Source organism: Chionomys nivalis, chromosome 4 (assembly GCF_950005125.1).
Source record: "Chionomys nivalis chromosome 4, mChiNiv1.1, whole genome shotgun sequence".
NCBI classification, from domain to species: domain Eukaryota; kingdom Metazoa; phylum Chordata; class Mammalia; order Rodentia; family Cricetidae; genus Chionomys; species Chionomys nivalis.
In genome coordinates, this window is record NC_080089.1 from 81763190 (window position 1) to 81907368 (window position 144179).

A 144179-nucleotide genomic window follows, 5' to 3' on the forward strand; every position below is an offset into this window, starting at 1 on the left:
GATGTACAGGTGATCCTGTAAATGTCCATGCTTGTGTGTGGAGGCCCAAGGTTGATATTGGGAATCTTTCTCCAGTTCTCTTCCTTATTCATTGCCTTCCTTATTTTTCTTTGAGGCAGGGTCTCTGAAACCTAGAGCTCTTGAATATGGCTAGTCTGACCAGCAAACTTTTGCTGGAGAATTCCCTGTCTCTAAGGCTGGAATTACAGGCAGGTTTCACTTAAGCTACTTGGATCAAAGACTAGGATGCCTATAGTTTGCATGGGTTCTGGAGATCCAAACTCTCACCCTTTAGCTTGCCTTGGAAACACTTAACTGCTGAGCAATCTCCCCATTAATCATTTCTATGCATTGGGAGGCTTTTGTTCTTCTGGACATTACAGAGGTTGTGTTAACCTGTGCCTATTCTATTGTACTAACAACAAATCAGAAATAATCCCCCACTCTCTTTGGTACCCTTAATTGACCTTATTTCTGTCTCCTTTGCCCATCTGCCCCACACACCAGTGGAATTCATTCCATTCTTCTGAAAACTTGTCATATTACACTCCACAAGTGATTAAGAACATGTGGTGTTTGTCCTGGGTCTGGCTTACTTCACTTAACATAATGACATCCAGTTCTATCATGTCTCCACATGTGACAGGACTTTGGTAGTTTTTATGGCAGAATAAAATAGGCCATGTTTTCTTTGTAGCTTCATCTTCTCAAGGGCTTCTGGCCTTTGGCTAGCCCTTCAGTGAAAATAGGAGTGCATTATCCCTCTTGGTAAAATTATTTCATCTCCTTTGCCGGGCTCACGTGACAGATCTACCTCTAGTTTGGAGGTGGCGGCTCTATGCTGATTTCCATAAGGATTGCACTAACTTATATTCCCACCAGGAGTTGCATTAAAGGTCTCTGTTTCTCTGCGCCTTCGCCGATTGTTGTTATTTTTGTCTTTGGGAGGATAGCCATTCTAATGAAAGCAAGATGACATCTCATTATCGTCTGGTTTACATTTCACCGATGATTCGCCAACTGAGCATGACATGAAGCTGAGGCCCGTTATTAAAGATGCTGGCTTTCCATACTGCCTCAGCCTCCCAAGCCTGTCCATGTTTATATTACAGTCATAAATCACCAGAGGAGAGCCGCGGGAGGAGCAGCAGACTTTACATTACCTGTGCTTTTCACTACAGGCTGACAGTGCCTAGTACTAATTAATTGTTCAACAGTTATTGAGTGTCTACTATGGGCCAGACATGTTCTGGATGTTAGCAATTTCAGTAGCAATGAAGTAATCAGTGGGAAAAAGGGGGAAAAAGGACACTGGCTTCCCTTCAATGTGGGTGTTTGTTTAAAAAAGGAGTTAGGATTTCTAGGGAAGATGGCTGTCTCCGTGTGAGCCCATCAAAGAGGCCGAATAAGTACAAATAGAGTTTATCTCAAAGAGAGAAATAAAGGAAGGTTTTTAGAAATCCATGCAAGAAACTGAAAAATACCGAGAACAGCAGAGAGAAAAATAGGACTCTGGGGGCAAAGAAGAGATTGCGGCCTTGGCCATGCAGCTCCTCTTGCCTGAGGAGAGCTGTTTCTAAATGGTAAGCTGCTAATGTCTTATTTAACACTGAGCCTGGGAACTTGGGTTGGTATTTTTTAAAAATCTAATAAATTTAAAAAAGCCACTTACAGAGGACCCTGGTTAAACTCAGTGGACCTCAAAACAAACAAAGTGTCATGAACATGGGGAAGGAACGTATAGGGCCGTGTGAGATGGAAATGTGAGTGGGTCGCAGTTACAGTAATCAGAATGAATATGAAACTGAAAAAATTAATTCAATACAAATTATTTTTTGAAGGAAAGCTTACCTACAGGACAAATACACAGCCCTCACAAGCCTCAATACAGCTCCAGGTTTGGGTAAAACAGTGGTTTCTCCGCAGGATGGCCCAGTGGCAGAGGGAAATCCCATGCTGTGCTAACTTGGGGCCTGGGGGCAGGGAACAACCACAGGTCGGGAGCTCATGGAGCTTGTGGTAGGTCCTAAGGCATGTGAGGCCATGTAGGCAGTTGTAGTGAACGTGAGGAATGGAAAAGACAGGCAAGGCCTAGGGGTACAGGGATAGAGGCTGCGCTCATGTGAAAGACAGCCTGCCTTCCACAACTGGAAGCCAGGGACAGATATCATACACTGAGAACACCCTGTGGTTTGGTAGCTCTGAGCCTGAGGCCAGTGGATAAATGAAATTCTGGAGCCAACTCTCCATCCTTCAGTGCTGTAGTGCTGGAGAACTCGAACTTCGGAGGGTGTGCTTGAACCCAGTGCAACATCCCTCCAGCGGAGTGATTTAATGACACAGGCCATCTTCTGATTATACTGACCTCAGTGTCATTATTGCTTTCTTCTCTCCCACCATACTTAGGAGACAGCCCTTCCTTCCAGTTAAAAAGCACGCCTTTAATCCCAGCACTCGGGAGGCAGAGACAGGCGGATCTCTGTGAGTTTGAGGCCAGCCTGGTCTACAAGAGCTAGTTCCAGGACAGGAACTAAAAGCTACGGAGAAACCCTGTCTTGAAAAATCCAAAAAAAATCTAGCTGGCCCAGGGATGTGATCCGGGAAGTCTCTGGGAAGTGGTGGAGTCTGTACAGTCCACAGGATACAGAGTACATCCAATAGAGGCCTCTGATGAAAAGAGCACTGGTGGGCATCAGATTTGTGTCCAAACGGACTCCACCACAGAAAACCATAGTAAAGTTCAGTCCACAAGCTCCTCTGACCCCTCCATCCATTCACCATCTCCAACCCTGCAGGACCCAGGAAGAGCTGCTCCAACACCTCAGCCTTTCCTTTTCCTTTCCTCATATATATATATCATGTTTTTAATGTCATTGCATTAAATTTTTGTGTGTTTTCATTTGTTATTCTCCTTTATATACTTATCTAATTCTGTTTACACATTTTTTTCCCATTTGGAAGCAATATTTTTTCCTTACTTTCTTTTCACTTTTTTTCCTTTCTCCCCACCCCTAGCCCCCGTGTTTCCTCTTTTACATTTAGTAGCATTTTGACTTTACCTAGTTTTTTTTTTTTTTTTTTTGAAACATCTTGTTGGGGATGGAGAGATGGCTCAGAGGTTAAGAGCACAAGCTGCTCTTCCAGAGTGCTGTTTGCTGTACCTATAGCTTGCTTGCGCAGCCTACTTTCTTATAGAATCTAGCCCCACTACCCAGGTTATCTCCCAAGTACACTAGGCTGACCCCTCCCACACCAATTTTCAAGTTAGAAATTGCCCTCCACTCTTGCCTACAATCTAATTTTATGGAGGCATTTTCTCAATTGAGGCTCTCTCTTCTGCAATGACTGTAGCTTGTGTCAAGTTGACATAAAACTAGCTAGCACAGAGACATTCACACCCAGATGTGCAAATCACGACATAGAAATGCAGAAGACATAAAAACTTAAGACGACAATTTTCAAAAATCATAATTGTAAACTACTGAACTCAAAGATAATAGGTAAGATGCCAGATGAAGACTCCAAAGCTTTTCTAATAAAAATGATCAATTACTTAAAAGAAAACACAAATGAACAGATGAATTCAATCTAGAATCCAGCAGGGACAACCAGCAGCATGGAGAACAATATCAAAAATTGATAATTATACAGAAATATAAATGAAAAGGTCATCAAGGAAACTGAGATATTTTTAAGAAAAAAATCATATTCGATAAGTAGAAATGCTAGAAATTAATTAACATTTAACAATTAAATGACTTAATAAAATACAGTGAAGAACATTAAAATCAACCAAATGATCATGCAGAAGAAAGAATATCATAGGATTAGAGATGAACAAGGTTGACAAAACACTACATTAAGACAGCAGCGAGGACAAAGAAGTGAATATGGCAACAACGCCCAAGAACTCTTAGAGATTATCAAGAGACCAAACCTAAGAAATCCACAGGATGGAAGAGAGACTGAGATTAGACAGTTAAGGAATTTATAAAATGAAATTATAGGAGAAAAATATCTATTCTAGAAAAAAATAGATAACTAAAACATGAGTCACTTAAAGCTCCAAGTTCTCACAGACAGACAAGTTTATATAGATTTCAAAAGCATAAAACAAAGTAACAATAGTAAAGGCTGAAAGGAAAAATACCAACATATTTACAAAGACAGAAATATCAGTAAAACATCAGATCCCTTATCAGCAAAGAACAAAAACAAAAACAAAAAAAACCCAAGAAATTTCAAGTTCTGAAAGTAACTGCCAACCAAGATTGCAAAGTCATTTAAGATTGCTGATGAAATAAGAAAGGTCAAGGCAAGCACAAACTAAGATAGTTCACAACCACCAAGCTAGCATTGCAAAAGGCAGTCAGAGAAATAATATACACAGACAATGGAGTAAGAGTCTCAACCATGAAACCACAGGAGATAAAAATGAGTAGGTGGATGAAGAAAGGAAGAGTGAATCCTTCATGTCCAATGCAGTAAATCATCAAACTCCGGATATGATTTGGGATGAAATTGATGTGAATGGGGTAGAAAGAAACGAATAAGCATTAGCCCAATAAGAAAAAAGTGATGAAGTTATGGCATTGAATATAAATGACTTCTATTCACCAATAAAAAGTTACAGACTGGCTGACTAAATTAAAAAGCTAGATCTAATTGACTGTTTTTTCCCCTAAAGAACATACTCCACTGGTAAGGAATGTAAAATCATTTATTAAGTGAACAGAAACACAAAACAAGCTGGTATAGATAATCTGATATCTGATAAATAAGGCTCAAACCAAAATTAGTCAGACAAGATAAAGAAAACCACTCTATACTACATGTATCAATTCAGTGAATTAAGAGATACAACAATTGTAAAGATGTGCAAATAATAAAACTTCAAATCTCATAAAAACAATCATTAATGGGCATAAAAATTCTGTTATGTCCTGTTATAAGAATAATAGTTGATTTTAGTACTCCTCTCTCATTTTTAAGTAGATTATCAAAAAAGTTTGAATGATACAGAGATTAGTATGGTGCCTGGTATACAAATTTGTAAAGCATTCATATTTAAAAAAATCAGAAAGATCTTAGATAAATAACATATTTTCAAGATCTTTATAAGAAACAAGATTATCAAGCTGGAGAATTGGCTCAGAGGTTAAAAGAATGACTGCTTCTTCCTAGAAGTCCTGAGTTCAATTCCCAGCAACCACATGGTGGCTCACAACCATCTATAATGAGATCTGGTGCTCTCTTCTGGCCTGCATATGTAATAAATAAATAAACCTTAAAAAAAAAGACCATTTCAAACCCCAAAGCAGTAGACAGCAGGAAATGATAATTAAAGCAGAAACAAATGGAGCAGAGACTAAAAGAACAGTAAATAGACTTCACCAAAGAGCAATTTCTTTGAAGAGATAAACAATTGGCAATCTCCTATTAAAGCCAAAAGAAAGAGAGGAAGGACAAAAAATAATAAAATTAGAAATAAAAACATGAATGCTACTATAGATTCCTGTGAAATCTAGAGAATCATTAGGGGCTGCTTTGAAAAATTATATTCCACACAACTGAAAAGTTTAGAAGAAATTGATAAAATGTTGTGCCTTGGCCACTTTTATGTCAACTTTGATAAATTAGAGTTATCTAGGAAAGAGAAAATCAACTGAGAAAATGTCTTCATCATATTGCATGTAGGCAAGTCTGTAGGGCATTTTCTTGATTAATGATTAATGTAGAGTGACCCATCCCACTGGGAACAGTGCCATCCATGGTTAGGTGGTTCTGAATTGTATAAGAAAAATTTGACAAAGCCAATGAGGATCAAGACAGTAAGCAGCATTTCTCCATGGCTACTGCTTCAGATTCTGCCTCCAGCTTCCTGCCTTGAGTTCCTGGCATGATGTCATTCGATGATGAACTCTGATTTGGAAGTATAAGCAAAATAAACTCTTTCCTCTCCCTGCTGCTTTTTACCATAGTCTCTAACACAGCATTAGAAAAGTAACTAAAACATCCTGGAAACACATGGTCTTCCAAAATTAAATCAGGGAGATAAACAACTTCAAAAGTCTACATCAATAATATTGAAGCAGTAGTCAAAAATAATTCAACAAAGAAAAATCATAATCACATGGATTCACTCCCAAAATCTACCAAACATTTAGAACTCAGTTAATATCAGTGTTTCTAAGAGAGTAATATCATTTTATGAAGTCAACATTGTCCTGATTTCAAACCAGAATATGGATACAAGAAAAACAAACAAACAAAAAAACAAGTTTCCTGATGAACACATCCATAAGAATTGCTAAGAAAGTTCTTGAGCTTCTTAAATCAAATTTAAGAATAGATTAGGAATATCATACACCATGACCAAATTTACTTCATTGCAGTAACAAAAGGTTGGTTCAATATACACAAATCAATAAATGTAATTCAGCACATAAGTAGCCATATGTCCAGTAAGAGCAAGTATCTCATTTGATACAGAAAGGCCCTTGGAAGAGTACAGTATCTTTTCATGATAAAAGCTTCATAGAAACCTGGAATAGAAGGGACATATCTCAATACAGTGACTCCCATACATGACAAACCTACAGCCAGTAATATATCAGTGCCAAAAACTGAATTTTAGAGTATTATTTAAAACTACTGGACTTATATTCATGGCGTACAGGACAACATTCACATACGGTTCAGATGTACTTTGCCAGTTGAGATGTGTTTCTTGTTTGCAGCAAATAGTTGGGTCTTGTGTTTTGGTGTGTGTGTGCATGTGTGCTCTATGTCTTTTATTTGGTACATTTGATCCATAATTTGCATTCAATATTATTAGTGATAAATAAGATTCCTCCTTTCTTTTTAATTGTATTCTTCTTGTTTTGTATATTTTTCTCTCCTTTCACCTCTTTTACTGTTTCTATTATTTAGTGGTTTTCTGTTGTGCTGAGGTTCTTTTGTATATTTGTTCTTGTACTCAGTTTTGTGCAATTCATGTTCTGCAATAACAGTTATTCTTTCATTTATAATGTAAGACTTCCTTAAGTATTTCTTCTGATAAAAATATTTTGTTATTATTGTGTGTGTGCATGATATGTATATGGGGGTCATCATAATACAGACATGGAGTTCAGAGGTCAACTTTCAGAATTTGACTTTCTCCTTCTGGTGTAAGTTCTTTGAAGGAAACTCATCCCATTAGGTTTGCGCAGCATCTCAACATGCCTGCCTGCTTGCCTTAAACGTCTATTATAAAGCTGAATTGGTGGCAATCCCCTTAGTTTATCTTTATCTGAGAAAGACAATTTCACTTTCAGTTTTTAAAAGTAATTTTGTTGAACATAGTATGTTTTTTTTTTATTTGTGAGGAAAAACTTACGCTAAGATGCACATACATGGAAGACAAAATGGGGTATCAGATCTCTTGCAGCTGATATTACAAGCATTTTAGAGACATCCAGATTGTTACATGGTGCTGGGATCTAAATTGTGGGCCTCAAGATGTATGTGTGAGCACCCTTAACAAATGAGCAATGTCTCCAACCTCCATATAGCAAGGTTATTTTTTTTCCAGCAAGATGTACTGTATGCCTAATTAGTCTTCTCTTAAGAGTGACTTGACACTTCTTCTTGCTGTTTTTAGGAGCTTCTGCTAAAACTTTAGGAATTTTTGACTATAATATGCTTCACTGAAGATTTGTTTGGGTCTAATTGAAGACTTTTGAGATGCTTTCTCTGAATATTTCTGAAGTTTATGAAACACTTTTCAGATTTTCATTACCTGTTGTAATTTTCATAGTATAAACATTTTTTTGCTGAATTATATTCTGAAGTTTTTTATAAACTTTATTCTTGTTTTATTTTCTAGTCATTTTGTCTTAATGAATCTGTTGAACTACTTGTATTTTTTAAGTAGAAAAATATAATAGAGAACTTCCTTAACAACCAAGATTCAGAAATTTTATCTTCTCTTTTCCTAGTTTTTTTAATTTAATGGAAATGCTCTATTTTTTCATTTTAAAGGTTTTATTATTATTAATTTGTGTGTACTTGAGTTTTGCCTGCCTGTGCATGTGTGCTATGTGCATGCAGTGCCTACAGAGACCAGAAGAGGGTATCAGATTCCTCTTGACCTAGAGTTACAGATGGTTATGAGCTCCCATGTGGATGCTGGAAATTGAACTTGGGCCATCTGGAAGAATACTCTTAAACAGTAAACTATCTCTCCAGTTCACTATTATTCTTTACATTTAATTGGTTGACGTATTTTAGTTCCAAGACATCACATTGGATCTTTTGTGTGTGTGTGGTTTCTATTTATTTGGTGAGTTATTCCATTATTTTTATTTCATATTTTAATTTTTCTATGTTTTCTTACATCTCATCAAATTTCCTTAGACCCACTAATTTTGAATTATTTTTCAGGCATTTCATAGGCTGCTTTCAACTTTGTATCTATTTTTTGAAGAGTTACTGTACTCTTGAGGCATGCCTTTAAGCTTCACAGGGTTGATCCCTGATGCCACTGGTTCTTTTGGCAATATCTGATACATCTTGATGGTGTAGGGTGTGTAAAGGGCTGTCCTCAGGGCCCTTAGGGTAAGCACAGTTGGTGCCCAAAGTTTTGGCATCAGCAGCCACAGTTCTAGTAACACAGAATTGTTGAAGGAGCTGCGGGCCACTTTCCTGCCACCCAGCTCTCGGCCGCCTGGCTAGCTTATGCCCCGAAATAACAACACAAAAACTGTATTCATTTAAACACTGCTTGGCCCACTAGCTCTAGCCTCTAACTGGCTAATTCTCATATTTTGACTAACCCATTTCTAATAATCTGTGTAGCTTCAGTCTTACCGGGAAAGATTCAGCATGTCTGACCTGGCGGATTGCTTCATTGTGTCTGCCCTGGAGAGGGGAGGCATGGTGTCTGAGCTCATTTCCTCTTCCTCCCAGAATTCTGTTCTGTTTACTCCACCCACCTATGTTCTAACCTATCAGGCCAAGCAGTTTCTTTATTAATTAACCAATGACCTTCCTCCATCTAGGATAGGAAGAAGATCTTGTACAGAACTCTCAGGATAAATGTGAAAGATGTTTGGATTTAGCATCATCAGACAGTTCTTACATCACAGATAGAATAAGGGCCTTTTCCAGATCCTGCCAGACAGGTACTTTTGGTTCTGCAGTCTATGTCACTAGAAATATTGGATTTAAGGGTTTTGGATACAAAGGATACCTCCTTCAGTTCCATGGGAAGACTGACATTGGTTACAAGAGTTGTAGAGCTCTTAGCATCTTCCATGGAGCTAGGGAATCCAGATGATTTCTTCTCCTGCTTTCAGGGAACAAATAAAAGAGGTTCTAGGGTGTTGGACACTAACAGTTGTGGTCTGAAATCCATGAGTTTCTGAGATGTTCCCTAGGTTATTCATAGCTTGTACAAGTAGGTAGCATTTTTGGATAATAGAAATAGCATCTATACTTCTTGTGACATAGAATGTGGTGAAGACCTCCACTAGGTCTATGGACTGAGTACCAAGAGTTCTGAAGCTTTTGGTTTTAGCATATGAGGTCTTGCACCTGTGGATCATGGGTAGGAGTGTTCCATAAGTCAGGGTTGGGGAAGATCTGGCAATGATGAATCTTATGGTATTGGTAGTCACAATCAAGGGCATGAATGATAATAAATGGGTTCTTTCTCTAGGCTCCATAAAGAAGACTGAGTTCTGTCAAGGCTTTTGGACTACCAGGCACAGTCCCAAGGCCATCAGTTAGGAAATAGACCTTCCCTGTGCCCCACCAGTTAAATGTAGGTATTGATCCAGGTGGAAGCCACTGAGAAATCTTGCAAAGGTGATTACAGGTTCAATGACTTGGACTAGGAAGGAAACATTCCCTAGATACTTCCACGTGAATGCAGATGTTGGTGAGGCTTAGAGCCAAACTACATTCATGTTCCTGGAGCTGTGAAGCTAGCCAGAAGCAGAAAAGCTGGATGCACAGCTCAGTGTAATTAACATCTCACAACAAGTGGCTCCAGTTCCAAAGCAGTGAGCATTGTCTTAGAGGTCCAGAGAGGACTTCCTTGAGTTAGTTACATTCAAAATGCTGAGAAGATGTATTGAATGTCTATGTTTATATTTCTGGGGATATGAACCTAACTATACTGGGGGTATCACTTTCTGGAAGCTTAGATTATTGGTAGAGGAATCTGAGGCTAAGAAGGCAGGCACTGAGCATTCTATGAAAAGTTCCAAGAGCTGACGTGAGGAATTCATATTGAACTCACTAGATAATGGAAATTTATTGTTTTGTTAGGCCTTTGGACATAATGGCATTTTCATATGTTTGTTTATAAAACATCTGCAAGATTATTGTCTTTTCTTGATATAGACCATTGGTAATTCAGTAAGAAGTTACTGTACAAGATGCATGTTGGATCAATAGTTTGTGATATAAAATTGAGGCAGATTTTTATGGATGATAATATGGAAGCATTTGTAGCCACAATATTGTGCTTTTGAGCACTGGAATGCTTGGGATTTTTCTTTATTTTAGTTAGACTGAAAGCTGCAGCAAACAAACCTTTCAATATGTTTCTTTTTACTTAGATGGAAAAAAAGGAAAAATACTCTTTTTGTAATTTATCAAAGTTCAATGAATTAGCAGATTCTGTAAGGCACAAAAATTTAAAGACAAAATTTTATACAATGTCTGCAGAGTCTTAATGAATTTCTGAATGATAATACTACAAACATGGTGTCTCCCAAAAACATGTTACCTATTTCTACAAAGAGATGATGGATACTAAGGATGTGGCTGTTTATTTTTACTAAGTGAAAAGATTGGATTATTGAAGTTAATTTTATATCAAGTTACAACAGTAAATTCTCATTTGAAGAGTTTTTAAAGGCAAACCCATTGGTGTTACCAACTATAGAATTGCTTTGATGTCTTAACAGTTAGCATTCTGAATTAGCTTCTGAACTGCTGTTAATGGACAACATATTCCAAGTACTGGACTGGAGATCTATGTTAACTTCCTTCTGAGTAGATGTGAAACCCAGCAAGATTGCAAGTTTGGCCAACCATACCAGTGGAAGTGAAGAAAGGTTCCCATGGTTTCAAAGAATCAATAGTGCCCTCTAAAGGAAATTCACGTGATGTGCATTAAATATACAGGTTTAAGTCAGCCCCAATGCTGGGCAGTTGCAATATATGACATGTATTTAAAATTACGGAAGGAACTCAAGATAATTCTTATCGTGGATTTCAAGGAGCTGTCAATACCAACTGTGGGTCGTATAGTAGAGCCATTTTAGCTATACTCACTTCTGTTCATTGTGAACTCCATCTTTGTGGAAAGTTCCCGGAGATGGGAGAAAATGGTTTCTGAGTAATTGATGGATCATGAGAAACATCAAATCCTTATACATAGCTTGGGAAAATATGCTTCTTTGAAGTGTAAATGTGTAGGAACAAGTGCGGAGAAGGCCTTGTCAGCTTTTGTCCCAGGCAAACTAAACAACCGTGCCCTGGGCAAACAGTTAAAAATGCTGGATTAGGAGGGACCAACACAGAACTGTGAACAAACATGAAAATTGAAAGAGAAAAGCATTGTGAAGTATTTATGGACTTGTTCATCTGTCCAATGCTGTGGTTTATTCTTGTATTTTCTCCATTCATGATATACAGAGGACTATTTAAAACTTGCTTGATATTGTTGTAAGAAATATTTGGTAAAATTTCCCAGGGTACCTTCCTGAGAGTAGTAATGCCTTAGAGACATACATCAATGAATGCAGATGTTAGTGCTAGAAATAAAATGTCTGTAGCAGTTTAGTGTCACAGTGAGACACTAACTTTCTTCTGTATCAAAGCCATATCTATAGAACACTATGAATATTCTTACCACTTTTCCTAGGAGTTCAGGTCCAGGGTCCTGTAAGACGGCTCAGAGGGTAGAACATTTGCTGATTAGGCCTGCGAGCCTGAGTTAAGATCCCCAGAGTTCATGTAAAGCTGGGTGCTCTAGCACACATCTCTAATCCAGACTCTCTTGCATGAAATAGGAGGTGGAGACACAGAAGAGTCTTTGGGAGCTCATAGCCCAGATAGCCTAGCATATGCAGCAATAAATAAGACACTCTGTCTCAAATAAGAGAGATGAGCATCAATATACTACGGCATGCATGTACCTGCATTCACTCACACAAACATGCACACACATGCACATAGACAAGATTTTTAAATTGAAATCCAGACTTACTGGCAGTAGAATGAAGATCTTAGATTGATACTCAGTGCACACACTTCTATTATGCTCAGCATCTTTCCCTGCACAGTCCCTTGTGAGGTCAACAGAGCAACTTCTAACTGCAGAGCAAGAAAATCTTCTCCTGGAATCCAGGTAAGATTGTGTGGGAAGATGAGCTTTCCAGTCATCATCTTCTTACCAATTGTAGAAATGTTAAATCACCCAGAGCTACAACAGGTTAAATATTAATGGAAACAAAAATCTTGTTCCCCAGATTGGGGACAATCAAGGGCACACATCAGCAGAAGCAGCTGCTGTTTGTAAAACAAGCTGGTCACTGTGTCACCTTAATTAGATGCTCTATGTTGTTCTGAAGAAATCCAAGAGTTAACATAATGGAGTCATTTTTCAACGGCCTCCTCAAAATAGGACCAAAGCTAAAAGGCTTGTGAACACAGCAGCAGGGAAGAGGAGCTGCTGAGTGGAGGGCTCTGATACCCCATGACCTCACACCAATCACAAGCCAATGAGGCTGCATTTTGAGACTCACAAGCTAGAACTAAAAGGGACTTTAAATGTTCATTTTAGTTTTCCTTCCATCTGTTCATACAAAAGGCAGATCTCCGACAGTATACAGTCCTAAATCTCCTGGGTGGCATGTGGCACTAACCTCTTCTCCTTTTTAAGTAAGAGGCTACTTGAAGTGGATGACAAAGATATGCTTCTGAGTCTGTCACCATTGTAAGCGATCATGTAGCTACTTGGACATCCCCGTGGGTGATGGGACATATGTGGCCTCCCATTAGTAATAGAGTTATTAAGACTGTATTAAATGAACATAAATCTCTTCCTGAACCAAGGTCCTGTTCAGAAAAAAAAGATAATGGGTCTTGGGAACTTGCAGTATATAGGGAACTCTAGAATTCACAAGCAAACAGCCTGGGCAATATAGGACCTCAGTATAACCATCAGAGAAGCCATCTGCCTGCCTTCAGTGTTTGTCACTTACAACGTGTGCACCTTCACAGTGCACCAGAATCACTGGGCTCCAGTGGATTCTCAGAAGAGGCACTACTGTCACAGCCCATTTCTGCCTGTCCTATGAGGTAATCTTACATGGCACTGTCTGTCATCTGTGTGAGAGCACACATGCGGCCGTGCATCTCTATGGCACTGATTGGGAGGGCTCCCTTGACTCACTTGGCTGGTAGGAAAATGGAGGGAAAGGTAAATGCTGGTCCAGAGGACACTCCACTAGCTGAAGTTCCCAGTCTTTCTTTGTATCACTTATCCTTGTAGTCTTTTGGTCCTCATGGCCCTTCATCATGTTTCAATAATAATAAAATAACATATAATAAAATAACAATGCGCCAGGCTGTCAATTGAAAGGACTTCCCCTTGGCATCATTTTCAAAGTCTTCCTGGAGATAATAGCTTAAGGTTGGTGCAGGATAATTGTGTGTATTCTGTCAATCATGTTTTAAATAAACGCTGATTGGCCAGGCAGGAAGTATAGGTGGGAAAACCAGACAAAAAGTAGAAATGATGCAATGAGAACAGGAGAATTCTGGAAAGGAGGAAGTTGATTCCTCCCACTCCTGCCCAGATCACTGAAGCAGCAGGATGTGATCTGCCCCACTGAAAAAAGGTACTGAGCCACATGGCTAACATAGATCAGAAAAATGGGTTAATCAAGATGTGAGAGTTAGCCAATGAGAGGCTAGAGCTAATGGGCCAATCAGCTTATAATTTATGGAGACCTATGTGTGATTTTCTTTGGGGCTAAACAGTTGTGGGGTACCTGGCAGGACAAAAACCCCAACAACAAGCAGGCCCCCGTTTGTGTTATATAAGGTGGTCACTGTCTTGCTAAAAGTTTTAGGCTAGCAAGGTAAGAATCTTTTTGTGGCTTTTAGGGATGTCAAAAGTAGTAGACAAACATGCACCTTTGGAAGTGCCCCCAGTCTGTGACTCTGTCATCCTGAATGTGTCAGGTCTTATGTGAAATGCCTCCTACAACACATTCAGAAACACAGGGACTCATGTCACCGTGTGAGAAAACTTTCCAAGGTAACAGGTCTCTGCTACCTGGTGAGGACAGGGTAGAGAAATTGGATCATGGATGCTGTATCAATCAGCTAAAGAAAAGAACTTACTGGAAAATGCCCCAGCATATCTTCCAGTTACTCAGCTATGGAGCCATCGAGGCATCTCTTGTGAACCAAGGTGCAAGGAGTCTCACAGAATTTTACTAGATTTTGAGGACCAGAACAGGAGGAACCACGGAGAAGGCTGGAGGTACTGTTGAGACAAGACAAATAGAGAAGAGTCAACAGTGTGAGAGATGGCTTCCCTGGCAAAGGGATTGCCACAGAAGCCTAAGGAGCTGAGTTTGGGTCTCCGGTACCCGGATAAAACAGGGTAGGACAATGCTGACTCAGAATTCCAGCAGTGCAAGGACAGGAGGATCTTCAGAGCTCCATGCTACCAATCTAGATCTATAGTAGGCTTCGGATTCGGTGAGACATCCTGTGACAAAAAATAAAGGGAGAAACAAACAGAAGCTGGATGGGTGAGGAGGCAGGAAGGTAGGGAGGATCTGGGAGGAGATGGAGGAACAGGAACTATGATCAGACTATATTGTATAAATTTTCTATTAAAAATAAATAAACATAAAGGTGGACTGCATTAAATAAGGAGAAGGAGAGTGGGTCGGTCTGGAAAGGAAGCAGGCACAGATTCCTTTCACGTGGGGTGTATTATGATGTAGGAGTCTCAAGGCCTCATCATAGCCCTGATGTTAGGCATTAGACAGAAACAACACAATATATGGAGATGTAAACATGATGGAGTCTTAAAAGAAAGGAGAGGCTTCCCTTTAAAACCCAGAGAGAAGCTTAAGAGTGAGAAGGAGCGGGTGAGGAGAGAAACTCCACGTGAGAGTGGACGAGGAGGTCAGAGGAGCCTCTGCAGAGAACAGGCTTCAGAGCCAATTCCCTGAGCAAAGAACTGGCTTCATACAACCTTTTAAAGGTGGCAGGAAGCTGCACCTCTGATGATTTAGTTCAAAAATGTGTACTTGATAAAGAGCATGGAGGAGCCAGGCATCGTAAGTTGAGAGCTGTCAACAAAAAGACTGCTTCTTAGCTCTCTGCCTGGAGGAGAAGAGAAGGGGTGGGGCATGGTCTGAATCAGGCCACGAGATATGGTCTAAGGGTGCAGGTCCATGTTCTAACAGAGGATGATAAAGGATGACATTCAATATCAATCTCCGGTCTCCACACACACATGGTGACCAGTATGATGCATACACACAGACATGCATGTACATTACACACAGAATCAATAGAATCAATAAGAATCTACTGCACAGAGCATCCGTGGTTAAGAACAGTTTACCAGATCTTCTGATAACCAGAGAGAAACCGAATCTTGAAGATTATGTCTATTATCACCCATTTCAGGATCAATCTCAGGGGCAGAAGGGGGCAGAGAAACAGCCCAAAAGCGGTGAACAAAAGAGTTCATTCTTTGGCATATGCAAAGCTCGTGGGCACAACTAGAAAATACCAGGGCAAGGAAAGCTCATTGCTTTTAGCAAAGAAAGAGAGCACTGGATATAATCCGAAAGCAGGGCGCACCCCTAAACAGAGAAGACAAGGGGCTGTAACCAGGTACAGTCACAGACATTCATGCAGGAAGTCCCATCACCACACACAAATGTGGGCTCATTCCTCACCAAGCTGTGTGAGGTCACACATTACATGTTTAAAGAATTGGCAGATTCGAATGTCTACAGGGTACAGAATTTAATGTTTTAACGAACAAGGTTTAATCTGGTCACCCAATAGGAGGGATTTGCTCTGGCACCTTGTGTAATTCTCTGGAGATCCTTATTGAGAGAAAAAGAAAACTTGGAAACCTGCTGGTGGTCATTAGTGAAGGACAGCAGCAGTTGCTCCTGAGGACTTGAGTGACAGGTGATGCAACCTTGTCTCCGATTGCTTCTCTGGCATATGAACTGTCACTACTGCCGGTGTGGAAGAAGAAGCTTGTGACCCCTGAGAGGAGGTTTGAACATCCTTGATTCTGATGGATGACAAATCCTAGACCTTGAGGTGATGCTCAACCTTGACTAGAGAAGTCATTCACACACCAAGTGTCCATCCAGGAGTTCATTTGCTATTATGGGCTCAAAAGACTAGAAACCTGGGACTGATATTTGGACAGAGAATTTGTTTTGACCTAGGGATCCGGGAGACATCCTCCCTCCATTTAGGATATTTTTGTACTGAGGATCAAAACTGTAGAGAATCCCAAATACAATTTCTGGCTGCTAGGTGAACAGCTTCTGTGTTCCACATTTGGAGTCACAGTGACTTTTTAATTGTGCCTCATGACCCCTGCACTGTAGCTGTGGTGATGTGTTTCTGGACTCAGATGACCTCCTGAGTTGGCAGGGGGCATGCTCCAGCCCTCCAGTGTTCCGCTTGTTCGCCCCAGCTACCCCGTAACTGAAATAATCACACAGAAACTATTAATTAAATTACTACTTGGCCCATTAGCTCTAGCTTCTTATTGGCTAACTCTTACATCTTAATTTAGCCCATATCCATTAATCTGTGTATCACCACATCGCAGTGGCTTACTGGGTAAAGTTCCCTCTGGCTCTGGTGGGGCTACATGGCTTCTCTATAACTTCTCCTTCTTTCTCCCAGCATTCAGTTCAGTTTTCCTCACCTGCCTTTATTCTACCTTATCAACAGGCCAAGAAAGTTACTTTATTAATCAATGAAATTCACAGCATACAAAGGAGAATCCCATATCAGGGAACCATTTCCATAAGCCCACTCTTCCATGTCCTCCAGTTCTGTCTTCACAAGCTCTAGGGTTCCTTTGTCAAATTCTTTCTGTGTAATGTCTGAAGTGGATTTTGTTTCACATACTAAACTCTGTCTGAAACAGTGTACCAAGTCAAACAAGAGGCCTGTCGTAAATGAATCCCAGAGATGCATGTACTTCCCTTGCAAATGAGATCTAGATAAACAAACAAGTTACTAAAATAGGGAGCATGATTACAACTGTTCTCCATAACACTCAATGACAAGAGAATTGGATCGATTCAAGTTTGGGAAGCGATGCATGTCTCTAAGATTCATAATCCGTAATTACATAATACAGACTCACAGAAGCTTGCAATGAAGAAGTGTGTTGAGAGTTGTTTACCCTACTGTTTGCCAGATTGTTTCAGAATAGCAGTCAGTATTTGACAAATGTTAGTCTCTTTAGTTTTGAGGAGGAAAGTATACTGTCTATATAACTTGCTAAGAAAATACATGAGGCATCGAAAACTATCAAAATTTTAAAGGAGAAGACAATATAGAATAAAATTCTATAAGCAATAAAACCAATACAATTCAGCTTAAATCTAGTTGCTAATATAGTTATTAGATTTATGGATATTAGGCAAAAGTCATGAAAGGTAAAATACTAACTGCAAAAATGTAAAATCTGTAATATTATAGGCTGGGGAGATGGCTCAGTTGGTAAAGTGCTTAGATTACAAGCATGAGAGTCTGGCTCCTAGAACCTACATTGAAAACTTCAGGTAAGGTGGTTCCTACTTGACGTCCCAGTCCTGGGGAAATAGAGACAGGAGGAACCCTGGAGTTTGCTGTCCAGCCTTGCTTCACTGGTGAACTCCATGCCAATGAGAGACAAAGGAGATGGACAGTACTTCTGATGATGGTAGCGTTGTTTGTCTTCCAGCTTCAAATGCTTATACATACACAGGGATATGCACCCTGCACACACATGTGCGTGCACATACACACAAAATGGAAAAAAGTATCAAATTAGTAGTTTCCAACTCATGAACAAGAAGAAAACCCAAACAGCAGTAATAAATTGGTAATAAATTGGGAGACGAATGACTATTTTTCAGCAAAAGCTAGGAGTGAAAACTGTGTAAAGACAAGGACACAAGAACATATATATTGGATATTTATTTATTTATTTATATACAAGATTTCTCTATGGAGCCCTGGCTGTCCTGGAACTCACTCTATAAAATAGGCTGGCCTCAAATTCAGAGATCTGTCTCCCAAGTGCTAGGACTGAAGGCATGTACCACCATCACGTGGCCACTGGATTTTGAAAAAAATACAAATGTATTTCTTTATAGGAGTCTATCCAAAATTTAAAAAAAACTTACATAAAGTATAAATTGAGGGATGCACAAAAATAGAAAAGAAATGCAAGATAGCCAAGCAGGGGACCAGGCTGCCAGGACTAAAGCAAATGGGAAGTTTTTACATTGGTAAAAAATCACATAGTAATGGTAAGGAGATAGACGCAGACCCCCCACCCCCCCACCCGGAAGCTCCCAGCACAGCTCCTAGAGCTGCTGTGTTTGCTCTCATGGCCATACTTTTGCTCCAGGTCATGATGAGCCAAGCATTGCTGCACCATCCTGGACTGCACCCTTTGCCACACTCTTAGAACAACCTACGGGAAAAGAACATGGAGGCTCCTGCATGTCACCAAGTGGTAGCATTAGTGTCTGGGTTTGGAGGAAGCCCTTGCTACCCACACAACTTGAAAGGCCAGCAAAGTCATATGCTTCTGGCTCTGGCTTCAGTGTATCTTCCTAGCACGCACTTCCCAGTTTGTTACTCTACCCTCACTCCTTAGAAATCCCGGGCCAGGGCACCTGCCCAGTCAAATATTCTACCCCTGACTAGTTAACATGCGTTAACAGGAGAAAGTCTGACTTATCTAGAAATCCAGATGGCATCTCCTAATCCAGTTTTGCATGCAGCGAAGGTGATATTTCATGCTAGTCTGATGTCTGAGTATCTTTCTCAAATGGTTTATGAGCTGAAAAGGACAGAACTATAAGTAACATTCTCCAGACTCTAAAACGGGAGCCACTAACTTTAGTGAAAATACATTAAAGCAAGGTATATGAAGAAATTGACGAAAATCACATTCTGAAACACGGACTTGCCAGATGTGATGGTGTGTGTCTTTGATCCCAGCACTCCAGAGGCAGAGGCAGGTGGATCCCTATGAATTTGGGGCAGCCTGGCTTACATCAGCAGTTCTCAACCTGTGGGTCAGAACCCCTTTGAGGGTTGAATGACACTTTCACAGGGAACACCTAAGACCATCGGAAAACACAAATACTTATATTATGATTCATAACAGTAACAAAATTACAGTTATGAAGTAGCAATGAAAGTGATTTTATGGTTGGTGTCACCATGACATGAGGACCTGTAGAAAAGGGTCTCAGCATTAGGAAGGTTGAGAACCACTGGTTTATGTACTAAGTCTTGACCAGAGCTATGTACAAAGAGAACTGAATATGGGGAATTTGAACAAACAATAATTTAAGTGACAATAACACTGAAATTTGTGCTCTACAAATAAAGCACGTGTATTTATGGAAAACCTACAATTATTGAGGATATGTTAAATCTTAAAATAGAATCCCTATAAATTCCTCAAAATGACAGTTCTGTCATATATATGACAGTTAAATAAAATAGAAAATTAGCAATGCACAATAGCAGTGAGCTAAAAGTTAAAGTTAATCAGAATATCAAATAACTCTAACCCCTTAGACAAAGACAGACAAAGGTGGTTACACTGTATCCAACGCCTCTTGTATACCATCTCACATCCCCTTTTTCACTTGGCCCCAGCCACCTTCCCTGTGGCATGTCCTTCCATGTAGACTACAATCTGTTTCTGCAGGCAGCAGCCCACCTGAGTGGTGAGTTGGGTTCGGTGCTCACACATCCTCCATCTAGAAGAGTAAGAAAGCTAACACCTTCAACCAATTAGCATGGTGATCAGTGGACAGAATTCTTCCCTCTGTCAATTTCAATAAACATTTATTACAGGCTTTAGAATATTCCCATGACACCAAGAGCCATTTAATCCCATGAATATCAATTCACTAATGCATGGATATTTTGGAGTTCTTTTTTTCCGCTTATTCTCCACGGTGTCTCATCTCTACTTTCGGGAAGCCCTTCCACAAGGTCTTGTGTCGAGCTCAATATTTCTATATCCCAGAAACATAAATTGTCAGTATAGTTCTAGAAAGCTGACCCTCTGCATTCTATCAAGAGCCTAATTCTGGAGTCAAAAGGCGATGAGGATTCTTGTGTGGGCAAGTGAACCTCCTCCAGGAACCGCAAGAGGACAGGGGACACTGGCACAGAAGGATGTCTTCTGAACACCAAAGTATTTCACAGAAGAGCAGTGCCACTGCAGAGCAGGTATCAAGACAGAACGTAACTGTTTCTACACCCTGACAGCATAGACATCACAAAATTAAAAATGTTGGAAAGAGAAGAAATTCACAGCCTCATCTACAAAGTTTAAAGTTGAAAGACATCACTTAAAATTGATGAACTAAGTAGCAGAAGCATAATAATATTCCATAGAACAAAGAATAAGAAAGATAATGCTGATCAAAACCTTTTGTTGGTGAAGAGCAAACAGGGAAAAGAATCATGCCAATTGTTAACACCCTGGTTATGGAACTATATATGACTACCCAAAAGAAAGGGAATTAGACACTGAAAAAAAACTTTCTTAATACCAAAAGGTACATATTTAGGCAAAGAAAATTTCACATAATGGAAAAGTATTTTTTTTAACTGCTGACACAAGAGTACATAAAATAGCAGTGTAGAACAAAAATCAAACTTATCTGAATAGCAATAAATGTCAAGTAACTTAATTTATACATTGAAAGTAATTTTGAGGCTGGATCACAAAACAAGGCTAAAAATAAATGTATGCAAATATACTTCACAATAAAAACAGGAGCAAGATCTTAATAGGAAAGGTGAAATTCAACCCTCAAAGCATAAATGATCCATAAAAATAAAGATGCTCTTAAAGCTAATGGCCCAATTCACAGTGAGGATGTAATTATAAATCTTTTCTGCATCAAATAACACTTCAGCATATTGAGTAAAGTAAATCTACAGTGGCTACAATAGAAATAGAAACATCTCTTATTAATACAATCCACCACATTAGTTCTGAATGAACAAGTGCATAATTGTCTTGCTAACCACAAAAAAAAAGCACTTGAAAAACAACTGGACAAGAGCTCTTGGTTAAAATTCTTAAGTAAAATGAGAAAATATATGTATTGTTTAATGTGAGGAAAACTAAATCTATCTCAGATCCAAAGTCAGAGCCACATTTAAAGAGAAAACAATGAGTGCATCCCTAGACTATGCATGATTCAGTTCTATATAGCATTGTGTTCCGTTGCTGGAGAAAGACACTGATGCCATCACCAAGAGAAGCAAATTATCAAATTGTTTATATACCCCCAACCCTCAAAAAATAATTTTTACATATACAAACAGTAGTCATATAAAAGATCCTACAGAAGAAAATCATTTATTTCAATAGCAATAAAAATGAAAATGGGCTTGGAAATATAGCTCAGTGGTAGAACACTCAGTATTCAAAAGACCCTGGGACTCAACCTCAGAAGCCCTTAGCATAAGCTTACCAAGAAATATGTGTGGATTACACAAAAATAATCCAACAAAACCTTAAAACACTATTGAAGTTTATAGAACTAAACAGAACACAGACCATAGTCTCAGATACACAGGGTAACACTACAAAACTATCAACATGGTTTTAATAAAACTATCCCAGGAGCTGGAAAGATGGCTGAGCAGGTAAGAGCACTGGGTGCTCTTTCAGATGACCTGGGTTCCATTTACAGCACCCACATGGTGGCTCACAACCTATTATAACTCAAGTTCCAGGGGATCTGACACCCTCTTCTGGCCTCTATGGGCACTGCACACACATGGTGCACAGACATATATGAAGATAAAACACACACACACGCACAAAAAGTTTAATTATAATTTAAAAATACCTCTAAAGTCTTTTTTTAAATGCTAAACATTTTTTTCTAAGCCTGGGATGAAACTGAGTTTGATTGTCTGACTAGCATGTACAAGGGCCTGGCTTTGATTACCAGCTGCGGAGGGCAATGCATAAATGTTCGCCTAGGTATACCACAATGTACAAAACATGCTGCCTTTTATTTACTAAAGACAAAAATCCACATTGCCTCCATTTGCTTATGTTATGGAAATATTCCTAGGAAATCAACAGGAAGACTTTTGTTGTGGATAGGGGCGTTTCTGACTCAGATTGGGGATTGTGAAGAAAATCAAGAACTAACTGTGTCTTTCCATGTCCTCTTGACTTACACACCATAGACTACACTACCTTGGCAAATAGGGTTTTTTAAGAAGGTGAAATAGTGATGTCTGTGACGTTGACATGGGGAAGGGGATCATCAGACAAGTCACAACGCCAGGAAATAAACAGCCATGGACCCTCAGAACAGTTCTTCAGATGGGCTGGCAGAACTAAAGGTTGATGTCATCTTATTTGCCTATCTGCCAATGGTGGGCTTCTGCAGTAGCTACCAGGGAAACTATTTCAATTGTCTTCAATCCCATTTGTAAAATTTAACACGGGCAAGCAATTAGAAATCAAAGCCCTTTCAGAATAAAAACAAATGCCTTTTCTTCCTAAAAATCTTCAAAAAATCAAGCTCCTCTCCCATTACTAGATGGATGGAGTAATGGGAGGGGGATGACTTCATTAACTGTATAATTCAGATGCCTTTGAAACTTTGAGTAAAAATGAGAAATTCTTGGTAAGGAAACCCTTTCAAAGGTAGAAGCTAATAGGTAGAATGATCTCAGTGTTATTACAGCCCTGTTTTAACGCACGTGTTTTACACACTAAGCAACCTTGTGCCGATCCCTGAGTATAAACGCCATCCGTGTGTAACAAAGCCCTAAATCAACATCTCTACTGTAGACTTGCCTTCTGTCTGCTGCTCTCATATGTCTGTATGCATGTTCAGCAACTCAACACACTTAAGAAAGAGCTAGAAGAAGCCAGGGATAGTGGCACATGATGTCAGCACAAAGAGTCAGGGGAAGACGGTCAAGAGTTCAAGGCCAGCTTCAGCCACTTGAAAGATCTTGACTTAAACAAAGCAAAATGGACAAAAAAAAAAACAAAACAAAAAACAAAACAAAACAAAAAAAAAACAAAACCAAAAACCGGTGAATTAAAATGAAGCTACCTGTCATTTCCTCTCAGATCTATTCTTATAGGCCTCCTGGCAGCCCCTGCCACTGCCACCTCCTCAGTTCCTGCAGGCTTCTCTCTCCCTCTCCCTCATTCAATTGATTACCGAAAGCTGTCAATGCTGTCTCATAAATAACTCCACTATTCATTTGTGGAGTGGATTCCCACTGACTCTTTCATTACATCTTATCTGCAATTCCTGAGTTGTGCAATCCATCTTATGCATTAGTATGGAACTGATGGCTCCAAAATGAAAATCGATGTCATAGTCACATTTAAAATTCCTCCTACAGTTTCTAGCAATCGCATTATATACAATAGAAGCCCTGAAAGCACTTGTTAAACAAATAAACACATTAACAGATGCATCATAGACAAGGACTAGACACAGATGCTGACATTTTCATATTAATTAGCCATAAATAATTGTTAGAACACCACCCAAATAAAATTATTTGCCAGCCCTTAACCTCAAAATAAAATAAAATAAAAGCTGGTCATATGAAATCAATTACTATAGAAGAATTTCTACTTTTCAAGCTTCTTGATTTTATTTTACTAAATCAGCCAGGGACCATGATTGCAATTTGTTTGAAATTTTGAAATCAAATGCAACAGTAAATAATAACAATCATAATAACCGCAGTGGGATTTCTGCAGAGCTACACACACAATGGAGATAGAGTCTCCCAGCGGTTATTTAAATTCAGAATTCTTTCAGCTTCAAATCCATGGACACTGAGCTCTCCCTAAAATAGACGACTAATTCTCAGCCGCTAAATTATTATTCCAAACACAATCTTTGTGCACATACCTAAATACATCTCTGTGATGCTGAAAGCACTCGGAGTTGGATAGCACTCATCTTGCTGTAAATTCAAATGCAACCTGACCTGTATTTCTATGAATGATAAAAATGCTACTTGCGCAATCTAGCTTGTGCAGTTAATCAAGAGAATTGTGTCTTTAAGAGTATCCTAGCAACATGCCTGCAGCTAAGAAACACCCAACTGACACTGCTCATGGATTTAATTATGCCGCTGGACTCCATCAAACTTTCTAGTTAATCGAAAGGATACTTAAAAACAGAAACAGAATGCCGGGCGGTGGTGGCGCACGCCTTTAATCCCAGCACTTGGGAGGCAGAGGCAGGTGGATCTCTGTGAGTTCGAGGCCAGCCTGGTCTACAAGGGAGTTCCAGGACAGGCTCCAAAAACCACAGAGAAACCCTGTCTCGAAAAACCAAAAAAAAAAAAAAAAAAAAAAAAAAAAACAGACACAGAAATTAAGCTACACCCGAAATGAGAATGGCTGGGGAAGAGGAGAAGGAGAACAGCAAGAGTCAACAAGGTCACCAGAACGTGTTTCTGAGCAGGCAGAACAGCAAGAGAGGGGAACAAAGTTCCGAGTCCGGTACGGGACCAGAACTAATATATTAATTACTAAAGAGACTGCTAGTCCCCAGGCAAAAATTGTACTGGGGTAATCACAGTTTAGAAATACGTTCCAAACTTGGAACTGTATTACAGTTTCACTAGCCTGCGCAATATACATTTTCTGGAGCCTGTACCGGGAGAAAAAACTTGGGACACATCAGAAACCGCCGGGAGTCATTGCCACTATTGCCACACCTCATCTCTATTGTCAGTGGTTTGTTTAACACAGCTCCATATTTGGTACAATAACAAATCCCATGTAAACATATTTCACAAAAACAGTTCTGTTGAAAATGAAATGGTTTGTTTGGTTGGTTTTGTAGTAAGCTGGGATGCCAATGAAAGACATGGAGATTTGCATTGCAAACAAAATCTTAACTCATAAAAACCTAATGGACATTGACCATAAATAACACGTATTATTCCCAGGTACTGAAGAATGCATAAGAATTCAAATACTTAGCTCTGTTTTATTTTTACTTAAACCACCTCCTGCATACAAACTAATCCTTTAGATAACTTTAGTATGTAAGACTCATTCACAAGTTTTTAGTTGGATCATTAAACACACGTACATACACACACACACACACACACACCAGCTTTCTAAGCTTTCAAAAAACTTAAAATTTTAAGAGACCAGTTACTAAAGTAATTGTATGTTCACACAGAATGTCAAACTTAAGTCACTGATTAGTCCTTTTTGAGAGAATACTATACATTTTCAAGTTTTTTTCTGGAAATCTGGGGATGATTGCCGCACACTGTGGCCCCCGTCAGCACTCTCTACGCTAGAATCCAGTTCAAGCTTCGGGCAAGGGGCTGGAGGTCGAGGAAACACAAAGAGACAGACCGACACAGGGATCTCTAATCGCTGGTACAAAAGCCCTTCTTTAATAGCACCATGGAGGCTTAATTACCCTGCAGTCAATAGCCAACAGGTGAAAATCCCATCCTCTAATCCTCTAGGCTAGGCACAGCTTCTAGTAACTTCAATTAGAAGGCTCTAGACAGGGAAGAGCAGCTGAAGGCCAGGACTCAATTGGTCCCAACAGATCATAGGATATAAGAGAAATGTCATATGAACTGCCCAGTTGTTCTAATAAAACTCCTTTCCTTCCTTCCTTCCTTCCTTCCTTCCTTCCTTCCTTCCTTCCTCCCTCCCTCCCTCCCTCCCTCCCTCCCTCCCTCCCTCCCTCCCTCCCTCCTCTCTCTCTCTCTCTCTCTCTCTCTCTCTCTCTCTCTCTCTCTCTTTCTTTCTTTCTTTCTTTCTTTCTTCTTCTTTCCTTTATTTAACTAGTTCAAATTTTCTTACCCACTAGCCAAAAGACTGACAGTGACAGACCACAACCAGCTGAAGCCATTACAAAGATAATAACTTCTGGGCTGGGGAGATAGCTCAGCAGGTAAAAACCTTGCTATATACACCTGGTGATCTGAGTTTGGCTCTCTAGAACCCACATAAAGTCTGGGTGCAACAATGTGAGTGTCTGTGATCTTGGGGTACAGAGACAGAGAAAAGGGAATCTCCAGAAGCTACAAGGTCAGATAGCATGGCTAACCTCAGCAAAGAGACTATGTCTCAAAAGCCAGGACCATTACCCTAAGTATATTAGCTTGGGTGTGTCCTTATCTACAGCCATGAACATCACCTTCACACACACACACACACACACACAAAGATAGTTTACTTCTAGGGAACATGTAAGCAGAGATTGCTCTTTTGTTCCTGGCCACCCAGATCTGAATAATCACACAGAAACTATATTAATTTCAACACTACTTGGCCTACTAGCTCAGGCTTATTAAGCAACTCTTACATCTTAATTTAACCCATTTCTACTAATCTATGTAACACTATGAGACTGTGGCCTACTGGTAAGGTTCTGGTGGTATTCTTCTCCTTTGGCAGCTACATGTTGTCTCCCTGACTCTGTCTTCTCTCTATCTATCCCTTCCAGTCTGGCTATATTCTGTCCTGTCATAGGCCGAAGCATCTTTTTTCATTAGCCAATAAAAGCAACACATAAAGAGAAGGATATCCCACATCAGGAACATGTAGTATGACTCCACATCTCCCTTTGTACCAGCTCCAAGCACTAGATTGGAGTCTGCAACACACTACGGTCATTCCTGTACATAAAACACCCCCTTTCCCTTTGCTTTCCCTAAAAAGGGGTTCTCAAACTCCAGCAGTATCAGGATGCCCTGGAGTACTCATATAATCCAGATGAACTTCGAGGCTATCTCTACACAGTGGGTTTGTAACAGATTTATCACTAGTTTCCAAGCGCTGCAGTGGTTCTGGGGGAATGGGGGATACTTTGAAAATTACTGCCTTCAAGTTCTTCAAGCATAAAGCAGATGAATTTAAATGTTGCTCAGTTTGTCCAAGAGGAAAACAATGGTCTTGTCGTGAGAAATGATGTCCTGCCTAGGATGAGGGATGCACTGTGCCTACAGTAAACTAGACTTGAGGCTCATGGACCTCACTGTTCTACACAAATGCCCTGGTCACTGTTTTCCTGGTCAGTGCTTTTTGGATCTATTAATTCTACATATGAGGGTTTGAACTCATTATTTGAAGGAGTCATGTCCCACTACCACCACCATGACCAGCAACAACTGCTTAGGAGAATAAATATTACCCATGTCATATAGATTAGAGGCTTATAATGTAGTTAAGATTTTTAGAAATTATAAAGAAGGAAAAAATGTTTCTAGACAAATCCGCATCCATGCTTGTATATGAACTCTGATTCCCTATATCAGGGTAAAAATTGGACATTAACATCCTGTTACACAGATTATATGAAAAATGTGTCTAGCCAGAATCAACTGGTGAAGACATAGAGTTTTCTTCAAACCTGGAATTCAGGGCATCCCAAACACTGCTGGCTGGCTGGCTTTCTCTAGAACCTTTGTCCTCTGAGAGCATACAGAGTCTTGGTTCCAGGTTTCTCCATGAGTTCAGCAGTAAAGCAAAGCTCTGTGCAAACTTGCTTTTGACTGGCTGCTGCTTCACAGAAACAGCAAATGTGCTCTGTGGAGAACTGCAGCCTCTGCATGCAACATGGAAGAGGAGAGTCATTGCAGCTGAAGGTGGCCACGAACACGTCTAGCTTCTTAAATGTCCATAATGACACATCTCAACTGTTTAAAAATATTTGGAGGGAGATAATTTTGTGTGTGTCTGAGTGTAGTGTGTGCATTCATTCATGTTACTGTGTACTTACATGTGCATGTGTATTTGTGTGCATGTGTGTGTGTGTGTGTGTAAGCTAGAGATCGACATAAAGTGGCTTCCTTGACCATTCTCAGTCTTAACTCCTGAAGCAAGGTCTTTGTCCGAACCTAGCAAGCTTGCCCCAGTGGTCCCTTCTCTCCACCTTCTGAGCACAGAGATGACAGACAACCACTTTGCTTTTTCTGTTTAGATATCTCCCCAGCCCAAAGCAGACAACACTATCCTTCTTAGGATGATGCTTTATCCTATTATTTTCTTCTCTTAAAAATGTACTGCTTCAGTTGATTCCTGTAACATGTAAACCCATGATCAGTCCCATTTCACATGAGGAGCTTAAAAGACAGATTATTTAACAAAAATTACAATTTGTAAGCACTCAAGTCTAACCTATTTCCTGACCTCAAAGGCAAATGTTTTTCTCTCCTATTTTGACTTCTAATTTTTATTTTGTGTTACGAACAGGCTGAATATATTCATGTATATAGAGACACACATCAGAAATAAACCATTAAAAATTTTCAAATAAAAACGTTTTTTATTCTTGAAGAATGCAATACACACATACAAGGCATTTGACCACATTTGTCCTTCCGCTCCCTCCCAACCCTTCTCAGATCCACCCCTTCCCAACTTCATTTCTAGAAAATGTTAACTCCAGTCCATATACTCATGGGTGTTGGGTTAGGCCAACCACTGGATCAGACTCAACCTACCAGAGGCCACACTCTTAAAAACAAAAAAGCAAGCAAGCAAACAAGTAACTCTCTCCCCAGCTGCCACCCAGTGTCTAAACTTCCTTCATCAGTGGAAGCATGCCTTCCCATTCATGCAAACCTGACATTTTCTGACCAGAGCAAGTACAGGGAGTCCACCCCTCCCTGAACAGGGCAACCAGCACAGAGGGTGGACATATTGTAGTATAACATGGACCAGTGACACTTCCGCCTGTTCGTAGGAGATTTAGGGAGATAGTGACAGCTTGGAGTAATCATGAAAGCTTGAAGCTCCCAACTCAATATTCTTACTGAAAGATTACCTGAGAATAAGAGACAGCAAAAGCAATTGATTGTGTGTAAGCTGTATGTGTAGAGCACAGACACACTGATGCACAACTGGATTTTTTTGTTGTTTGGTTGGTTTGGTTTCTTATGTTGTGAGTATTGAGTGCAATATTCCACCTTTGAAATCTGGGTATACGTTGTAACATGTTATATTTGCCTTGATTCTAGAAAAGGGAGCCATGATGGATAAAGTATCAGCTACTCAGGAAAAGTTCTTGGGGGAAATAACAAGGCAAAGGCCACAAAAGTATTAACTGCCATGTCTGGCATTTAGAAAACATGCCCATCTTACAAAAAGCAATCTACGGATTCAATGAAATGCCCAGAAAAATTCTTCACAGACCTCAAAAGAACAATACTGAATTTCATATTGAAAAATAAAAAACCAGGATAGTCAAAATAATCCTGTACAATAAAAGAACTTCTGGACATCACAATACCTGACTTCAAACTCTACTACAGACTTCAAACTCTACTGAAAACAGCCTGATATTGTGGCATAAAAACAGACAGAAGGATCAATGGAAATGAATCAAAGACCCAGATATCAATCCACACACCTACAAACAACTGATTTTCGACAAAGAAGTAAAAAATATAAAATAGAAAGCATATTCAGCAAATGGTGCTGGCATAACTGGATATCAACATCTAGAAAAATGAAAATAGATCCATTTCTATCACCACGCACAAAACTCAAGTCCAAATGAATGAAAGACCTCAACATGAAGTCAACCACACTGAACCGCATAGAAGAGAAAGTAGGAAGTACACTTGAACGCATTGGCACAGGAGACCAATTCCTAAATATAACCCCAATAGCATAGACACTGAGAGCAATAACTAATAAATGGGACCTCCTGAAACTGAGACGCTTCTGTAAAGCAAAGGACATGGTCAACAAGACAAGATGGCAGCTTACAGAATGGTTAAAGATCTTCACCAACTCCACATCAGACAGAGATCTTATATCCAAAATAGACATTAACTCAAGAAAACTGGTCATCAAAAAAACAAATAATCCAATAAAAAATGGGGTACAGACCTAAACAAAGAACTCTCAACAGAGGAACCTAAAATGGCTGAAAGACACTTAAGAAAATGTTCAACATCCTTAGTCATCAGAGAAATGCAAATCAAAACAACTCTGAGATTCCATCTTATACCTTTAAGAATGGCCAAAATCAAAAACACTGATGACAACTTATGCAGGAAAGGTTGTGGGGTAAAGGGAACACTTCTACATTGCTGGTGAGAATGCAAGCTGGTACAGCCCCTTTGGATGTCAGTGTGGCGATTTCTCAGAAAATTAGGAAACAACCTTCCCCAAGACCCAGTAATACCACTTTTGGGTATACACCCAAAGGATGCTCAATCGTGCCACAAAGACATGTGCTCAACTATGTTCATAACAGCATTGTTTGTCATAGCCAGAAACTGGAAACAACCTAAATGCCCATCAACCAAAAAATAGATAAGGAAAATGTGGCACATTTACACAATGGAGTATTACACAGCAGGAAAAAAATGACATCTCGAAATTGGCAGGCAAATGAATGGATCTAGAAAACATCATATTGAGTGAGGTAACCAGACCCAGAAAGACAATTAGTACATGTACTCACTCACAAGTGGTTTATAAACATAAAGAAAACCAGCCCACAAATTACAATCCCAGAGAACCTAGATAACAATGAGGACCCTAAGACAGACATACAAAGATCTAATGTATCTACATGGGAAGTAGAAAAAGACAAGATCTCCTGAGCAAATTGGGAGCATGGGGATCATGGGAGAGGGCTGAAGGGGAGAGGAGATGTAGGGAGGGGAGAAGAGAAAAATGTAGAGCTCAATAAAAATTAAAAAAAAAAAAAGAATGGCTAAGATCAAAAACACTGATGACAACTTATGCTGGAGAGGATGTGGGGTAAAGGAAACACTCCTGCATCGCTGGTGGGAGTGCAAACTTCAATTATTCCCTGAAAGTCATAATTAGCTATCATAACAACAGCTGTTTATCAGGCGCTGATAATGTGCTGGGCACTTGGCAGAGCACCAGCCTCAGGATTTTACTCACCTGTACCCACCACAAGGGCCACAGCAGACCACTAGGAGCTGAGGAAGCCACAGCACACCACACAAGGAGCCAGATAAGGGCAGTGTCTGTGAGTGAGTTTCTACCCACCTAATACAGGCAGGGCACCCTCAGTGAGGCGAGCACTTTTGATTCTTTTTTAGATGGACTTTAACGCGAGAAGGTATGCACTGTGAAGCTGAGACAAAGGTTCCACAGGTATTCCACCAAGTTACGGTCATTTCTTTACTTCTAAAGCATTCGCGTCATCACTAGGATGCGCATTTCCCTTCCGTGTGTCCTAGCCAGCCAGGGACACCAGTTTAGACTAAGAAATGAAGATGATCAGGAAGCACTGGGTCAGCCAGGAAACAGGCCCGTGTTTACGATTTGGTTTAACCCTCCCTGCCTGCACGCCTCTGTATTACCATGTGAAATGTGTGTCATTGCAACAGCTATTAAGGTGGAAAAAATTAATTGGAACTACAATTATCTGATGAGACTGGAACACTGTCTATCCTGAATTAGTACAAATTCTGGGCTTCAACCAAAACCACTAAACAACATAACATGCAGATGAGGGAGCAAGACGGTACCAATCCTGCTTCCACTGAATACCTCCTAACTATAAAATGTCGTTCAAAGAAAGAGTCATGGAGTGTTTTAAATGTTTATTAGTAAGAGTTCTGAGTACAAAGAAAATCAACTTGACATTTAGAAAAAACTGATTGGCTCTCTAAGTTCTGCACATTTTAATATCCAGTTCTAACACTAAACATCATAATGCTTTTAAACTTTTAACTTAATTTGCCTTAATTTTAATAATCCTTTGCTCATTGGGTTAAATAGACTTTCAGGACATAAATCTAATTAAAGTAATGAATAAAATTTTTCTGAAAAAGTTTTTTAAAAACTATAAAATTAGAATTCTTCAGTAGAAAACTTACGGCCACAAACAAAATTAACATTACATAATGTTTGATCAAGAACTGTATCACAAATAACACGTTTACATATATTACAGTGATTTGCAATATAGTAAATGCTTACTCACAGAAGATCTAAAATCCTCCTTGAGAGAAGCTTTAACATATTATGTAGTACTTTAAGGAGAGTCTGTTCCCAATAAATGACGAGAAGCTGGTCCAGTAGGTGACAGGCAGTGCAGCCGGGAATGAGAGGCCTAACCAGGTAAAGACTTACCAAATATTAAGCAGTGTTCCCAAGTCAGCATTCAGAAGAACCCCAGATACCATGGGAACTCCCGCCCCTAGTCAGCATGAACGCCTGGACGACCATACGACCCACGCCATGAACAAATGATCACACTGCTCCGTCACTCAGTTACACACAGTGTTTCTCCTTGGCTGATCTAGCACTGCTGCCGCAGAGCAGGCCTGTTCAGCATCCGCCTCTGCATCTGTCTTGAACTAAGTGTAAGGAAACCGTGCCTTTCTACAGAAGATTATCGCGTCCATTCTGCGTGGCAGGTGCCCTGATGCTAAACACTTCTACCCACGGTGGCATCAACATCAGTCCTGTAAACCCAAGACTATCACACTTCTGTCTGCTGAGTTTGAGGACAAGTTCAAATCTTAAAATTATTTATTAAAATTTCCAAAACCAGGACTCTGGAAACATAATTAAGCTGAAAATCATTCTGTGTTGTACTGACATTTCTTCTCCTTGCTGTGTTTGGTAGGGAATCTTCCAGCAGCCACCAGAGTTAGAGTGTACAAAAGGAGAGGAGTGACACTGTGCCTAAGCCTCCTGGAGCCACACGGGGCACGGCGTAGGACAAAAATGCCTTCCGTGACCCATCTAAGTGGCCAGCCGAACAGTACTGAGTGTTTTAGGCTCCCCAGTGCATACCTCGGTAAATACCCCAAATTCCAGAGGAAGTACCAAGGTTGTTGCCATCACTACTCGGGAGTAGCTTGGCTTTGTCACCTCAAACTAGGGTACAGCTTCCAAGTCCCATTGCTCTTTGCTAACTGGGGTCTTCACTGGAGACCTTAATTTCCATTTAACCATCAGTGGGAAGACAATACTTAGGCTCAGTGAGATTCGATCAAAAATCAACAGAGGTAAAAGTAGGAAATGAGAAAGATTCTAGTGAAGTAAAACTTCCCACAGGGCCAGCTCAGTAAGTGAGACCAGTTGTAAAAACAGAAAAAAAGGAAGCAGCAACTCTCCTTTCAGTTCATTTCAAAATAAAACAGCATTCTTAGCAACATGGTCACGTGGTATGGCGCTATTTGTTCAATTGTGCCGTATTTAGTTGCTAAGAACTACTCCTTAATAAGTCTATTTTACCAGTAGAAATTTAAGTTTTTATAATAAATACTGTATTAAAATACTTTAATATTTACAATTTAAAAAATATATACACATATACTCTGTGCGCTCCAATCAGTCATCTGAGTGTGACCTCTTCAATGTCCTCGTCAACAGAGTCAACAGCTGTGACTGTTGGCTTATTGCTTGTGTGCTTCAGCCGCTGTCTGTTGGGATTAAAACTTCTTCCTTCACTGAGGAAAAAGTCTTCATCTTCATCATCAGGCTCCTGAACTCTGCTGCTTTTGTCCCCAGAGGGGAAATTAAGAGGGTCAAAGTCTCCTCTGCTGGCAGCCAGAAAATGTGTCTTACCGCTCTTGGAAGAAACGGTGGTGCTGCTGGTGCTGGGGCCAAACAGCTCCTCCATTAGGTTCGCTTTTTTCTCCCTTCTCAAAATTAAATCTACACTGTTTTTACCTAGGCTTTCTAAACTGTTATTTTGAAAATCTAAAAGGTTACTTTTTTGGCTAAGTGGATTTGACTTCCCTGACATTTTTGCAAATGAAGGCACATAGCCACCAAATGCAAACTCATCTGGAGGGGCTGGACTTCGAATTAGTCCCGGACTCCGAATCGGTCCTGGACTCTGGCCTTCTCCTCTGGGAGTTAAAAAACTCATGTCTGACAAGTGATGTCCATTGAATGATCTGTCTGAAGACTCGGAGAATGTGTATGATTTGGGGCTTCTGTCTGGGGAATGCAATTTTGATTCAAAGTTAGGTAGCAATGGCAAAGGGGGCCGGTTGAGGTTCTGAGGTTCTTGGAGTTCTCTGTTGATCTCGTTCAGTTTGGCAAGAAGCATTTCTGTCTTTAGTCTTTCTGCCTCATCTTCGAGTTTATCAGCATTCTGAATTTGATACATTTCTCCTTGAAACCTTCCAGTCTCCAGTGCTGGCTTCTCTGTTTTTCCTAGTAAAGATGTCTTACCTTTCATTTTATCAAATTCTTCTCTTTCCCATTCTGTATAAAATGAAATTTAAAGACAGGAATTTTATAGCAGTTAGTATTTCTAAATAGGAGAACTTGGCTACAATCTTTTGCAAACGTCTTTTAATCTACATTTGGCATGCTAAGATAGGAGAATGGACATCATAATGTTTTGTTTCTATACTTGGCATTCTGGATTCAGAAGTAGTTCACATGGATTGGACCCTGACCTTCAGTGTGGCAGTGGGAAGGTTCTCTATGCAGGACTGTACAACTCATGGTGTGCGGGAGACAGGAAGAACAAGGAGCTCAAACATAAATTCTTGGCTGTCCTGAGAAAGCAGCCCTTACACAGAACTCAGACAGCAACTGCACTAGCTCAAATCAAGAGAAAATTTCAGTTACATCTCAAAAGAACATTCTATTTTTTTAAAAAGGTGTGTAACTATCAAAAATATTAATTGCATAGACTAAAAAAATAAGCAAAAATACTTCACAGTAAACATGACCCTAGAGGTGAGAATTAAGCACAATTTATGATCAAGTTCTGAGGGAAGAAAATGCCTCAAGGAACAATCTTGTGTCTACCAATGAAATCGCAATATGACCACAGACTAGCTAAAGGTGTCAGAGTTAAAGCTCCCTAAGTGTGGGGAGAGTGTGAGAGCGCACTGAGGCAAGGTCTGTGCCTGCAGGACATACATGCCACGTTCTTAAGGTACAGACATGAGGTGCAGAATTCATTTGAAAAACTTTGTTTTGTTCGGGTCATTCTTGGCAGTTTGCTATAATTTTGAAATCATTTTCAAGTGAAAGAATTAAGAGTATCAAAATATCATAATTTCAGTAAAAGATGTACATTCTGATATCAGATCACCCATATGGAACAGGGGGTGAGGAGATAGTCAAAGCAACCAAGCCATGGTCTTCTGTTCCTTTTCCTGTTCCCTAAAATGAACTGACGGTAACAACTTTCCTTTCTGTGGCTTAACACATGAAAGCATCTTGCTTCGCCAATATGTATGCTAACAACTTCAAGCATAATTGGAACACAAATTTCTGTTCCATGAATTTAAGCGTAAAACAAATAAGATTTCTCTGTAAACAACTACCATGGAACTAATGGGGCATGGAAGTCAGTCTGGACTCTTGGTACCCAAACCTCTAACACATTCTATACAGATGGAAATGAACTTGATTTAAATAAATAAAACCAACAACCTATATAAAATTGTGATGAGGTAAGCTGTAAAAGTAGCTTTGGTCTGTGTGTTTTTATAACAATGAACTTCATTCCCATCATCTAAACTACGGGAACTATTTCTCTGAACTTATAGGAAATGTTATAAATATTTACAAATTAAAGTAAAAAAATTATAGGAATACTCAGGGCCTTGTAGATCATTGATTTTTGTGTTGCACTTACTCCATGACCTAGAGATCAAGGCCGACACAGCAGAGGGCTCTCTCAGTTAGCTCCTCATGCAGTTACACGAATAGTTCCCCTCTTTGATGAAACATTGTTTCATCTAAATTCACTGAAGTTAATTTATTCATAATTCCCAAGCCCCTTCCAGCCTTCCTTTCCTTCCTTTTGTGATTCCATCCCATTGTTCTGACTCTCGTGTGCCACTGCTGCTGCCTCCACCTCTTCTCCGTCCCTGCAACCACGCAAGCTCGCAAAGCTCGCTACGCAATCTCTTACCCCTCTCAGGCTTCCCCGCCTCCTGTTTGTCAGAGTATCCTTCCTGATCTTCACTGCATCTTTCTTCTTTTTCCAAATCCGAGTTTAGAATCTCTGCTCCACGCTCATTTCGCTCTTGGTATTCCAGGTACTATCATGCATTTCAAAAACACAAATTCATATAAAAAGGGGGAAATAGTCTCTAAACATGACAAATCATCCATTAAGCATGATTACCAAGTTAGAAATTAAATCAAATCTTCACGTAATAAGTCAAGTTACCATGTTTTGAAAGATGCTTCAAAAAGAATTCTTAATTGAGCTAAATTTTTTTTAAAAAAAAATTACAAGATATATCAGAACCACTCAAAATAATGAAAACAAAATCAACAACCTTGTGATGAGGTAAGCTGTAAAAGTAGCTTTGGTTTGTGTACTTTTATAGTAAAATCTAATTAATCTACCTAACCAGAAATGGCCATTAACCAGCTGAGGTAGCCAACTAAGATGGTGTTTAATTACAGAACACAGGCATTGACAGCCACACTGAATCTTGAAAATCTACATTATGTCTAAATCTCTAATTAAAAATTATGTAGCATTGAAATTGAATAATGTCATGAACTTTTTTGCTGGTCCCCAAGATGGTCCACCTTCATTGTCAGCTTAGAATCCAGTTGTCTAGGAGATTAAGATCTCAGTGTAACCCTAAGAACTGAGGTCAGGGCTGGAGAGATAACTCAATGGAAAGGCAGTGGTTGCTCTTCCAGAGGTCCTGAGTTCAATTGCAAGCAACCACATGGAGGCTCACAACCATCTGTAATGGGATCTGATGCTCTCTTCTGGCATAAAGGTGTACATGCAGGTAGAGTACTCATGTATATTAAATAATTAAATCTTAAAAGAAAAAGAACCTGAGGAGGAAGGCCCTCGGTGAATGTGTGTGGTCCTGCCCTCATGGCTGGGGACTGAAGAGGAAAGCAGAGAGCCACCTGAGCACCCACACTCACCTCTGCTTCCTGACTAGGTGTGATATGACCGACTGTCTCACATTCCTCACCATGACAGACGGCATCCCCTAAGTCAAGAGCCAGAATGAGCCCTTCCTTTCTTGGGATGCATCTTATGAGGTATTTGGTCAAGAAACCAGGAAGGTAACTAGCACTCTTCCCCAGGGGACACAGAACAGGGGCTGGGGGGGGGGGTGGGCAGCTTGTGAGAACTTCGGCCACAGTTGTGAAAACGGATTTCCTGAGGTTGAGCTCTAGCCATTGTGCTAAACTCACCGAAGAAAGAGATTCTGGTCCGTCCCATTTGTTCTCATAACACAGGACAGTCTGTGGCGTGACAGGGAACTCCTCCAGCTCAGAGTCTTCAGAGGTCTGCACTCCCTTTGTGCACAGGTCAGTAAAGTCACTCTGGCATGATACTACCAAGAAAACCATAAACAAGTTTTCTAACCCCACTGAATAACGTTAACATATATTCAACTGGCAATATTCATCTAAGTGAGAAGACACACTTCGTTCATGAAGGGTTAACTAGCAATTATGTGATCTGAGGGCAATTATACTACAAATGCTAATCATCTTTTGCAAAGCGAATACTTTAAAGTTTCTCTAATTCATAGGAGAATTATACTTTTGTTTAGGAAAAGGAAAATTGCACAATAATACAAAGTATAAGTGAAGTGACGTAGTATCTGGATTTGCTTTAAAATATACTAGAAAGTGGAAGGAATGGATGAAACAGCAGCAACAAAGAGTACAACTGTTAAAGCTACGTGCTTAATACTTGGAAATAATTATATATTTTACGCTACCAAAATTACAATAAGGTTTTTAACCTTTTATTAAAATTAAGTTTAATGAGAACATAAAAGCTGTACACATTTTGGGATGCTTCAACACAGGAACACACAGACATTTTTTTTTAAAGGCTGCATAAAACATTTTTTTTTTAATTTTGTAAATTCTTTTTTTAATTTATGTGCATGGGCTGTTTCTGTGTCTGTGTGCCATGAATGTGTGTGTGCTCAAGAAGCCCAGAAGAGGGCATCAGATGTCCTGGATCTGGAGTTGCAGGTCAATGTGAGCCACCTTTACATGAGTGTTCTGGAAGATCAGCAAGCGCTCTTAACCCCTACCCCCACCCCAGTCATCTCTCCATCCCCCTAAGACAGGATTTTAGTAACTTCTCCTTAGAAAGACAAAAGTTGAAAGACTGTGATTACTAGCAACGTTGATCTGTAAAAATCAGATCAAATACCCAAGGCTCCGCCCTTCACTCTCATGACGCAAGAGCCCACACATCACAGGGCTCCAGTTTTAGCAGTAATCTACCATACCATTTTTTCTTGCAACAACTTCTTTTTCTTTCTTTGGAGACGACTTCGGCAGACGATTAGAGTATATGTTTTTTATATCCAATTCCCTCTCCTTTTCCTGAAAATAAACCCAATACAAGAAAGGAAGATAATCAGTTTGAAATTAAACAAACACCTGCAGTGTGATAACTAACACCTTCTTTATAAAACTGAAACATCTCTAGGTCAGCTCTCCATTGTAACTGTCAAACTAGAGAAAGAAGTATCTCCAAGGAGGGGAAAGAGGAGGATGGGGGGGGGGAGGAGAGAAATGAGGAAGGGGAAAAGGAAGAGGGAGAAGGGGAAGGGAAGGGGAGAAGGGGGAGGAAATGGGGAGAAGGGGGGAAGGGGAAAAGGGGGAGGGAATGGGGAGAAGAGCTGTGATCCAGGCTTTGCCACAGAGACAAAAGTGGAATCTTTCTTAAGAATGTGTTTTGGGTTATTACTGACTTAAAAATTAAATCATGTTTTCAACCCAAAAGATCTTCACAACATGGGAGTAATGCCTTTTTTTCTGAGAAGTTGCGCATCAAAGAAAAAACTCTATAAGGTTAGGCATAATTTTGTAGAATTCTGAACAAACTTTCAACCCATCAATGACCTCCATAAAATGAAAATATGCTTAATACAATTAACTAATGTGAATTGTTTTCCTCTAAACAAAATGAAGGCGGCATCAACTTGAAAAGCAAGCAGTCCTGGGTCATGTGAAGAATACTGGGTCTTTTAAGAATGTGACCCACGTGCTCATTCCCATGGTTCTCTTCCAGAATTTTGTAAAATTTATTTCATTTACATTGTTGCTACTGGCATATACAGTACTTTACTTTGTTATAGCAATTATATTAACAATGCTTTTCTTTCTAAGTGACAGATATAATACTAGAATTTTGTAAATTACATAGTAACAAATATGAATAGTGACCACTTTTTAAAAAAAATACAGGTTTTCATGTAATTTATATGACAGGAGAAATAATGGGGTCTAAAAAGACATGCCTACCTTCAACTTGTGATAGAGCCGCTGCAGTTCCTTTTGAAGAAGTTTATTTTCATCATAAGCCTCAAACGCCCTTTTCCTTTCCGCAAGCAACTGCCGCTGGAAACTATTGGTGCTTAGTTCGAGGTTTTTTGATAGTTCCTTTGTGTAACAAAAACACAACCAATAGTCAAACCCAGGGCTCAGGAGTGCCAGGCAACATCTCGGCAGCACTGATGAGACTTAAAAACCAGGCATATCACAAGCCAGGAAACAGGCTTCCTACCCATTAGTACGATGCCGCACTTGGCGATCCCTCCTTGCTTTTCCTGAGATGGGTAATTCATCCTTACATATTTGCCTACAGCACAAGTCACTTGTGGAACCAAAAGACAGAAGTGATAACAGCGGAGCTTCCAGAAGTCAGTGCTGGGAAGTAGATACCAAGGTAGCTAAAGGCAAACAGCACAGGTGTAGTGTGCGCACCCTCTCAGGAAACTGCAGGCTGTTCCAATGGTCTCTGAACATGCAACACCAAGGTTATGAAGAACTTAAAATACTTTCTTTTCCAAATAATTAGTTATTTGCCTACCTTCTAGACAGAAAGAAGTTTTCTAAACAGAACATAAAACCACATAGGAAAAAAGGAAAATATAAGGTAGTTATGATTTCACTGTTCAATAATCAACATTGTCAACATCTCAGTGCACAACCTGGAACTCTGATGTGCTCCTCACTAGCATAAAAACCTAAAATAACTGACTTTAGTCCCTCTGTCCTTTAAGATGGGGCCATTCCATTTCTAGATCAACATAATTTATTTAAGTAGATTCTGCTGTCCCAGTTTTTCTGTGCTTCCAGTTTTTCCCTAGTGGATATCCTAGAATAAATAACTTCAAACATAAATTGATTATCTCCAGGGCTATGTTAAGAAATGGGGTTTCTTGGATTTTACTGAAATTAAGAACTCCTGTCTTTGATATAAGAAGCCATTATATCACTATAACAGTGTGTATATATAGACATATATGTGTGTATATACAACATATATGTATACAGACATATATGTAGTCACATATATAATATATATATAATCACAAAATTCAAAGAAACTAAACAGCTCAATAAAAAGTAGAGGGAATATTTGAACAGGTAATTTACCAAAGAAGACAGAGATAAATAAGCAACAAGCATGAGACTCCTGTATCGTTAGCTGTGAAGAAAATGCAAACAAGCCACAATGAAGTAATATCACCTTATTATTTGAATGTCTAAAACTAGTAAATCTAACCACTGTTCATGGGGATGAACAGCTATCAATATTCATGCACTCTGAGAGGGAAGATAAAAACCACAGTTTTTAGGGCAAGTTTTAGGGCTTAGCTTGGTGACTTTCCTCAATATGTCAATTAAGGAGTTAATAGTAAGAATCCACAGGTAGAAGGGGCTGAAACACAAACTGCAGGCACAGAAAACATAATCACTGAAATTACAGTGGAAAAAAAGGTCTCTAAATCAAGGGAGAATAACAGACATCTAAGGTCAAGAGGCATTTAGAACTCTAAACAGATGTGACCAGAAAAGCATGTCTCCAGGGCACATTACAGATAAAATGTCAACAAAGAAGACTCGGAAAGCCACAAAAAATAAGTAACTTGGGAGACAGACCCATCCACGTCACATCAGACCTTTCTGCAGAAAGCCCAATGCCAGGAAAACATGGAGAAACGCAAACAACCGCATGATGAGATTACCATATAGACCAAAGAATCCTTTAGCATAACGGAGATGCTTTCCAAGATAAGCACAAACTAAAGCAATTCTTGACTACCAAACTAGCATCACAGAAGGTATCTCACAACAGAAATAGAAGAATAAGGAATGAAACAAGCATATTTAACTCAGCATTTGGCAAATTCCTAAAATAAATAAGGAAGACAGAAAAGAACAAATGGTGTACAGATAGATAAACCAAGAAAAATCACAGAAGATATTTTACAACAGGAATAGAAGAATAAGGAATTAAACAAACACATTTAACTCATTTAACTCAGCATTTGGCAAATTCCTAAAATAAATAAGGAAGACAGAAAAGAACAAACGGTATACAAATAAACCAAGAAAAAAAAATCCAATAAAATTACAGTAACAAGTAACTCTCAATATTGACCCAGAACCTAAGTAAGTGGTTGTTAGCTCTCCAACTAAAAACTGCAGCCTAGCATACGAGAGGACAAAATCCAGGCTCACTGGCAGCGATACACACACTGAGATGGAAAGGCTGGAAAGGGATTTACCCAGCATGCAGAAGCTGCAAACAAGCAGGAACAGGTGGACTGATAGACATCAAGCTAGAATTAGAGGGGACGAAGAAGAGCATCATCCATTAACAAAAGAAACAATCCATCAGGAGGATTCAATGGGTGAAAATATATACTGCACATTGTTAAACACTCAATTTCACAAAACAAGTGCCAGATAAAACAACGGTGAACACCCAACACACCAACTCTCACCAATGAACATGCTATCAAGACAGAAAAGCTTCAAAGTCAAGCTAGACCACACGGAACAGACTTAAGAGATGTCTGTAGAATGTGCATGACAGCTGTGAAGACACTGTCCTCCAAAACAGATCATTGAAGCCATAAAAGAAATCTTATCAAATATTTAAAAACTAAAATATTTTCTTATATCTTCCATCATAATGGACTAAAACTAAACTCAGTAGAAAAGCAAAAAAAGAAAATATTGAAATAGAAGCTGAAGGAATTTGGAGGGAGGGGATGGGGGTCGATATGGTCAAGATGTGTTTCACACATGCATGAAATTTTCAAATAAACATAGTAAAAGGAAAACATGAAAACACTTGGAGATTGAGCAATAAACTGTTGAGTGATTATTGAATCATTGAAGAAAATGGGGAAAATGCTTAGAATCAAATGAAAGTAAAAACACTACTTACTGGGTAGTTCTAAAAGAGGCATTTACTGCAATATGTGCCTACATTAAGAAGTCATAAATAAGTAGCCTACTGATACACATCAAGGTCTCAAGAAAACAAAGTAACCCAAACCTCAAATGAGCTGATGGAGAGAAATAATGAAGACCAGAGGGGAAAAAATGAACAATACTAAAGAAATCAGTGAGATGAAGTTAGCTGTCTGGAAAGCTAACCATTATCAAGAAGTGAGAAATTCTTAGCCAAGGTGCATAGGAGAGAGCAGAGAGAAGGAGAAAACATGATAACCCAAATTAATAAAATTAGATATGAAAAAAGGATATGACAACAGATAGCAATGAAATCCCAAGGATCTTTAGTTGATGTTTTAAAAACTTTTGTTCTTGGAGGTTGGAAGCTAAAAGAAACAGTTCAATATAAATATACTTGTAAGATCTACAGTAATTAATACAGGTGATATTCATAACTTAAACAGATCCAGAATAAACACTAAGACAAAGCAGTATTAAGGAAGGCCAGTACTGATGCCATCACTGAAGTCCTAGTGACTTCCCTTGTTCCTGTGACAGCACACCCCACAGAAGCAACTTAACAAAGGGAGGAGAGTGTAGTCCATCCTGACGGGGAAGGCAGGGCAAAGGCACTGCGACCCAGCTGGTCACGTGTACCCACAACAGAGAGACAAATGCTGGTGTGCCCTTATTCTCCTTTCTATTCAGTCTGAGCCTCAGTTAACTCAGTCTAGAAACTAGACATTCCCAGAGGTTCATCTCATAAGTGACAGAAGATCCTGTCAAGTTGAAAATCAATATTGATATGACAAAATGTAAATTAGTTCAGCCACTATGGAAATGGAGGGTCCTAAAGAAGCTAAAAATAGAACTACCGTATGATCCAACTATTGTTACTTTTTTTTTTTTTTTTTTTTTTTGGTTTTTCGAGACAGGGTTTCTCTGTGGTTTTGGAGCCTGTCCTGGAACTAGCTCTTGTAGACCAGGCTGGTCTCGAACTCACAGAGATCCGCCTGCCTCTGCCTCCCGAGTGCTGGGATTAAAGGCGTGCGCCACCACCGCCCGGCCTATTGTTACTTTTGAGTGACTATCCTAAAGAAATGAAGTCAGCACACCAGATACCACGGCACTATTCTGAACAGTAAGAATTAGACTAGTTAAAAAGAAAAAAGAATTGGCCTATTGCTCAAGAGATAAAAATATAAAGGAAATAACATACATACACATATATCATATACACACATGCATATACCATATACACACATCATATATACACAAACATGTGTTCCATATATACACACATACATGCATTTTATATACACACATACACACATACCATATACACACATACCCACATACCATATAAACACATACCATATACATACATACCATAAAATATTATTTAGCTGAGCAGAATAAGGTCCTATCATCTTCAGAAAATTCAATGGAATTGGAAGTCATTATGTTCAACAAAACAAGCTAGACAGGGAAGGGTATAGGCGCAGGAGAGAGTGCAAGAAGCGCAGACAGCCATAGCGATCCATGTTGTATGTCTATATGGAAATACCACAGTGACTCCTATTGACATGTACACTTATATGAACTATAAAAATAGATATTTACTTAATGATGAAAATATAAAACCTAAGATGAAATGAACAAATATAAATTACTCTAAGGAACTAAAACTGGAATACCTGTCTATATGTGTCTTTTTTTTTTTTTTTTTTTTTTTGGTTTTTCAAGACAGGGTTTCTCTGTGGTTTTGGAGCCTGTCCTGGAACTAGCTCTTGTAGACCAGGCTGGCCTCGAACTCACAGAGATCCGCCTGCCTCTGCCTCCCAAGTGCTGGGATTAAAGGCGTGCACCACCACCGCCCGGTTCTATATGTGTCTTTAAGTAGTAAGAAAAATATATAATCAGGAAAAACAGAAAGACAAATACAGACTGAGAACTAAGTATGCAATCCAGAGGCTGAGTGGCGAAATGTAGAGAGTACAAGGAGGAAATCCCTTACACAACACTCTAGAAGGGAAATTTATAGACTTGAGTTTTATAAACTGCACAAGGGCAGCCTAGAATCAAATAAAATTGTATGTGAACACTGATGTAAACTCCTTGGTATTAACATAAAGAATCAAGCAATATATAAAACTGCATCGAGCAAAATAGCATTAACCCCTAATATATCTAAATGCATCGCACGCACTAATGAAGCAAGAATGCATTAATCATCCCAGTTGACACAGCAAAAGCATCTGATGAGATCCAGTTCATTATTTACAACAGATGCTCAGGACCATGTTTCCTATTATATATTATTTTTCTCTCCCAGAGAAAGATCCAGAGGGTGCTAAAAGCTGTGATCTCTGAGTGGTAAGACTATTTAGTTTTCATAGTTTTTTTTTCTCTTTTTGAAAATGAATAAGAAAAAATGCATTAAAAATTAAAAAACCAACTCTAAAGATATGTTTGAAAATGAAATGTCTGGGTAGGAGATGCTCCTAATAGCTTCAGCACAGTAAGTCCTGATGAAGGTAGCCACAGGGGACTTGATTAACATTGTCTCCTTTTTCAAAGTCAGACCAAAGGCGAGAGTAGGACTCCAGTAAGGACATGAATGTTTTAAATATTTTCTTGCGTTATACATTATTACACAAGGAAAAATTGCCTTCAAAATTGAAGAAATTAAATGGAAAAACACCTTAGGAATAGTAACTTGGCCTTGGTAGGAGACTTTCCCCACTACTTTAAAATAAATTTTGAAATGTCTTTAAAGAAACATTTTGATGAAACAAAAACTTAGACTCTTAACTTTTCCCAAAATGAAGTATGTCAGAATGCTAACTCTTTTGAGAGACAGACAAGAGGTGGCCATGGCTTAACAGCTGTGCAAACACACTCACAGCAGCGGATTTTACTTCCACTTATTCCTTCTTCCTAGTAGAGATGAACACGGAGCTTGTTTAGACGGCTCTGCTTGTGTTCTCTTAACCACTATTCAGTGTCAGTGGAGCTCAGTTCTCAAGACTTCAGCCTTGTCGCTCACCTTGCTCACCTCACCAGCCCACCTTACAGGAGTCACTTAGGGGTTCCTGGCAGATGAACTCAGCTTCTACTCAAGTTCTTCCAGGGACAGAAAGCTCAGCAATTACAAGATACTGAGTCCACAACAGGCAATTCAATGATTGGGAAGTTCTTTACAAATGAGTAGAAACCAGTTTCTATGTAATGTTCATCAGGACTATATTACTCCAAGAACACACACACACACAAAAAGTATTTTCTCTCTTCTAAGCCTCAGCCCTTTGAAAAATGAAAGGACATTTTCCCTTAGTCTGATCCATGTGCTGCATGTGGGACTGTATTCTGTCAATTATGTTTTAAATAAACACTGATTGGCCAGTAGCCAGGCAGGAAGTACAGGTGAGATAACCAGACAGGAAGTAGAGGTGGGGCAATGAGAACAGAAGAATTCTGGGAAGGAGGAAGCCCATTCCTCCCCAGTCCTGTCCAGACACAGTATATGTGAACGAAGATGTGACCTGCCCCACTGAAAAAGATACTGAGCCATGTGGCTAATATATACTAGAATAATGGGTTAATATAAGTTATGAGTTAGTAAGAAGCCTGAGCTAATGGGCCAATGGGTTTTATAACTTATGTTTTAAAAATGTGGGATTCTTTGGAACCTAACAACTGTGGGAACCGGGCAGGACAGAAACCCCAACAAGCAGGCCCTCATGTTACATCCATGCCTCCATATTTATTCCACTTATTTTTAAAACATTTTATTATACTTAGTGTGTGTATGTTTGTGTGCATGTGTGTGTGTGCACACACGCTTGTGTGTACACATGCACCTGTGCCACAGAGCACATGTGGCAGTCAGAGGATAACTCGAGGGAGTCAGTGCTCTCCTTCCACCAAGTGGGCCCCTGGACTGGAACTCAGGTCATCAGACTGGCCTGTAAGCAGCTTTACCTGCTCAGCCATTTGAAGACCAGCTCTGTTTCAGTGTGTCTGACATGGCAGGTTTGTTGCTGCTGTTTTTGCTTCCTAGCTATCCCATTTGCTCTCCACACGTCAGCTTGTTAATATTTCACAGTCTGAGCAGTAAAATTAGAGTTAGAAATACCTTCTACCCATGGTGTTACCGTCTCTGAATAACTCTTTCACTGTGTTAGCACTTTAAGCAGCAATTCAGCCTTAACAACTAAAAATATGTTCTTTTTTAGAACATGAACCATTCAGCCAGAGTTCCACAATAGATACCTACAAAGCCAACTTTTTGTTTTTATTTTGTTTCTCGGTATATAGCCTTGGCTGTTCTGGAACTCTGTAGGCCAGTCTGGCCTCGAATTCACAGAGATCTGCCTGCCTCTGATGGGATCAAAGGCATGTGCCATCACCATCTGGCTCAAAGTCAACATTTTTAAAACATGAAGTTAATCAAGTTTTATGAGCTTGTCTGGAGCAAAATTTTGAGCCTAGGACAATAGATTCCATTTTGATCTTGTCATCATTAGAGTAGCCGCCCTCCACACTTGTGAACCTGTCACAAATGCCTCATCAATCCATTTATTCATTCATTCTTTTCAGAAACATTAATTCTATTCCAGAAGCACATTAGTATTATGAGTGCAAAACCAAATTAGGCTGGTTCCTGACCTTTAGGAATCCAGTCAGTTGAAAGCTAAGGGGGTCGAGACATTCAAAGCACCACCTAGAAACTTCTCCATAGCCACACCAGCTTGTCTGCACCAAGCTTGGGTACAGTAAAGTTTCCTAACTTTATTTTCAATTAGTTCATGTCTCTTCAATGAAACAACAAACGTTATGGGATGGGGAAATGGCTCAATCTGTACAGTGATTGCTGCACAAGCATGAGGACCCGGGTTTGAATCCCCAGCACTCAAACATATGTTTCAGTTACCGTACACTCCTGTCTGTGGTAAGGGGTATTGAATGACACTGACACACTGCCAGGGCCTGCAAGGCAAAGACTACTTCCTAAGAAGGACTGGTTCTTAGGAGCTGCCTAAACACAGACTGAGGGAATCCTACCTCACTGCAAACCTCTTCACAGCGCTAAAGCCCCTCCCAGTGCTTCTGCTACTTCTTCAGTACAAAATTCCTCTGTAAACATTAATACAAAGCTAAAATAATTGTTCTATAAAATGAGAGGTTTCCATGGACCCTCCAAACATAACTACTGAAGCCATGAAGTATTAAAATACACTAATATTTAATTATATTAACATGTATGTGGTCTAGCCACTTTTAGGATTGGTTTACAATAAAAACTAGCAGGGACTTCATGTTTTCAGCATTAGGAATATTTTATCTCTGTAACAATTGATAATATATATATAAGAACTTGATTCAGAGTTGGGGATCCTGGAGAGATGGCTCAATGGTTAAGGGCACCTACTGCTCTCCCAAAAAACTAGAGTTCAGTTTGCAGCACCTACACTGGAAAGTTCACCACTGCCTGATACTCCAGCTCTGTGGGATTCCATGCCTTCCCTCTTCCGGATTCTGCAGGCACTTACATTTACACATATATGCACAAAACTAAAAGTAAATCTTTTTTAAAAAATCAAAAAAACAAAACAAAGAAACCTCAACTTTGGCCAGAGGAAACGAATGGTTTCCCAAAGCTAAAAATACTTTAGGCACATGAAAGGTTTAAACAAGTTGATTTCAGAGCCAGAGAGATAGCTAAGAATTAAATTTCTGGGGTCCATGTGGAAGAAGGAGAGAACTCAAACCCACATGCTGTCCTCTGATTTCTACTAGCATGCCATGACCTTGCAAGCCACTACACAGATAAAGACATAGACAGAGACGCATAGGTATGCAAGCACACACACACATACACTCACACTTGAGTGTGCACACATACATAATAGATGGACAGATGGATGATACGCAGGTAGATAATGTGACAATAAAAACTTTAAGTATGACTTAAACCCACCAGATTTCAGAGTTTAAGGGCACCTCAGGAGCCCTAGCATTTAATCCCTCAGATGTGTCAGCTGAAGCCGGGGGATTTAGAGAGATCACAAAACACGAGGACAAGAACAGAAATAACCTGTTGCTCTGACATCCATTATGGTCTTAATTCGCTTCTTGTGTTAGAAATAGCACCGAAGGGACCAAGGCAATGGCAGAGCTTCTGGATTTGGGGTTCAGAAGACAGAAAAGCTCTACGAACAGAGGCGCTAGAGGACTGTGGCAGGGAGAGAAAAACAGTTTCCCTCAATTAACCCCTGCTTCTAAAGACTGTTTGCTTGAGATGTGTCACGATTTTAACAAGAAGAAGCACACCCTGCTTGAGGGCAGTCCTGGACTCTTGGAGGAAAATCTAACAAGAGAAGCATCCACCCAAGCATCCACTCATCTACAGCAATATACCCTGAACTCCACAACAACAAACTGCTTTCTGAATTTTCACCAACTGCTGAGAGATAGAGAGGAAGTCTCGAGAGTTTCATCAGGTTTTCCCGACAAAGTAACTTATTCTTTGCCAATATGATGCCACGAGTAGTTGGACTTTCATACGCTAAAGGCCACCTACAGCCTGCTGCAGGTCTTTAAAGAGAAAACAACTTATGCACGTGTGCAGTTATTAGTTCTATCTTTTCATAAAGGCTGGAAGACGATTTTCTGTTTGATGACTGTGGACTCCTATGATGGCCACAATCCCTGACATCTGCTTTGGGGCACACTGCTATGATTAACCTGCTATTGTAGCCTTGGTTAGGAAGGTCCCAAAGTCTGGAGAACACAATGTAAGTTTTAGAACAATATTAAAGGATACCTACTGGCTTAACGTGCTATTTAAATATGCCTCTGTTTTCCAATTACTGTAAACATCTGTGTGAGGTTGACTGACTGCATGTTTATCAATCACAACAACATGTTGAGTGCGAAGCAGATATAGAACCCAGCTGTCCTTTCTGAGTCCGACATTAAAGATATTTACAAATATATATAAAACAAACCACTTGCATCCTGATTTACTTCAATTTGTGAAAAAATACTATTAAAAGACATTTTTTTTAAAAAGATGTATTTATTTTTATTTTATGTGTCTAAGTGCTTGTCTGCATATATGCATGTGTGGCATATATGTCCCTGGTACCTGTGGAGGCCAGAATAAGAGTTATAGATGATTGTGAGCTGTCACGTGGGTGCTGGGAACCAAAACCGAGTCAGTTCTCTGCAACAGCAGCCAGTGCTCTTAACCACTCAGTGATCATTTATACTGAATTTTTTATAATGCAATGTCACCAGTTATTTATCACTGTTTAAATGAGTTGAGGAATAATTTAAATGTTCTAAACATTTAATATTTATTTATTTATTTATTTATTTATTTATTTATTTTGGTTTTTTGAGACAGGGTTTCTCTGTGGCTTTGGAGCCTGTCCTGGAACTAGCTCTGTAGACCAGGCTGGTCTCGAACTCACAGAGATCCGCCTGCCTCTGCCTCCCGAGTGCTGGGATTAAAGGCATGCGCCACCATCGCCCGGCCTAAACATTTAATTTCTAACGTGGCAAACATCAGCAGGCAAAACCACTATCAAAAGCTTTGTTAGAGAAGAGTTGTTGATAATTTTTTAGAAGTTTGAAAACCTCTGCATCCTACAACTAAAGCATGCTTCTCTCTACTTTAAAAATCAGCTTTTAAGTACTAAAATCAGGTTTTCAGTACTAAAACTTGTATTCATCTATTAAAGAACACACATTAAAATAGAACTGCTATTTTGAGATGACTACTCAGTAAATTGCTACTGTGTGCTGTGACATAGCACAGTGACTAAAAAAGGTAAGAAAGAGCTGTCACACAGAGGGATGGCTACAGCCAACAAAGAGCTGTCATGTAGAAAAATGATCACAGACAACAGTGTGCTATTCCTCTGAATGGTAACTTTAGACAACTATGTGATATATATTTGAAAAGTTTTTTAAGTTTCCTGTAGGAGAGAATTTTGGAAGTCGCCATGCAATATATATACATATATAGAACCCAAAATAAAGGTGTACAGTAATTTTAAGTAAGGGTTAAACATGTGGTCTGATTTAAGCGCTAGAACTTTGTACAGTGTTAGCTAGACTAACTCCATCAAGCAGTCCATCCTGGTATGCCCTGGGCCAAGAGCAAGCACTGCTATAGGTGAGCTGATTCCTAAAGGGAGAGGACAACTATCAGGGTAGTTGACTCCACTGAAACTTTCACTATTTATCTCTTTAACCACATGCCCATTTCAAAACTCTTGATTGCACTCTGAAACTACTGAGCTCCCATGCACCTTGTCACTCACATCAAATAACAAAACAAGCCAGCAGCCCAATTATAGGCTGATAAACACAGGGAAAGGCCATTGACACTTGACTTGTTAAACTTACTGCTGTAAGAACGTCTCCTCCACTCCTCAATAAGTGATGAGAGGAGTAAAAGCTGTGCCTGACATCCTTATGAATATAAATCTGCCTTCCCAAGTTCCAGTCTACAATCTACATTGAAATAAAACTAAAATCCCACACAAATGAAAATAATACCCTTAAGTTCACACAGAACCACAAAAGACCCAGAAAACCAAAGCAATCCTGAGAAAAGAAATGATGCTGGAGGTTCAAAATATGTTACAGAGCTATAGTGACAAAAATAGCATAGCATTGGCCCAAAAACAGACATGGAGATTAAAGGAACAAAGCAGGAAATCCAAAGTCGAGTACATGTAACTACAGCCACCTCGTATTTGATGCCAAACACACACTGGGGAAAAGATGCCATCTTCAACAAATGGTGCTGAGGAAACTGATGTCCTTATGTAGGAGAATGAGACCAGACCCTTATCACCCTGTATAAAAATTAACTCCAAACGGATCAAGGACCTCACTGTGAAACCCTACGTGGTGAGCTGCTGGAAGAAAACACAGACTGTAACTTACAACATATAGATCTAAGGAAAACTTTCTGGGCAGGACTCCATTTGCTCAGGAATAAGGCCAACTATTGACAAGTGGGACCTATAAAATTAAAAAGCTTCTGTATAGGAGAGGAAACAATCAACCTAGTGAAAAGGAAGTCCATAGAGTGGGATAAAATCTTTATCATTAACATATCTGACAAAAATTAATATTTAGAATATCTAAAGAAACCAAAAACAGGGTCAAGAAAACAAAAGACCCAATTGAAAAATGGTCTAAGGAATCTGAAAAAAAAAGTTCTCAAAAGAAGAAATAAAACTATAATAATTATCCCTAGAAATTAGAGAAATGCAAATTAAAACAACTTTGAGATTCCAACTTACCCCAGTCAGAATGTCTAAGGTCAACAACAACAACAAAATGGCAGTCAATGCTGAAGAGATTGTGGGGAAAGAGAACCCTCATTCCTTGCTGTTGATTTTGCAAACTGGTCCAATCATTATTGAAATCAGCGTTGAAATCCCTCAGAAAGGTAAAACTAAATCCACCATGTGACCCAGCTGTACCACTGCTCAGCATATGCCCAAAGGGTCCAACATCCTACTCCACAGCTACTTGCTCAGCCTTAGGGGACAGTGCTCAACTGCAGGAACACTGCAGGGAAGGGACGACTGCCAGGCACAGCCAGGCTGCTGCCCGTGGGTTTTTGTGAGTTTGCAAAATGCAACATCACAATCAAGCTCTTCACCGACTCTTAAGCAATTACAGACCTTTAACCATCACCAACTGATCTGGAGGAGAAATGAAGTTAGAGTGGATCAGGCAAACCTTAAGAAGCTGAACGAGGCATAAAAACAAAAGCTTCATTCATAACCAAATTAAAAACCGGCAAATAGTTTAAGTTCTGTGATTAGTGAGATTATGAAGGAAATAATTATATATACTGAATTGAATGTCAAAAGTGTTGGGAAGGATAAAGAATAAGCTAAAAGGTGAGAATAATTCTCCTGAGGGGGGCTTCACCACTCAGAAGAAAGCTAGTAAGGTGTGGTAGCAGATGTGACATTACCAAGATGGCACCAGAAGGTCCCTGACTGCATATCAAACACTGACCCAACACAACTTTAATTACACAGAAGCAGCTTGGAGACACGGAGCTTGTACACCAACTATCCTAAATCTGGGTCATTTCTAAAACTGCATCATTCCTTTCTGTGCATAAAACATTCATTTGAAACTCTATTTTATTTTACAACAGCAACAAGCTTCGAAATTCAAGAAAATAACTCCAGAAGTAATCCGAGAAGAAACTGAGACTACTGAGAAGCCAAAGAAGAGTCAAATGACTGGAGACCTTGCACTTGCTCAGGAAACAACAGGTAAGGTGGCGGTCGCTGCGAACTGACCTGTGCATGAAGCAGTTCTTATCAATGCTCCAGGATGTGTTTAACACACACACAGACACACATGCATGCACGCACGCATGCGCGCCTTTTAATAACACACGGAGGGCCTGGAGTGATGGGTTAGCAGTTAAAAGGGCTTGCTGCTCTTCCAAAAACACCTGAGTTGGGTTCCTAGCATCCAAATCAGATAATACACACATAAAAATAAACTAAATCTTTAAAAACAGGCAGAAGATCTAATGCAGATTAAAAAAAAAAATTTCAGAAGCTTGTAAGAAACCACTGTCACTCTGTGTTAAGGATCAAGAGTATGTGGGAACAGGAGAGACTTAAGTCAGCAAGACAGATTAGACAGCTAGAAAGAAGCCCTCAAAAAATATGTCCAACTGATTTTTTTAAAAAGATGTCCAAACAACCTGATGTGATGGAGGAAGAGGTACCTTTTCTCATGGAACCTGAGTAACTGAGACCCAATACTTGGGGGGAAGAAAAAAACCTCAAAATGAACCATGAGTTTAACTATAAAATATAAAACATACTTATAAAACATTGAGCTGTATACCTTAAATATACACGTTTGTCACTTATTCCTCAAAAGAGTAGAAAAGAAACATCCCAGAGAAACAAAAGTCACGTCCATACAGAAATTCTGTACATGAATGGTCTCAGCAGCTTTACCTGCTAGTACAAAAACTAAAGGGTAATATCCTCCAAGTGGCTATACCATGATCCTCTGTGACCACACTGTCAAATACTACTCTGAAATCAAAAGCTGTTGATTCATTCAGCAACTGCCATTAGCGTGTAAGTGATGTATGTCAGCATTAAGCCTATACAGTAAGCAACTCTAGTTACACAGCATCCTTGAAATTACAGAATTAGAGAGATGCCCATCAGAGAATGTCTCAGGTTAGAGGATCATGGTCACAAAAACTATGCATTAAACAAATACACATGAGCACAGATAAAGCCTGGGAAAGCTGAGGAGTTTGCTGGATCATTTCTACCAACTCCCTGACGCGAATATTATGTGACGATTATAAAATATGGAGAAAACCAGGTAAAGAGAATATAGGATCTTTCTGTGTCATTTTCTTATTAATGCATCTGCATCTACAATGATCTCAAAATAGAAAGAAGCCACTACCCTTATTTTCCAGAGAGAGAGAGTCTTGCTATATAGTCAAGGCTGTCTTTGAACTCACAGTTCTTCCTCAGTTCCCCAATGCCCAGATTACATGCACATGCCACCACATCAGGCCTATCTCTCCCACATCCCACACTCACACAGACTGTTGTTCATGCAGGTTTCTTATACAAAGGGTCCCAAACAGGTTCCCTAAAGCCATTTCATATTATGGGCCACCCTACGTCTCATTTGCTCCCCTACTCCACTGCCCCCCCATGTCCCTTAAGCCATGTGATTCTTTGCCCCCTGACAGTCACCTTCCTGCTTTGCTTCTTTATCATGATATCCCAAGACCTTATTTTTACCCCCTTTATGATCTTTCTCCTTTCTCATGAATTTCTAGCTTCGTGGGAAGGGGAATTTGTACAGGGTAGGTAACTACACATCAAAGACAAACAGCCAGACACATGTTTCCAGAAATTACTAAGATTCAAATTCCTCCATCAGCATATGGCTTACTAATAATGTATACAAGCTTTGCTATCTAGCTCTTCAATATGTCATCTTTTGTGTAAATGAAGGTGTGCATACATGTATGTGCATGTTCGGAGGCCAGAGAAAAACCTTGAATTTTGCTCCTAGCAGCTGTCCACCTTGGTCTTTCACTGGTACCTGGAGCTCACCATGTAGACCAGGCTAGATGCTCAGTGAGCCCCATGGATTTGCCTATCTGCACCTCCCCTCCCTGCACTGAAATTACAAGTGTGCAGGCCACCTTCCACACCCAGCCATTTTAATATAAGTCTTGGGGTGGAACTCGGGTCCTCGTGTTTTCAGAACAAGTCTTCTACATACTAAGCCTAGAATATATGCATTCTTAATTGCCCTTGATTTCTTCTGTGGTTTTGCTGTTGTTTGAGACAAGAGTATCACTCTGTAGCACCGGCTGGTCTAGAAAGCACGCCAGGCTGGTCTCACACTCACCAAGATGCCCTGGCACTTTGAATGTTAGGACTAAAAGCCTGTACCACCAGCCTGCCTCTGTCTTTGATTTCTAGCCCAGAAAAATAATATTAAAACTCACTTTCAGGTCTAAGAGAAGGTCAAAGTACAACGGGCTGCTTAATCAGAGCCCCCCAAATGTCCCGCGAGCACCAACCACAGCACAGCATGACGGTGGGCAATTTTACCTTAATTTTTCTCTCGGTGTCATCCAATTTTAACTCGGCCGTAACCAGTTTCTTGGCCAGATCATCTCGTTCTGGGAGGTGTCTAGCCTCGGAGATCTTTTTCAGCTTCTGTAAGGAAAACTTGGTCCTAAATAGTTCGCCTTCTGTGTCTTTCACCCTTTTCTCTGTCGCCCGTTCTTTCTCCTGAGATTTTCTCAAGCGTTCTTTGAGCGCAGTGATCTCATTGTTATGACGTTGTATAAGCTGAGAGATTTCACTCTCTGCATCTTCAAACTTATTCAACGCTTTCTCCTGACGAAATTGGAGACTTTTCAAAGCCTTGTTTTCTTTGAGCAGCTGGGATAGCTTGACCTGCAGTTCAGACACTTCGTTCTGCAGCTCGTTGATTTTCAGAAGCCTCGCAGAAAGGACCCGCTTTGTCACAATATCCGGATCTCTCCGAAGTGTCTCTCTGTTGAGGCTTTGGGACCGAAATCCCACTCGGGTTCCCTTTTTGCTGGGTATAGCCTTAGGGCTAATTTTCCTAAGGGCTAAAAACGAAACGGTATTGATGTGAGTAAAGGCCACACCCATATTACTATTCATCCATCCAGAACAAGTGCATCAACAACATGTCTTTAATCCTAACACTCGGGAGGCAAAGCTCTCTGTGAGTTTGAGGCCAGCCTGGTCTACAGAGTGAGTTCCAGGACAGGCCTCCAAAGCTACAGAGAAGCCCTGTCTCAAAAAAAGATTTTACAGGCTAAGTGTGGTGACACATGCCTTTAACACCAGCATTTGAGAGTCATTTGGGATCTCTGAGTTCAAGACCAGCCTGGTATACACAGCAAGTTCCAGGGCTATACAAAAATTAAATACCAGGGCTTCTTTAAGGTCTTGATACATTTCTCTTAAAGAGGTTTTGGGGTAATCCACAAAGTGTTTATTATACAAGCACAAGGACCCAAGTTTGCTCTCCACAATTCACATAAAAAAAGCTGGCCACTATAAAGTCAGGTGTGGTGATGTAAGCTTGAAATCCCAGCACCATGAGGGTGAGGACAGAAAGATCCCTGTGGCTCATGGGTTAGCCAGTATAGCCTACTTGGGTAAGCTACAAATCCAGAAGAGTTACTATCTCAAAAACCATGGTAGATAGCTCTAGAGAAATGACAGCCAAGGTTGTCCTCCACCCTCCACATACACATACACACAAGATACACATAGAGAAGCATACACAAAGACTTACAGACATATAAATAAAATAATTGTCATTTTAAAGCACATAAAATTCTTAAAATATACACATTAAATTACAACATTTCTCAAAAATTTTAAAGTGTTTTCATTAAAATTTATTGAGTTTAAGCCTCAGTATATATACATACCTACTCTTTAAAAGAGGGATCTAAAAGGGAACTTATCAAAAGGTTAAAATACAAAAACAAACTTCCTCCAAGTCAAAAGCCCACACCAGGCCATCTCATTCTCTGCCTGCTGCCCATGGATCAGAAGGTAAAGCTCTCTGTTAACTTCTCCAGCACCATGCCTGCCTAAATTTCACCACAGTCCTACCATGATAAGAGGCCAACCCTCTGACACTGTCAGCAGGCCCCCAGTCAAATGCTTTCTCCCGTGACAGTTGCTTTGTTCATGCTGTCTCATCACAGTGAAAGAACAGGAACCAGGACAGCAGCTGGTTCCAGGAGCAGGGGTGCGGTGGTCTTACCAAAATGGTCCCCACAACCTCACATCTTTGAAAGCTTGGTCCCCAGTCAGCAGAACTGTTTGGGAAGGATTATCAGAGGAGGTGTGTCACCAGGCCCAGTCTCCTGTTATTTCCCTCTCCCTGCCTGCCTGCCACCATACTCCCTGCCATGATACTCATTGTCTAATCCTCTAAAACTGTAAGTAAGTCCCATTATATGTTTTCTTTTATAAGATTGTGTGGTCATAGTGTCTCCTTAGCAATAGAACAGTAACTAAGACAGGAAATTAATTCATTGGGTCCTGTTGCTTGGACTAGGGCAGACAAGTGACCTCAGACTTCAATTCAAAGCATCACAGAGCAGAAATCCAGGCAAGCCAGAGGGGAGATTTTCTGACTGCTGCTGGAACTGTTTGTCACGGATCTGATTCTCGGCAAACTTCTCAAATAAGGTAAGGCTCACACAGTTCCAACTCCTTAATGGGGAGCTTCTGGGAGAGGAACAGAAAATTAACATACTTCTTGCCAACAATACCCTACATATGTAAATTATCCTTAAGAACACCAGTCATTTTCTAAGGTTCAACTTGACAAGAGATGTGTATTTTATAGAAACTTGAGACCATGCTCCCAACTAATTGTAAGAACCAGATTCAGAGGAATGTTAAAGAGAAAAAAAAAAAAAAGAAACAAAAAGAAGTCAAAAAGGAACGGCAATCAAACAAGAGAAGCGGACATCCTGAGACGCTGGCCTGGGTGCACAAAAAAGTCACTCTCATGCGGATACTCATTCTTTGCCATTTTCTTCATTATCATTATTATTATTGCAGGGGATGTGTGCACATGTGTAGATCAAAGGGCAGAGTTGGAGTACATGGAGTTGGGTTTCTCCTTCCTCCATGGTTCCTGAGTCACTCACATCATCAGGCATGAGGAACAAATCCCTTTTATCCGTTGCTAAGACACCTCTTTGTAGTTTTTAATGTGTGAACATTACTTTTCAAAGCAATTGTTAATGCAAATTTAATTACACCCTTTCTTAAACGGTCCAACAGCTGTCACCTTCAAAAATAATGAATATGGTCTGTTACCCTCAGATGTGGGTATTTCATTATGTGGTTTCTGTTTTCTTCTCAGCCCCCAACTTCCTACTCCATAGCTGGCAGCAGCAAGTCTCAATAATCTGCAGTATTGTAACTTGATACACGCATCAATGTGTCATGATTACCTCACCTGTTGTAACGTATTGTTCTACGCCATTTTTATAGACTAGAGACTTTGTGCATTCTGTTGCTCCATGAAGTGGGATTTATTAAAATAAAGAGATTTATATAACAGTACGTAGCTCTGCATACTCCAGATAGTAACATTCTAATAATAAAATTGTGTTTGATAATAATCTGGTCTCCTTTGAGTCGGTGAAAGGCAAACAAACTGAATGGTGATCCAGGGTCCTAAGGCATCCCTAGCCTAAGTTGCGTGTTTCCAGCGAGCACTGTGCTGACCACCTAAGGTCAACAGCGCTGTCAACGAAAATGCCTCATGACCAGTTTATCGCCCTGCTTTCAGTGACTGTAAAAAACAACACAGAAGGCACAATTGTTTTGCAGGTTTTGCCTTTACAGTAAGTGCCTCTGAGATCACAAGAAAGAGGAAAAATGAGCAGTCTTCTGGTACACTCCTCTGTGTGACTTCAGCCATAAAAATGTTACTATATAACAATGTATACATGTAAGCAATGCAACAGTTATGGAAACAAAGTCCATGTGAAAGGGAGATCAGCCCACTCCCGCACACAGCAACACACACCCCAGGAGAAAAGCTTCATTCACACGGGGTTTGACGAGCTGCCCCGGAGGTCCCGGTGCCTGGGAGCGTTCACAGCAGACACTTACCTTGGTGATATACCGGGTTGTCTGAAAACTGTCTTTTGGGATTCTTCCCCTTAGTAGCTGGACAAGGCGGTGGATTGACAGGTGATGAATGGCCAGAAGACTGTGGTGAGGACCCAAAGTCAGACGAATAGCGAGAGTAACTGTGCTTGCCAGCTTTTCTCTCTTGATCACTGTCTGGACTTCTGGCTCTCTCCCCCATTGCTGGGAAAAATGACCTCCAGTCACATAATTTTAAAGATTCATGAAAATATGGAAGAGCATTTTTGTAGCCTTGGTATTCTGGTACTATTTACGAGCTTGTTTTCTTCACCATATGTCTGCAGTCTGCATCAGTAAACACAGCTATACTTTATTCCCTACATGGAGGAAAGAGAAAGAAACGGACTCATCGAAGGGTCATAAAATCATTTCTCTAATCAAAACAAGAGTGACTAAAGGCAAAACAATTTACAGCATCCCAGGATAAGGAAGAGGCTGTCATTATGCTTTTATACATTAATATACATATTTGAAATAAGACACTTCGTCATGACCTAGAAAATAACATTCCTTCTGAATAAGGAATAATTTTGATTTGTCTTTAATCCTGAGAATTAGAAACACAATCCTGAAAATTTACAAGACAACAATGATCAAACTGTCAATATTTTCCTATGTGGGGTGTGGCAAAAACCAACCAAACAAACAAACCCTAATAAGAAAAATAACTAGCCAGGTGGTGCTGGCACATACTTTTAATCCTAGGATTTAGGAGGCAGAGGCAGGTGGATCTCTGGAGTTCGAGACCAGCCTGGTATACAGAGTAACTTCCAGGACAGTCAGGGCTACACAGAGAAGCTCTGTCTCAAAAAACAACAAAAACAAAAAGAAAGAAAAGAAAAATACCTAAGATTGACTATAAAACTGTTAAACAAAAGAATGTTTTAAAAATTTAAAACATATTTGATGGAAAAAAATCAACCTTGGCACATAAGTACCTCATAGAACGCCTTAAAAACAAGGTAAAAAATTAATTGATAAAAATAGATAATATTCCAAAAAAGGTTACACACATTTTAAAGCTATTATATTACCAAAGATGCTTCAATATAGTAACAATGTAGTCAGAGAAACCATAAGGAGATTTTGAGAGGAGAAATTTTATGTTTAATTTATTTATGGCTTCTAGAAATTGAATTTTTGAGAAAGATTTGTAACCAAGGATGGCCTTGAACTCATGGCAAGCTTCCTGCTTCCACCTTTAACTGCTGGATTATAGGCAAAAAACATCATGCCCATCTTATCTATACTTCTGATAGTTAATTTAATAACTGCATTTCTGGGTCCCCCCGCAAAAAAAACTAAATATGAGGAAAAGTAAAAATGCTTCATGTAATAGTACTCATGCAGCTTTGGGCTTGAGGGTGCTTGTTTTGGCTTCTGAGACAGGGCCTCACTGTAACCTTGGCTAGCCAGGATGTTCTCAAACTAAGAGATGCACTCATATTGGCCTCTGCCTCCCAGTGCTCCCAAGTGCTGGATTAAAGTATGTGCTACCATGCCCAGTTTACAATGCAACTTTTTAATCTAGAAGTAACCTAAATAAACAAATGCCTAATTTATCACAGATTAATTAAAGGACTGGAAAATCAGTACCATACACATCCTTGGGAACATACAAAACTGTTGTGTCCAAGGAAACCTCTAACTAGTCACAGCACACATCTCAAATGCACACGTCCATTGGAAAGACGTGGAAATACTGAGTACTCTTCCCATCCAAACTCAAGAACTCAAAACAATCTGAAAAGAAAGGAATGAACCAGCACCCAAACAGAGCCTGCTGGAGCAAATGAATTGTAGATTCATTCTCTGTCTCTCTGTCTCTGTCTCTCATTTGTTTTGCTAATGCAATGGAAAAGGGCTACTTCTATAATGGGAATAATTCCTCTCTTCATATATGAAGACGGGGCCTTATTGATAAAGTTACTGTTAAACTAGAGTGCTTCCTAATACATGACAAGATGTGTGCACAAGGCAGTCACTGCTACTCAAGAACATGACCAGAATGCCGCCAGGAAGGCACTGGCCTTCTAATAGACTGTAAGCTACTGGAGTAATGAGGATGATCGTGACTCTCTGTATTTGCTCTATATCCTAGGAAAATATCTAGGAGATACTAAGAAATGGACGGAGTGAGGGCGTCACACAGAAGCGCACCACTGACCTAGCATGAACAGCATGTGTAAAGTCATGGGGTACAGAGGAAAGCACCAACAGATAACAGCATGCAAAATACAGGAAGTCTGCAGTATGGGATAAATACAGTTTGGAAGCTTTGTCCCAAAGCTCAGGTTGATGGTGGCTTTAAGAGACCAGATTTATACAAAGTAATTAGGTCAGGAGAGTATTACCCTTGGGAGGAATTAACCCTGGTCTCCCACGATGAGTTCTTGAGATAGTGTGTCGTTTATACAAAACCAAGCCTAGACCAAGCAGGATTCCACACAGCTATCATCTGAGCTACCAGAAAGAAGATCATGAATTCCAGAACAGCCTGGGCAAGTGGGCAAGGCTCATTCTCAAAGTAAAATAAAGGGATGGGATCCAACTCAATAAAGGGGTGGTCAAGAGCTTCTCTAACATAGAAAACAGAGACCTTATATTCATGTGGGGGCCATGGATCAGGTCCAGGCCCTGAATTCCACGGCTTCTTGTCTCACCGTGTGATCTCCACCACCAAGGGCTTCCATCATCTGCCATGAGGTCCTCACAGGGGACCAAAGAAGAGCAGCTGCCCAATCTTGGGCTCCCAATCTCTAAACTGTGAGCTAATAAACCTTTCTTCTTTGTAAGTACTCAGCTTCGGGTATTTTGTGACATGACAGGAAAAATATATAACCTTTTACAAAAAAAAAAAAAAAAAAAAAAAAAAAAGTACGAGGCTAAAGCAAATGTTTAAAGAAACGCATTCTCTGGGGGTAGGCCAGGCAGTGGAATTCTCAGCCACGCCAGCAGAGTTCTACAGTCTGCTCTATGAGGTCGACAGCTCCCTATAACAGCATGTAAAATGCCACTGGGGTGACGAGAGAAAACGTGTATTTAGTCTTAATGCGTTTAAATTTTAAAAGCAACATATGCAGGTGGTTTTTTTCTTTATTTTTTTTTTTTTTGGTTTTTCGAGACAGGGTTTCTCTGTGGTTTTTGGAGCCTGTCCTGGAACTAGCTCTTGTAGACCAGGCTGGTCTCGAACTCACAGAGATCCGCCTGCCTCTGCCTCCCAAGTGCTGGGATTAAAGGCGTGCGCCACCACCGCCCGGCGCAGGTGGTTTTCTTACTGAAAAAGAGCTACTGGGAAAGGGGGGCAGAATTCAGGGTCAGTAGTGAATACTGCCTCTGTTGTACCTGTTTACAAACTGGACTTCAGAAATGATGATTTGGGGGAACTTAGATTTTTAAAACAAATCCTATAAAGCAGGAGAAATTAAATAAATGAGGTAAAATGACAAAAACATAAAGTAACTAGTTGAAATTACTTTAAAATACAACTTGAAGGGTAGAACGCAAGGACTGACATGTGAGGTTGTCCTCTGATCACTCCCACTCCCACCCACACACACATACATGCACACGCACACACATACATACACACACTCACACACATACACACACACTCATATAGACATATATATACACACACACACACATACACACACACACACATACACACACAGTAGAATGTCTTAAATATGTAACAAAATCAAATGACAACAATGGGAACGACTGGTCGGGCAATCTCTGCTGACTCTCTCACCCGCAGACTAACACGTGTAATAGGGACAAAGCAAGTAGGGAGCTGCTGCACCACTTGGACACTGGAATTTCCAATATGGAAAAAACAAAATAAAAACAAAAATCTGCTTATATGAACTCTGACATTCTTTTTTGTTTTGTTTTGTTTCTTTGACGGGGTTTCTCTGTGTGGCCTTGGCTGCCCTCAGACTTGCTCTATAGACCAGGCTGGTCTTGAACTCTGAGATCTGCCTGACTCTGCCTCCTGAGTGCTGGTATTAAAGGTGTGTGCCACCACTGCTCAACTAAGCTCTAACATTTTTAAGTACAAAATCTGAGACAGAAGCATCAACATGAATGTATGGTAACTTTTATCTTTTAAGTCTTTTTAAAAAAAAAACCATTTAATATCTATATCCACTGAAAATCCTAAAAACAAGAAAAAAGCCAGGCCAACACACCCACACATCGTATCTAAATATCCCTGCCTTGTCAGCTGTCTCATACCATGTCTGAAGGAGGCACATAAGCTGAACTGAAGAATCCAGAGGTTTAGGTATTTGAGAAAGCAAAGACATCATGAGATGATGCTGAGAGATTCTGAAAAGGCTTATGTGCCACCTTGAAGAAGTTCTTAGTGGTCAAAGACTGAACACTTTCATCATTCATAAGGGTTATATAAGCGAGGAATTTTTAATACAAGAAATATATTGGCCCACAAATTCATGAGACACTAAATAAATCTCCAAATAACGACCTTTTGCAAGACCCTCCGGGGGAACCAGGCATTTACCTTGCCTATGCTGCCAAAGCTGTCCCTCAAACTAACAAGAAATAAAACATTTCTTTATAGAAATAATTTTTAGAAAATAATGGGAAAGGAAATATTAAAATCAAGATTAGAAGTCTGACATTTTACAACCACTAATAAAACAAGGAAACAAAGCGATGACCATTAATGGTGAGAACATCACAGGAAAAAAACATGCAGAAACACACCTCCTGCAAGGACACTCTGAAGTCGTCTGTCCTCCTCCCGGTGTTCAGTCTGAATCCGGCCAAGCCTCCAAATATAGTGCAATCTATGGGAAATGCAGGCTATGTCAACTGTACAATAAAATACCGACACGAACAAACTGCAAGGAGAACAAACTGTGAAGAGGCTGCCTGTGTAGTGAGTCTAAAGCAACAACAACAGATCGCAACCTGTGCACACTATCTCTACTGTAACTCAAACAACTTCTATAAGTGAGCATAAGACGACTAAGCAAACTTAAACAGGGATTGTGTATTAAATGTCAAGGAATTACTGTGGGCTTTGGGTGAAATGCAATCGTGCCATTTGTATTTGTTATGAACTTTATGAATCTTCACCTTTTAAAGACTTTTTTTCAAATACTTCAAAATAAAATTGATGTCTGAGGTTTGCTTCTGAATATCCCAGAGAAGCACAGAGATGGAAGGTCACCAAGAGTTGGCAACTGTGTGAACAAGGTGGTGAAGGAAACACCTTCATTTTCCTGCGACCACTGCTCCTCTGAATGTATAGGGAGCGGGAGAGCGAGGAATGGAGACAATGCAGGCCCTTGCACATGCTAAGTACATACTCTACCACTGACCTGTATCTCCACTGAAAACCTAATACTTTGATCTTAGTCTGATGTATTAGTGCCTGCCAATCTCAGACTGTTAAAAATTAATGGATCTGAAATCAACAATTCTAATGGCAAAATAGAAAAACAAAACACAAATTAAGTCTGGGAAAAGGACTGAGTCAGAAAAGGGTTTGCCATGCAAAGTCTAATGACCTGAGTTTGGATGCTGGCTCCTATTTTAGGAGCTGGTTTCAGTGGAACATACCAGTATTCCCAGTGTCTACCTCTCCCAGCTGGCTAAAATGAGGCAAACTAAAGCTTCATCCAATAGCCAGCTTTATTCAGAGCATCAGACAATTTATACTCCGAGGGTGAAAAGACTCAGGTAAGTGTGCAATCACAAGGACAAGCTGCATGTGGTAAAAACATTTTTCCATAAGCCACAGACACAATCATAGCAAATTGCAATAAATAATCCAAAGTAAACTCATGATCTGCTACACCTGGGGGGAGCACAAATGCACATTCCAAAAACAATTCTGTGTTTTGAAGAAACTGAGGTCACAATACTCGTGTCTTGTTTTCTTGGAGTTTTATCACAAGTACTTAGAATTCTCCTCTCACAGAACCATTCTTGGACCATTCCAACATCCCAGCACTGGAGCCACAGAGACAGGAGGATCCCTGAGGATTACTAGGCAGCCAGTATAGCCAAAACGGTGAGCTCCAGGTTCTCAAACAGTAAGGTAAAGAGCAACTGAGGAACACACAATGGCAACCTCTGGTCCCCTCATGTGCACACACATACACACAGCAAAAATAATTACCCGCCTCATTTGTCCCCTCTGCCATCCACACAGTGACTCTGTTAATAGCAAGTGCTAAAGAACTGTTTTAAGTAACTATCACATCAATAATTACCTTCCATTTAAATGTTAATAACGTTAAAGTTGATTATGTAAGATGAAGATGCATTCTATTTTTTATCCGCATACCAGAAACAGCTCCCTGGCCTCACTCATCTAGACCATCAAGGTGCCAGTCAGCCATTCTTGGCAAAGGGGAAGAATACACAAAAGCGCATTCTTCCCTCCTCCCAAGTACTTTCAGTTAAACCACACGGACTTTCTACACCCCATTATCCAACTCCCACTCCCCATAACAAGTATTTTAAAGGTTTATACTTTTATGCTTAGTCTCCCTTCATCCATGGTCAACTGGATCCAAAATTATTAAATGGGAGATTGCAGATAGAACACACAACTTCTATATTGCACTCTGCCCATAGCACCACAGTAAGGTTTGTGTCACTCCACTCTCTGCAGCTTGGGGTGTAAATCACCTGTCTACCCAGAGTATCCACACTGCACATGCTACCTGATCACTACTCGTGTAATGGCTGGCTTGGTAATCAGGTCAGCCCCACTGAACCACAATGCTTATGTTTAGGCAACCTGTACTGTATTTAGCAATGGCCCACTAATAGTGACGTTGCACTCTGGATATATAAAAAGATGTCAATCTGCTGTTAAGTGGAAAAGTTGAAAGTTCTTTTGTTTTAATTATTTAATTTTATTTGATGTGCATTGGTGTAATGGTGTGAGACTCCCTGGAACTGGCAGACAGTTGTGAGCTGCCATGTGAGTGTTGGGAATTGAACCCAAGTACTCTGGAAAAGCAACCAGTGCTCTCTTAACGGCTGAGCCACCTCTCAAGCCCAAATGTTCTTTAAAAAAAAAAAAAGAAAGAAAAGAAAAAAGAAGACTAAAACCCATCATACAAGATACTTCAAGAAAAATACATCTACATAATTTTATTATAGTATTTTATAATTGTTCTAGTTAATACTGTTATTCATAATGACTAGCTCATTAGGTATATTTTAGCCTAGGCATATAAACTAGGCAAAACATAGTACAAAGTTTTTCACTGTCCTCAATTTCAGGTGTCTGATGAGGGTTGAAGAACATATTCCCAAAGGACAAAAGGAGCTACTGTATACTATTCCCTGAATTACTATCTTTGAACTATGAGGATTTAACTCATTCTTCATTTTAGAAAATGGTCTCAACATTCAGCTATGTGCTAATTTTACAGCCTTTTATTTTAGAGCATTTAATTGGCTTTTTCTTGCTGAGAGTTTTGAAAATGCATGATTGTTACTACATGTCTAACAAATACCAGCTTTTATGCTAACAATAGCCCATTCCACACCATTCTTCTTCTGGCATTATCCTTGCATTTCCTGCCCTGATGTAACCCGGTTACTTTCTAACCTGATACACTGCTGTTCTAATGGCACCATCCTTCCTGGCCACACCAGATCTTACAGTTCATGGGGTCATCTTTATTAGTTCCCGTAATCATACACTGCTTCCAGTTCATGGGGTCATCTTTATTAGTTCCCGTAATCATACACTGCTCATATCCTTAAAAGAGCTCTACAGTCTAGCGAGGGGAAGCTCTATGTATGAAGTTCTATGTAAAGATTGGGGAGAGGATGCTCTATCTATGTTAGAGAGGAAATGCTCTATGTGCCGCTTAGGGAAAGGGAGCCCTAAGTCCTTTTCTGTCCTCATACTTGACACATTCAGAGGTTCTGAATTCCGGGTCAAGTCACTTTCTCTAGAACTCTTGGAACACTGCTCCTCCGTTTTTTTTCTCTCAGTGTGGCCTGGGAGTCACTTGTGGTGGTCATTCTCTTATTAAAAATATTTCAGCTTCTATGGAAAATAAAACTCCCCCCTTTGTAGAATTAGCCTTCTAGCACAGCTATCTAGGTTCTGTTCCTGTTACTGCAAGATGTAGGACACTCGGCTATTTCTCCAGCACCACATCTGCCTGCACACCACCATGCTCCCACCAAGATGATAATGGAGGGAACCTCTGAATTGTAAGCAAGCTACCACAATTAAATACTTTCTTTATAAGAGTTGCCATGGTCATGGTGTCTCTTCACAGCAATAGTAACCCTAACTAAGATAAGCAGTCATCATCCTAATCCAACAGCTAATTTCTATGCCATTTCACTTAATCTATGGCTTTACTGCCTCCCTTCAAAAGCATTCTCTTTTCTAACTGATGCCCAAATGCTTAAACACTCAGTGTTCTAGCCACATTGGCTTCCTTCCCTTTATCTTGACTCCCCACTTAGGTCATTTCTAAGTCCGACTTTCAGACTCAAATATCCCCTCTTCCTATTGGACAGGTCCTTTCAAATTCGCATTGCTAATCTAAATTAGACAAATGTTGTTTACGCTTAAGATAAATCTGAACATATCAAAAATGTTGATCCTTTATGAGGTAATTGACAGTTAACTTGCTAGTAGTTTAGCAAATTAACTGCAACTTACCAATTTTAGTAAACGCAAGAAGGTTAGACATATTTTTAAACTGGTCTTTGTGAGCCTGAATAGACCTTAAGTAAGGAGAGACCTTTTGCTAGACTATTTAGGCATCATAAAATAGGAATATCTTGGTTTCTGGTGTTCTGTTGTGGCCCTAGACAGAGCATAACCATAATTTGGTGATGGGAATTTCCAGCTCGAGGCCCCAATCAAAACCCTGCCCTCAGTATACCAAGCAGCAGTTCCCTGGAGCTGCCCTCTCCAGATCCTGCCCAAATAAAGCCTGCCAAGCAGTGGTCCCACCCCCAGAGGTATTTAAAGTCTGGCATAGACGTCTCCTCATGGTTTCCCCTCGTGGCTTCTTTTTCTTGGGCTCACCCACTAATGTTTTGCTTAGGTTAAACCTGTATTTATTAATTTGTTGATCTAACTATTGCACTGGTGGAGTTATGTAGACAGAAGTGTCTGTCCCGCCTGGTCCTGCAGTTGTTCAGTCCCAAAGAAACACACAGAGGCTTATATTAATTATAAACTGTTTGGCCTCTTAGCTTAGGCTTATTATTAACTAGCTCCAACAACTTAGATTAACCCATAATTCTTGTCTATGTTTGCCCACATGGCTTGGTATCTTTTCTCAGTAAGGCATTCTCATCTTGCTTCCTCTGTGTGGCTCTCTGCCTTTCTTCTTTCCAGAATTCTCCTAGTCTGGTTGTTCCACCTATACTTCCTGCCTGACTACTGGCAAATCAACATTTTATTAAACCAATGCGAGTGGCACATCTTTACAGCATTCTCACACAGCAGAGTTACTCACTACTCTGGGATTTCTACTTATCATACATGTTCAAAATTAAAGTGGCTTCATCACACCCCTGACTCTTTCCTATTTTGCTGATCTCATTATGGTGACTCCTTTCTACTAAATGTCTCAAGTTACAAATCTAAGATCATCCTAGATCTTTCTCTCTGTACATCCCTAAGTCATCTTCAAAACCAGACAGTTTAACCTCCAAACACTGTGGCATAGATCTGCCTGCTCCTTCCATCTGTAGGCCTACTGCCCCATCTGCATCACCATCTTCTCTCAGCTGGACTGCTGCACTCACTGCTGACAGCCTTCTTTCATTCCCACAGCTAATTCTTCATGCAGCAGCCAGAAATAGCAGCCAAGAGCAGAGATTACACAGTGGGGCCTCCCTGCTCAATCCACTTCAAAGACTTCCTAAGGCCCTCAGATTCCTTAAGGTCAAACCTGCCCAAGATTTGGTGCTCTGCTTCCTGCCCCAGCCTGGTCAAGGCACAACTCTCATCTCTTCCCCAGGCTAAACAGCCTTCTGTGTTCCCCACCTGCCAAACCTCCCACTGCCTTCATTCTCCGCCCAGAGCTTTCCAACAGAAGCTCCCTCACCCTGGCTTCAGCACAAAGACCACCTTCTCAAAAACACTTCAAATGAAGTCTATTACAGTGGCCCAGTCATTCTGAAGGCGTAAGTCACAAACAATCCCACACCAGTTTGGAATTAGATTATTAGAGAGGTTATTTATTTTAAGGGGGAAAAACTCACAGATCACCGTCCCAGACAACACCCCTCTGCGCCATCAGGAATGGAGCCTACTCACCTGAAGTGGAGCCGGAAGCCAGAGCCAGAGCAGAGGGAAGTGGCCGCTTTTTTAAAGGGACAGAGACCACGCCCCAGTGGGCTGGCATCTCAGTGGCTATTGGCTGAAGGAGCAGAAGGAGCTCCCGCCAACACCTCCCCCTTTTGTTTAAGTAAGAGAGTTCTAAACCTACTATGAAATTATATACAGTAAGTACAAATATCCTATTCTAACTAGCTTAAGTCTTGTATAATAAATAACTTGGCCAAGTCATCAACCCCATCGAAGATCTGAGAAGGGAAATAATATTATGCAACAAATCACAGAGACAACTAGCTACCTGGGCAATCACCCAAGGTCATGTTTGTAGCGTTGAAGCAACCAACTTTGGCTAAGGCCTAACATAACTGACATACCATTTTCAAAGGCAAGAAACTTTTCAAAACTATCTTATCCTGTCTTGGCAGGAGATGACAGTCCTGTTGTATCCACGTATGGATACATCTGCATTTACATCTTTAATTTGTACAGGACTAATACTGTTGGATTGGAGACAGGGTCTTGGGTAGCCCAGGCTAATGAGAAACTCACTGTGCAGCTAAAGATTCCTTCATCCCTACTACTGCCTCCCAAGCAGTGGGGTTACAAATGTGACCTACAAGGCTGGCTTAGACATATTGTTAAATGAATGGATTGCCTCTTCTCTTAAAAAAAAAAAAAAGAGAGAGAGAGAGAGAGAGAGAGAGAGAAAGATGTATAACTTAAAGAATCATAGCAACAAAATGACTCCTAATGACATTCTGCTACCCACAGAGCAGTGTCTCACTCAGCCATCATCAGAGAAGCTTCTTCCTGCAGGAGATGGGAACACAGAGACCCAGAGACAATGTGCAGAGAGTGAGAGACCTTGAAACACTCAGTTCGAAATAGGATGTCTCCATCAGATACCCTTACCCCAGCCCACCCTACCCCATGGCTCAGGGAACACTGTGGAAGAGGAGGCAGAGGGGGTAAAGGAAAATGAAGCAAGGTCATCTAAACCCAGCAGCAGGGCCAAAGCACAGATGAACTCATAGAGACTGTGGCAGCATGTACAGGCCTGAACAGGTCTGGGCCTGACCGGGTCCCAGCACCGACAGGGTAAGTGAACACAGCCCCATCCCTAGCCCAGAAGCTATGTCCACTTGAAAACTGCTCACAAAGGAAACCTCAGTTCTCCAACAGTTTCGCTGTGTCTACAAACCACTCTGGAGGGCAGGCCCCATGCCCAGCGTAGATGACAATTCTGGAGTCCTGTTTCATTCTGCTTTGTCAGCGCTTTTGGTTAGTTTGTTTGTCTTACGGGTCTTTGGGTATACCTTATTTTTTTGTTCTGTGTTTTTATGAGCTTTCTCTGTGTGTGAATTGTGGGTGTCTCTGCAGTTATGCTTCTTGTGCTTTTATATGGCTCTTTATCTTCTATTCATTTTGTCCTGTTCTCATTTGTTTTATATTACTTTGATTATCTGACTTTGTTTTATTTTACTTTTGTATTATTATTAGATACCTGTTTGTTTTCTAATATGAGAGAGAAAGAAAGGGTGTGGGTTTTGGATGGGAGGGTAAGGAGGAGAGAATGGGAAAGGGGAAAACATAATCAGAATATATTGTATGAAATATATTCTTTTTCTTTTCCATTAAAGAAAAAAAAAGTATAACTTAACAGAACCCTGATTTATGTTCCATGTGTATTTGTTTCATCCTCATTTAAACTAGTCATTGTGATCAGAAATAAATCAGTTTTCAGATGTTTTATCTGTTTCTGCTGTCAATGAGGGGTAGAGTGGTTTATGTAGTTCATTATATAAAAAGTTAGCTAGCTAAAAGCACTGTGTGTGTGGGGGGGTGGTCTTGCTAGTTCAATCTCTAATAGTTACCTTCCTAACAATGGCCAAGAACACTACTATAGCAATGCTAAGAAACTATCAATTTCAAAACATTTCATTTTGTACCTGAAAGTAAATTTCTTTAACAAAAATCCCCGAAAGTACAGGTTATATATTCCTAACTGGTCAGGAGACAACATGCCAAGGAGTCCTTCAGTGCTGGAATGCCTTCCTTATGACCAGGTCTCGTGGATCTTAAAGAAGCTGCAATCTGCAGAGACACTGTGTATAGGCATTATCACAGTGATCACCAGGCTCATGCGAGTCTATGAACAAAGTGTATAAAACCAAAGTGTTGCTAATCCCCCAACAAAAGCCTGCGCTGAGTTTCTGTGTATAAAACATCGCTCCCTGGTTACTCCTGCTGCTGGTAGGCAACAGAACAAAAGAAAAATCTGAAAGAAACTAAGAGTGACAACTGGAATTAAGGAGCTCTATCTCTCAAGAATGACGAGATGACGGGAAAGAGCCACAGTGCTGCCTTCACACTACAACTGCAAATTCTATAGAGAACTTCAAAAGATTAAAAAGAAAATGAAAACCCATACTTTCCTCATTCTATTTACATGCTTCTGCATATAAAAAACTTATTTTAGTCTCACAGAATCTTCTCTTCCTTAAATATCACACTATGTTTTTTTAAAATAAAATTTTAAAATACTAAGAACTTTTAAACTACGTTGGATTTTTAAGTATGATTTTAATATGGTCAGACCATAGCAAGTGCTAGCCTTCTCATCTCTGGCACAATCAGCTTCTTTTTATAAATAAATAAATAAGCGAGCAAGCATTTTAAAGTAGCCAAATGAAAGCATAACTGTAGTATGTATTCCCAAAATTTAGTCAGACAGATGAAAATACCACGAATGTTTCATTCATTCATCAGACACTTGTTCAACACCCACCAAATGTCGGGCATTGTACACTGAATAAGTTACAAATAAAAAATGAGGAAGAGACCACATTCCCTCACATTAATGAACTCTGAGCCAATAGGAGGAAAAATAATGCAAAAGAATTCAGCTGCTGAGAAAAAAAGCAAGTAAGATGAAATGAGATCCAAGATTAGTGCCAACAGGGCACTGGGGGGTTTCCACAGGAGACAAGGCTCGGTTTCTGCTTTCAGGTATTACTAGAGGTTAAGCACAGTATAATTTGGGGGAGGGGAGAGACTAGATGGGCAGCGGCAAATTCGGTTACTAAAAGAAGGCAGCTGGTGAAGAAGGGCTTCTTCCAAGAGAAACAGCAACACCTGTAAAAATAAACAGGTTAGCAAGAGCTGGGCACAGTGGCCATGCTTTTAACCCCAGAACCCAGCAGCCTGGACCCTATACCAAGTCATCAAGAGCCTAATAACAAAAACACAGCATACCCTCGAATTTTAAATAGCACAAAGCATGTGAAATGCAGATCATCAGAACTGAGATATATGACAGCGGTAATATGTCGATGGGACTTCGGTGTTTACACTACCCCACTCTCGTAGCCATGATACGGATCAGCCTAGAGGTCCACCAGCGGAAGAAGTCATAAAGAAAAAAAGGCAGATTACACAGCGGAAATGTATTCACGTGCAAGTATGATATTGCAGGAAAATGGATGGAACTGGATTGTTCAGTGTTATTTCAATAAGCTGCACACAGAAAGACAGATACTTCGTGTTATCACATATGTATACTTAAATCTAGGTATAAATTTATACATGATGAGAATGTAGGAACAGGTCTAAAGGAAGTGAGGAGGAAAAAAGAGAGGACAATGAAAGTCATTCTCATTGTATAGTAACCAAAACTCTTACATATACCACATGAGCTTTTGAAAATTTAATACACATGCACGAAAAACAAAAAAAAACCCTTTAATAATCTTTTCTATATTGCTTATGTGTTGAAACAATATTTTTGGATTATTAGGTTACCATATAATAAAATTAGCTTTACTTGCTTATATTTTATATGCTTACTGAAAATAAATATGCTTCACATTATATTAATATTGGGCAATCTGGCTGGAAGAGAATGCACTGGCTGTGAGCACCAGTAAGTGATGAGCGAGACTGCAATCACGAGAAGACTTCTTATGGAAACAAAGGATCCTCCTAACCCGAGAAATGGAGGTTTGAGCTACAGTAGCATAACTAGAGATACAGGGCTTCAAACTGATGTCAGAGATATTTAGCAAATCAAATAAACTAGAGTTGATGAAGGATTGAATGTGGACTATAAGAAGAACCTGAATGAAGCCGGTCGGTGGTGGCACACGCCTTTAATCCCAGCACTTGGGAGGCAGAGGCAGGCAGATCTCTGTGAGTTCGAGGCCAGCTTGGTCTAGAAGAGCTAGTTCAGGACAGGAACCAAAAAGCTACAGAGAAACCCTGTCTTGAAAATCCAAAAAAAAAAAAGAAGAAGAAGAAGAAGAAGAAGAAGAAGAAGAAGAAGAAGAAGAAGAAGAAGAAGAAGAATGAATTTCAAAGTTTTTGACTTGTAAAACTGGATGCAAAGGATACCATCCAGTTGCAAGGGGTTTCTCAGGAAAAGGTAACCATTCAGCTACCAGACATACTAAGTTCAGGGTGCCTGTGGCCAGGTTAATCTGAGTGGAAATACCTAAATCTGCCTACATAGGAGTTGGAGAGATGGAAAACTGGGGTGTGCTAATAAGTTAGATGGTAGAAGCCGAAATGCAGAAGCTAACCAAGAAAAGGATGGAACGGGGGAAATGGAGAGATTAAGTTGTGGTGGGCAGAGGAGGGTATCCTCCAGAGTTGGCAACAGAAAGGAGAACCAGAAAGGGACTGCTTGAGTCTCCTAGCAAGTCTTATGGAATTAGTTCTGTGGTGTTAAAGAGAGCTGGCATCAGCAGATTTTTGACATCTGAATGACAGTTTATCAGCTTAAAGACTCTAAGAAAACTAGCCTTTCCTGTACACATCTCAATGGACACTGTAACCAATATGCAGCCAAACCCAGAATGAAATACTGTAAATGATAATATAAAACAGAAGTGCATTAAGAGACTAGAAAGAAGAATACACGGGCAAAATGAAACCTCCACCTTTTTCCTCGAAGCCTGTTACTAATTTATTAGTATGTATATGGGTGTTTTGCCTGAGCGTATGTCTGTGCACCATGTGCATTCCGATGCCCAAGGAGACCAGAAGAAAGCGTTGGATTTCTTGGAACTGGAGTTACAGACAGTTGCAACCTGTCATGTGGCTGCTGGAAATCAAACCTGGGTCCTCTGGAAAAGTAGTCAGTGCTCTTAACTGCTGAACTAAATGACGACTTTTGATCCCAAAGATACCTAATCCTAAATGCACGATTGGGCATAAATAAACATTAAAGTGGTCAAGCGTACTCTACTTGGGCGATGGATGAGCTTAGACCCTCAAACTTCGGGGTGGAGATGAGCACACAGGGGCTGGCCCGTGACAGAAAAGACACAAAATCAATCCGAAGAGAAAATCTACCCTCATAAAACCTTCCTCCACACCCCTCACCCATTTACCCAAACATTGGTTCAAATACCTCCATAAAATTAATCCTCGCAACGAATCTGCTATTCACCGCACCACCCCTCCCGGGGGGGGGGGGGGCACACTGCCGCTTGTAACTTGTTACCAAGAGATGCCATTACTTTTCAAGCCCACGAAGTGAGGTGAGCTGGCTCAGCCCTCCACACTGAGAAACACTGCCCCCTTGTTTACCCCCACGCGGAGCAAAGCGTCTACCCCACCCCAGAGCAGCTATGTCAACAGGTAGGTTTTGCTAACTACCTTTATTCGTCTCATTCCATCCCTCAAGGATGAATAAAAGTAATTCACAGCCTGGGAAAAAGTGCCTTGCCCCCTTAATGACCGTGTAATAATAACAACACCCGGTTCCAGAGCCTCTGAAAGGCTCCACGCCCACCGTCCGGATCTCCATCAGCCTCCAGAGAGTTCGTTCTGGTAACTCTGGATCCGCCAGCACTGCACTTTCCTCCTGCTTTTCAGGGCTAACAAACCCCCACGCTCCTAACTTTCTTCTGCCCCGCCCCAGTGCCGCATCAGCCGCCCCACCCCACCCCACCCCACTCCGGTCGCGTCCATCCCCCAGCCGCAGACCTCTTCTCTTGGCCTCGGCCCGCCCCTTACCCTCCAAGCCGGCGCTGCCTGCTCCTGCCTGGATCACCCACCCGATCCCAGAGCCCGACCGACAGCTGCGGCCCGAGGCAAGGAACACACGGACGCTGCCGACTTGCGGCTGCGACTGGGGAGTTTGAACTCAATCACTATTTGGGACCTAGGCTGTGGGCGGTGGCTCGGCGGCCTCGGCTCCCGGGCAACGGAGCGGAGGCCCAGCTTGCACCGCGGGAGGCTAGGCCGCCGCCTCTCCCAGTTCCCATTGGCTGCTGACTCCATGACCCCATTCTTATTGGCTAGTATGCCACCAAAAGGCGGGATGACCGGGTGAAAAGCATCAGCCATTGGTCGGCCGCAGAGCCGAGGGCTGCGAACCGCGAGGACAGTTGCTGCCCTGAGCCCGGCGCCCAGGGCGGACAGAAAGGATGCCAACCTTCCCGAGGAGGGACACTGGCTCTGGACGGAATCGGTGTAAACTGGCTGCTGCACAAAATCCTTGGAAACTGCCTGATTTCTTTCTGAATATTTTGGGTTTCATTATAAAGAAATTATAATGTACTTTTCGGGCTCCGCTGAAATTGATCTGTAGGAGGGTGTGAACTTAATACATTGATGATGCTCCTGCCGCGGGATCTGGGCCTTCGTGAACGCGTCGTGAATATGATTTGAGCGTTATTTTTAGGTTCTGGAGCGAATTTCGAGATAAGGATAATCAGAATACATTTGCACAGATTTTTTTTTTTTTTAAGGAATATTTCAAAGTGCATGCCAATGAGCTAAGAGCGACTGGATGGCAAATTTTCGTTTTAAAGTTAACAGTGCACACTAAACAGCATTAATTGCGGTAGTCAAAGAAGCTAAAATGAAAATAATCTTTTCACGGGGACTTGGGAGCTCTCTGAGCCTTGTCACCCAGATGGTTTAAGGCTGCCCAGTTCCTGACTGAAGACTGTTAGTGTCTCTCTGGATTTCAGCCTCCATGTGCAGAGAATCGAATTCTTGGACACAAATATGTGCCCATTAAAGATCATCGTTCCCAAAAGTTAGGTTGTTCATCAGATACCATTCTTTTAAAAAGTTATGTGTGACAGATACCTAAAATTCCAACATTTGTGGGACTCAGGAGTATCTCAACTTCCATCGTTGGGTATATACGTAGCAAGATCCTGTCTTTTAAAACACACAAACCATAGAACCATCACAACTTTTATATTTTTTATCTAAATATGTGATAAATAACTAAGTTTGACAATTAAAATCTGAAACTTCCTGTTGGTATTGCTTTAAATCTATTTATCAATTTCTTTGTATCCTGGATAGATAGGTTGTTGGCATATAACATTAAGTTTTAAAGAACATCTATATTTTAAAGAAACCAAATGGCTTAAGAAAAAACAGAATTCAGAGTAAGGGTCAAAGCAACTGAAGACCCTGAAGGTGGGCTGATCTTATAGAGCAAACTCAGTCCAATCTGGTTATCATTTTCCATCTTCATGGTACTTGGTGCTGCTGATTATTACAGTGCACAAAAGATAAATTGTTAAATACTGGGTGACATGAATGATTTGCTGCGTTAGTGGGAAAGGAGACTGAGCCACGTAGATATTCACTAGTAACCTTCTTTCAAATCAGAGGGTGAATCACTGATAGCATCTGAATATTGTAGAATTTATTTCAGTTGGGGGGTGGCCTTTGCATCTGTGTTAAATTTAAAAAGACACGCCTACATCAAAAGCTGAGTATCACATATTTTTATAGAGCAATCTGGTGGAGTTCCTTTTAAATTTAAGACGAGCACACAATTAGAAGTTTTCCAGTCTGAAAAACCAGAAAATTCAACTAATTGTTTTATCCTTTAATACATCTTAATTGGGAACAACCACATATCTTAAGTATTTACAGTTTGCACCCGCCATAGTACCTCAGGGGTCGGTACATCCTGGACCTTCACACAGAGCTGTCAGAGGAAGGAATGATGGGTAGCCGGCTTCTGAAACGGAAAATGATGCGGGGAGTGGACATCCTTATTTCAAATCTGACCTTGCCTCTTACCAGCTGTTTGGGCAATGACAAAGTTTTCTTTACAGTTTACTATCTTTTTGTTTGTTTGTTATTTTCATTTTTTCCCCTATTTTTGGAAAGCAAGAGACAACATCAGTTACCACCACTCTCCTGAAATGAAAGCTGCGTATTGAAAACACAGGAAGCAGATTTCTACCAAGGAACTGCTTTCTGTGAAATGGCAGGGGTGGCGCATGGCAGGGAGGGCTGGGTACGTGTGGATTGAACTTCTGTGCACTTATGCACTTGTTCTTTCTCCCTTTCCCCTCCCCCTCCTCACATACACACCTTCCAAGGGGGTTCCAATGAATTTGCATAGCATATCTGAAAATGGAAGAAACCATATCTAAGGTCCTTCTCATTTTAAACAGGTCCATGGTTACATGCACACACCTCCATTCAGACAGACACACTTGTCTTTTTTTTTTTTTTTTTTTTAGCCAGGATTAGTATCTAATCAAGAACAAGAAAGAACTCTGAGTTCAGTGCTGGTATTTGGTCCACATTTATAGTTTCACAGCATTGTCAGGTTTTCATAAATGAAACATAAATGAACAGATAAGTTCAGTCATTCAGATGGTCTCCAATGGGAACCAGCATGGGTGCGGCACCCAGTACCACTGCGCGTGGTACTGGCTCCCCAAGGCGCATTGCTGACCTGGCAGCAATTTGATAAAGCAATTCACCTCACACTGCTCCCAGAGCTGACACGGTGAAGATGTTCATGCCACAGAAACGAGAAAATTGCCACAAATCAGAGTTTTTCCCAGAGCCAATTGTTAGCCCTTATTAGCACACAGCTTAATCCGGGGATCCCAGAGTCCGCTCGTCCTACTCCCACAGCAGCCTGAGGAAAGACGCGCTGCATTTTGATACAAAACAAAAAATTAAGTTAATAGATTAAAAAGTAAAGCCCAATAGAACCGTGCTGTTCATGAATTAGAACTTCCTAGTCCCCAAAAAGCATTTTCCTCACAGAGGTATATGCCATTTCCTATTGTCCAGTGGGTGACCGATTCCTCTGATTCAAAGCCATCACTTAAAGTAGAGGATTGTTTTGAGGATTAATTTTTAATAATATGCAATCTAGTTAAGTAAAAGCTCTAAGGGTTAATTTTTTAAATGTTTAAGATCATACACATTTCGAGTGACTTCAAACTAAAGCCGAGCATTAAACTAAGGAGTGACTGTCGAAAGTGCCGCCCGCAGAGCAAGCGGTTTGGTCTACCTTCTCCCCGTCTCCCCGGGGTTCTATTTGTGGTTCAGAAGGTGATGGAAAGGACGCTGACCACAATGCCGAGGTCGCCGCGGCCGCGGGTCTCCCACCTGCACCTCTGATTCATCTGAGCCGCCACGGTGACGCCGCCTTTCCTCCTCCTCCCTCCATCGCTGCGGCTCTTTGTGGCGCAGCGCCTCGCTGGGCTCAGGGCCTGGCCATGCCTGTGATGCCGGATGCAGCATCCGCCCTGCCCATCCTTGGCCATGCAGGAAAAGCGAGCAGTCTTGCAGCGTTTGGACTTCAATCCATTAAGACGATGCATGATTTAGTTCTCAGGCGACTTCCATCCAGAGCGTTCAGATGAGTGAAATCTGGGAATAAACCAACTTAAATTTCCCCCTTTCCTTCGACTTTTAACTGTTGGCCTGCCTTACTAAATATAACTGATTTTTTTTTTCCCATCACCTGAAATTTTTTTTCTTGCTAATTAAAACAATAGGAAAACAATTTTGGAAATAAGATTCCATAGGAACACAAACTATAAAAGACATTTTCAGTTCTCATACGTGTACTCAAGTAACTATTGACCAGTGGCCACATCATGGAATGAAAAAATGTGCCCAGACTGTAAAGATGCTTTGGGGACGTGTTGCCCCAGACACTGGCCCTTTAACGACAGTAGTTCTGAAGTTCTATTTTGGTCGGCGAATGCAGTGTTAACTATCTGACTGCAGATCTTTATCCAAAGGGCAAACCAGCCTACATCCTCAGCCCATGTTTACCATTTGCTGGTATTGTTTCGTGTTAGGCTTTTTGTTTTTTTGTTATAGTGTGTGTGTGTGAGTGTGTGTGTATACACACACGCTCTAGTGTGTATGTGCTTGTATGTTTGAGACATTCTCTACTTCAGACTAACCTTGAATTCCCTAGTAGCTAACAATGACCTTGAACTTCTGGTCCTTATGCCTTTACTAATCAAGTGCTAAGATCAGGCCTGTGCCACCCTGGTTGATGCAAGGCTAGGCATGGAAGCCAGGGCCTCGGGCAGGCTAGACTAGCAGTTTGTCCCCAGAGCCACATCCCCAGACTTTTGCTAATACAGTGTTATTGGAAAACAACAAAGGGGCAGGCAGGCTTTTTGTACAGAACCTTTGTAAGCAGTGGTTTTTGGCAAAGCCGGCCTATTCTGTCAGTATCCACTTCAGAGGGACTGACTTCCCAGGAATCAAAGAAGCAGGTCATGATACCTCTCTCAGGGAAAATTTCTGTGTCTTGGTCCCAACCTGGAACACCACAATTCGTAACTGGGACATGAATCCAACATATTCAGGGAAACTAAACCTTTTACCCCAATAATACCAATTAAACAAGACAAATAGTGGGGGAAATTACCCATCTTCACTTCCCACCTGCCGAGCAGAGTGTTGGCTGAAATATTTCCACCCGGTTTCCCTGAAATTGTAACCAGTACCCTCAAATAAACCGTACGTAATTAGGACTCACACCTTCCTCAAGACTACCAACAGGTATCAGGTCCCACCCTGGGAAATGCCTCTCCGCACATCAGCAGAAGAGGCCTGACTTTGGGAAAGGAGGAAAGAAATTGAAGCTGCCTTTATACAGAAGACTTTGGGTTGTTCGTTTGTTTTCCTTTCTGGAGGCCACTGGGTGGGAATGAGAGGTGGAAATCCAAGCAAACACAGAATCTGTACATAGTATAAAAGAAGGTCTTAACTCCTCATGGCTGCTACATGACAACCTCTTGTTTTCAGTGTTTTGTGTTGTCCTTGGGATAGAGTTTTGTGGTTTTATTTTGGGAGGAGGGTTGGTTTTTGTTTTTTTGTGGTTTTGTGTGTGTGTGTTTAGTTGTTATTTGTTTTTGGTTTGTTGGGTATTTTTGTTGTTGTTTGGGGGGGGTTGGTTGTGTTGTTGTTGTTGTTGTTGTTTTGAGACGGGTTTTTTTTTTTCTGTGTAGCCCTGGCTGTCTTGGAACTCCCTCTGTAGACCAGGTTGGCTTTGAACTCTTAGAGATCCTCCTGCCTCAGCCTCTTGAGTGCTGGGATTAAAGGCTTTGTTAGGAGAGTTTCCCATTGGTGAGAGGAGAATTCCTGAATACTAATGTATATTTTCAGTCTAGAAATACCTGAAACTGGGACCAAAATGACCCTGGCTAGAAAGGCTTTATGATATACAGGCGTAGATGAAAATGAGGGCCTAGATTTAACTAAACAGGTTTAGTTTGCCATGTAAAAAGCCATGGCAAATGCCACTGAGGTTTCTTGATTGTGTGTGAGGGAAGGAGATGCATAGGAGGGATGGTCAGAGATGCAGTTAGGAGGGTGAATGCAGGTGTCTCTGAGGAGAAGAATTCCTCTTCCTCAAAGACAGGGGATTGGTAAAACTGGTTTTACCAAGGCAACCACACATTGACTCCTTGGAGACATCAAGGCCTCTGGATCAGGGTCTCAGCTCAACACATCCTCCTGTCCCCAATGGTGCCCCTAACTGTGCCCTCCCAGCATTGCCCCCTAACAGTGCCCCCTTAGGTAAAAAGCCGATGCCAGCCTTCTCATCCCCCAAATCTGCAGCACACCCTTTCCCTTGCTCCTCAACTTGGTCATCTCTGTGGTTCTCCATCCCGGTGTGTGGGGAAAGGGAAAAGCTAAAGTGAGAAGCAAGAGTGTGTTACAGCTAGTCTCTGTTCCAAGTACCACATCATCAGAATGCTAGGGGTCTGTCCAAGATATGAGAGTGCTGGGGACCTAAGGTAGTTTTACTAATACCTGTCCTTGAGCCTGCTAGTTATACACACCCTTAATCCCAGCACTCAGGAAGCAGAGACAGGAGTGTAGTAGGAGCTGTGGGCTGTGTGTTCCTGCCGCCCCAGCTCATGGTCGCCTGGCTAGCTTATGCCCCAAAATAACGACACACAAACGGTATTCTTTTAAGCACTGCCTGGCCCATTTCTATTCATGTGTGTAGCACCTTGAGGTGTGCTTACCAGGAAGATTCTAGCCTACGTCTATCCTGGGTCGGAGCTTCATCGTGTCTGCTCTGGAGCACATGAGCATGGTGTCTGTTTCTGAGAGGAGCTGCCCTGCATCTGCCCGGGAGAGGGGAGCATGGCGTCTGAGCTCACTTCCTCTTCCTCTCAGCATTCTGTTCTGTTTACTCCACCCACCTAAAGGCTGGCCTATCAAATGGGCCAAAGCAGTTTCTTTATTAGCCAATGACCTTCCTCCATCACAGGAGGATCTCTGTGAGTTTGAGGCCAGCTTGGTCTACAGAGGGAGTTCTAGGACAGCCAGGGATATACAGGAGAATCCCATGTCGAACCCCCCCCCCCCGTCCAAAAAAAACTGTTTTTGATACTTTTCTATTGCTGTGAAGAGACACTATGACCAAAGCAACTTATAGAAGAGAGAATTTACCTGGAGTTACCATTTCTTCTGGTCATCAAGGTGTGGCGCATGGCAGCAAACAGGCAGGCTGGCAGGGCTCTGAAGTAGTAGCAGAGAACTTACTTCCTGATCCCAACACTAGGCAGAGAGAGAAATCACTGAATGACCTAGGTTTTTGAAACCTCCAAGCCCAATGACAGTGATGTACCGCCTCCAACAAGGCCACACCTGCTAATCCTTCCCAAACAGTTCCACCAATCGGAGCCCAGGATTTAAATATATAAGCCCATGGGAGCCATTCATATTCAAGCTACCATAATACCCCACTGAGATGCCAACAAAATTATACAACCATTTTATTATCAGTTTAAAGAATATTTATAAAAATATTTAGTTTTACATTTTCACTTTATAGCTATGCCCAATTTTAAAGTTTTGTTATATTGGAAGACATTGGTGTTGTTTAAAAAATTTTTTACACTGCTAGGAATGGAACCCAGGAATCTTCCCATACGTAAATCCTCTACAGCTGAGCTACAAGCCAGCCCTGATTTTAAGTGTTAGCATTTGAATTATTAGTGTTTGTTTGTTCTTTAAATATTATAGTTATTATTATTAAATATCCACCATCCTTGGGTATGAACTCTGAATTCTGAGTCTTAAGAAGATAATTTGGAATGTTGCTGAGCCAGCTGATGTTTGGATGGTGTCCCCTCCTTAACTGGCGGCGTGAAGTTTTACCATCCCAGCGTTTTCCAGCCTGGACTGTGGTAGCCAGCAGCTGCTGTTCAGTAGGAAGGAAAGGTCCCCATCTTAGGATGTAAGCATGATAGGGACACCAGGTCTGCTCTGCATCACTCCAGATCAGAATACCCAACACAAAGAAACCCCAGTAAATGCCTGCCATATGGAGGCCTTAAGTAAATATTCTCATAAACATGAATAAATGAATATAGTTTGAAGTAGTAGTGGGGCCTAGCTTCAATTCCCCTTTGGTTTATTCAGCATATTTTACAGGAACCATGTCAAATTGATGGTCAGAGCAAGTTAGTTCTAATAATGAGACTGACCCAATAGCGAAAGACAGATGCAAGAGTCTTCATTCTTCAAATGATCTAAATTAATCTGTCTAGCTGATAAGAATGAAGCTCATCACAAAATGCCCCAAACCACACGTTTAGCCACGTGAAAGAACTTAAACAGGGTGTTGCTATATGACATCCTAACCTGTACCATCTAGGCTTTGCCTCCCACAATTCCAGGGAAAATTTTAAGAAGCTGTCAATTAATTAAATGTTTAAAAGATTGAAGGATGTTAATGGTAAGAGGCATATAATGAGTTTGAGAAAATTCCTGAAAAAATAGAAATAAAATAGAACCACACTAAGGGAGTAAATGAAATAAAAGTGACAACTCCAAACTTCAGAGGTGACAGGAATCATTTCCAAAGGACACAGAGGGAAATTCCAAGTTCAGAGGCAATGTCTTCAAAAGTTTTCAAGAAGGAGCCATTATCAGCAAAATTAAAGTGCTAGGCCATCCAACTGCATCCTCCTCACCATCCTTTCCATCTTTCCCTGGACTTTACATTTCCATATGAAGTCCATAAACACAGCACCAACGAGGTATTTATAGCCAGGAAACAAACAAATTACATTACAAATTCCAAAATCCCCAAACCCAGGAAATGAGGAATGTAGGCAATGTCTGTACAACTAAGACATCATATCTTTCAGAAGACTAGATAGATATGGTCCAAAATTAGTAAGTCAAGAACTGGACAGAAACATTATTACAGTTTATGAATATCCACCAAGTTGGGTGGTGGCAGCACACACCTTTAATCCCATAACTCAGGAGGCAGAGGCAGGAGAATCTCTGTGAGTTTGAAGTCAGCCTGGTCTACAAAGCAAGTTCCAGAATAGCTGGGGCTACACAGAGATACCCTGTATCAAACAAACAAAAAGAGTAACCACCAACACAAACAAGGGTGCTTTAAGACCCTTCAGTCAGGCGGTGGTGGTGCACTTCTACCCTGGCACTCAGGAGGCAGAGACAGGCAGATATGTAATTTTGAGGCTAGTCTGGTCTACAGAACAAATTCCAGGACAGCCAGAGCTACACAGAGAAACTCTGTCTTGAAAAACCAAAATTAAAAACGGTGTGTGTGTGTGTGTGTGTGTGTGTGTATTCAGTAGGCATAGTGATGGTGATCGTGTCTGGTAGGAGGTGGGAAGTGGGGATGGATGTGTCATATAGACATGTGTGTATGTTTTAAAACATTTTCTGTTTTCATATGACTTTTACAAAAACAAATGGACTTTTAAATGCTAGAGAAAGAGAAACATAAGGAAATGCACTCACATGTCGATAGTATTTTTTAAATTAAGATTATGGAAAAGGAAGTGCTTTGATTGTTTTCTAAAAGTCTATGTTTTCTGAGTCCCTTATCTCCATGTTGTATGTTGATGTCACAAGTGTGAGCTTGCTGTCAAGTATCATACATATAAATGTAGAATTTAAAACAATATTTAGTTTTCTAAAGGGAAGAGAATAGAAGCAGATAAAAGGAAAGGCTGGGCATTGTGCCTGCTGCTAACAAAATTACCAAAGAGATATGAACTCAGGAGACCAGAAAGGGGCATCTGATCCTCTGAAACTGGGGCTGGATGGTTCTGAACTCCCACGTGGGTGCTGGGAACGGAACCTAGGTTCTCTGGAAGAGCAGTCAGTGCTCTTAACCACTGAACTGCCTCTCAAACCTCCACCTTGTCTTTTGTAATGGGTTCTCCCCCTGAACCTGGAAACTCACTGATTTGTCAAGAGTGGCTGGCGGCATAGCTCAGAGACATTTCTGTCTGTGCCTCTCAGCATTAGCCTAACAGGTACACGCCACCTTGTTTGGCTTTTTCCATAGGCCATGGGCATCTGAACTCCATTCTCCAGCAAGCACTTCACTAACTGAGCTGTCTCCCCAGTCCCAGAAGTGCTGATTTTTGAAGAGCATTTTTTTTTATTAGATCTTTAAAGGCTCTTTTTAGTTCCTCTCCTGGGCTTTTTCCAATGCAGGCTATAAAAAACATTTTAAAGAATATCCAAAGCCTTGTCATTAATGTAAAGAATGGGACAAGAAAATGTACTGGGACGTTCAGGGAGCCAAGCAGGTGTGTGCACTTCCCATATAAAAGCCAGCTGGAAGCAGAGTGTGCAAGTTCAGGCTTGTAATCCTAGCTCTGAGAGCCAGAGACAGGAGGATGGGCATGGTTATGTAGTAAGACGCTGTGCAGTAAAAGAAAGTCCATAAATAAGACAGAAGAAAAATCTCCTGAGGTCTTTTCAACTGAAGTTTTACCTCTTAAAATAGAATCTGCAAAGGAGATCTAACAGCAGATGTTAGATGTCCATCTAACAGCAGATGATCACACCCCAATCCAGACCCCCTAGAAAACTAGGATCATCATTTCTGTCAATTCATATACTCAGAGAACTTTGAAAAGCACTGATTTAAGAGAATCTAAACTAGCTGGGCAGCAGTGGTTCAGGCCTTTAGTCCCAGCACTCTGGAGGCAGAGGCAGGAAGATCTCTATGAGTGTAAGGCCAGTCTGGTCTACAGAGCTCGTACCAGGACAAACTCCACAGAAAAACCCTGTCTTGAAAAACCATAAAAGAGTGAGCAAGGTGTGTGTGTGTGTGGAGAGGGGGGGGGAGGGAGGAAGGGAGGGAGGGAGGGAGAGAGAGAGAGAAAGAGAGAGAGAGAGAGAAAATCTAAATTTGCATTGGGAAAATTCTCAACAATTAAAATAGGCTCCCTGGGGCCAGCAAGACAGCTGAGCTGATAAAGAGTGTGGAACACAAGCCTGCAACCTGAGTTCTAACCCTGGAAGCACAGAAAGCTGAAAGGAGACGACAACTCCACAAAGTTGTCCTCCAACCATCTATCTCTCCAGCTCATTATAAGAAATCTGACGCACAGGAAAACATGATTTTTAAGTCACAAAATTTGTGTTTAAGGACATAATATATTCAAAAATATTAACAGACCTTTCTGATTTTTCTCTTGACAAATACTACTGACAATCGTTTGAGGGTTTTTGTTTCAGAAGTAGTCTTTAAAATTCAATCGAAGCGTTATTGAGAAGTCTGCAAGATGAAAGAAAGAATGCTGATTTAAAATTTGTAATTCAAATGTATGTTTCTTTAAATCCTAAAGTTCTGTCAATTGGAATGTAAGTTAAAGATATAAGATTCAATAGCTTTTTACACTTCAGAGTAGTGTAGTTAAGAGATTTGAGGTTATAAGTCACAAGGATCTGGCTGTCACTCAGTAGCTGCAAATTGCTACCAGCTATTTAAAGTCCCCTCAATTACCTTTTTGTGTGTGATACTCACCTTTAACAGATGAGCCATCTCTCCAACCACATCCCCTTGTCTGCAATGGAAAACATAGCATCCACTTCGTTGGATATTTTGAACATTAAATTAGGTAATTTCTCAGTACACTCATCCTTTCATGCACTTGACCGTAGCTAAAGAATGTGATCCAGAGGCTATTGTAAGATAACCATTGCTTTACAGAAACTTAGCAGCATCTGTGTAGACGGCACAATAGAAAAAGACATCTTTGTACAGTAGCTGCATCCTGTGACCTACATAAGCAAAGACCTGAAAATATTTCATGTTCTTAGAAAGGAAAACTGAATTAATAAGTCAGATAACCTCAAATTGATTTATAGGCTACTTAATATTACAAAACCATTGCTTTAAATAGTTTAAAAAATATCATGAAACAAAATTTATATCACACAGCTATACATTGTATTTCTATTTCCTTTTCTAAATAATTTCATGAGAATTTTATGTCTGAATATTACATTCTTTTAAACAAAAAGAAGAAGCTAGGTGGTGGTGGCACATGCCTTTAAATCCCAGCACTTGGGAGGAGAGGCAGGCGAATCTCTGAGTTTGGGGCCAGTCTGGTCTACAGAGTTCCAGGACAGCCAAGACTACACAGAGAAACCCTGCCTCGAATAACTAACTAAACAAACAAGCAAACAAATACCTTTGAGGACAAAAATTATAAAAATGGAATGACTGCTGTGCAGGACACATTGGTGTTAAGGCTTTTTGTATGAACAAAAAGATTTAAGCCAATTTCTAGTCCAAAAGAATATGAGAATGATGGGTCCTTTAAATTTGTACCAGCATTTGGTATTTTCACTCCTGAAATATGAAATGGAGTAACAAAAGAGGAACTTGATTGCATCTCATAGTGATAAGCTTTTAAAGTCATCTAATGATGTTAGACTTTCTTTCTTTCTTTCTTTCTTTCTTTCTTTCTTTCTTTCTTTCTTTCTTTCTTTCTTTTTTGAGGCAGGGTTTTTCTGTAGCTTTGGAGCCTGTCCTGGGACTTACTCTTGTAGACCAGATAGAGATCCGCCTGCGTCTGCTTCCTGAGTGCTCGGATTAAAGGCATGCATTACCACCACCCTGATGTAGACTCTTATTAATATGTGTTAATTTCTGTGTAAGTAATTCTCTTCCAATTTTATTAAGGCATTTTTATGGCACTAACAATATTAATAATCAACTTATGCTTCAAGTTAATATTTAATAGTTTTATATTAAATATTTAATAGTATTTAATAGTAGGTCTATTTTCCTTACTTTTATGTTTGTCTCTTGAGTATGACTGTAGTTTTGGAATAAGAGAAACTAATTATTTTTGGTCCTGGGGATTGAAGTCAAGCTTCATGCATGTTAGGCAAGTCTACCATTTCTAGGAAAGAAATTGTAATTTTTGAGGATCAAATTTATCAAGTCTTTTGTTGTGCATGAACCATTTTACTGATTCAATTTTAGAATGTTTTTAACTTGCCAAACATCTTTATTACTTTAATTTCATGTTTTTTATGTTTGGAATTTTTCTACTTAGTTTTTAGGTTCATATAACATGCAACTTGCTGAAAGGATGGGAGGTGCCAGATGTGAGCACCGACTGCTTTAGACACAGGAGACACTTCCTGGAATCATGGGGTGAGTAATCGCTACCATGTACTTTTCAAAGTAATATTTTTAAATTTCTCCAAACTATATTTTAATGTTTTGTGTGTTATATCTTTCCTCATAATTACTTTTCATTTTAAAAACCTATTTTTTTCTGTTTATTCACCTAGTTTGGGGAAAACGTTAAAGACATAAATGTATAATGATATAGAAAACTAAATATAACAATGTTTGTAAAAATAAATTTGAACGTAAGAGTTTGAAATGTGCAAAAACATTTAGTCTTTCTTTGGATAAAAAAATATGATTTTTTAAAATTTTTCTTTTATGGTACATGTCCTGATTCATAAGCATGTTGTATGACTAGAAAAGGGCAACTTGGAAAACGCAGAAAGAAATGTGTACTGACTTCTACATGGTTCTGCTTTTCTGCCCATGTGAAGGCTATAAAGAATAGTGATAGCCATTTTATAATTCTTCCCCGGCCACCTGCGCAGAATAAGACTCCTAGATGTGGAGTTGATAGCATCACATACCCATCAACAAACCTTTACGCGGAGACACGTAAAGGTTTGGGGGTTTTAACCCGGCACGTTTAAAATCTATCTGCGACTTCTCTTCGTGGAGCATTTCATAGATCATTTCACAATTAAGTGGTGATAAATGCTAGGACTGGGGGAAGAGACCAAATTCTAATTGTGAATCCCATTTTATTTTATTCAAATCAACACCTTTTTCTAATGTTTGTCTTTTAAATTCATTGTTAAGTCACTCATTAGAAGAAAATTATGTAAACTATACAGAAATATAAAAACTTTTAATGCTTACAGAACAACAAAAAGCTTCTAGTCATGGGGAGTCCAAGAACACCGCTGAGTGAAAACGGAAATGTCAGGAGCTATTAAGAAAGAAACGAGAGGACTGGAGCTCTTCCCCCGGGAATGCTCCTGGACTACAGCAACCATTAACAGGCAATCGCCTTCCAGGGGTAATTATGTTAGAATATTTACATTTGTACTAAATGAGCACCAGCAGAAAGTGCATTGCCATCAGTAATGGGTGAGCTTGCTACAACACAACCTCGCTTCAGCCAGGAAACATTGCATGCCAAAGAATGCCTTTTCCCTAAGTAAATTTTAATATTTTATGAGATAATTGTTCATTTATATGTCTCATTTGGCAGATAGAACTTTTTCCATCACGCCATTCCGAGAGAAAAGTTACACTAATTGCAGGAAGTTTGGAATTCATCATGCTGGAATAGACAAGCTATTATGCGTATTACAGTTTGTTATTTTGAACCTCACTGATTTAAGGCCTTGAGATGGTTCAAATCCAACTGGGCTGTTGCTTTCCTTAGAGCTATCATGAAAGGAAATGTTTGCTATGCAAATTAATATCATGAGTGAGACTCTCCTAAGAGACAAAAACAATTTGGAGATTTCAACTGTGGGACACAGATGAATTTCTCATGATGAAGTGAAGGGAGGAAGGAGAGGATATGGCCACAGGGGTGGGGGAGAGCAAAGGTAAGACTACTATGTACTATGTAAGCTTCTGCTTGGAGAACTGCAGTGTGGGCTACAGAAATGGATGGACCGAAAAGATCACAGCTAGGGCACAGGCTGTCTGTGCACAGAGGGCATCCACTATAAGAGCAGGAGGCAGTTGCCTAGGGTGCTGCCTAATATGGACAGTGGAAGATCTTGGCCTCAAGCCCAGCTCTGCACGGTTTCATAAATACACCATACACATGTAAATTTCACCATACTTTTGCAAATGGCACATCTTATTTGAGTGCATTCAAACCAGAGTCACATTACTATAATCATATTTTACTTAGAAAAAAAATACAGATTCTGTACAAGCCGGTTGTAAAATAGGAAGAGTGCACCACGAGAATACCCGAAGTGGCCAGCAGTGATGCAGTTGTTGTTCGACAAGAGATTCTGGTGACAAAGGGAGGAGAATCTATAGAACTTGACCCTGTGGGTGTTTTCAAATTTAGCTGTTATTCAGGAAACTACTCAAGCATATGCACCACAAAATAGCATAATAAATCTCTACGTTATCGCCAAGTGAAAACAATTCTGACTATTTTGGTGGCACAGACTTAATTTAAAGTGATGCTGTGGAGTGTAACTGTTTCTTCTATCACAGTATCACAGACACAAGCCCAATCAACAGAAGAATGAATTGCAGGATTAGCAAATTTAAAATCAAGAAGAAAAAAATCCTTCACAGTATTCCAAGAGGAGAAAAACCTGCTGAAGTTGATAGGAAACTAACATTCTAGATCTAAATAATAGAGCAAATGGTACATGAACTTGTAAATAGAACACATCCTATGCTCACTCTACACTCACAAAAATATTAGAAAGGAGAAAAAATAGATTAATCAACCTTCATGGGCTCAAAATTAAAGGGAAAAAAGAAACAATATGTATCTGCTTTCCAAAGAGTAAAAGAGAACCCCGTTGGTTGTGTAATGAGCGAATCAGAAACAAGAGGTGATTGATAAAGTTGTGTTGCAGATGCAAAAAGAAGCAGAGTGAAACAACTCAGAAATATCTAAAGGTAACTATGTAAATGAGAGAAATGTGAAAAGGAGACAGAAAGGCCTGGGAGCAAAGGTATTCCAGCAGCATAACCATGCCCAGAGTCTCTGAGGTCTTGCTCTCTAGTGCCCTTTCCTGAAAGAAGGAAACTGGCCATTCTAGCAGGAATGGATGGGTGACTGCTGAGCTTGAGCCAGCTCAGCAGAGGATAGAACACAGGTCTGAAACTCTGGGATATGCCAGAAAACGAGTGGGTCAAAAAGCAGGCAATTCTAGAAAAGAGGAGGAAGAAGAGGGGAACAGAGAGGAAGAAGCAGAGGAGAGGAGGGAGCGATGGGATTCTGTATGTGTCACCAAAGACAAGGAAGCTGGGCTGAAGGGGGCCCCAGTTACTCAATATGGGACAATTTGAGCACTAAAATAACTAAGCATAGTAATTAATATAAATCATATTTATAGGAACCCATAAGATTGTATCAATAACACACATATACCAGTCCATAAACACACACACACACATACACCGATCTGTAAGCACACACAGATCCAAAGAGGGGATAGTTAATACAGTAAAATGCTAGTGCTGACTGTTGAGAATGGGGAGGGCATGCTGGAGACGTGGTTATTATTTTGAAGTCATGATTCAGGACTAAAACAGGCAAACGATCAATGTATTTAACTCTGTGTGGAGCAAGGTATTTGCATGGCTTAAAGTGTCTCCACATGGATTCCTTCATAGCTGCCAAAATAAAAACTACTGTGTAGCAGGAGGGGGGTGGGCAGGGAGACAGCACCTTGAACAGATAATAAAAATTAATACCACTGACACCAACAGCATGGGAACAAAGGATCGAGTGGGGAGGGGGTTGGATATGTGGTTGGGGGAGGGAATGTGGGGAGAGACAACTAGAATTGAGTGGAATTTGAGGGGTGGTATGAAAATTTAGTACAGGGGAAACTTACTAAAATAGATGAAAGTGAACTAAATGAAGTCTCCAAACAATGAGAAAAATGGGGTTCTAATTGGCCATCTCTTGTCATCAAACATAGCTTCCAATACTGGGACTGGGTGACATCCAGCTGAATTGTTGACCAAAGGAGTCTCATGAAAATCCCCAAACAACCCAGGCTGTTTTTAAGACAATAGGTTGCCCTGCACAAACTGACAGCAAGATTCCTTGGCTGAACAATACCCGCACATTGAACATGGAGAGGTGTTGCTGGTGCCTACATGGAGCCTTTACCCTCGTGTTCTAGTGTCTTTGGCACAGGAAAGAGAGGTGCTTTGCAGAAGACCAAAGGAGCAATATAAACATTAACCAAGGCATAGAGATTCTGATTGCAGGGTATGTAGCACATATCTGCAAGGCAGAAGGATTGCAATTTTGAAGCTAGCCTGGCTTATATATCAAGATCCCATCTCAGAAACAAAAAAAGGGGGGGGGGACAAAAGAGTCTGACTGATGAGCCTATGAGATTTAGATTAGAATATTTTAAATTTTAATTCAGATGTATAATTAGCAGTTTTTAATTGCAAGGAAGAGAAAATACAACCTAAAATGGTCTAAAATAGCATTATCCAACACTAACTGAATATAAATTACATGTGTGATTAAAACTTAAAATATATGCAAGGTTGGCTGGCCCACAAGTTTTCAGGAATCCTCTAGTCTCTGCCTTCCACCTCCCTGCACAATTGTTGAGATTGCAGATGCTCACATTACATGTCTGACTTTTACACATTTCTAGGGATTTGAACTCAGGTCCTTACACTTACATGGCAAATGGGTTTGCTTTGATCTGTCTTCCCAGCCCCTGGTGTGTGTGTGTGTGTGTGTGTGTGTGTGTGTGTGTGTGTGTGTGTGTTATTGTTTGAATGTTTTTTGGTATCCTCAGCAGTTCATATGTTAGAAGTTCGGTCTTATGCTGAGAAAGGTGGTGGACTCTTTCTCATGTGAATTTATGCATCAGTGGGAGGGACTCGGTCTTTTTAATTATTAAAACAACTCTTTCAGGGCCTCCTGGGCTTCCATAGGAGTTATTAGAAAAGCATTCTCAACTCTTGATGTGCTTTATAACTCTTTTTTTCAAGTGCCAATCTCTTCCCCTCCCACATGTTCCCAGTCTTGGGGTGTTGTCTATAATGAGTTCCTTATTGAGTTTCTCCCTAGAACAGAAATAATGGGCCATCCCTTGAACCTCCAGAACTGTGAGCTACATAGATAGCTTTGTCTTATAAAGTTATCCTGCCTCAGATGTTTCATTACATTATGTAAAATGAAATAATATATTATCACAAGTTTTTAAATTATAAAACAGTGTATGAGCATATTCATCAATTAAAAAGCAGTACTACTAATTTAAAAATCCAAACAACTTGGAACTGCTTTGAACTGTAGTTATTCTCCACTCTACATTCTTGAAAGCAAGCATGCATACAAATAAACCACCATAATGATTTTACAGCATTTGACTTGATTGAAGAAAATATTTTCGGATTTGTTTCACTGTCATTCCAAAGATGACCAAGCTGGCTTCTCTCTTGCATTCTGACATTAAATTGTCCTTCACACACAAGATCTGTAGACGGAATGGGCCTGTGTGTTAGTGTATACAGTTTCCAAACCCTTTTTTTATTCATTCAAAACACTTGTGCTCCTGACATAAATTGAATTAGTATGATTCTGCCTGTGTAGGGAATTTAAGCTAAAAAATAGAGGTGGTTTGGTTCATAGTACTGAAGGTTTGAGCAGGTGCCAGCATCAGCCAGTGACCTACATAAAGACATGAAAATGGGAGGCGCAGGGAAGGAGAGCTTGAGAGGATCACAGAAAAGGAGCTGAGATTGAAGGGAAACTGTCAAACAATGTTCTTGTTTCTATTAGGCCTGGTTATTCCCTGCAATTATTTCTGTGGTATTATTCCTTATTTGTACAATACTCCTTTTCATTAGAGTTATTAGGCTTAATGCATGTTACTATAAGTTATCACAGGTTCAGAGCAAGACAATTGTGTGGCTTGTTTTGTTAGAAATACTCTCAAAATCAGGACAAAACCATTTTATTTGTATATACTAATAATGATGTTTTCTGTTGTATATGGCACATTAATATGTATTTCTAAAATTACTAGTATCTGCTATGTTACGATTTTACTTGTTAATTTATATGTATAGAAAGCTGTCTTAGTCGGGGTTTCTACTGCTGTGAAAAACAACATGACCAATAGTAACATGGGGAGGAAAGGATTTAGTTCATGTTACAACTTGTAGTCCAGTATCCAGGGAAATCAAGGTAGGAACTAAAGACAGGAACGTAGAGACAGAAACTGAAGCAAAGGTACAGACGAACACTGCTTACTGGCTTGTTCCTCATGCTTGCTCAGACTGCTTTCCTTTTTTTTTTTTTTAAATATTTATTTATTTATGATGTATACAATATTCTGTCTGTGTGTATGTCTGCAGGCCAGAAGAGGGCACCAGACCTCATTACAGATGGTTGTGAGCCACCATGTGGTTGCCGGGAATTGAACTCAGGACCTTTGGAAGAGCAGGCAATGCTCTTAACCACTGAGCCATCTCTCCAGCCCTCAGCCTGCTTTCTTATACAGCCCAGGATCACCTGCCCAAGAGTGGCACCACTCACAATGGGATGGGTATTCAAACGTCAATTATTAACCAAGAAAATATTCCATAGACTTGCCTACAGATAGTCTTATGGAGGCATTTTATCAATTAAGATTCCCTCTTCACAGATATGTCTGGGTTTGTGTCAAGTTGATAAAAACCAATCAGCACAACTACATCCATATATTTTATTTATTCATATATACAACATAAGGATATATGTGTATATGTAACTTATGTGTGTGCATGTGCACCTATCACCAAGGTCCTGGTCTCTGTCTTCATACTGTCGGGGTTCAGACCCTAGATCTGTCACTTACTTACTAAGTGTAGCACTTTGGGAAATTATTAGGATCTCTAAACTTCCTTTATTCTTGAAATGGTGATAATGATAATTTTTGCCTTGTAAGGTTATTACATAATAAAATATTTCAAAATTGTAAACATAGCATAAAAGTTTTACTATCTAAGATTAATTTCACTTCAGGTTCCTTTAAATAATTTTTCAGTTATTAAACAAATTAACACCTATTTGACCCACTAGTTCACACATCTAGAGAATTCTAGATAGAGGTGTATTCTCCAGATACTTAGGCCTAAGATGATAGAGCAGTCAGAGGCCTGGAAATGTGCCAGAATGATAGTCAGCTACGGTGGCTTCAATGTGATGCCCTCCATAGTCTCAGGCATCTGAATCTTTGATCCCTACCTGTGATGCTATCTGAGTAGGATTAGAGGGTGTGTCCTTACTGGGGGAGGTGTGTCACTGGAACATTCAAAGTCATATACCATTCCTAGTTTAGTCTCTGCTTCCTGCTTGTGGCTAGAGATGCGAGTTCTCAGCTCTTCCTGCTTCTCGGCTGCGTTTGATTCTCCTCCCTCTGGAACTGTAGCTCCAAAGAAACTTTCTTTTCTAAACTGCCTTGGAGTTTGATCACAGCAAGGGAAAAGTAAGTAATCTGCCTGCTCAATGTTGATTTTCTAGTATTGGCTAAGAGATCATCGTTATTAAACCTTATCTCCTTTTCTGGTAGGCACACACACCCTGACCCACATACCCACTCATTCACTCACACCTCGGAACTCAGGAATTCAAGAAGAAAGAGTCTAGACTTTATCCCCAGCATAATGAGAAAAGGTCAGCTTCGCCCAGACACCGTCTCCAGTTTACTTCAGAAGGGAAATGAACTCTACTTCCTGGCGGCTAGGGGATGAGTGGCCTCTGCCATATGCTGCTCCCGTCAAGCTCTTCTGCCCCACCACAGCCTCCTAGAAACAACACTCAAGAGCTATACATGGAAACATCTGAAACCAGGAACCAAAACTAATAATTCCTCCCTAAGAAAAGAAAAATAATAGCTGAAGGATCTTAGGTGATGTTGTCATAGGAGAACCAGCCATAAAGTTTAGTTTAGCAAAGAGAGCAGTCCTTTCGTACTAGTAGTGAGACTGTTGTTCTCTGAAATGCTTCCTGGGAAAAGCATCAGCTGTCAAAGCTGTCAGATCACAGTCACAGTTTTCCCTGAAGGAGGATGACCTTGTTGTTCCTGCACCCAAACACGTTCTATTTAATATGGTTGCCCTTTATGGACATCAGAAGTTTCAAGTTCCCTTTCATTAGCAAATGTGCCAGTAGATTATGTCAAACAATGGCTATGTGATGGTCCACAAGGCTAATTTAACTTATTCTGAGTAGTTCAAGAGAGAGAGAATGACTGGTTGCTTACAGTAGCTAATCTTTCATTTCCAACTTAGAATGCTCCTTCCGAGTGCTTACTCCACGCTTGGCCACAAATGGGATATCTATGTCCTACACCCTCCCCGACAGCTCAGGGTTAGTTGTAAGGAGGGGACAGAAAGATTGCAAGAACTGCAGGTCTGGAGTGAAACAGTGTCTTCTGGGCACAAGATTGCTATACTGACAAATTCATAGTAATTGTGGCTGCATGCCCAAGACCTGTACAAGATCAAACTAGCCAACATTCAGCATGGAGGGGGGGAAGAGCTCACTAACTCCCTCTCCTAGCTGAGGAGCCATTGACAATTGGTGGATTCTATGGGAGAAAGAGAGAGAGTCAGTTTTCTTTAAGGGTATGGTCCCTGGTAGGTCAAACACACTCCAGTTGATGTTTCTCCACACAGCACAAATTTATCAGCAATTATTAAGAAAAAAGAGGATATGAAGTTGGAGAGTATAAGGACTAGAGAAGGGTTCTGGGAAAAGGTGCAGAAGGAATTGAGGTGAACATGCATGTTTGAAATTATTAAAGAATTAATGAGAATATACTATAGCATCCTCTGTATTTTTAAAAATATATTTAATTTAAACTTTCACTTAAATAACCATATGTAGCTAATGGATAGCAATCCAGTGAGAACTTTAAGCATTCCTCTTGTTTTTACATGAGTTCAGAAAAGTTATCTATAAGAGATAAAATAAAGAATAAAATTCAGACCTTGTGAGTACTTAAAAATAATACTGTTTGCACTGTGTCATGTGGTATTACTATGTGTATAGTTATAAGGAAAATAAGCCATATATATAGTATAGTATATTTATAATATATAGTATATTATATGCTTCTGAGAACAACATTTTTTCTAGTTCACAGATGTTTTCCAGGTGGCTCAAAAGGTGATGGTACATATTAGGTGCTTATGAAATAATATTAAAAAAAGAATGCATGGGAAAGGACTACAAGGTGTCAAACCTATCAACTAGTGAGTAGTTAAACCTAGCTGTAACCTGGAGGACATCGGAGCAAATACTTATAGGTATGCATATATATATACATATAAAAAATAATACGTATATTATTTTTTAAGTAAGCTTATAAAATAACATGTTTCCCAATGGCTTTTTCAATTTTCTAATCCATTTTTCATGCTATTGACCTTCTTACAGTTGAATAATTATGTTTTGAGCTGCCTCATTATTGAGAAGCTTTGTTTGCTTGTCCATTTTCTTCCTTTTTATTTTTATTCTTTTGCTTTTTCTCTCATCCTTCATAAAATTCTTCCTCATTCATTTCCCTTTCATTTTAAAAGCTAAAAGATTAAAAGTTATTTAACCTTTCATCTCCTTTGTTTTCCCCTTTCTCTTCCTCTTTCCTTTATCTATTTCCTTTGCTAGTTCCATTTATCCGAAATAATTTTAATTTTATAGCACACTTCACACGAGCTTTGTCATTTTCTGGTTATTCTCATTGATGATGGGTCGGTGGCTTTGAACTGACTATAAATTCATGTCTTGTATAGGTTGATACTGCTGCTGTTGTAACAGTTCATTTTTGGTTCACCAAGTGGTAAGGGTTTAACCATGATCAACACCCTTAATGAGGTAGCTCATTAAGAATCCCAAGTAAACTTAGATGAGAAAGTCAAACCAACAGACAAACAGGTTGAATTATGGAAATATCAGAGATGTGAAAAAAAAGAGCATGGTTCTTCAAAAAAAAAAAATGTGTAGTCCCCTAAAATTACTGGCCAGTTAATAGGCTCATAAACTGAACAGACAGTTCTCAAAAGAAGAGACATAAATAGCCAATAAAACTGTCAGGCAGTGGTGGCGCACACCTTTAATCCCAGCACTTGAGAGGCGGAGGCAGGCAGATCTCTGTGAGTTTGCGGCCAGCCTGGTCTACAAGAGCTTGTTCCAGGACAGGCCCGGAAGCTACAGAGAAACTATGTCTCAAAAAACAAAAACAAAACCAAACAAACAAAGAACTGTAAAGTGTTTAATATCCTGAGCCACCAGGAAAAAAATGAAAATTAAAACTACATTGAGATTCCATATAACACAAGTCATCAAGGAAACGTTTTATTTCTTTCATCCCTCCCTGCCATCACCATGATGTGTAAAAAGACCCTGGCCAAACTCTCCAGAGCGTCAACAATGCAGAGAAGTAAACCAAATGTCAAGCCCTCGTCAGCCCGTGCCCCAAAGTCATTATCCGGTTCCTACCTGTGATGATGCCGCCCGGTCACAGTGGGGAACTGACAACCACTGATGATCACCTAGCTGGGGAAGATCATGGTGAATCTCACATGCAGGCTTAACAACGATAGAAAGATCAACCCTAAAATCACTGTGCAGCTCAAAGACCTAGGGAAACAGAAGAATAATCTACAACCAGCCTGTCAGTTTGGCTTCATTGTATGACAGCTTCAGCAGACATTATGGGTCATGAAGAAGCAAGAGAAAAACATGTAGGAGGGAAAATGTCGGGGTTCTTTATCTAGAAATGTAAAATGCATGTGTAAATACATATGTGTATGGGGGTGGAAAAAATAGCAACCAAGGCTGAAGAGGAGGTGGGGCAAGCTGAAAGGTTAGCCCCTGCCGATGGGAGTGCAAACTGAGGCATATCCTGGAATTCAGGGCACAATGTTCTCAAGAACTGACAGCAGTTCTGCCATAGGACCCAGCTCTTATGATTGCCTGAGACCACTGGGAAAAGACAACCAGACTCAATACATACTGTAAGAAGCCAAATTTATTAAAAACTGCTAGCAGGGTTGCAGTCTCTAAACCAAACAGAGACATGCCTGCACAAAGCAGGCGGAGGAAAGGCTTTTAAAGGTAAAACCCACAACTACTCCACTTCTGGGGAATTTACAAATAGGTGAGGAACTGCCTCACTTCCCCTGCACACAGTGAAAAGTGAGTTTACAGAAGCCAGAGCCAGGAGCGAATCATTTCACAACAGTTACACAGTCCTGGAGAGGAAGGGAGGGAGTCGGGGTTTTCAGGACTTTCGGTCAGAGGTCATCAGCTAGGAAAGTGGGTGCCTGGTACAAACTGGAGTTTACTTACCCATCATACCAGCTATACCACCTTTGGGCATATACTCTAGGGACTCTATCCTACTCATAGGGGTGTGTGCACATCTTCTTCCTGCAAGGACATAGTATCATTCATCGACTAATGAATGAATAGTGAAAATAGGGTCCATATACAGAATTGAATATTATTCAGTTATAAGGGAAAAAAGGAAGTTATGAGAATTTCAGAAAAAAATGGATAGAACTGGAAACTATCATATTGAGTGCTGTGGTGTAAATGTGAAAAGCTCCCCCATAGACCCATGTGTTGGAACACTTGATCCGCAGCTGATGGCCATGCTATTTGGGAAGGCTAGGGAGCTTTTAGGAGGTGCAGCCTTGCTGGAGGAAATATGTCACTGGATGGAGGGCTTTTGGAGTTTATAGCCTGGCCTCACATGTTTTCCTGTTCTCTCCCTCTCTCTCTCTCCCTCTCTGTTCCTCCTCTTTTGTCTTCCTTCCTTCCTCCTTCCTGTGTGAAAGTTATGGCTCCGCTGCTTGATCCTGCCGCTGTGCCATCCCCTCTTACCATAGCCTCCTTACTCTAGCCCTCTGAACCATAAAAATCAACCTTTCCTTAAGTTGCTTTTGGTTATAGTGTTTTACCACAACACCAGAAAAGTAACTATTACAGAGATTTAATTTAAAAATAAAATGTGTACTATATATTTGTTTTTAATGTTCCTTGAAAAATACACAAGAGGTTTACAGGGCGGAATCTTCTTAACATCCAAGATGGCAGTAGAATACTGCATTGTGTGTGAGGGACTAGAGACACGCTGTAGTAGGGTAGAGACGGGGCCCCGCTGCCTCTGCTGTCCTGTTGAAGGAGCGTCTCGTCCCTTAGGCTCTCCTGGAACTGCTGCTACTCCTTGCTTAGTAGCATCTTCTTATCATCTGGGTTTTGGGGTTTTTTCTCTTTTGATTCTGAAAGTTATTAGAACATAAATTCCCACTTAGGTTAATGAAATTGTATTTCCCTGACAGAAGAACAAGGAATAAATGGATTTTTTTTCTGCATAGGAGAAAATGATATTGAGCCTACTCAAGAAGGGAAGAATACATTCAATTAAGACAAACTGGTTTTGTCTCTATTTTTCTCTCTGCACAAAAGGAAAAAAATCTTCGCTTTTGGAATGATTTGTGTTATTTTCCTCAGCATTAGAGAATGCAGCTGATGAATGTTACATGCTTAACTCTGAATTTCTAAGAGAGTCTCCGTTCTCTTGGACTGTGGGAAATAAAATTCCTTCTTTTTAAAAAACATGTGTTCAGCATCAATTAGGCCTCTCGGTGACCTTTATGCTTGGCAGAAAAAATGTTAATAATATAAAACAATGCTGTATTTTATCCAATTTTTAGGTTTTGAACATTTTAAATTGGTTCATACTTTCCTGGATTTGGAAATTCTGACTTTTACTGTGTCTGTGATCTTTTATTAGAACATTAATTCTCAGGAAATGGAGCATATACTTTGTGATTTATCATTTATCAGATGCACATTTTGTGTGTGTATGTGTGTGTGTGTGAATGACTGTGTGTGTCTATTCTTGTTCGTGTGTTTGTGGAGATTGGAGAGCATCCTCAGTATCTTCCCCTAGGACTACTCCCCATGTATTTCCAGAGACAGTATGTCTTACTGAACCTGGGACGTGTCATTTGTCACACCTGTCTGACCTGAAAGCCCTGAGCCTTGTCTCTCTCAGTCTACCTCTGGCACTGAGGTTACAGGCTCCTGCCACTGTGTCTGGCTTTTATGTTAGTCCTGGGGACTTGAACTCAGGTCCTCATGCTTGCTCACACAGCAATTGCTTTACCCCCTAAGCCATTGCCTCAGCCCAGATGCCATGAACACTGCAGAACAGAGTCTTAATAGCAAATTCATAACTTATTTGTTATTAAACTATACAAGTTGTGATTGGAGCTACTGTACTAAAGATTTTGGAAGAAGGATAACCCTTGTGTGGGATTGCTATGGATGGTGCATTTGTTCAGCACCTGTACCAGCATAGTGAGTGTCTGTTGGGTACTATCATCCTCATGAGAAGGAGCAATGCCAGTCCATACTTACAAGCACCCTTTGGAAGTAAGGCATTATCCCCTGCTGAGTGAGATTCGTTGGTGCTGTACAAACATGTACAGAAATCCAGTTCTCCTCTCTCAGTCTCTAGACTTTTTGAGAAATCTAGAGAACACCTAGCTGGAGTTCCTGCAGCTGTCCTCCTGACTTTCCTGGTGCTGTTCCCACTAGTATTCTGTTAGGAGCTGCAGACCCTCATACCCTGAACTTTCTATGACCCCTTTCCTTTTCTGTGCTTATTGCTGCTCTTCGCATGAAACCGTCATGAGTTCCTGATAACAAGGAAGTGGTTCTGGTGGGCTTGCCGTGGAAAATCCCCAGGGCTAGGGCGTGGCCACTAGTCAAGGAGAGCACTATGTAAGATGCCTGGGAACATAATAAAATTGACGTTCTTGCTTCAAAAGTGACCCACGTCTCTGTGTTCTTTAATCCCCAGACCCTTGCCCGACCACAGTTCCAGGTGGTGCAGGTGCCACAGAATCCTTCCTGGAGACAGATTTCTCATGCCTTGCCTATGTTTTTCACATTCCTGTAGTCAGTACTAAACAAAGTGAGTGTCCTACTAACATTAGCTTTTGGGTGAGAAAGATAGAAAGGAATAGTGGGGTGAGACTGGAAGCACTGCCTTCCTCCCAGAATCCAATATTCATCTTAGAGCAACCTTCCTTCTGAGAGCGTCTCAGGAATATCAGAGGAATGTATCTTGGCTACTCTTGACATTAAACACCTGAGGCTTGGAATACAATTACATCCATTTGATAAATATCTTATATGTAGCCAAAGCCCAGGACTTTTTTTTAACACCCCAAAACTGTCTTATTTAAATGAGCAAGCTGAGATCTCTACCACAATTTTAGCTTTTAAAACTTAGCTGGTGTCTCAACTGTGTTATCATTTCATTTCTCAACTGTGTTATCATATTTATGACTTCAATGTCTGTATTCTATTGTCCCAAACTCATTTGTGTTCATTAGCTTTCTCATGGTCTTTGTTTTGCACTGCTCTGACAAACTACCTGAGGCTGGGTAATTTATAAAGAACAAAAATTTATTCTTGTCATTTAGGAGGCTGTGAAATCCAAGATTAAAGCGGCAGGAGAATTAGCTGTTTGGTAAAAATGGCATTCTCCAAAGAGGAGGAAACCTGTATCCTTACATGTTAGAAAACAGAAGGGCTGGTGGTTACTCAGAACTTTTGCCACTGTGACAAAATCCCTGTCATAAACCATTAATGGGAAGAATTATTTATTGTGCATCTGGATCACAAGTTTCAGTTCACAGTCTTGGTTCCATCAACTCCAGACCTTGGGAACATAAGGCAGTGGTTACTCATATCCTGGCAGTCAAGAAGCAAAGAGTGAGAAATGGATGGGGGCCTGGTTTAATCTTCAAAAGCATGCCAAGTTCTGTGAGGATGACCCTGAACTTCTGATCTTCTTGTATCTGCCTTTCCTAGTGCTAGGATAACAGGGGTTGTGCTGCCATGCCCAGTTTTTACAAGAATAGTAGCCAGGGCTGTGTGCATATTGGGCAAGGGCTTTACCGAGTTAAATCCCAAGCTTTCCTTTATAGCACAAGTTGTTGGGACGTTCCCCCACCCCGAATCTTTATAGACTAGATTAATCAGCTGCCGTGTGGCTGAGTTTCTCCTTGATGCATTAATTCTTCCTATTGAGCTTAGCAACGAGTTTCCCACTGGAACTCCATGAAGACCTTTGTAGCCACATACAAAGTATTCTTTGATATCACTCAGTTTACAGTATTTGCTGAGCATCAAATACATGCTAGAGTAACTATATCCTCTCCTTGTTTTTATAGCCTATTTATTTAGAAAGGAGTTTCTTCTGAGAGTCAACTCATGACATCCTTTCCAGTGTCTGAACCCTTATTTCCCAATAGCTCATAGTTAGAACTTTGAAGTTTGAAATCTTACTGTTGCTCCTTTCCACGATACATTACTAATTGTTAGGAAACTAAAGTCATGACTGCTGTGACGGTGCACACCTCAAATCTCAGTGCTCAGGAGACAGAGGCAGGAGGATCTCTGTGAGTTTGAAGTCAGCCTGGTCTATGTAGCAAGTCCTGGAGCTAGTGAGAGCCTGTCTCAAACAAAACAGTCAGAAACCTGAAGTCAGAGTTTATTCCACGTGGTTATTTTCTGTAGCATCTGTAGCAGAGCCAGACTAATAGCGATTGATTATTTTCTGATTTTATTGAAACCTTAGTTTTTCCCAAAGTAAGCCCAGTTTTAGAAAGAACCTTATGAGGTAGAACATAGATAGGTGACATTCATTGATCTTAACTACTTTGCTACAGTCTATGATGTTCACATTTCTTAACCAAAATGAGATCTTGCGGGGCTGGAGAGATGGCTCCATGGTTAAGAGCACCTCTTCCAGCGATCGTGAGTTCAATTCCCAGCAACCACATGGTGGCTCACAATCATCTATAATGAGATCTGGTACCCTCTTCTGGCCTGCAGGCATACATGCAGACAGAACACTGTATATATAATAAATACATCTTTTTTAAATAGAGATTTTTGGCAGGGGAAGGGTTTGAGACAGGGTTTCTCTGTGTAGCTTTTGAAGTTGTCCTGGAACTAGTTCTTGTAGACCAGGCTGGCCTCAAACCCATGGAGATCCGCCTGCATCTACCTTCTGAGTCCTGGGATTTAAGGCGTGCACCACCACTGCCTGGCAAAAAAAAAAAAAAAAAAAAAAAAAAAAAAAATGAGATCTTGCTAAATGAATTTTGTAAGTTTGACATTACATGAGTTATTTCTTTGTTCCCCATGCTCTTTTAAAATACTGTAACACTTATCTATATAAGCTCAGTTTATGTTACAGAAAAATGACAGTGTGAGACAATGAATCTTCAGAAAATGATTGCTGGATTATATGTGTGGAATCTGATAAAGTAATAATAGCATTCCTACGAAAGAGAAAATGGCCAAGAATGCCAGTGAGAATAAAGAACCATCAATATGCTAATGGAAAAAAATGTTCAGATTAGGGTGGAAGTTGTCTACCATATTTCCAGTATTATTTAAAATTTCACTAGTCTGAGACTAGTGTGTGGGGATACACACACTGATGAAACAAAAACCAGAGACGAATGCTCTCACATATGAATGAAGTCAGTGCTGCAACTGAAGGTAATTTGTGTATCGGCGCACTCCGGAGAGACAGATCAGTATGAGAGATGTACAGCCATGCACAGTATAACAACTGCATATGCAATGGCAACCCCCTAGGATTATGCTGTTGTTAAACCATAGGCCACCTACCATACATACTGGAATTGACTCACATGGTCAGGGAGGCTGGGAAGTCCCCTGGCAGGCCGTCTGTGAGCTGGAGTACCTTGGATTCTAGCAGATTGACTCAGTGTAACTCCGAAGACCTCTGAACCAAGGAAGCTGATGATATGATCATCAGCCTGAAGCCAAAAGCCTGAGACTCCAGGGAAGAGGCTAGTGGTGTGAGCTCTAGTGTCCAAAAGTCCGAATCCCACGTTCTACCATCCAAAGATGAGCGAGGAGGACAGTATTCAGCCCCTGGGAAGACAAACGTAGTTCCCTGCTCTCCAATTCCCTGGCTGACCAGGGGCTGCATGCCACACTAAAGCAGACGTGCCCTATTGGGTTTTCAGCAGTCACCTCTGGAAATATCCTAGACAAGCCTAGTGTCTTCCCACACTTCAGCTCTTCCCTACTTTATTCAAACTGATGCCTTCAGTTAACCATCTTGGTATAAAGGAATGGGTAATTTAATAAATAATACCAGAGATTAGTTTTTGATATGTTTCTATGCCATAAACAAAACCAATTTTTGATTATATACATGCAATTTTTTAAATTACTAAAGAAAATACAGATATTTATTTTTGTGACATATATTACAAAAAATTTCTTTTTTCTTTTTTCTTTTTTTTTTTTTTTTTTGCTGTTTCAAAAGGCTTTATTTTTACTTGGTACAAGACTTGAGAGGGGCTCCAGGGCGTTACAAAGCTGCCTAGTGGCTTCTTGGGAGGTTCGAGTGAAGGTCCTGAGGCGGGCTGGTGCAGAGCAGAGGTGGGAGCCCCTTGGAAGGAGAGGCCTCCTAGTCATGCTTGAGAGTGAGCCGCTCAAAGAGGTACTCGCCCAGAGACGCCTGGGGCCCAGTAGCCAACCTGCGGAGGTTGGTCAGGTGGTTGCCCATCTTCTTGATGACCTTCACCTCCTTATCCAGGAAGTGGTTTTCAAGGAAGTCACAGAGATGAGGATCTGTGCGGGCAGAGCCCAGGGAATGAAGATCCAAGAGGGCCTGGTTCAAGTTCTTCTCCAAGGCCAGGGCAGCTTCCATGGCCTCCTGGGTTTTACCCCACTCATCTTGAGATGGCTTCTGCACATCCTGAAAGAGTGCACGGCCTCCGCGATCGTTCTGCAACTTGAGGAGACGCTCGGCGCCCTCGCGCTTCTCCTCTGCCAATTCACGAAAGAAGTGGCCTACACCCTCCAGAGCCACGTCATCCCGGTCAAAATAGTAGCCCAGCGAGAGGTAGGTATAGGAGGCCCGCAAATGCAGGTTGACCAGGCGGTTCACAGCAGCCTCCACTTCGGTGGAATAATTCTGACGAATTTGGGAGGTCATGGTTGAGACGTAGTCTGGAGCTACCCGCAAAGAGACGGTGCTGGCTGGTCCTGGGAGCTGAAGGCGGCTAGGTGATGGTCCCGGAGGCTGCGGCTGCAGATGAGGAGCGGTGGAAGCTAACAAAGGGAGGCCCCGGGTCTGTTCCGTCCAAACACTGTTGAAGCAAGACACAGATCCACGGGATCTCCGAAGGCTGCTGCGGTTTTTTTGGTTTTTTTGAGACAGGGTTTCTCTGTGGCTTTGGAGCCTGTCCTGGAACTATCTCTGTAGACCAGGCTGGTCTCGAACTCACAGAGATCCGACTGCCTCTGCCTCCCGAGTGCTGGGATTAAAGGTGTGCACCACCATCGCCCGGCTTACAAAAAATTTCTTAAGTCAAGTACACAGACAGAATCCATAAAGAATAAGATAAATACAAGTTTATTGAAATAAGGCATTTAGGTATACATTATTAAAAAGAAAAAAGATGAAAAGAAAAGGCCTACAATGAAAAGTTAAAGAATTCCAGATGAGGTGGCCCAGCCAGCAGGGGCAGTGGCTGTCAAGACAGTCAACCCCCCTTCCATCTGAAAGGCTACATGGGGCAAGTAGAGAAGTGACACATGCAAACTGCCCTCCAGCCTCCACAGGTGAAACATGGCATGCGTGTGCTCCCAAAAAAACAAATAAAGTCATTACACATAATTGAAGAGAATGGTTCCTGACTGAAGAGAACAGGATACAGTGAAACAGATGTTGGTGCCCAGTCAGGTATACAGAAGAGGAGGGCAGCAATATCGCAGTATTCTTTTTTTTTTAATGAATTTTCATTTTATTTTGTTATAATAAGAATTTTATTTTTGTATGTTTATGGTAAGATTTTTTGTTCCAATGCCAGAAAGCAAACGTAAGCAACCTTATTTTAATTTTTAACTATGTTCATATGTATGCATATATAATGTATGTATGTGTGTGGGTTTGTGTGTGTACTGTTGACAAATTGGAAATAAAGCTAGCTGTTGTTGTGTAATAGATGCTAAATTGGATAACTGCATTTCTGACTTATATCCCGAGTCTGCAGTAGACCAGCTTACCTGTACTGTTTAGGTGCTGACCTAGTCTAGTCACTTCGAGGACAGTACCTGCTTGGTTCCAGCAACCATATGCAAGAATATATCTGCTCTTTGCATCTTTATCTCCATTTGTGTGGAATTTAACCCAGATTGCACAAAGTTAGCCATCAACAGGAAGTGCTGAAAGTCGAACTCTGCTTGGAAAAAAAAAATGAAGCTGATACTGTGTGTAAATTGGGAGAGTTCCACTCTGTTTATGTTGAGTGCTGATGCCCTCCCTACATGCTTACAATTTTAGAATGGCATCAAGAAAGAACACCCCTTTCTCTTCTTTTATCCCCAATCTCCCTACATTAAGTATCTTTAGGAACATATGGTATTTCCAAGAAAAAGCCAAGTGAATATCTGAAACATTAATGTGCCATCCTGCTATCCTGACGGGAATAGAGAAACCGGGAATCCAACAAGCTCCTAACACAACAACTGTTGCTGCCAACTCCCGTATCCAGTAAGAATCATCACGTAGGAGAAAGAGGGCTGGGGACGAGGCAGACAGATGGCGGGTGTGAGTCAAAACACTCTGGGGTGCTAGTTCATTTCGAAGTGCTCTGCCTTACTGCTGGAGAGACCGGATGTACGAAACCACCTCAAGGAGAAAAGACTAGAAACCCACATCATCAAAATAGATAAAGGAAGGCATCCAAAATTAGAAACCAAATTCTATGGGACCGCTTTTTGATCATTCTTTGGTCCACTTGATGAGGCCTCCCTGCGGTTCCCGGGGACACAAGAGGTGTCTGTTCTCTGTACTTTATGCCCATCTGACCAGGGACCACCTGTTTAGAAGGTTACCTGGTCTCATTGCTGCAGAGCAGTGATCCAAGGCCAAGAACTAAGACATTAACCACATCCTTACCTGGCAAGCAATCCGCACAGTTTTCCACCTCACTGTTCAGTTCCTAGAGGGGAAGGGGGAGTGACCAAATCTAACTTTTAGGTGCAAGACACTAGCCGGGGATGGGGGCGGGGTATGTGTTCTCCTATTTGCATAACTGCTTTACATATTGCAAACAAACAGAATGAGATGAATGCACATGTAGTTTTAGAGACGGGCCCTAGGTGGAGCCTCAGTACTGGCGGCGACAAATGGAAGAACAAATTGAAAATAAAATAAATCAAGTCCTTTAAAATTTCCATAAGTAACTGTAGCATCTTATGGAGTGATCTGTTTGACGTTGCTTCAGCACGGCGGACATCGAGCTATAGCACAGATGCTTTGTTTGTTAGGGATGGCTCTCAGGAGAGCATGCTCAGTCATAGACAATGAAGACACATGACGCCATCCTGTCTCAGAGCAGCGAGAATAGGTGAAAAGAACCTTCATCTGTCAGCAGTCTCCCGAGCATCCCTCTTTCCTATGGGACATGAACAAATTTATTTATTAGCATAAAGAATATTTTACCTCAAGCCGGGAGGTGGTGGCACACACCTTTAATCCCAGCACGCGAGAGGCAGAGGCAGGTGATCACTGCAAGTTCGAGGCCAGCCTGAGCTACAAGAGCTAGGTTCAGGACAGGCTCAATAGCTACAGCAAAACCCTGTCTTGAAAAACAAGACAAAAAAGAAGAAATAATCAGAATTATTTTAAGATGATTTATCTTTATTAAATTATAAACACACTAAACCTGAGTAATTTTTTTCCTATTTGCATTATGTTTTGTTAGTCACCACTGCCAAAAACTTCAAACACTTTATTATTTTTCGTTATATTGACATATAACTGACAAGTAAAAATTGCATACACTCAAGGTGTATAATGTAATGATTTGATGTAATCTGACGCCTGTAGACACTGTGAAATTATTGCCATCATCAAATTAATTAGGACAGCCATCCACAGATACCATATTTTGGCAAATTACTTCTTAGATCTTGAAACTTCGCTTTAAGAAATTTATATAATAATACATAAACATGAAGACATAATTATATTCATTGTGCTATGTAAACATAAAATGAAGATTTTCATGACTTCACACAATAATGCTGACTGGGAAAGTAGGAAAGCTGAGAACATCTTGCCTAATCCCGAGTCGTTCACAAGCAGGGTCTTCTGAGTCTGTAGTTAAAATCCAGGGCATTCTTACAGAGTTTTAATTGAATTTTCTTAACTTTTCTATCACAAATTAATTTTTTCCTTTGATTTTAGAAAATATTGTGTTTTGGTGGCTGACTGTGATGGTGTATGCCTGCTGTCCCAGCTAGTCAGGAGGCTGAGGCAGGAGGATCACTTGAGCTGAAGAGTTCAAAGTCAGCCTGGACAACATAGTAGACCCTATTTCAAAGTAACAATATAATATTATTGAAGTTAACAAATTTTGAGTAGTTCTCAAATTTTGCTCTTAAAGTGGCTGTTTTGGTCACTGCTGGTCCTTACAGAGCAGTCCCTGAAGGAGTTGGACATCGGCTTCATCACTCTGAACTGTTCTAAGCAGTGAAGGGAAGGGAAAGGAGTTTCCACAGAAAGGGAAGGATGTCAGACAACTGCACCTACCCCTCATTAACCCCAAGGACCATGTGGAGAGGTATTATATTGTCCTATTCTTTCAAATCATTGATAGTCTTACTAATGTTTGTTTGATCCATCCCTGAGAGCTGTGTTAAAACGTCCCAGATTATGTGGGTTGGTTTGTTATACATGCTTATAATGTTCTCATTTTTATTACATATTTTGAACTTAAGAAGATAGGTTTGAAGCCAGATGGAAGGCAGGAAGATTGTGACTTCATGGAGAGCTAACAGGAAGAGAGGAGAGGAAGAGGGTGGTCATAGATGTGTATTTGTTTAGAATGCTTTAGTTTTCCTATGTGGTGTACTTTCTCATGTTGCATGATAATATCAACCAATCACCAAGAAATTATTCTTTCCCCAGTTTATTCTATCTTTATCTGTATTTATTTGTATTTTATATGTATAAATGTTTTGTTTGTTTTGTGTATCTGTGTACCACATGCCATGCCCAATGCTCTCAGAGAACAGAAGAGGGCATTGGATCACCTAGAACTAGAGTTATGGATGGTTGTGAGGCACCAAACCCAGATCCTTGGCAAGGGCAGCTAGTGCTCTTAACTGCTGAGCCAGCTCTCCACTCTTTCCCAGTTTATTCTTGGTTTCCTGCAGGGAAAAAAAGTTAATTCTGATCTCAAATATGTTTCTTAGAAAACAAATCATTTGGGGACCTTTCAAATCATGCCTTTTTACTTAAAATTACCCTTTTGTATATTAATATAAATTTAACAGCTTTGTTGTTTTGATTTCATTATAATGTTTCCCTTCGTTTTAGAAAATCCCCACGTAGCTGAATTACTTCTGATATCTATTCTCAACATGCCCATGTCTAATTAGACTAAGTTCATTTCCAGTCATTCTGTGGCTGTTTAGATTCAACTCCAGCAGTTCCATTTCACTCAGCCTACATTTATGCTGCTGATTTTTTTTTCAGATTTCTCAAATATTTGTATTTTTTAAACTAAGGAAGTAAAAATTCCCTATCTGCCCTCCTAGCAGTTGCCCTCCATGTTTCAAAGCACAGCTACATTACTAGCAAAGCCACAGCCAAGCCCCATGAGAGCCTCTCCTCTAAAGAACACAAAGTTTCTAATGTCTTAACTCCAAGCACCTCATATTATGCAAGCTATTTTTATCTAGTGTTGTGATTACATTTTTTAAAAACAACTCTCCAAATTAGTCATCGCAAATAGTATTCTTTTATGAGTCATTTTGTTGAGGCTTGAACATATTCTAACGCCCTCTGGAAACATAAATCTTTCTTGACTCTCACTGTACCTCTGATTCCAATTTCCTTCTTCCTGGCATGCATCTTTTAGATGTGCTTATGTGAGGATTTATTGGTTAAAACTCTGAGATTTGGCTCATTTGAACAAGTTTGTAATCACTGTCTTTCTTGGTAGCGGAGGTGAGCACATACGTTTCTATGGGCAGATTTTCTTCTCACATAGAGGATGGTTTATTGTCAGCTGTTTTCTTTAGCTATTATGAAAAAGTCATTTTCAGGTTCAATTGACAGTCTACTTTTTTGTCTGTTTTTAAGACCTTTTCTTTATTTGCTTTTTATTTTTGTTTGTTTTGTTAAACTGATTTTATTGAGGTTGAATTTACATACAGTAAAATGTCCTCATGCAAAATATACATGTTGATAAGCTTTAAAAATTCATAAAGCCATGAAGCTATCACCACAACTGAAATTTATAATACCCTCATAATCCAGATGTTTATCTGTTGCTCTTTCTAACGCATTCCACACCCCCAAACCTCATTTCTCCCTCTATAGACCTGTAAATTAGAATATATTTTCCTAGAATTTTCTATAAACTTGTATAATCATATTGTATGTCTTTTATTGGTCTCATAATGTACTTGAGAATCATCCTTTTTATTACAAGTAACAAAGTACACTTTCTAGTAAAATTTGTAGTTTTATCTTTTACATTTCTGAAAATTTGATTTAACAGAGTAATATCTATCCAACTGTCTGTCTGTCTGTCTGTCTCTGGAATTTGCTGCCTATTGTCTAACATCATTGTAGAGGAAAAATATCAAAACCAAAGTTATCTTGATCCATGAAAAACCTTGGGAATTGACCATATCACTTTATGTTTTTGAACATTCTATTTGTTCCATTGATCCGTGTATTTAGCCCCAAGCCTTCTTACTGTAGCTTTATTGTAAGTCTTGGTCAGGTGGTAAAATTTCTTATCCGCTATCCCTATCTAAGTTAAGGTTACTATTGCTGTGATGAAAATGATAACCAAAGCAACTTGGGGAAGAAAGGGTTTATTCCGCTTACGCTTCCACAAAGTTTGTCATCAAAGGAAGTCAGGACAGGATCTCAAACAGGACAGGAACCTGGAAGCAGAAGTTGATGCATAAGCTATGGAAAAGTGCTGCTTACTGGCTTGCTCCCTATGGCTTGCTCAGCCTGCTTTTTATAGAAGCCAGGACTATCAGCCAAAGGATGACATCTCCGTGATGAGCTGGGCCTTCCCCCATTAGTCACTAATTAAGAAAATGCCCTGCAGGCTTGCCTATAGCCTTATCTCATGGAGATACTTTCTTAATTGAGATTCTGTCTTAGGGTTTCTATTGCTGTGAAGAGACACCATGATCAAGGCAACTCATAAAGGAAAACATTCAAATGGGGTTGCTTACAGTTCAGAGGCTTAGTCCATTATTTTCATAGTGGGTAGCATGCGGGCAAACAATGCTAGAGAAGGAGCTGAGAGTTCTACATCTTGATCCACAGGCAATAGGAAGTAAACTGAGTGCCACACTATACTTAGCTTGAGCATAGGAGACTCAAAGTTCATCCCCACAGTGACAGACTTCCTCCAACAAAGCCATGCCTACTCCAACAAAGCAGTATGTCCTAATGCTGCCACTCCTTGTAGGAGCCACTTTCTTTCAAGCCACCACAGGTTCCCTCTTTTCTGATAGCTATAACTTGTGTCAAGTTGACATAAAACTACCTGCACCTATAGCACTGGGACACTGCTCTGACAAACCTCATTCTTTTCTGCCTTGTAAATGTCAGAAAGATTATATATAATTTGATGGACTGAATTTGCTTATAGAACTTTCTTAAAACCAGTGAGCCCTGATGAGGTAGTCTAGCTTTCCAGTTTTCTCAAGATGACAAGAAATGGAATAGAACCCCTGAATGGTCACTGCTTGCCCTTTGTGGAGGGAGGGCTTATTCAGCAAAGCTAGTGTAGATCGGGCTGTTTGATTCATCAGAAAAAGGTACCAGCTATTTCTATAAGATACAGACTCACTCTTCTTTAAATTAGGGCAATAGCTACCTGGTAATATATAATTAGGCTGCTAAATTAGGGTGTACCCTCCTCCAACAAGGCTGTAGACATAACATGACACGGGCTTCTCTATAGACTCTACAATTGCTGCTCATTCTTGCTTTTCCACTGTCATAGCTCTGAAAGAACTCAAAGGCATAATTTGTGAGCCAGTAGCTTACCTTCGCAATTTTCTAAGAGCTGTTTTCTCGATTTCAATAAATCCCTTAGTTGAAAGATGATGTAGGGTGTCCTTCTGTAGTATATGTGTTGTTTTTATTGGTTGATGAATAAAGCTATTTTGGTCAATGGCTAAGCAGAGTAAAGCCAGGTGGGAAATCTGAACAGAGATATATAGAAAGAATAGCAGATGTCATGTAGCTGCAGAAAGAGACAGACACGTGAACCTTACTGGTAGGCCACAGTTGACAATACACAGATTGATAGAAATGAGTTAATTTAAGGTATAAGAGCTAGGTAGGAATATGCCTAAGCCATTGGCCAAACAGTGTTGTAATTAATATTATTTGGTTCTAGGTGGCCAGAAACTAAAGAGCAGTCTCTGCTTATAGAAAGAAAATTACCTTCAAAGTCTTAAAGATGCATCATCTCAAATTAGACTGAATATGATATTATTTCAGTTTATGCCAAAACCACTTGAGGAATGGTATCATCAGAAAGGATCATTTGGAGGTCTGGGAAGATGGCTTAGTGGACAAAATGTTTGCTGTATAATCACGAGTATCAAATTCAGATCCCCAGAACCCATGTAAGGGCTGTGTGTGTTAGTCCATACCTGTAATCCCATCATTTGGTTAGGCAGAGACAGGTGGATCTTGGAGCCCATAACTAGTCTTGTTGAATCAGTGAGCTTCGGGTTCTCTAAAGGACCCTTTGATGGATAATCATGGTTCATCTGGAATGAACTAAAACCCAAACATCTGGGCACAAGCGTGAGGAATTTTCCTTGGTAAAATTATTTGAGGTAGAAGACACATCCTAAATCAAGATCATCTGAGGTCAGAAGACCCACCCTAAATCTGAGCTACACCTAAAAGAATACAGAAGAAGAAAGTTTTTGGCTTTTTATCTGCTTTCTCTCACTCTGGTGAGCAAGTTCACCTATTCTGTTCCCCAGACATGACTTTGCTGGTGTTAAAATCTACTTCCTCGGAATTCCAATATAGACTGAAAGCCAGCAGCTATTTAGGACTTCCCTGGGACTCTAGCACCAAGTTGGGACTGCTGAGATATTCAGTCTCGTGAGCTAGACAGCTTCCAGATCCTTGGCCTTTCTGTAAAAAGATAGCTACTGTAGAGAATGCTGACAAACACAGACGCTGTCTCAAAAAATAAACCAGAGAAGAAGACACTTGATGTCTACCTCTGACCTTCACATACATGAATGAGTACCCGTTAGCACATACACAAACACAATGCATACACATCTCTCACACACAAACACACACAGAGAAAGAGAGAGGGAGAGACAGATAGACAGCACAATGCAGAACATTCCCCTCGTTTCTATTTGCTCCATCACTACAATTCCCTACCATGTTTTCACCAGCTTGATAGGCTAGAACTGTGACCCTGGGTCACGCCCATTCTCAAGACTCCATACAGATGGGAAATGATAGAGTAGGACAGATATTTATTCAATACAGCTACACCGAGGTGGAACAAGAGGACCAGCACCTTAGCCCTATATCCTGGAATCAGACAGCAGGACCAGCATCTTAACTCTATATCCTGGAATCAGACATGAGGTTGAAATGTTATAGGGTAAGAATGAAGGAAATAGGCTTAGTCCTACTGTTTTGGTAAAGCTGTATTTAGTGTTATAATATGGTTTGTGCATCAATACCACAATTACTCTCCTTTTCTGTATTCAGCTACCAAAGCTGAAAGGTTTATATGGACATGGGGACTAAAAGAACAGCCAATAGCTGGGTCCATAGCCTTGAAGGCTCAACTAGGTCACAGGGAACTGACTACAAGTTACTTCTCAAAGGGTTCTACAACCTGTCCCTTTGTAAGTGACCTGTCCTTTGATCAGAGAAGTCATGGAGACCCAGAGATTGGACTCTGGGTATACTATACAAAGAAAAGAGTCAGCACGAAAGGAAGCATCCTTGATGCTGCAAGGGAAGTCCAGTCAGAAGGGCCATGACCTATTCCAGTAGGTGGTAGAACTGAGAAAATGAAATCCAAAGGACCCAGGAGCTCCTCCACATCCAAAGTCACTCCTGAAGTCAAAAAACATCAACTGCACTTGACAGTAAAAAGAAAAATGGGTCACCTGCATGGTCTTCAAAACCCAATAAGAAAACATAGTCAAAGCTAAAACAATCGATTTTCTTTTAACAGTCTAACAAGTCGTGTTCCCCAGACATTAGGCTCAAGTCCGTCTGAAATGTTATATAGAAAACCATTTCTCACAAGTGATTTTTTTTCTCACAATAAACTGCTGCCCAGATACAGAACATCATAGCTTTGGTTCAATTTTAACACCTTACCACCTACATGGGGCCAACATGGAGAGACAGACCAATTATTGTTCTAACGTGGAGACTAAAAGATGGTGAAATCACCTTTCTCTAGACTCCACTGGTTGGGACCTCCAGCTCTCCCCCTGAATGATCCAGAAAGCCCTATTCTGCCCCCCTCTCCCTCCAAACCTCGACATCTTAGAGAGCTCTGGACAGAGGAATGGTGCCACAAAGCCCAGTTCCATACTCTTGGTGGTTACTGCAGCTTCCTCCTGCGAAGTTGCTAGACACCCAATTTCCCAATCTAAGTACTAAGCTTTTGACCATACTTGGCACAAACCCAGATTATGGCAGACACATCAATACCCCTTGCCTTCAACTCATAAAATCTTCCTGCTTTCGTTTGTGGGGGAGACGGGACATGACTTCTCTGACCTCGATCTCTAGGGCTGGAGACACCACCTACGATTTGCTCTGTTCAAATAATCCTGTTGTTATACCTTTTTCGTTTGGCTTGATTTGGCTTTGTGTGTGTGTGTAGCAATAGTAGTAGTGAGGGTAGGGTTGGGGAGCAGAAAACCTATTACCCACTTGGGAGGGACTTCACACTGAGATCCCAGCCACTTCCTCAGCTATCAGCATGCCTGACAGTAAATCCTGGGTTCATCACCCTTGAGGCCAGACCAGGGGAAAACCTGGGGAGGATCCCGGTAAGCCAGACACAGGTGGATGTCCATGTGAGCCTTTGGAAAGATTGTAAAGGGCTCTGGGTATTTTAAACTGCCTTTTGTTTTGGATTCTCCTGGTTCTCTGCCTAGGGTTGTAATGCTGACCTTTTACATGATCTCATTCCTGCTCCCAGCAGGATGGATTTATTATCTCTGCCAAAGGGTCCAGTTTCATTTCTCCCTGATTTTTTTCTAGCTTTTAATCTAGCCAGACAAAAACTACTCTTCCATTTTCCTGGTTTTTATACAAATGCAACCATGGATACTCTGCTGAGGTTCCTTAGATCAGACCACTGGAGGGGTGCCCCGACTGCCACACCTGAATTGCCAACTCTGCTCAAAGAAGCCAGATTAGTCATTGCTACAACTCCATAAAGGTAGGAAGGGGCTTGTCTTTGGTCAGGAAAGCCAGAAACATTCCAGGCAGAGACAGTGATTTATATCCTGGCATTCCTTGACACCCACAAGAATCCACACATGACACAGGACCTGCAAAGAACCATAGACTGGCTTCCAAGAACGGTTCACTCTGCAGAAAGACCCAGGAACGCCCCCCCCCCGCCCCCAACTTTGGTTCTTCGATTGCTCAATGGCCTTGCTGAAAATGTCCCTAGGTATGTATGGAAAAAGGGGCTCGAGAATAACCCTTTAGTTTACCGTCCCTTTTATCTGAGACCAAGCCTGTGGGTGTCATGGAGCTTTATGGCCCAAGAACTGCCTCTGCAATGAATAACCTAAGGAAGTATTTGGAACTTGGATCTCCAGGCACTAATTCTAGTGTACTCTGAATTAGCAGAAGCTAGAACCTGCACCTCAGGGTGGAAGACTTCAAACAGCTGAGATGAGGCTATTCATTGAGTCACTATTTTCTCTAAAGTTTCTCTCTCAGTGGTCCCCTCTACACAGTCATGATATTCATAATTTACTCAGTCTATTTAGATAATTCTCTAAACACAGCTAACCAGCAAGTTTATGTAAGAGCAAGCTGTCAGTTTGGCTCCTTTGCAGCTGTTTGGAGTTCTTGATATTGTTCGTGGAGTTTAGGAAGAGAGGGTCCTTTAGCATCCATGGATGTTTTTGAAGTTTGCTTTGCAGATTGTGATCAAACTTCTGATCAGTAACCCCAAAAGTCTAAAAAGGTTTTTGCTTTTTTTTTTTTTTTAAAAAAGTGTTATCTATACAAATAAAATGTCAGTTGGTAAGAACATGGGGAGATGGTAATCCATGTCTAAAAGTAATGGTTTCATTAAAAAATGTGGATTTGCCTCTGTGTTCTGAGTTTATGTTACGGGTTCATACAACACTGTCCTTTTAAAAAATATATTTATTTTTATTTTGTGTTTGAGTGTTTGCCTACATGTATGTATCTATGTGTACTATGTATGTGTCTGATATCGTCAGAGGTCAGAAGAAGACATATGATTCCCTGGAACCAGAATTGCAGAGATATACGAACCACCATGTAGGTAATGGGCACTGAACCCATGTCCTTGTCAAGAGTAGCAAATGCTCTTAACTGTTGAGTCTCCTCTCCAGTCTCCATTACTGACATTTTAGAGAACATTTGGAAAAATCAGAACAAGTCCACTACAATAGTATTTTTGGACCACACATGTATACAGTGAAACCCTGACCCTCCGTGTGATGGTATTAGGGGGTGAGCCAAAACCTGGCCCCAGTGTGATAATATTTAGGGGTGAGTCTTTATGAAAAGACAACCCCCTTCCCCGGTTACCATGTGAGAGCAAAGCAAGGACATGGCTGTCCATGAACCAGACATGAGCCCTTATCACACATCAACATTGCTGGGACCTTGATCTTGGACTTAACATGTACCAGAAACATGGACAGGCACCCTGTTGTTTAGAAGACACACAGCATATGAGATTCTTTCAACCTAGGCAGTCACTTAGCATTTTGATAGAGACAACATTTTAAGATGACCAAGCTCTTGCCTACCAAATCCTCAGTGTGACTGGGCATGTCTAAATTTAAGGACTGGAAAATATTAATGGTTGGAGAATCAGAATTCGAGTCCCCAACCTCTCACCTAGGAAGGACATTCCTTCTGCTATTTCTAATTAGATGCTCCTTAGGCCCAACACAGACAAACCCAAACTTAACCACGACTGGACTGAACAGTTTTGGGGGGGGGGTCTTTACAATGGTATAAAAATGATAGGCATTTAGTAGAAACCATGCTTCCAGATTTTCATTTTTGACTGAGCAAGCAATACGTGGCAAGATAATCTTGTGGCACCATGAGGTCACAAGTGGCATCAAAATGGCACTACACTAGAGTTACTACGCCGTGAGTTTGGGAGGTTGGATGTGTTCCATGCGTTTTTTGACTTAAGCTGTTTCCAGCTTACTGTTGGGCATAGAACTGTCTTGTAAATTAAGGAGCATCTGGAGGAGGGGAGCCTGCTGACCTCACTCATCCTCTTTCCTTGGTCGAACACATTCAGTACACTTGAAACACATTCAATACACTGGGTATTGGGGAGAGAGCCCCATTCTGGAATGAGAGTCTCGATCAGTTGGCAAAAGGGTGGAGATTCTTTGAAGCACACATTCCTAAGGACATACTCAGAGGACCGTCAGAAATTCTTGTCGTCAAAGCCCCAGGAGCAACCCCACTGTCTCCCAGGGCCCCATTGTGTGTTTCCTTCTTCCCTGCATGCTCCACTACATTCGATCCATGATGACTGATGCACGATATCAAGCTATTTACCCTGGCCAGAGGCTCTGTGTGTGCCACAAGCCATTGGTGTGCAAAAGCACATGGACACTTTGTCAGTGGATGGTATGGTTAGCTTCATCTGTTAACTTAACACAACCTAGGGTCACCGAGAAAGAAGGAACCTCAACTGAAGAACTGCCCCTGTCAAAGTGGCCTGTGGTCATACCTGCAGGGTATTTTCTTGGTTGCTAATTTATGTGTTAGGGCCCAGCCTGTTATGGGAAGTACCATCCCTAGGCTGGTGGGTAGCTGAACAAAAGCAAGGAACAAGCAAGTAAGTAGCATTCCTTTATTTCCTCCGCTTTGTTTCTACCTCTAGGCCTTGAACTCCTGCCCTGGCTTCCCCAGATGATGGACTGTAACTATAACCTTAAATAAACTCTTTCCTCCTGCGTTGTTTTGGGTCATGATTTTTATTATAGCAACAGACAGCACACTATGTCAGTGGGCCAACTAGAATGCTAGCTCACACCCTGCCTCAATCATTTCTACCGTAAGTCCCATGAAAGGTTCCTAGAATATCTCTTCAACGACACCCCATCTCTGAACCCTGCTTCTTCTGTATAGATGCTTCCCCACCCCCTGATCTTCATGGACTCTCTTGCTTTCTCCCTCTCTTTCTTTTTCTCTTAGGCTCCCATCAGTGAACCTATAACAAATCCCTTTCTAAAAGCCCACCCTCCCTATGGTTCTTGAAATTCACTATTATAATTTATGAGACAAGATCTCAGAAACATTGGAATTTTGTGTGACCATGAACATCCAGCACACTACCACCTAAGTTAAGTCCATCTGAGGCTAGGAAGGCTGTCACTCAAGGACTCCACTTTCTCTGGTATCAGTAGGGTAACTATGACCAATCTGTTCTGGGTTTCTTGGAGTTTGCATTAGAAACACTAGGGAGCATGTCAGAACTGTCTTAATGGAATGCCATTGTGGGTATCCAGGAAGTCACATTTTTATCTAAATCCCAAAGTGGTTCTGATGAAAGTGCTTAAATCATCAACTGTTGAAAATTATCGTGAAAGAATTCACCTATGGTGCTTTTAACGAAGTGCTTAGAATTTTCCGTTCATTCATCTGTCCACAGATGGGTTCTTTATCACAGCCACATGAGACACTGTGCCATTCCAGCCCGCAGATGATAAATTGGACAGGTTAAGGTCCCTCTGTCAATGTCAGAGCTGGAGAGATACCATAGGCCTCTGCCAGGAGCCCAGTACACTTTGACTTGCCATGTCCCTCCTATAGTGGACTTTCATTTTCATGGGTATCAAGCCAGGCAGCAAGAAGCCATATATTCAGAAGGTGAATAGAAGAGGCGATTGCAATTGGTCCTCTGTGGTCCATCTCTTCCTTCCCTTGTTTCTACCTCCCCGGGCTCCTCCTCCTGAAGAATGGAAGAGAGGAAATTGTAAGTTCATTCCTCACCTTGTATCATCACAGTTCAGACCAGAGGTCCACTGCTGCCAAGCTACACTTTTTAAAGCAAAGAATACACTTCTCAAAGATTCCTTCAGCAAAACCTTTCTTAACACTCGGAGCTCGTGAGTTGTCGTCAGCATTTTTCCACCTATTCAATTCTACTGTGATTATAGTAATCCCTTTCTGAGGGAGCTTATCTGACAGAAAATTATATGGCATGGAAATTGCTCTGTATCTTTTCTAAAACGGAGAGAAATTTTAGTATAAAGGGGCTATTTATTTGAAAAGATGCAGGAAAAAGTGTGCAGCAATTGAAGGTAGAGGTTGCCCCAGAGGCCAGAAAAACCTTACCATTAGCTTTTCATCCCCATGACTGCTATGTCTGTGGCTCCCGGGAACACACCTCACTCACTGAAATACTCAAGGATCAAGAAACATGGGAAAATGCTATATTAAGAAAAAAAAAGAAAAAAAAAAACAAAAACCACAACTAGGTCTGTTGATGTCAATCAAGTCAAACAATTTTATTTTATTAAAAATTTGAAGGAAAGAGTAAATGGGTCTGGGCTGATTATTTCTTACCAACTTGATACAAACTAGAGACACCCTCGGAAGAGAAAACCTCACCCAGAGGAATCTCCTCAACCAGACTGGCCTGGGAACATGTCTATGATTGCTAATCAAGGTGAATGAGAATGGCCCCCATAGGCTCATATATTTGAATGTCTGGTCACCAGTTGGTGGACTGCTTAGGCAAAATTAGGAGTTGTGGCCTTGTTGGGGGAGGTGTGCTGCTGGGGTTAGGCTCTGAAGTTTCAAAAGCCTGGCACTGTCTCTCTGCCTTTTGCTTTGGGATCAGGATATAAGCTCTCAGTTACTGCTCCAGCACCATGCGTAATGGCCTGATGTGGGAGTGATTTTTTTCTAATCTGTTGTTTTTATTGGTTAATTAATAAGAAAACTGCCTTGGCCCATTTGATAGGCCAACCCTTAGGTGGGCGGAGTAGATAGAATAGAATGCTGGGAGAAAGAAGCCGAGTCAGGCAGTGCCATGATTCTCCCGCTGGACACAGACGCAGGTTAAGATCTTCCCTGGTAAGCCACCAGCTCGTGGTGCTACACAGATCATTAAAAATGGGTTAATCAAAGATGTGAGAATTAGTCAATAAGAGACTAGAACTAATGGGCCAGGCAGTGTTTAAAAGAATACAGTTTCCATGTAGTTATTTCGGGTGTAAAGCTAGCCATGCGGGCGGCCGGGTGCCAAGAACGTAGCCCGCCGCTATTATTACAACAATGGCCTGTCACCATATTCCCCACCATGATGACTATGAGCTAACCCTCTCAAACTGTAAACAAGCTCCCAATTTAGTGCTTTCTTCTGTAAATGGCCTTGGTGGTGGTGCTTCTTCATAGTAATTAATCAGTAAGTAACTAAGATGCTAATTGATATGGGTGTGTAGTAAGGAGGCCACTTGTTTGTTTCCCAGCTGCCCAGACTCCTGAAGTAATCACACAGAGACCATATTATTTGCAATATTGTATGGCCAATAGCTTAAGTGTATTTATGGCTAACTCATATCCTAAACTAACCCATCTCTATTAATCTGTGAATAGCCACGTGGCTGTGGTTTACTGGATAAAGTTCCATTCGGTGTCTGTCTCCAGCAGGGGCTACATGGCTTCTCTCTGACTCTGCCTCCTTTCTCCCAGCATTTAGTTTTGTTTTTCCTGCCTACCTCTACTCCCTATGCAGGCCCAAGACAATTTCTTTATTAACCAATGGTATTCACAGCACACAGAGGGGAACCCCACATCATGGGTGGGCCCAGCCAACTGGAAATGATACTATTCCTAGGAAGCAGGCCCAGGCTGTGTGTGAAAGGAGACTGAATAGAAGCAAAGAAGTAAGCCAGGAAGCATTATTCCTCAGTGCTCTCCGCTTCCCTTCTTGCCTCCAGCTTCCAGGTCTGACTTCCCCTCTCTCTCTTTTTTCCTCTCTCTTCTTTTTCAGTGCTAGGCATCAACCCCAGGGTTTTCCACAAGTAGGCAGGCATTCTATGACTGACCTACATTCCCCCGTGCTAAAGTTAGTATTTTTTACATGGCATAGAACCCTTCAGATATTAAAAATTTGGACTTAATGAAGGTGATAGACCTGAAATCCTGTATGCTCTCTTAACAATAAATTTTGGAAATAGGCAAGTGGTATTTGGATGGATGACAGTAAACTGTGGGAGAGTGACAGTGTTGTGCATGGCAGGGGGAACATAATGGATAGACTATTTTAGTAAGATCAGCTTTACAGACTTATGTTAGTTACTTTTCTATTGCTATGGTAAGACACTATGACCAGAGAAATTTATAGAAGAATTAACTGGGGGTTTCCAGTTTGGAAAGTAAGAGTCTATGACCATCATGGCAGGGAACATGGCAGCAGGCAGGCAAGCAGGACTCTGGAGCAGTAGCTGAGAGCTTGCATCTTAACCCACAAGAACAAGACAGAGAGCTAGTTGGAATAGCATGGGGTTTGAAACCTCAAAACTAGCCTCTAGTGACATAATCCTCCAAGAAGTCTAATTTCCTAACCCTTCCCAAACACTTCTACCAATTGGGGATTAAGTATTCAAACATATGAGCCTATGATCTGTTCTAATGCACTTGCCAGATGAAGAGTTCAGGCTACAGAAACAACTTTAAATGGTAACATTTAATTATATGTGGTAAGTTAAAAAAGAAAGAAAAGTAGCTGGGTGGTGGTGGTGCATGCCTTTAATCCCAGCACTCAGGAGGCAGGATCAGGTGGGTCTCTGTGAGTTCGAGGCCAGCCTGGTCTACAAGAGTTAGTTCCAGGACAGCTTGGACTGTTACACAGAGAAATCCTGTCTCAAAAAAATGAAAAAAATGTAAGCCATAACTGTGGTATAAACTAACCATTTATTATTGTTGTTATTATTATAAAGTATTTCAGTATTTGTAATCCTCTATAGTGTTTCTACTGGATATTATTAAGTATATCTTTCAATTTTTTCTGTATCTTTAAAAATATTACAGCTCTCTAGTTATAATGATATTTGAATCCCAGTTTTGATTTTATGTTATCTTTACAGTTTGATTTGAACACATATTGAACAAGCCAACATTAAAGTTAGAATTAGACTCTAGTACTTTGTACATCAAATAATAAAGAGAGTTTCAGATACTTAGCTTCAGCTGAACGGCTGATTTCCAAGACAGTTTGAATTCTTTATCAGTAAAAAAACACTAAGCTATACAATGAGCAGCTAGGAATACCAAGAGAATTTTACAGTGTCAAAAATATGTTTGAACTTATCAATACATTGGAGTTACCAGTAAATTTTTTGTTTCAAATAATTCAAGATTATTCTTCAAGTTTTTTGAAATGGAAGATACTTTTCATATTTATTCTTCTACCATCTCTCATTATTCAAATTAGCTTCTGAATTTTTTCATATTAAAGGAGATAAAGCTGAAGCTCAATTTATTTAATATGTACTTCATTAAATAAATATGTAATATGTAAAGACTTCCTACTCAAGATTCCAGTTCAGAACCACTAGCAACAGTAACAACACGACTAAATTCCATGCTAACCAAACACTGTTCGTAAGCTGATGTTATTTTATAATCATGACACAAATTTTAAATGCACATTTAAGAAGAGTCAAACTCATGATCCCATAGGCCTCCCACATCAGTGTTTCCATGCGTAGCTCAGAATGGGCTGACTTTCAGAGATGACTCAACTCTACTCTTTGAATTCATTGCTAGTAGAGATGACAAGGTTATACAAGTTAAGGTGTTAGCACAGTCTTGGTATACAGTGTGCTGTCAGTCCATTAGTGGGCCTTTCTTCCAGAGTCCTTAACAACTTGTGTTCTGTTGTTGCACTTGAAAAAGTATTGAAAACATAGCCTGATAATGCAAGCTCCATTTCCCTGTCTCAGTGCCGTGAGAATGAACAAGATAGAGATAGCTTCTGTACTCAAGACCCCAGCTCAGCAGAAGGCAGTCGGTGTAAAACAAGAGATTCAGAGCGTAGCCATCATCTTAAAGTTCATACAAGAGCTTGTAGGGGGACAAAAAGGGGGGTTGTATGTGGTAGTTTAAGGGTAGAAGGAAAGGTAACCTTGGCGGCTTGGAGACATCTGGCTGGTGACTCCTGACTCCACCCTCCTTCTCTGCAGAGTCCTCTGTGTCTGGCTGTCCTGCCTATACTTCCTGTCTAGTTACCAGCCAGTCTGCATTTTATTAAACCAATCTGAGTGACAAATCTTCACAGTGTACAAAGGGATTATTCCACAGCACAGCTGTGCATGGCAGTAAACAGCAGGTTACAAGCCAGACACTAACAAGAAACACTAGCACTCATTCATATCCACTCATTAGGAGTGGATGAAAGCCCAGCATTCCTGGTGTTGATGTAAAAGCACAGCTCTCACCTCAAAAGAGATGAGATAACTTATTCTGGAGTCAAATATCAGTGACCAGGAACAAAGATTTGGGTTAACTCCAAATTGCATATTCCAACACAGAAGCAGTTTCATGAAGTTGTTATAGTAACAGAACAAAGAAAGTCATGAATTAAGCCACTTTAAAAACACATTGCTGAGAACATTAAGTGGTAGTGGCAGCCCTGCAGAGGTATGTTGGCCACAGGCCTCGGAAGCTGCATGATGGTGTTCACGCTCTCAGGTTGGTAGAAACTATTGGTTTTTAATACATTCCAAGAGTTGGGGTTTTTGTTTGTTTGTTTCTTCTGTTAGTTACAGTATGGTGGGTCTAACACAGGTAGGCAAGCAATTGCTGGGCCAAAGATAGCTCAAAATAAAGTATGATTAGGCTCTGGACCTGCAGCATTCCCACCTCGCCAATCACAGCAGTCCTATGCACCAATCAGCCTTAACAGACACAGCTTCTTCCCAGGAATTCTTATTCTCACTGGATATTTTGATTTTTTTTCCCACAAAAATTAAAAATCTCAGACTATGAGGGAATCTTATGAAAGATTGATGGTAATTAATGGAAATTTTAAAACAAAGCATAGAGTGATCTTTTTGGAGCCACACTGGCTCCAGGACCCCTGTAGGTGCCCAAATCTGCATGTGCTCAAGTACCTTTCATAACGAGGCATTACATTAGCATGTAACATAAACACACCCTACATACTTTAAATTATTTTCAGGTTACTTACAATACTTAATACAAAGTAAATGCTCTGTGAACAGTTCTTACACTCTACTATTTAAGGAATGGAAGAAAACCCTTGTTTAGCATACTTATTTCATTTTGCATTAAATCTACATATAATAAACTTCTGGAGATGAAGGACCCACAGTGCACTCATGCAATGAACTTCTCAGGCTAGAACCATTAAGTGACTTTTAAAATTAAAATAGTAAAACTAAAATTTGAAAAGGAAAATGCATCACTGTATCACACAAAATATGATATGGGATGTCCATCTGTGTATGTGTTGCTTTTATTGGTTAATGAATAAAGCTGCCTTGGCCTATGGTTGGATAGAATATAGCCAGGCTGGAAGGAATATATATATAGAGAGAGAGTAGAGGAAGTCAAAGAGATCCCATGTAGTTGCAGAAGGAGAAAGACACCTAACAGTAGGCCATAGCCTTGTGGTGATACACAGAGTAATAGAAATGAGTTAATTTAAGGTGTAAGAGTTAGTTAGGAACAGACCTAAGCTATTGACCAAACAGTGTTACAATTGATAAAGTTGTTTTTGTGTGATTATTCAGGACTGGGTAGCCAGGAAATGAATTACGAGTCTCCATTTCCAAAATGGCACCCAATGTGGAGCATGGATCCACATAAAACTTTAAAAAGCTTAAGAAAAAGAAAGAGGACTTCTAGACCCACAAAAATGGAAGCCAAGCACAGCTTCTTTGTAGCCACATATTTTCAGATGGACAGTATGCTAGAGGCAAGCAGAGGCATGATTTCTTTAAGAGACGGCTTTCTGACTCAGCATTAGCAGCAAAAACTGCCTGACTTCTTTGAGAGACAGCTTCTTGGTTCATGCTGGCAGTATAAACTCTGGCTCTTTTGGGAGGTCCTGCACTTAAATGGGGTTTGTGAGCAGCTTGCTACTAGTTGCTTAATGGTGACATAAACCCACTGTGTTCCTGGAACTCAGACAGTAAGCATGGGCTTACAGAGGCTGTAAACATACCTCTGCCATGTTGGACTGGGCAGTGCAAACAGACAGAGCTGTGGAGTTGATCTTAGCCATGCCCACTTAGCATTTTTAAAAAAGAAAATAAAATGTTCCTGGTCAGAAAATGATTACTGATATGCAATAAAGACAGATTTGGACAAAAATAAACCTCTAAAGTGGTTACAGTGTGTTTTAAAACTGTACATAAGTTTGGGAAAGAGGGGAAAAAGAGAACAGACAGTTAAAAAAGACAGTCATAGATTAAAGGAATAAGGAAAATAAAATAAATATTAAAAAGTAATAGAGTAAAAATAAATAAGCACATAAAGATGGAATATACACAGAAAGTCTGGATTATGTATATTATTGTATTTTCTTTGACTTTTTTGACTGCAGAGAGACATTTGATTCTGGGGGGCTGCTAAGCTAAACCAGCATACATATTTTAAAGGTGTCTTGACTTCAAAATTTGGTTCTAAGGATATGTTGCTTTGGAAAAGAGTTTCTGCTTTTGTTTTCACAGAGGATGAGAACCTGTGGATTCCTTCCAGGCTAATGTGCTTTGATGGAACAAAATCCCCTGACAGGTCTCTGTGAACCCTAAAAATACTTCACCCAACAAACAACAGGAAGGAGTTTGGAGAAAACAGTGTCCAAATTCCCAAAATAATTGTTTATAAATATTTATTTTCACTTTTAAAGGGTTGGCTATAAATGATTAATGGTAAAAGTCTTTTTTTAAAAAAAATAAAGGGGATATGATATAAAGATTAATACTTTGCATTGGTATGGATCTTAGTCTATTGATACAAATTTAAGGTTGATTTGCTACACTATATACATATATTTCTACTCTTTTTTTAAGGTATTATGTTTGTTCAGCTCATTTAAAAGTTAATGTATAATTAAAAATTATGGATTAATAGATAGTCATCTATAATAGTCAAACTTATAGTCATGTTAGGTTTCTAGATGTTGAGAAATATATTTCAGATGGGTAGGTATTCTTCAAACCATTCAAAGACCTACAGAAAATGGCATTTAAAAAGTTTAAGAAATAAGACTTTTCTCAACAGTGAGACATATCTGCTTCTGGAAGCACCAGTTACTTGAGAGAGGTTGATGGGCACTGAAGAAACTCATTATGAAATTTGCCTTCTATATGACAAGGCTAGCCATTTGGACAAGAAAATGCTCTTGCCTGGACTGCTTGATGGTATGCTATATGAACTGGACATGTAGGACCCACAGAAAAATGACTGCTGAACTTCCCTAAAGAAGGTGAGATAGTCCTTAAGGATTCCTGCTTCATAAGAGTTTGCCAGACATTCTGTAGGACACAGAAGAAAGCAAATAATGAACTTGGCCATTACAAGATAGAACAGATCTTCAAATTTCATACTTCATGGAAAAGTCTGTTGGATGCTGTGGGCCTGTAGACTGAAAATGGGTTCCCTAATGTTATAGAAGAACTTTGGGTGACTGTCCAGGCAGGGAGATGTCTCTGTCAATTCTAGAGTTTTAGAAATTGCTTACAGTGTACTTTCTGTTTACTTAGGTAATATTATATCTTTCTGGGATCTTTGATAGAGATAAAGACAGATAGTTATAGCTATAGTTTTTCTTAGTTATGATGAAATATAAATTAGATATAAAGTTGTAATTATAATTATTGCTTAATAACAGTTTTGTATATGTAATTTTACTATATTAAAGTTAAAAACTTCCTTTTTAATTAGACAGAAAAGGGGAGATGATATGGTATGTCCTTCTATATACATGTTGCTTTTATTGGTTAATGAACAAAGCTGCTTTGGCCTATGGATGGGTAGAAGATAGCAAAGCTGTAAGAGATATATATAGAGAGTAGTCGGAGTCAAAGAGATGCTGTGTAGTTGCCAAGGATAGAGACACTTAGCAGTAGGCTACAGCCTTGTGGTGATAAACAGAATAATAGAAATGGGTTAATTTAAAATATAAGAGTTAGGAATATACCTAAGCTATTGACCAAACAGTGCTGTAATTAATATGGTTTCTGTGTGATTATTTCAGTCGGGGCAGCCAGGAAAGGAAAGAACAGTCTCCGTTTACAAAAATAGAATCTCATAGAGGCTCAAAATTAAACAGAAACTCCTAGTTAGAGGGTTGGGGGAAGGTAACATAAGCCTCTTTCCCCCTTCTCTGGGGCCGAATTTTTCCCATCTGTTTTCTACCTTAGCCACTTCAGCAGCAGAATTGAAGCAATGGGAAGATTAAGACTAGAGTCTTCCAGGTGAAAATTCCACAAGCAACTCTGACTATGGGGCTCCAAAGGCTTACATGCCATGGCAAAAGGTAAATAACAAAAAGCCTAGAGATCAGCAGGAGACCAAGGGAACCAGGCAATCTCTATCCTGATATTTGGAGGGGAGGGAGAGAAAAATTTCATGGTAGAGAGCGCAAGTCAATTTTCAGTCACTTTCAATGAAGCCATAGTCTGAGAAGCCTGGTGTGGAAGACTTTAAGTAGTACCAATTCGTGATGGGCCTGCGCAATAAAAACAAGTGAACACAAAGCCCTGTACAATGACATGATGACTCCGGGGCAAACAGAGCCCACTACAGCAAGCTACTTCAAGTGCACATGTAATCAGTCTGGGGGAGAAAACTAAAACGGGGTGGCAGAATCAGACCCTAAATCCTCAGACATAGAAAGTCATTAAACACAGTCTAGGAAATATGCTTAATGTATTGAAAGAAGCAATGGAGAAGTCTGAAATGATAAAAACTATACTGGACATTTTCAAAAATTTGGGGATAAGACACAGAATTTAGAAAATCCTGAATATATTGTTCAGCTGGAAGACAATTCTGAAGATATTGTCCCAAACTGCTATCCTCTGTCCTGTCATTTCTCTATAGTTATTGTCCCTGACTGAGACGTGTAGAAGCTGGTGTCCTAAGCTAACTCAACTGGTGGTTGAGTTTCTCCCAGATGCTGGAACTGCTAAAGAAAGTTCCTCCATTTTGTCTTTCGCCTTCGTATTGTGTCTTGTGTAAGCTATTTGCTGTAAAACATTCCAGTCCTCAGAAATGGCTAGGGGCAAAAGTAACAGGGTAGCCACCTGGAAAGTACAGATAACCACAGAATGTCCTCATCCGAAGGTCAGTCAATAAGGAAACTTGACAAGCAATAGGCGAGATTTGAAAATAAAATTTCTGAAAAGTCCCTAGATACCAGCAATCAGGATTGAACCCATTCCCCACACTCTGCTAATGTAACTTTTTTGGGTTTTGCCTTTAAATAATGCCCTCTAGAAGGGCAGGGTACTTTCTCTTGCCACTGCTGAGCTGAGGAAGTCCCTGCTGGCTTGTAATGTGCACATAATAAACCTTGCTTTTTGCACGTCAGTGAGTCGGTCACCCCGGTGGTCTTTTTGGGCCCCTGTGGACTGGGCATGGCACTGCATGTGTCATTAAGCCTATTTTTTTCTCTCTTTGGCGTCTCTTCTACTACAGTGGTTCATACCAATTGAGAGGGATGTTCTCTTTCCCCTACCTTGGGCACTGATAGGAAGAGCATTAAACATGTTCCTTTAGGTTCGGCATGGTACCTGGAGAAGCACTGAATATGTTCATTTAGGTTCGGCATGGTGCCAAGTCTTGGTGCTTCCACAGGAATAGGCACAATGGGCCACATGGGAGCTGGCATTTTCGTGGAGTACATTGTTGTGCCCAGATCACCGAGTTCCCCAAAATCCAACTAGGAGATCGAGTCCTGTATGTAAAAACAAAGAGCCTTTATTCTTATTTAAGTTTGAACTCAGACTCTTCATGTGTCTGACATATTGATATGATTAGAGAGGCCGAACTCAGTTAGGGTGGGGTTTTTATAATAGCAGAGGATGGGATAAGGGATTTCTAAGGCTCAGAATCCCTGATTGACTGACATTTTACTAGAGGTGTCCTGGTGAAAAGTGATGTGTGTGTGCTGGCAGGTGATCCTACCCACAATGGTTGGAACATTAGGAATTTCCTTTGGACAGTCTGTTCCTGGGTGGTGCCCAGGTAGTCTCAGTTTGTGGTCTGTCTTTCTTGGAACCAGGTATTGTCTTAGGGTAAACTACTGAGACTCAGGCCTCTATTGAGCTTGTCATGGATGGGTCCTTCATGGGGATGAAGACAGATGGCAGATGTGACAACGGTTGCAGAAGCCATGGAGTCATTTAGGAGCTCTGTAAAAGCTGTGGAGCCGCCCAGGGAAGGAGAGTCGGGTTCAGGAACTGCATTAATCATGTCCAAAACTATAGGGCATCCATAAGGGACATCTGCTCCTTGAAATAACTCCTGGGAGAGTGTAAATGGAATGGAATAGGAAAACCTTTTTAGAGAAATGCACTTATCTCCAGAGGGGATTCTTTATCCTCTTTCCCCCACCCCGCCTCACCACCACACTAAATACAGGGTATGTCCTTGGCAATTTATAAGACTGGCTTTAGGAATCTACTCTCCACCCAAAGCCTACATAGATAAACAAACTAAAACTATAAATAAAATTTTGCTACACATATTGCTGATTAAAAAGTTGAATTCATAGGCTGGATGGTGGTGGTGTACACCTTTAATCATAGCACTTGGGGATCTCTGTGAGTTCAAGGCCAGTTTGGTCTACAGAGTGAGTTCCAGGACAACCAGGGCTACACCCTGGTTTTTAAGAAACCATGTCTTTAAAAACCAAAAACTAAAACAAAACAAAAAAGTTGAGGTTATAAATCATCTAGAAAAGAATGAACAATGCAACAAAAGAGGGCACACTATGTGAATAGTGCCTTAGAGAATAATGCAAATGTATTGTGAGTGTACTTGAAATGCTCAGACGTAACATCTGAAATCAGTTAACGAAATACACTACAGTATAGAATATAGGACAAAGAGCTTATGATTGTCTCAGTAGACACAGAAAAATCATTTGCTTAATGTCAACACCCTTCATAACAGAAACACACAGTAAATTAGAAAGAGGACAATTCTACAATCTGATTAAAAATATTTATGGGAAAAAATTACAACGTCTGCCTCACTGTTTTCTCCTTATCAAAAACAAGAAAAAGATATCTGCTTTGCCAGTTCTGTTCAACATTGTACTCAATAATCTACCCAGGGCAAATGACACAGAAAGAGTAAGGGACTGTGAAGGAAGACTACTAATTTTAGATGGCTTTATCTCTTATTTAGAAACCATAATACTAAAGAATAAATTGACAAAAGTTTGCAACTTAAGCTCTGGAAATTACAAAACCTTTTGGAAGAAATTGAAATCTAAATAAGTAAAAAAAAAGCAGCCTGTGTTCACAGAATGAAAGCCTTAATAGTGTAGAGATGATAGACAGTAATCCAAAATAAATGAACCTACAGATTTAATGCAATACCCATGAAAATCCCAGCTGGCTTCATTACAGAAACTGACAAGTTCAACTTAAAATTCATATGGAAATTCACAAGACCCCAGGTAGGCACAACACTCTATGAAAAAAAATTAGAAGAGTAGAGGAATCACACTTTTGAATGATAAAAAGATATGAAAATGCACAACTGTGGTGCAGGACAAGGAACACCGCGCAGATCACCGGAATCAGATCAAGAGTCCAGAAGTAAGCTTTCGTGTTCGTGGGGACTGATTTTCAACAAGACTGCCAAAACAATTCAATGGGGGAGAAAACTGCATATTTTTCAAGAAACAGTGCTGGGAGGACAGCATATTCACATGAACAAGGAAATCAGACAGTGTGCAAATTTAACCCAAGGTGGGCTGAAACGACACCTAGGCAAAAAAAAAAAAAAAAAAAAAAAAAAAAACCCACACAGTGAGTCTGCCTGACCTTGCTGGAGGCAGTGACTTCTCAGGCGTGACCAAAGCACTAGCTACAGGAATAAGAAAAACACCACTGAAATGCAAAATATCTGCTTACCAAAGAAAAGTGAAAAAGCCATGAAGTGGTGGAGTCCTATTTTATTTTTTTGCAACTTCTGCATTAGAGAGCACACTTATAAGTAGGATATATGATGAAGTCATATTATTGCATATTTAAAATAGGTAAATAAGCTAACTTGAAAATGTACAAGTGATCTGAATAAACACCTGTCCAAAGAAAATCCACAAAGGTACCACAGACATGTGAAAAAACACTCAACATCATTACTCACGGGGAAATGCAAATAAAAATCAAAGTGAAATCTACAGGACAACTGAAATGAAGACGGATAACACCAGTCTAGATGTGGAGTAGAGGACCCAGCCATGACAAGCTCCACAGAGGCCTGAGTCTCAGTAGTTTACCCTGAGAAAGACCTCCAAGAAAGACCATAAGCTGAGACTACCCAGGAACCACCCAGTAAGAGATCATCCAAAGGAAATTCCTAACCTAACTTTCTAACCATTGTAGATAGGGTATATCACTTGCCAGCAGACAACTATCACTTTTCACCAGGACACCCCTAGATAAACGTCAGCCAGTCAGGTGTCCTGAACCTTAGAAATCCCTCACCCCCACCTTTGCTACTACAAACACCCAACTCCAACTGAGCTTGGGGCTCTCTGATCACCCCAATATGTTGGACACATGGAGAGGGTTTGCAAACTTGTGTAAGAATAAACGCTCTTTGCTTTTACATTACAAGACTTGGTCTCCTACTTGGTTTTGTTGAAACTCCATGGACATAACATGGAGAAATTATAACCTTTACACTCTGTATGTAAAAGAGTTCAGCATCTTCTCAAAACAGTCTGGCAGCCTCCTCAAAGGGAAAGCACAGAGTTACCACATGACGCAACATTTCTACTGTTGTGGTGGTTTGAATGAGAAATATCCCACGTAGGCTCATGTATTTGAAACACTACCTAGCTGATGGTAGTGTTTGGGAAGGTCATAAAACCTCTAACAGGTAGAGGCTTCCTTAAGGAAGTGCATCACTGTGCTGTTGGGTGTTTTTACTCTTTACTTTTTCAGGGGCCTTTTATTCAGTTCCCAAGTTAAATAATACATGGAGGCTTATTCTTTCTTATGAATGCCTGGCCTAAACTTGCCTGATTTCTAGCCAGCTTTTCTCAACTCAAATTATCCTCCCTACTTTTCGCCTCTTGGTTTTTATCTTTCTCTATTCTGTATACCTTTCTTTATTTCTTACTCCATCACTTGCTGTGCAGTTGGGTAGCTGGCCCCTGGTGTCCTCTCTCCTCCTTTCCTTATTCCTTAACCTCCTCTTCTCAGATTTCTCCTCCTACTTATTCTCTCTGCCTACCAGCCCTGCCTATGCTTTCTCTGCCCTGGCTATTGGCTGTTCAGCTCTTTATTAGACCAATTAGGCGTTTTAGACAGACAAAGTAACACAGCTTCACAGAGTTAAACAAATACTATTATAATCTGCTGGACTGGTCTGTCACCTGGGTACCCTGCCCCTTTAAGAGACAAGCCCCGCCTGCTCCTAGCCCCCCCCCCTTTCCCCAGAGGCAAGTGGATCTCCTGCCTCCTCTCTGGCCTGAGCTCTCTTTCTGTTCCTCTTTTGAAGAGGTAATTATTGCCTCTTCCCCCCCCTTGCCCCATTTCTCTCTCTCTTTGCCTCTCTCTCCTTCTCCCTTCCCTTTCTGCTTCATAGCCCACTAAATAAACTCTATACCCTACTCTTTCTGTATGGCATATCTCACTGTCTCTCACCTGCCTCAGTCTCCCACCCATCAGTAGGATCCATGGGAGCTTTGGGTGACCTGCAGCTGCCCCTCGAGGTACTACTGCTCCTCGTGGGACTGGCACCAGCCCCTTCCATGTCTTTATAAATGATAACAAATACAACATAAAAGAATGTAACAATCTTTGCATCAGTAAACAAATGTTCCACAGCATAAACAAGTGTAACACAACTTTAACTAATATTCCACAACATCATTGGGCTCAGACTGTGACTTCCTGTTCTAGATCTCTGGTTCTCTTGTGTAGAGGAAATGTGATCTCTCTGCTTCCCGCCCCCACTCCCATATCCTGCCTTCTCTGCCACGATGGATTGTTATCCCTCTGGAACTGCAAATCAAAATAAATGCTTTTTTCCTCAAGTTGCTTTTGGTCATGGAATTTATCAAAGCAACAGAAATGGAACTAATACAAATATACACCCAAGAAAATAAGGTGTATGTCCAAAAGACAATACACATGCAGATATTCATGGAAGCAGTATTCAGTTGCTGCTGTAGGGCCCAGGGCAGCTTGGTACACACCTGCCAAGACAGGCTCTATAGAAACCAACCAGAAAGCAGGCCTAAGTTTCAGTTTACCCTAAGGCAATACCTAACTCCAGAGACGATAACAAACTAGAACCAACCAGGAGCAGACATACCACCATCCAAAGGAAATATCTAACATTCCAACCTTTGTAGATAGGATCACCTGAAGTCCCTTAGCCCAGCACATATCCATCCCTCTTCACCAAGGCACCCTTAGACAAATGTCAACCAATCAGGGGTCCTGAACCTTAGAAATCCCTTACCCAAACCTCTGCTATTATACAAACCCCACCCCAACTGAGCTCCGAGCTCTCTGATCATGCCAATGTATTGGACACATGGAGAGTCCAAGTTTGAACTTGAATAAGAATAAAGGCTCTTTGCTTTTACGTATGGCACTTGGTGTCCTTGTTGATTTTTGGGGGAGTCTGTGACCTGAACATAACAGTTGCTAGCAAATGGGCAAATGGAATGTGGTATAACCATAACGTGGAAGAATATTCACCAATACAAAAACAACCTGAAGTATTGGTATATATACTACAATGTATATAAAATTTGAAAACATGCTAAGTAGAAGAAACCACCTACAAAAGGTTACATGTTATCTGAATCTGTTTATAAAAAACACCAAGAGGAAGTAATCTATAGAGACAAAATGCCATTGGGGCTGGGGTACTTTGGGGAAGATGATAAATGACTGCTAGTGGGTGGGTACTGAGTTTCCTGTAGGGATGAGGGAAATATCCTGAAGCTGCTTGTAATGATGTCACTGTTAGGATTCAGGCATTATGCTTGTCCCTGTTACCTGGCAGGAGGCACTCAGGTAGAACCCTGACCAGCCTAGGATCCTATGACTGCTTGTGGCCATGATCGTATAGTGGTTAGTACTCTGTGTTGTGGCTGTTGAATCTGAGTCACGGAAGCAATGTAATGATTCTGCGAGTGAGGGACCTTGGCACGTGAGAGTCATGCAGGCAGAACTTAGGTAACGAGTTTTATTGAGATAAAGGAAATGGGGGAGGGAAGAGAGAAAGAGAGAAAGGGGGAGAGGGGGTAGAGACCTACTTGCTTCTTCAGAAGAACAGCAGGAAGAGAATGGGAATGGGCAGAAACCATCTCCTAAAGAGACCTTTTGCACCTGTGTACAGACTATGTAGGGAAGCAGCAGCCATAGAACCCCAGGTTATCCAGAGGAGTTCCTGAGTGCATCCTTCCAGGTAACAGGGGCCAACCTAATGCTTGAATCCTAGCAGGCACAACTCTGTGCATAAACTGAAAACAGTTGGCTTCTGCAACTTAAGTGAGTAAAAAATAAGGTCTGTGAATTCAATCTCAACGAAATTGTCCTAAAAACTTTAAGAGCACTTAGCTTCATCCAGCACCAGCTAGGTGCAAATTAGAGTCATAGTTATAAAGAGTTTTGCCTCAGGCAGGTGGAAAATTTTTCAATTTTGGAAAATGGAAGCTACAAGCTCGCTCAAAGAGGGTGCTCATTTGCTGCTTAAGAAGTTTGAACCGGAAGTGCTGCATCCGAGAACTCTGACAATAACTCCTGAGCCAACCCAGAAAACCTCCTCTCTTGCAGTTGAGCAACAGCAGATGAGCAGCAATGCAAGTACTTCCAAGAGATAAGATCCTCCAATGTTCATCAGCTATGGGAAAGATTCCACAGGTAGGAACGGAGAATACACTTCACAGATTGCCCCATCAAAATTGCCCCCAACAGGAGAAGATATTCTGGAAATAAAAATTTGGTGCTATTTAAAAGAAAGAATGGCCTTAAGCAACCACAAAGTCAGCACTCTGTTTTCACTCCGTTTCTTCAGACCCTTCAAACTGCTAAAACTGTTTCCTGTTCCCACCCCTGAGCCCATATTCATAGGAAAAAAGAATGAGATAATTGGAGTCTTGTGACTGGATATTTTCTATGCATATTACTTTCTCATTGGTGTAATAAGACACTTGACCAAAACAATTTAAGAAAGAAAGGGTTTGGGCTGTGTATGGTGGTGCATAACTTTAATCCCAGCACTTGGAATTCGAGGCAAGCAGATCTCTATGAGTTCAAGACCAGCCTGATCTATATAAGCAGGTTCCAGGCCAGCTAAGGCTACATAGTGAGATCCTGTCTCAAAAAAATTAAAAACAAAGCAAAAGAGAAAGCTGAGGTTCATTTTGGCTCACAGTTTTAGGTGGGTAGGTACATCATGTCAGGGAAGCCACGCCAGTTGGAGTGTGAGGCAGCTGACTATCCTATGTCTGTAATCAGGAGGCAGAGACAGAGATGAATGGCGGTGTTCATCTCTCTTTCCCTGTGTTCATTTCTATTCAGTTTAGAACCCCAACCAATTACATAGTACCACAATTCCAGGTGGATCTTTCTTCCCTAGTTAAACCTCTCTGGAAACACCTCCAGGCACATCCAGAAGTGTGTCTTCCCGGTCATTCCAAATCCAGCCAGGTTGACAGTAAAGATTAACCAACATCCTAAGGATGGGATTGTGTGGAGAAGGACCTTCTATTCCTTGCAATGTACATAAGAAATATAAGGGAAGGGCTGGAGTGAGGTTAAGAGCACTGAACTCAGAGGTCCTGAGTTCAAGTCCCAGCAACCACATGGTAGCTCATAAACATCTGTCATGAGATCTTGTGCCCTCTTCTGGCCTGCAGGCATACATGCAGGTAGAACACTGTATCCATAATAAATAAATGAATTTTTAAAAAAAGAAATGGAAAGGCAGAGGGTATGTAGTTCTTCATATGTCCCCTAGACACACCCCTTTGACCCAGACAGAACAGGGACAGGCACTAGGGGATTAGAAACAAGGGCAGAAGTCACTGGATCCCCCACTCTCGAGTTGGCCCAGAATCTACCTTTATCCTCATTAGCCTCTATCCACCAGCTCATCCTCCTGCCTTCCACTTCTGGTCCACTTTAGACAAAGAAACTAGAAGCTGCCCCTTTCCTGTATCGCTGGGGAAAGTACTTTCATCTGAAATAGGCTCCCAGCTTCATCTCCTGCCACTAAATTATTTACTGCGTGTGATATTTTTCAGTTGTCCCTTCTATTAATAAACCTTCTTATGCCTCACCATCCTCCCAGGCGACACTGATGTCACCTGTTTGCTGCTTCCCTACAGTCACGCACCTTTTAAGTCTCGGGCGTCCTTCCCAAAGCTCTCCCCGCCATCCATGACAGACTGCTTTGCTGTCAGATGAAGGCTTTCGTGTCCTGGATCTGCAAATGTGGGTCATGTGGCAACAGCGTTTACCTAAGGTGGTAAAACATAGGAGTCAAGGTTTTTTTTATGGGTTTTTCTTCTTTGTAAAAGGGCAGCAGGGAATCTATAGACTACAAAGAGAAAGGTGAACTGGGCCTACAAGAATATTCGGGGAGGAGGGTGTTAGTAATTCAGGTGGATTTTACACATTCAAACAAAGTTGAGATATTCTGCTAATGAATGTGATGAATGTTACACATATTTTTTCTGACTAAATACCTTGAAAATACTGCTTAAGGATTTTTTTTTATATTTTGTTAACCATTTTTGTCAGTATTAACAGCTAACCTTTTACAGTCTACATCATTCTCTCTACAGAATTCCTGAAATATCGCTTTGCCATAAGTCTTTCATGGTTAGTACATTATGTGTTACGTGCATTTAAAAAGCATTTGAGAGGGGGCTAGAGAGATGGCTCAGAGATTAAGAGCATTGCCTGCTCTTCCAAAGGTCCAGAGTTCAATTTCCAGCAACCATGTGGTGGCTCACAACCATCTGTAATGGTGTCTGGTGCCCTCTCCTGGCATGCAGACATACACACAGACAGAATATTGTATACATAATAAATAAGTATAAAAAAATTTGAGATACTTTACTATATAATGAATATGAAATAGTGTAACTACAATAATATCTGTTGCTGTGGCAAAAACATCCTTGGAAAAAAACAGCTTAAAGGAGAAAAAAAAAGTTTTTCTAGCTAACAATTTGCTTGTTAAGTGACACTATTCCCCGGGGAGACATGAACAAATGTCTGCTTACCTTTGACAATGAACTAATGACAGAGCAAAGTAAGGATACTGCAGAAGTCCAGATGGATGGACAAGTGAGTTTTATTAGAGTAATTTATAAGACTATGGATGAGAAGTGACTTACAGGAGCATAAATGCCTGAATCACCAAAGCCACTCTGATATAGGTGACAGGTCACAAAAGCTTGGAAGCCTGGAGTGCATTGAGCAACCTGCAGGCATTTCAACAAGTTGGGGGATGTCCTTTCCAGAGACTGTTGGTCTGAAACTTCCAGGCAGTCTCTGCTCCTTCCAGGCAGCCAAGCTTGTCTGAGAGAGTCTCTCACACTCCTTACAGCAATTAAATGCTTAGGAAAAGAGGGATTTAGTGTATCTGGTCAGTTTCAGGAACTTCCTGAAGCCTTTGAGTTGTCTACTTCCTGAGCTTAAGGGGCTTCCCCACAGGATGGGCTATTCCATCTCCTCTTAATCACATGGCTTCACTTCTTTCAAATATCCTGTGTTTTAAAAAGTTTCCTCTAAAATGGAAGGTTTTAATGTAAGAGGAAACTTGCTACACAAAACAATTCTAGGTCACAGATCATCACTGAAGGGGAGTCAAGGCAGTAACTCAAGCAGTTGGTCACATCTCATGCACAGCCAAGATCAAAGAGCTAATTAATACACAATCTTTTTATTTGTTATCAGCCAACTTTCTTCTCTTTTACACTGTCCAGACCCCCCTTCCTAAGGAATGGTGCTGCCTACAGTGGAAAAAAAGATTTAAAGGGAGAAATAGACTGAATACCACATTCTCTCTTCAGCTTCCCACACAGCATGACCAGCATGACACTTCTATGAATGGTTTTGAAAGCTTGAAAGATGCAAGAGTAAAGGGGTCATGGAGGCTTGCGCCAAAGTCAAAAGAGCTACTTCAGACAGAAAATATGTAGGACAGGGTTAATGTCCCTGCAAGGAAGCCCTTGTGTTAAACCATAAAAGTCAAGTCAAGGTTGCAATGGAGACCCCAGGATGTTAGACATGCTAGAGCCATGGGCTCTATGCCGAGGAAAGATGTTGACACAGAGTGAGCTAGATCAAAAGAGAGGCTCCCTGTGCTCCTGGCGGTAAAGCTGGGAGGGCAGAACAAACTCACAGCCTTGGGAGACTTGATGACCCCAGTAGATGCCTCATGTTCTGAACACAGAGCTGCAGAATTTAATGTTCACCCTGCTGGGTTTCAGACTGCTTTGGTCTGATCCTCCCTGACTGTGCTCCCATTTCTATCAGTTGGATCAGGAATTTTATTCTGCGCCTGGTGTGCTGGTGCACACCTTTAATCCTAGTACTGGAGAGGCAGAGGCATGTGGAAATCCTTGAGTTCAAGAGAGCCGGGTCTACCTAGAAACAGACAGAGGCGGGTGGGCGGAGGACAGTCTCATGCCTAGAGTCTTAGAGGCAGCTTGGACTCCGGACTTGTAAACAGTGTCAGAACTATTAAACAAACAAACACATTTGAACCGTGAGAGGGGCATGGACCTTGAGGGCCAGGAGTGGAATGTTACAATTTGAAGTGACGTTTGAGTGTTAATGGAGGGTGGAATTGTGATGGTTAAACTTAATTGTTAGCTGATTTAGAGTCACTATGGAAATACACCCCTGGATTTGTCTATGAAGGTGCTTCCAAGAAAGGTTGAGCTGCAGTGGGAATGCCCACCCTAAATGTGGGGAACCAGCCCAGGGGCTGTAGGTCTGAACTGAATCAAAATGGGGAGAGTAAGCTGAGTGCCAGCATGTGACTCTCGCTTCCTGACTACACGGTGTGAGCAGCTGCCTCACGGAGCTCCTGCCATCACCAGTCCCCAACCATGACAGCCAGTGCCCTCAAACTGTGAGCCCAATGTCACAATAGAAGACCAATAAATACACATATTAACATCTCTAATCAGCAAAGCAGGTTCTGTTTTGCTTTGTTCTGTTTTGTTTTCTTTTGAAGCCAAATTCTAGAAGTTGATCAGGAAGGAAACATTGGTGCACACATTTGAAAGCACTCACTGAATAATTACAGTCATCCAAATTGTCCAGAGGACTAGAAGACACCAAGAATACAGTGCCAAACATTTTAAAACAGCTTTACCTGTTAGTGCTTCGTGTCATCTGGGATAGACAAGAATGAATAAACAAATTAATAATGAACAGGTAATATTTGATTAGCCATCAGAATAACTGAGGACTGCAAAGGCCCCTTGGAAAGACGACTTTTGAAAAGTAGGTAAGAGATATTTATCTGTCTATCTGTCCACCCCACCATCTGTCCATCTCCCACCCCACCCCCACTCCAATCTGGGGGCAGGGGATAGGATTCTGGCAGAGCTCCTACACAAGACTTGACTCTGAAGATCAGACTCCACATTCATTTGTCAGATACCTTGCTGAGCAAGGTCATAGATGGGAACAAAGGGACAGTTTTGTAATCAGGGCCTCTTTTTAATCAGTGATCCAGGATGAGGCCCTGGGTGAGGCAATCAAGGGAGGCTTTAAGTATGCGTGTGGCCAGACATTGAATTTTTCTCGAGAAGCCGACAGATGTTTCTAATCCTTAATGGTGTATGTAGCCACTTGGGCCTCTGTGACCTTACCTCCACTCAAAGGTTAAGACAATTAGTCTCACGTAGGTAAAATTTGCCTCTATAATTGCCCCACATATCCTACTTGAGAGACAAGTGAAACATACCGTTACATGGTTAAAACATAGTGCAGATTGATAGTTAAGATTTGAAGGATTTAGAGAGTGTAAGCACAAAAAGCTATGGGAAACCTATTTATTTGTTCTTTAATAAACAGTGATCAGACAGAGTGAGGTACAAAAGAGGGATTAGAAGAAGAGAGAGAGAGACAGAGAGAGAGAGAGAGAGATCATAAAAAGGGTATGATGTTGAAAAAAACTGACAGGCAGAAACAAGCTTAAATCTTGTTGCTATGGAAACTCTGGACCCTCTGCACTCTACCCAATCTACACGTTAGGGGTGTGTGACCTAGTAGTCAGCTAAATATTAAAGTGACCCTTAATAGTGGAAGGGGTTGTTTCATTCTTTCTGAAAAGGGTATCTCAAAGTCAAAACGAAGTACTGTAAGCTTCTCCTGAGGTCTACTCCGAGAGCTCGGCAGAATACAGGGACAATTTTTGTTTAGGATCTCAAGGAAAGTCTGAAGTTCACACAAAGGCCTTGGTTTCCTAACCCTTTGAGGTCACCGCTTTTATTTACCTCATAACTAGGCTATGCCACAACACCTGATTCACTAATATGCTTCCAATGCAGTCGATATAGCATTAAGCCAAAGGCAACTGAGACAAAAGCTGCTCTGGACAAAGCAGGGGACTGCTGCCAAATAAAGGCAAACCTAATTTTACTCAAATGTAGGAATGTGTAGTACACTCTTCTGCTGGAGAAAAGAACACTTTAAACCCACATTGCTCACTAGAAAGAGAATCTTCTTGCCCAAGTTCACAGGAATTGTGATAAGAATTGTGGAATCATGCCTGACAGCAAACTCAGCCCTGGGCTATAGTCCATAACTGTGGCCTGAATATGACATGTTAGAGCTGCCAGGTCTCAGATAAACAGCTTCCAACCATCAGCCAGAATTGGGAGGCATTAGGTTTTAGCAGTTTCAGCCAGACCTCTTCCCAGTTTCCCTAGAGAAACCAACCATTTTGAAGCCAATGTTTGTGGGCCCTCAGTTCCTTCTCCATAGATGCCACAGAAGCATCTCAAAGATCCATGTGTCTAAATACTGATTCAACTTTCCCACAAAGTATCATGTCTTCTCTATCTGGAAAAGCCTAAGTTACCTGTGGCTATTTGAATAGAAAAGCCCCCCACACACACACACAGATTCACATATTTAAATGTATGGCCATAGAGAGTAGCACTATTAGGAGATTTGGCCTTGTTGGAAGAAGTGTGTCACTGTGGAGGTGGACTTTGAGGTCTTTTTTTTTTATTGATTTTTATTGAGCTCTACATTTTTCTCTGCTCCCCTCCCTGCCCTTCCTCTCTCCACTTCAACCCTCCCCAAGGTTCACATGCTCCCAATTTACTCAGGAGATCTTGTCTTTTTCTACTTCCATAGATTAGATCTATGTAAGTCTCTCTTAGTGTCTTCATTGTTGTCTAAGTTCTCTGGGATTGTGCTTTGTAGGCTGGTTTTCTTTGCTTTATGTTTAAAAACCACCTATGAGTAAGTACATGTGATAATTGTCTTTGTGTGTCTGGGTTCCCTCACTCAAAATAATGTTTTCTAGCTCCATCCATTTTCCTGCAAAACTCAAGATGCCATTATTTTTTTCTGCTGTGTAGTACTCCACTGTGTAAATGTACCACATTTTCCTTATCCATTCTTCGGTCAAGGGGCATTTAGGTCGTTTCCAGGTTCTGGCTATGACAAACAATGCTGCTATGAACATAGTTGAGCACATGCCCTCGTGGCATGATTGAGCATTCTTTGGATATATACCCAAAAGTAGTATTGTTGAGTCTTGAGGAAGGTTGTTTTGTTTCCTAATTTTCTGAGAAATCACCACACTGACATCCAAAGGGGCTGGACCAGCTTGCATTCCCACCAGGTCTTATGTGCTCAAACTAGGCCTGATATAGCAGTCTTCTGCTGATGCCTGTGGATCAAAATGAAGAACTCTCAGCTCCTTCTATGCCACCATATCTGCGTACACACTGCTATGCTTCTTGCCATGATGATAATGAACTAAATCTCTGAAACTATAATCCATCCCCCAATGAAATGCTTTCTTTTATAAAAGTTGCTATGATCATGGTGTCTCTTCACAGCAATAGAAACCGTAACTAAGACACTACCTTAAACTCCTATAGCCATGTACCTTACAATGCTAATCTCGTCTCTCTCTCATCAGCCAGCCTAGGTGCTCCCTGACTAGCAAGTAAGCACCTTCCTGTCAATTCACAGCACTAACTAAATGAGAAAGTGTGTGGCATGTGCCCAGAATGGTGCCTGCCTCTAGGAGATGCTCAGGAAGTGACAATGCTTTCATGATCACTCCTGGCCTAAAAACTTCACGGGGTCCTAACCCATCTCCCCAACTCCAGCTCCCCTCGGGTTTTCTGTGGCATTCTCCGGTCCCTTTGGGACTCCAGTTTCAAAGAGTATTTGTCCCTCACAGCCTTGTCTCCTTTTGATTAGCTGTTCATGGGGAAAAGGTAGTCTTTTTAATCCACCAACTTCTAGAGAGAAAGCGTTTTTGAGCTAGTACCTAAAAGGAACGAATCACCTCATCTCTTTCATTTGCACTGGGGTGATGACGAGACCCTAGACTTTGAGAGGTGCTATTCCGGGATAAGCCTTGGTGGGAGGTGGTGGCCAGTGTTGTTCTATGTGAGAAGAACACGAGTTAGTGCTGTGGGGAGTGGTTTCCGAAAGAGGTCATGCTGGGACTTCACATCCCACAGGTCTTTGCAATGTGACTTTCTCTCTTTCTTTTCTCCTCTTTGAATCCGGGCAGGCTTAGTGAGTTGCTTGGATGAATAAAAAAAGTGGTACCGATAATGCAGCTCTCAAAGCTTTGGTTTAATAGATTCTAAAGCACTGTTTGCAATCTTGAAATGACTTTTCTAAAATTATTGTTTTACCAGATTTGGTGACACAGGCCTGTAATTGCAGGCTGTACCTGGGTACCTTGATCAGAACTGGTCTCAAAGTAAAAGGGTCTAGAGATATGTCTCAGTAGTAGAGTACTTGTCTACCATGTTTTAGGTCCTGAGTTCAATTCCCAGCAATTCCTTCCCCCAATCAAAACCAAAGCAAGCCCCAAAACATCAACAACAACCCAGGACACTGCTTACGAC

General features: G+C 40.7%; 2 protein-coding genes across 4 annotated transcripts; both read right to left on the reverse strand.

Moving 5' to 3' along the window:
* Window positions 1-31901: 31901 nt before the first annotated feature.
* On the reverse strand, window positions 31902-78549 carry Lca5 (lebercilin LCA5). Of its 3 annotated transcripts, XM_057769002.1 has the most exons (9): window positions 75134-75306; window positions 63532-63614; window positions 58762-59117; window positions 55180-55709; window positions 39560-39697; window positions 38539-38635; window positions 37478-37620; window positions 36213-36342; window positions 31902-34540 (listed from the first exon to the last, which is right to left on the reverse strand). In XM_057769002.1, the coding sequence occupies exons 3-9, from the start codon at window positions 58958-58960 to the stop codon at window positions 33660-33662; spliced, it is 2118 nt and encodes a 705-aa protein (XP_057624985.1). In that variant the 5' UTR covers window positions 58961-59117; window positions 63532-63614; window positions 75134-75306; the 3' UTR covers window positions 31902-33659. The 3 variants fall into 3 exon arrangements, with proteins under 3 accessions (XP_057624985.1, XP_057624987.1, XP_057624988.1); XM_057769004.1 differs by lacking the exons at window positions 63532-63614; window positions 75134-75306 and adding an exon at window positions 78411-78549; XM_057769005.1 differs by lacking the exon at window positions 63532-63614.
* Window positions 78550-104840: 26291 nt separating this feature from the next.
* On the reverse strand, window positions 104841-105714 carry LOC130873257 (ferritin light chain 1). The gene has a single exon (XM_057767963.1). It carries the CDS (start codon window positions 105524-105526, stop codon window positions 104996-104998), a length of 531 nt encoding a protein of 176 aa, XP_057623946.1. The 5' UTR covers window positions 105527-105714; the 3' UTR covers window positions 104841-104995.
* Between the last annotated feature and the right edge of the window lie 38465 nt (window positions 105715-144179).

Coding starts and splice junctions, on each gene's coding strand:
- Lca5 (XM_057769004.1), bottom strand. CDS start 58,960: ATGGGGGAGAGAGCCAGAAGTCCAGACAGTGATCAAGAGAGAAAAGCT. Junction 55,710..58,761: donor CAACCCGGTATATCACCAAG/GTAAGTGTCTGC, acceptor TTTCGTTTTTAG/CCCTTAGGAAAATTAGCCCT. Junction 39,698..55,179: donor ACACCGAGAGAAAAATTAAG/GTAAAATTGCCC, acceptor TGTTACACAAAG/GAACTATCAAAAAACCTCGA.
- LOC130873257 (XM_057767963.1), bottom strand. CDS start 105,526: ATGACCTCCCAAATTCGTCAGAATTATTCCACCGAAGTGGAGGCTGCT.